At 30.4% G+C, this 144,179-nt stretch overlaps 7 protein-coding genes across 7 annotated transcripts; 5 read left to right on the plus strand and 2 right to left on the minus strand.

Annotated features, from left to right (window-relative positions):
* Positions 1 to 567: 567 nt before the first annotated feature.
* Positions 568 to 24,171, minus strand: l(2)gl (LLGL domain-containing protein l(2)gl). Its single transcript, XM_065502436.1, has 11 exons — positions 23,986 to 24,171; positions 19,068 to 19,241; positions 7,830 to 8,608; positions 7,221 to 7,763; positions 6,073 to 6,584; positions 5,881 to 6,008; positions 5,703 to 5,811; positions 5,002 to 5,644; positions 4,496 to 4,932; positions 2,024 to 2,132; positions 568 to 1,693 (listed from the first exon to the last, which is right to left on the minus strand). The coding sequence occupies exons 2-11, from the start codon at positions 19,149 to 19,151 to the stop codon at positions 1,561 to 1,563; spliced, it is 3,477 nt and encodes a 1,158-aa protein (XP_065358508.1). The 5' UTR covers positions 19,152 to 19,241; positions 23,986 to 24,171; the 3' UTR covers positions 568 to 1,560.
* A 4,554-nt stretch (positions 24,172 to 28,725) lies between these two features.
* Ccdc85 (coiled-coil domain-containing protein 85) lies at positions 28,726 to 61,041 on the plus strand. Its single transcript, XM_065501161.1, has 4 exons — positions 28,726 to 30,029; positions 57,807 to 59,311; positions 59,402 to 59,638; positions 59,800 to 61,041. Exons 2-4 carry the CDS (start codon positions 57,974 to 57,976, stop codon positions 60,295 to 60,297), a joined length of 2,073 nt encoding a protein of 690 aa, XP_065357233.1. The 5' UTR covers positions 28,726 to 30,029; positions 57,807 to 57,973; the 3' UTR covers positions 60,298 to 61,041.
* A 10,893-nt stretch (positions 61,042 to 71,934) lies between these two features.
* On the plus strand, positions 71,935 to 77,862 carry LOC135949868 (uncharacterized). The gene is made up of 6 exons (XM_065499316.1): positions 71,935 to 72,229; positions 72,290 to 72,439; positions 72,503 to 72,772; positions 76,418 to 76,674; positions 76,735 to 77,158; positions 77,219 to 77,862. Exons 1-6 carry the CDS (start codon positions 71,935 to 71,937, stop codon positions 77,812 to 77,814), a joined length of 1,992 nt encoding a protein of 663 aa, XP_065355388.1. The 3' UTR covers positions 77,815 to 77,862.
* Positions 77,863 to 80,560: 2,698 nt separating this feature from the next.
* On the plus strand, positions 80,561 to 84,394 carry Prp40 (pre-mRNA processing factor 40). Its single transcript, XM_065501505.1, has 5 exons — positions 80,561 to 81,262; positions 81,333 to 81,580; positions 81,644 to 83,058; positions 83,515 to 83,601; positions 83,672 to 84,394. The coding sequence occupies exons 1-5, from the start codon at positions 80,853 to 80,855 to the stop codon at positions 83,987 to 83,989; spliced, it is 2,478 nt and encodes an 825-aa protein (XP_065357577.1). The 5' UTR covers positions 80,561 to 80,852; the 3' UTR covers positions 83,990 to 84,394.
* Positions 84,395 to 84,396: 2 nt separating this feature from the next.
* On the minus strand, positions 84,397 to 87,338 carry Sf3b2 (splicing factor 3b subunit 2). The gene is made up of 5 exons (XM_065501506.1): positions 87,205 to 87,338; positions 86,357 to 87,141; positions 85,333 to 86,302; positions 85,027 to 85,271; positions 84,397 to 84,913 (listed from the first exon to the last, which is right to left on the minus strand). Exons 1-5 carry the CDS (start codon positions 87,223 to 87,225, stop codon positions 84,547 to 84,549), a joined length of 2,388 nt encoding a protein of 795 aa, XP_065357578.1. The 5' UTR covers positions 87,226 to 87,338; the 3' UTR covers positions 84,397 to 84,546.
* Positions 87,339 to 87,669: 331 nt separating this feature from the next.
* LOC135951403 (histidine protein methyltransferase 1 homolog) lies at positions 87,670 to 88,790 on the plus strand. The gene is made up of 3 exons (XM_065501051.1): positions 87,670 to 87,819; positions 87,880 to 88,288; positions 88,351 to 88,790. Exons 1-3 carry the CDS (start codon positions 87,737 to 87,739, stop codon positions 88,777 to 88,779), a joined length of 921 nt encoding a protein of 306 aa, XP_065357123.1. The 5' UTR covers positions 87,670 to 87,736; the 3' UTR covers positions 88,780 to 88,790.
* Positions 88,791 to 106,671: 17,881 nt separating this feature from the next.
* On the plus strand, positions 106,672 to 109,757 carry kek1 (kekkon 1). Its single transcript, XM_065501708.1, has one exon. The coding sequence runs from the start codon at positions 106,775 to 106,777 to the stop codon at positions 109,463 to 109,465; it is 2,691 nt and encodes an 896-aa protein (XP_065357780.1). The 5' UTR covers positions 106,672 to 106,774; the 3' UTR covers positions 109,466 to 109,757.
* Positions 109,758 to 144,179: the final 34,422 nt, after the last annotated feature.

Below are 144,179 nucleotides of genomic sequence, written 5' to 3' on the forward strand. Positions count from 1 at the left end.
CTGGATTAGGCTGAATTGGGATGCAATCAGTTCTGGCATCCTGTGCCCCGTTTCTATAACTTGTGAGTTTTAGAATTGAATTTAAAAATTAAAAGTCGTTTAGTTTTTAACAAGATAATTTAGATAGGGTGCGTTCGTAAATGCAGTCACTGGTGCAATTACCTGCAAACTTTTGCAACAGTAAACTTTATGATAAAATGGTTTCATAAATTTGCTGCATAACTGCCAGCAATATTCATTTAAAAAAAATTTTGTGTAATGATGGCAAATATGTTTTTTTGAACGCTAAACTTTAGTAATGCCGCAGTGATGCACTGTTAGAGCATTTACGAAAATACCCATAATTTTCAAACTGAATAAATTGAAAGTACAGTCACAGTAAATAGTATATCTGAAGCAACAATGCCGGAATAAGCAACTTCAATGATATAAATTATAAAGGTTGTTGGGCGAATATTACGTGTAGTTTTTGAGAACGATTTTCCAGCATTTCTTCTTATCTTTAAAATCGATTTATGAAGTAGCTTCCTTTTTATTTCTAAATGTTTTTATAAAAAAAAGACAAAGTTATGTTGGGTTTTTTAACGATTTTTTTTTTATTATTTTTAATATAAATATAAAAAATTATATTTTAAATATATAAAAAGTCCAAAAATATTATTCCACATACAAATTGATTTGTTTTTAGTTATTCTGTTGATATACATTTTATATATATAAAAATATGTTTGATTTAAAAAGTATGGTAAAAAAAATAATAAATTTTGAAATGCGTACAAGAGTAAACTACTAAATGAGGAGGCTCGGAATAATGAAAAGAAAAAGAATATGCAACAACGAGACAATATATTTGTATAATCTATTGGAAAAAGTAAACAATTACATATTGCCATATTTAATTATTTTGTTTAATATTTAAAATTTGTTTGTAAAAAGTACATAAGGCAATTGCGGAGTTGTACTTTACGTTTTTTTAATGATTTTTTTTTCTTATTATTTTTTTGTGATAAATGCTCATTTTTTGTTTGTTTTTAAATAATGTTAAAATTAAATTTCTCATAAAAAAAATAAAATGTATTTCAAATAAAATGTTTCAAGTGAAATGTGCTTTTAAGAGATAAAAGTAATACTTAAAAAAGTTTAAAAAATAATAATATATGTATGTATTTAGATGTGTACAAAGTAAATGAATAAAGAATTTTTGAAATATTTTATTTTTTTTTTCTTTGAACGGCCGTTCTCCGTTATTTATGAAAAAAATGCGAATGTGAAAGAAAACCTAAAGATCTAAAAAAAATGGACAGAAAATCTAAAACTAAAGTATAAAACTAACTCCTATAGAATTTAACATAGTTTAACAGAGAATCTAAAGACAATAGATTTCGTAAAATAAACAGAGAAAGAAACATAAAACAGGGGAAAAAGAACTTAAACCTATATAGTAAAATATACCATGCAGGAGGCGTCATAAAAAGGTGAGTTTAATTAATCATTTCAAATCTCTAGAGTGCAGTGCGCTATATATGATTTAATATATATTATTTATTTGTTGTTGTTGTTTTAGAATTGACTTTCTTCGTGTGTTGTAGTTTTTGTTGTTATAACTTCGGCTTCACCGTTGGTTTTTTCATGCGAGACACTGGTAATTACGGATTTTATTACTACCGAACTTGTGCTGGTTTCAGTTGTATTACTAAAAGGTGAGAATACAAAGTAAATAAAAAATTATTTTGGATATGAAGTTTTTTAAAGGTCAAAACGACAAATGTAATCTTATACTCTCGTTATTAAAAATATGAAAGAAAAATTCGACACTCAAAATACTATTCAATGATATATGTATTTAAAATTAAAAACTATGTTTTTACTAGGGATGTCAAGCCAGGATTCGGGAGTTAATTAATGTAAATCCCGGCTTTTTTTCATAAATCCTAGGATTTGACATCCCTAGTGTTTACTAACAAGTTGCTAACTTGTTACGGTTTTTTATTTGGATAAGATTTTTTGTGAATTTTCCACTTACCTCAAAGGTGCTAAATCCATTAAATTGGGTATATTAAAATCGTTAATATCCTTCATATTAACACTAGTTAACGTTTGATTTGTCTGTGTGCTCATAACAGATAAACGGCCTAAAGTAAAGTAATGTTTTTTATATATTAAATTTTAATTATGTATAATAATTTGATTGTTATTAAAATGTGTTTTCTCAAAATAAAAATCAAATTTGTTTATGCATTCATTATTACCTTAAAATTGTAATGTAAACTTAAAACAAAATTTAACATGCAGAGAAAGTATTTGTATTTAAATTAAAACAATTAAATCATTCTTCTACCGCTACCTGTAAAGCAAATTGGGTGAAGTGTAAGTGTAACAGCAAAAATTACAACAAAAAAACATGAAACACCAAGATTACGTATACAAATGAAAATAAATGAGATTCAGGTTATTTTGCAAAACCCAATAATATGCAAATGAGTCATGATTTTTTTTAATGAAATTCTGTTAAATGTTATGCCCTAGGGACTGATTTGTATAAGATGCTCTTCAAAATTGTGCTTAGGGGAAGTAACTAATTGTATAATTGCAAATCTATGGTATATTTGTTTGCTTTATGCAACTTTATTCCATAGATTGTGTACACTTGAGAATTTTTTACAAACGTTTAAAACTGAGACCGAAAATAATTCGTCCACAAATCAAATGTTGGAAATTACCACTTATTTTTGATTCTACAAAATAAATCTGATCTTTATAAGTATTAATTGTGTTTTATGTTGTGATTGAGCTTCTTGTTTTTATAGCCTTCACCATGAGTGGCAAGGGTATATATAAATTTGTCATTCAGTTTGTAATTTCTACATTTTTCATTTGCGACCCCATAAAGTATATATATTCTGGATCGTTATAGATAGCGAAGTCGATATAGCCATGTGCGTCTGTCCATCTGTATCTTGAAATCAACTTTCCGAAGCCCCCAAATAACTTACAAACTTGATTAATACACCAATATATTGGGAATTCTCCCGGCCCACAAATGCTGAAATACAAGGGACAACATCGATTTTTGGCCTATTTTTGATCTATATCTGGATTACTAAGTCATTAATATAGATAATATCGAATGATAGATATTTCCAAGTCCATTGCAACGATGTATATAAGGCTATAGTAATTTGGACCTACAATGGGTCAAAATCGGGAAAAATATTTTTCAAATTATTATTTGTTTAAAAAATTTATTTTTTTTTAAAAAAATTTTTTTTTTTTTAAAATATTTTTTTTTATTAAATATTGTTTTATTATCTCTCATCTTAACGTATTCTACGCTTGCAGCAATTTTATAGGTAAAAATTGGTGGGAGGCAATAAAACCGAATGTCATAAGAACACGGCCAATGCTCAAATTTGGCATTACCTGTCCATTGTGGAATATGTAATAGGATTGACAATAAGAAGCTGACTGTAAGAGTCAGCTCTACTGAGGCCATGTGAAACGGGTCATACGAAGATATTATACAAATTTGGTTTCCGTTCCCGGTCTGGTTCTCTCAGACTACATGATTACAAAAATTGATACGACACCTTCTAGAGAGTCCGGATAGGGATGTCTAGATGAATTCCTTTAGATCTACTGACGGATCGAAGATGAAAAAAGACACCGTCTCTGTTGTTTACATAGTAAAGACGGATACTAGCTGGTCTTTGAGACTTTCGGTTGAATATACAAATATGTGTCTGTTCAATAACAAAAAACTATTATGAATTATTACAAATTTTCACACAAAAATTTTAAATTTGTATTGAAAAACTGGAAAATTTATAAACAATTTGTGATAATTCGTAATAGTTTTATGTTACTGAACAGACCGACCAATGGTGTCTTTTAGACGAAAATTCTACCGATTTTGAAAACTATAGATTTCGTGATGCGAAATGTCACCTAGGTGACATTCTATGCTTATACTCAGGCAACAGTAAATTAGAATCTTTTTGTTTTGGAAATAATTCGGTAACTCGTGAACAATTTGAGATATTTTAATGAATTTTCACATAGTCACTGCTGAGCAGTTTTCGAGTTTTTTTTTGTATTTACATGGGTTCGTAGTAGGAGGCTCACCTCGGACCTACAACGTTGCTCACCTGGGCCTCATAAAGTTACACAGACTAAACATGGGTTCATTTCTATAGAAGAGTGTCTGTTCTGTCTTAAGACCGACACAGTTTTCTGTATAAAAGTGACTTGTATAAGTAGATGGTCTTTAGACAGACTTATCAAATGGTTTTTCACATAAAAGTTTTTCTCAGTGATGTTAACCAATTTCCCAAAGAGTAAAATACATCATGAACCTTATTTATATAGTTTGTATTAAATTAAATACGTGATATTATTAATAACTATGTGAACTTAATGATTGATCATGCTATACAATACAACAAACAAGATGGGATGATGCATGCAAAATTAAACAGAAAAACAAAGATTTACATACCAACTGTCTCTTCGGTGGTGGTAGAACATAAAGTGGTTGTTGTTGTATTCAAATGATCTCTAACAGAATCGACTGTTATATCGCCCATGGAACTAGTAATAGTTTCATTAGCCCGGTTGGGTGAATTACCCTCGCTCACACCATTTGTTAGCCCGGCGGCATGATCAATATTAACTTCATTAATTTTCGCCGAAGTTGTAGAGGAGGTAACGGTACGTTTTGTAGCTGTAGGAACTTCAGCATCTCCTTCATCTTTAACTGATGTCTGATCAGCAGTTTCAGTATCTGCAGATTCGATGGTTTGTAAAGGTTCTACAGTTATGGTGCCCTCAGGGTTGACAACCTTAGAGGTGGCCAATGATATGCGTTGTAGTTCAGAGGAAGACATCATGTACAAAGCTTCGCCAGCATTTGTAAAGCAAAGGGAGGAAATGCCGCTGTAAATAAATTAGAGTAAATTAAATTATAAGCTTGAGTTGGATATTCTTAAGATATTAAGAACTTACTTAATATCCTCTCTTCTAACAGCAGCAGCATTCAATTGTCTCTTTAATTCGGGCACGGATAGAACCATAATATCGCCCAAATTTGTAAGGCAAATTAAAGCCATTTCTTGATAATGTTCTCCACCCACACCGCCACCTGAGGCTAAACTGGTATTTGCGGGTTCATTATTGTCTTGTGAACGTGTCGATTTAGTGGGCGAACTATTAGCCATTGCACCTTGTATAATCTCGCTGGGTACACGGCATGAGAATGAGCCAAAGTGTATGCGTCTAACACGTGCTCCCTCATTTGCAGTCAATTTATATTTGTTAATGGGTTTCAATTGAGGCAGAGAAAATACTTTGAACTGCTCTTCGGAGGCAATAAGCACACGATGAGGTGGTGTACCATTACCACCGCCAAGTTGATCCACCGGACAACCGGTAGCATCAATGACAGCAATACCTACAACAGGGGCACGATGTTTAAGTTGAATTTCTTTGGCTAACTGCGCAGAGACACGGCGTGGTGGTGCAGGTGCCACATCGCCACCAGTCGGAGGCACAGCAGTGGCGGCAGTTTGCGTAGGTGGCAAATGTAATAAGAAAACCGATACCGTACTGGCATTTGTGGCCGACCACAAGGTGGGTGATGTGATGTTGACTTTAAAAATTGTTCATGTTTATTATTGAATTTTAAAAAATCATATAAATAAACTCACCATTTGTTATATAAGTCTTGGCAAAAATTAAACAACGCACCATAGAGCCCATGCCATCATCGGCAGAGGTTCTAGCTTCAACCTGACGTTCCACAGGACGAGCTTCAAGCTAAATAAGGTTAATTAAATTATTTGAAATAAAATATTTATATTTTTGGCAGCTATCTAAAAAACTTACAGTAGTGGGCACTTGGTTCGAGGGATTATTGCGCGTCGAACGTCCCTTTCGCAATTTACGGAATGATTCTCTTAACGACTTTTTGAAGGATTTGCGGCGGGACAATTGTTCACCAGCGCCAGTGAGATCTTAAATGTTATAAAACATTCATTTTGTATAAAGTTTATAATTTTAATTTGACAAAAAACTAACCGTTAGGATTTAAAGTGCATCGATGGAATACCGGTAGGAAATTATTGAAATCGAATAATACCAAACCATGGGCCGTACCACCAGCCACTAAACCCCAAGCAGCTTCTAGTGCTAAACATGTAATACTGGCCGGAGGTAATACTTGTAAAACCCCTGTTATATGAACGCCTTCATCGCCTACCGGTTCGGCATTAGCTTCCAAAAGATTACTGCGTACAGTCAACTGATCGTGTCCTTTCCAAACGAAACCATCGCGATCGCTAACCAAATTCATAGAGCTGGCCTTTAAGGGAGTTTTATTTTCATCGTCGCTTTCGAAATGAGCAATAACAATTTGCCCAGCCGTACCGCCCACAATAAGACGGCCAGTTTTGGGGCACAAAGCTATTTTCTTTACAGCTAAACGGGGATCATCTGAATAGGGATCAAATAAACCAGCCTTACGGAAGGGAGGCTCGGATTCATCCAGTGGCTCGGTGTTTTCAGCAGGTAAATCATCTTGATTTTCATGACTATAAAAGAAAAGAAATATTTTATAGATTACTCGTGAAAAATTTAATTTCTTTACTTAAAAACGTATTTTTTGATTTTACACAAAAACTTTTTTTATACAAAAACTTGGGTTTTTCACAAAAACGTATATAGAAAAACTCAGTTTTTACACAAAAGGTAAAGGTTTTTACATAAAAACGTAATTTTTACATAAAAACGTAATTTCTACACAAAACATAGCTTTTTACACAAAAACATATTTTTTACACAAAAACATAGTTTTAACACAAAAACATAGTTTTTACACAAAAACATAGTTTTTACACAAAAACATAGTTTTTACACAAAAACATAGTTTTTACACAAAAACATATTTTTTACACAAAAACATAGTTTTCACACAAAACCATAGTTTTTACACAAAAACATAGTTTTTACACAAAAACGTAGTTTTAATACAAAAACTTAGTTTTAATACAAAAACGTAGTTTTTTCAAAAAAAACGTAGTTTTTACACAAAAACGTAGTTTTTACACAAAAATGTAGTTTTTACACAAAAACGTAGTTTTTACACAAAAACGTAGTAACACAAAAACTCAGTTTTTATACAAAAATTATTTTTTTTTAAATGAATTTAAATCTTAAGTCTTACTTACCCAAACAGTGAAGCAGTTTTAAAATTATAAATCGGTTTGAGAACCACTCCAGTGCAATCCCAAAACTTTACCGAGCCATCTTCATGACCCGTCAATAAAATTTCATATTCTTGAGTAGTAGTTTCATTATCCTCTTCCTCATCGTCGGGCAATGAGCCTCCATTAATAGGCCAATCAGCGTTGCTGTAATGTTGATCTTGATCTTCACCCGCTTTCACAATTTTCTCATAAACTTCAGCTGTTACTTGTGACGACAAATAGTTGCAGGTTACAGCTGAGGCGTGAACAGAATGTAAATAAGGTGCCTTAATTGGTGGAACCTTTGGATCTGTCAAATCATAGGCACAAAACTCTTCTTCCAGAAGAACTATAAGAACTTCGGCGTTGTCGGTTTCTTCGGTATACGTGACAAAGAAGTCAATAACTTTAGAGGTAAAATCTAAACAAACTTTATTGCCATCTGTAGCATGAACCGATATGCAGTTGTGGTCACCATATGCAGATCTGGGCATACCACCGGAAAATATGGATAGATCCACGGTTCTAAAAACAGATAGATAATTAAAATATAATCATCTGTGGTTAACACATCATGTTTATGTAACTCACCCTCTTTTACCCTTAAATAATCTATTTATACTCTTGCAGGGATCCGGACCATATGGTACATAATTAACATTTTTGGGTGGATCTGTATTGCTTAAATTCCAGGTGGCAAAAGAGCCATCAGCATGATACCAAGTAAACTGAGAACCATTAGCGTTTATAAATAATCCCACACTTTGACCATGACCCGGTGCGATATACGTTTTGGCCACAGATGAAGTTTCCAAGTCCCATAGGACACACAGACCCCGATTGTAGGCAATCAACAATTTATTGCGCTCATCGGGTAGTTGACGTATAGATTCGATTGCACCAGGATTTAATTTATAGGACGGCGGTATTTGTTCCAATACCACGTCATGGTAGATAACCGGTTCTCTTACCGCAAATGTTTGCAAGTCGAATTGATAAACATTACCGCCTTCTGTGCCAATCCAAACAATATCTTTGTTAAGCGAACAACAAAGTGAGGAGACTTTTTTCAATTTGCCATCGAAGGGTAATACTTTAATAGCCACCAAGGTTGCACCAGATGGTTCCCACAATATAAGCTGATTAGCGGCAGTCAGAGACAATAGTCTACCCGTGCCATACACCCACTCAATTAGTTGTATATTGAGCTCAGCTCCGGAATTGTTAACAAACGTATGTTGGCCATAAAATTCGACGCCTGGTTGTCCAAACACTTTCACGGCTCCCGTTTGTGTGCCAATGGCCATTAATTTTGATACCGGATCGTAAGCCAAAGTTGAAGGCTTATGTGGAAATCCATGTTGAGTAGTCTGAAATGGAAAAAAAATTTTTGATGAATTTTTGTTTAACAAAAGTTTCCTATTTATTCTCTTAAAAATATGTATGTATGTGGTTGTTAGTTTTTTTAAAAAAAAATTACATTTGTCTATGATAATTTTTTACCGTTCCGCACTAATTCCGCAAAAGATCTATGAATAAGCAAACAAGAATTGAAATACAGCCACTGTTTAAATCTTTTCATTTTATGAATATGTATGTATAAATAATGTACAACACTCTATACATATGTACGTTGAACATGTTCTAGTTAAACATAATGACACAAAAATACATAAATATGAAATTAAAAACAACAACAACAAAGAAAAAAAAACGGAAATTAACGACAATAAAATAATTGGCCAATTTTAGCCCACAAACTCTTTAAGCTAAAGATTTCTGGTTTTAATAATGAATGAAATATTATAGTTGACCATTTTTTAAAACCCAAAAAATACATTTTGTTGGTTTTCACTTTTTGCTCTGCAGCAGTAAAATTGAAAATCAAATTAAACATTTTTCCATGCACAAAACTTTCATTGAAGTAATTACGTTCGTTCGACTTGTTATTATTTTTTACTATTATCTATCTATACCTTTTGAACTCTATGACCGCCGTTAGCATCTTCGCCGTCACCAGCGACAAAACGTAATATATTATAAAAACCTTCTGTATAAAATAACATTGTTTAACTGATTCGCATGGTTTATGATACAAAACTAAAAAGCCCCAACAAACAAAGTTCATTTGAGTCTTATAGAAGAAATGAAACGAATGAAACAAAAAAAAGAAAAAAACTAAGGTAATAAAATGCTTTTACCGAAAACCATCATAATGTTGTTATAGTTAAATAATTGTAGTTTGTATACCTACATACTATAATAGTTTTTATTCTTTCATTTTCTTTTTAAAGTTTTGAACTTGGAGTTGTTTTGTTGTAAGTTTAACTCAAACTACTGCCAGCCATGATCATATAATAGATATATACTTAAATAGAGAGTTACATTCAAACAAGACTCACTCAATCATTTCTTTTACTATAATATAATATTATCTCACAGAGAATAAGAGTGGAGTTTAAATTTAAGTGTTGATTTTTTCTTTCAAACCAGTTGTGATTTACTATTTTGCTCTATGTTATCGTCATGCTGTTATAGCCTCTGGAGAGTTTGCATACTTACAAACTATGTATTCAACCTAATTTGGTAAAGTATTAAATCAGTTATGATATTGTTTGAATAACCAAAGCTCTAGCTCAACAGCCCTAAGCTTAAATTAAAATAAAAAAAGTTTCAGTTTTGTTTATGTTGAGGAGAATTTGAAACAAAAAACTAGTTTTTTGGCTACTACATATATAGAAAAAATTTAAATTTAGTGTAAATTTTGTAAAATAATAGTCAAATAGAATAGTTTATAGAAATCCGTGTTCCATCCATATTTAAGTAAAAAAAGCTGTTTAATAAAAAAAAAAATTATTTTTGATGAAAAGTTTTTTAAACAAAACTTCACTTTCGTTAATAAAAATGTAAATTTTTAAATACTTATAAAAACTTTTTTTAAAAAAAATTAGGCTTTGCAGTGGAACATTTTTTAGTGAAAAAGGATTCTAGTGATAAAATTGTTTGTTTCTGTAAAAAATACATTTTAATTAATAAAGTTTTTAAAAAAACTTTATTGTAAAAGACGGCTTTAAGAAAATCTTTTAATAAAAACCCAGGTTTTTACTAAACACCACATTAAAAAATATTTTTATGACAAAGCTTTTCAGTTTAAAAAAAACATTTTTTTTATGAAAAAGCTTCTTTAATTGTTTTTTTGTTTGAAATTTATTGTTTTTTATAAAAAATGCATATTAATTAATAAAGCTTTTAAAAAACTTTTCATGAAAAAGCTTTTAAAAAACTTTTCATGAAAAAACTTTTAAAAAACTTTTCATGAAAAAGCTTTTAAAAAACTTTTCATGAAAAAACTTTTAAGTAAAACACCGCTTTTTTAAAAAAAAATTTAATAAAAAAACCCAAAAAAATTTTTTTATGAAAAGCTTTTTTAATTTGTGAAGAAGCTTTTTAGTGTTAACATTAATTTAAAATGTTTTGTTTGTTTTAGAAATCACTAAAAAGAAGTAAAAGTATTTTTTAGGAAAACATCACTAAAAAAATTAATTAAGGAAAAAGCTTTTTCTAGTGAAACAGCTTTTTCTAGTGAAGAAACAGCTTTTTAGTGAAAAATTAATTTTTATTAAACCGATTTTTTAAGTTTTTGTTAAAAATTGCACTAAAAGGAAATAGATTAAGAAAAAAAACTGTTTTTGCTCAAAATAATTTTAAGATTGTTAATTTGTGAAGATTTTTAGTAAAAAATGTCACTAAAAAATTGATTAATTAAGAATTTGAAATAGCTTTTTCTAGCGAAAAAATACTATTTTTAAATATTGTTAGTGAAAAAAGCTTAATTTAGTAAAAAAAAAAGCTTCTTAGTGCAAATGTATTTACCACTAAGTTTTAGTTTAAAATTTCACTAAAAGGAAATGGATTAATTAAGAAAAATACCTTTTTTAGTGAAACCTATTTTTAAAGCTTTTTAATGAAAGTATATTTTTGAAGTGAAATCAGATTCGGAAAGTTTATGCAATGATGGAATATCGGTAGAAAATTATTGAAATCGAATAATACCAAATAATAGGCCGAGCAAAATCTTATACATTTAACATTGCATGAACATAGGATTTTTATATCAATTATGTATAATGTTATTGTAAAGTTCTTCTCTGAGGATGATACAGCTGTAGCTGAGTTGACCATTTGTGGCGCTGTGAAACTCTGATCAATGAACTAAAGGACTTGCAGAATTCTTTCATTAGCAATAATAAATATTTTTTTTAAAACATAAATAAAAACAGTCGTATTATTTCGGAAATTTAAACATGTTTTGGAATTCCCATAAGGATTTCAAATTTACCACTTTATTACTCCGATTTTATAGTCACGAATATTTCTCAAAAACTGAATTCTAAAATGTACTTTATTTGTTTTTTTCAAAACGATCAACATCTCAAACACAATATTGTGCACTTGAAATAAACAATTTGATTTATTATATATAAAAATTCTCGTTTAACAAGAATTATCAAAATTAAGGTCAATAGTTTTATATGGGTCGAGTTTGGTTGTAAGAATATGATTGGTTGGATGTATGGTGGAATAATTGATACATGAAACAATATTGAAATTGCTAAACAATGCGACCGAATTGAAAATTGAATAACCAAAAGAGCTTGTAGTGGAAAGAAATGTGTGTCCACTATAATGCATACATATGATTTGTTTAACAATTTAATTAAAATAATGTGAAGAATACGATTATGGCAATTGTAAGTGGCTTTCAATTAAAACTGAATAAGCCTATGAGATGTATTCTTAGCTTTAAGAAGGTTTATTATACATTATGTAAAGTAATTTAAATTGCATTTCTCTTTTTAAAGGGCACTTAATTTCTTAGAAGTTTTTCTGCTGCCATTTTGTTTATTAAGCATAGATTTTATTTACAATTACTTTAATGTATATGACCCATTTATGACCCTATTACTTAATCCCATAACAAATATTTCTTTTGCACTTGTATACAAAAAGTTTATGTATGCCAATAAGTGTCAACAATATTTTTTGTGTAAGGTTTATTACATTTTGTTCTTTTTTATAAAAAATCTTATCAATCCGACTTGCATTAATCATTTTATGTTTTACCTATTGACTTAGTGGTTCATTTAAAATTACTGTGTTTACTTTAGATTTGGATGTTATCATTGCTGTTCTTATCACTCAAAAAATAAAAACCGCAGTACCTGCTACTCTGATAACAAATAAATAAAAAATAAAGTCGATATATTTAACTTTGTGTATACTATGTACACAACAACTCCTTCTCATTAGATCTTTTACATGTATAGCACAATAATGTGGAGATAAGATAAGGAAAATATCTATGTCCAATGTTTTTTTTTTGTTTTTATTATTTACGAGTATATATTTATTACATTTAAACGGAATTCTTCGTTTTTGCCTATAACGTTAAAACAGGTTGACAGAGAAAAAAGGCCAGGCCAGATAACGTGCGAGCGGGAAATTAAATTTTTAAAATAATTAAAATATGAATTCATTATTTTTTAATTAGTCCTCAATTCATTTAAGACTTTTTTTAATTTAATTTGAATTTCTCATTCTTAAGCTTTTTATAAAATTCATTTAAATTTTTTTTTTAATATTTCACACATTAATAAATTTCTCTTTACAATGATGCCATGTACCATTTTTAGACACAAGCAGAGGCCTTAGTGTATTTGATATCTCAAGTAGTTTAAGTAATAGTTGTTGACTGCAACATATTCTACATTTTCTTAAATGTTTATTATTTTTTATTGTGTATGTGCAGTACATACATAAGTACGCACACACATGTTTATAGTTTTTGTACAATTCATTTCCATTTAAAAAAAAAAGATGTATTAATTTAAATAAGAATACAGATAGTCATGAAATTTCAAATTACTTTAAGAGTTGAACATTTTAAATTGATGAGGTCATTTGCCTATTTTTTATTTCAGTTTTTTTCTTAAGACAAAAATGTGTATAAGAATTAAAATTATTTGATGGAATGAACACTAGAGAATTATGCTTTTCAATGAAATGATTTCTTTAGGAATTTTGCTGTTACGCCTTTAAATACTAAGGTGGGTGGTTTGACAACAAATGAATTTGTGGTCTAGTGTACAAAAATTAAGCTTTTTATGAGGATTTTCTAGAAAGTATAAAATCTTTTACAAAAACCTTTTGTTTTTTGGTGAAAGTGATTTTTGTTTGTGTTTGTGTAAAAACAAATTTTTTGTGTAAAAACAAATTTTTTGTGTAAAAACAGAGTTTTTGTGTAAAAACAGAGTTTTTGTGTAAAAACAAAACTACGTTTTTATACAAAACTGAGTTTTTGTGTAAAAAAAGAGTTTTTGTGTAAAAAGAGTTTTTGTGTATAAACAAAGTTTTTGTGTAAAAACAAAGTTTTTGTGTAAAAACAAAGTTTTTATGTAAAAACAAAGTTTTTATGTAAAAACAAAGTTTTTATGTAAAAACAAAGTTTTTGTGTAAAAACAAAGTTTTTATGTAAAAACAAAGTTTTTGTGTAAAAACGTAGTTTTTCTACGATTTTGTGTAAAAACAAAGTTTTTGTGTAAAAATTACTTTTTTTTGTGTAAAAACTACGTTTTTGTGTAAAAACAGAGTTTTTGTGTAAAAACAGAGTTTTTGTGTAAAAAAAGAGTTTTTGTGTAAAAACAAAGTTTTTATGTAAAAACAAAGTTTTTGTGTAAAAACAAAGTTTTTGTGTAAAAACAAAGTTTTTGTGTAAAAACAAAGTTTTTATATAAAAACAAAGTTTTTATATAAAAACAAAGTTTTTGTGTAAAAACGTAGTTTTTCTACGATTTTGTGTAAAAACTACGTTTTTGTGTAAAAACTACGTTTTTGTGTAAAAACAGAGTTTTTACACAAAAACATATTTTTTTTGTAAAAAAAATTGTTTTTGTGTAAAAAAATTGTTTTTGTGTAAAAAAATTGTTTTTGTGTAAGAACTACATATGTTTTTATGTAAAAACTATGTTTTTATGTTAAACCTATGTTTTTGTGTTAATTTTTTAAGTAAAACTTAGTTTTTCTGTAAAAAAGGGAATTTTTGTGTGAAAACCACATATTTGTGTTAAAACTACGTTTTTTTTTTGTAAACGCTTTTGTGTACAACCGTTTAGTGTGAAATTTAAGTTTTAGTGTAAAATTTTTGTGTAAGTGTAAAATTTATGTTTTTATGTGAAAACTGGGATTTTTTGTCTAAAAACTGGACTAATCCGTAAAAATGTTGCCCGAATACTACTACTGGGCCGATCTAATAGCGAAATAACAGCAAATATCGTTATCGTTAAGCTACCGTTACCGCAATAACAGCAATTACAGTTACCTTTTACCCCTACCTTTTAACCGTTACGAATCGTTAGCCAAGTTTGGTTTTATGGAGTTTGTGTAAGTGTTAAATTTTGGGACACCCTTTTAACAGATAAACTGAGGAAGAGTTTTCAGTGGTATACTTGTAATTGTAACTCTATATAACCAAAGTTAAAAAAAAAACTATAATAAATAATTGTGTCATAAGTATCAAATTGATAAAATAAAATGTACATAAAAACAAACATAAATTAAAAACTGACAAAACAAACTTTATAAAATAATACCAGTTATGATTGACATACAATGAATTCCCATAAATAAAAATGCTTTCTTAACACTTCTGAGTCGTTTTTTTATAAATGTAGACAAATTAAATACAAAAAATTTTTGTACAAAACAAAAACTGTTAATTACCTAAAATCTATTGAAACTGTTGTTTTTTAAACAAAAAAAGCACCCCTACCTAATAATACACATATGTATGTTTATTTTCACCTCTCTCTCACACTTGAAACGGTTTCAAAATCGTTGAAGAAGTAACGGAAATGGTTTACATTTCCAACATCCGGAAAATTTAAATTTTATGTAAACATACAATACATATGGAAACTAATCAAACAAAAGGCATTGTTTTGTTATACATATGTATGTAGATATTTTCCAACATAAACCAGAAGACAAATATTTTTAGATATTCAGCCTATGATACCAATGATAGTGATAGTATGATGATGTCATATGTAATATATCATATCACGTGCCACACTTTTACTTAATAGTGCTGCTGCTGTTTTTAAATTAATTTCTACATTTACATTTTTCTTTTTTTTGAAATATTCAATATTGTACAAATATTTAACAAAAGACCCTTCCTTAGTCATACCAAATTTGTTATGGCATAAGAATAGTTTAGATTATAACTGGCAAAAGTTAGTCATGATGATATATTGGTTTCATTTGTAAGATATTCAAACAATATCATGTTGGTCAGTTAAAACTCAAAATCTATTCTAAACATTTTCATGGCATTATTTTACACTGTATGTAACCAACCCATAATATTAATTATGTGATTCACGTTAGAGCTTTTAATATTGTAGAAAATAAAAAGAAATTTGCCGGAAGAAAACCACAAAAATGTTCTGATGTATATTTTTACGTATTGTACATTTATGGTGTGTTTAGTAAAATAAGAAAAATTTATGAATATGGATATATTGCACGCAAACGTTTAATGAATTTGTTATCGAAAGTAAACACTAAACTAAACTAGACGAAGACAACAAACGACCACACCTTTCTTTAAGTCAACCTAATCACCCTTTTAAAAACACTACACAACACAACCTTTTTTCTAGCTATAATTTCCACACAATATTTTCAAAACTATAAAAGCAAATACATACATACATATATGTAATGTAACTAACGCCCACAAAGTAACATTTTATAACATGCCAACATGAAATTGAATATTTTTTTTGTTGGTTTTTGTAAAAGTATTCAAAATATGGTATGAAAATAAAGTAAGACATGTATTTGATAGCATTTATGTACATATGCACATATTTGCATTATAAAAATGTTGCAAAACTTGTTTTGCCAGCTATGCCGGCTCTTACAGCAACTGAACTGCACTAGTTATCAGACAATTTTAAAATGTAAAGTGCAACAAACACATTCTTATTATTGTTATTTATATAATTTCTAATGATAAATTTTGAAAGAAAAAGTATCTATAAAAGTGATCTCATTACATGTTTTGTTTTAGCCATGATAAAAGAAGAAAAAACAAACAAATAACAAACTTTTAATATTTAACATGTACAAAAATTATTTCGAAATTATTATAAAGATACAAAGAATACACAAAAATGAAATGGTGTTACTACTGATAAGAAGATAATGAACACAGAACGGCTACGTTCTGAAAACGCTGTATAAATATTGTATATCATTTATAATTTATTTAGAAATCGAAATTTTTGTATGTTATTATGTGTGGCGCATTAAATGAAAAACGATAAGAAAATGAAGTCATTAATATAAGGTTAATGAGTAATATTATGTTATTTGGAATAAAATAATGATAATTGTTAGTAAATTTGGATGATTCAAGGAAATATATTTGAAAAATATTATTGTAACTTCCAGGGTTCTATAGTTGAAACAAAAAGTCGAATTTTGAATAGTAGACTTTTCGGTTTTAGCAATTTATGAAAAGTCGACTTTTTTCGATTATTCGAATTTTTTAGACTTTTTTGTATTTCTATAAAAAATATATAGTTTTCGATTTTTTCGATTTTTTGCCTTTTTATTATATTTAAATGTAAAATTTGTCGATTTCAACTTTTCGATTTTTTTCAGCAAACTTAGTAACATCTAACAGAACGTTCGCTTTTACCAAAACAAACGAAATAGTAGGTATGATCAGTTAGACCTTATCACGTGACGTATTCACTCTAATGTTTGGGCTTTAAAAGTTCAACATTTTTTACCTTTAATTATAACGAAAATGTATTTAATTCTATGTGATCTTATTAAAAAGCTAAAAAAAAATGATTCAAGCTCTTGACTAACAAAGACATTCCACATTTTGGAAATACCATGTCCAATACATGACTATTTTTAATATTTTTGGATTCATAAATTCTTATTTATTTAAATAAGATAACGTTTTCCTATTTAGTTGTATTTAAAAATTTTCATTTGTTTGCAAACAATTCACGTTTTTTGTGTAAAGTACAAATTTTTATGTAAAATACAGAATGTTATCTGTAAATTACAATTTTGTGTAAAAACTGTTTTTTCTGTATCATAAAAATATTATTTTATGAAAAAAAAAATTTTAAAACCTGATTTGTAACGAAATTTTTGTATTTTATAATTAAATTATTTTGACAAGTTAAAAAAAAATATGTTCATTTGAAATGCTATTGTGGAATTATTGGTCGTATAAATTTATAAAAAGGTGTTTGATTATTTTGTGAAATTATTTTAAAATGCCATAAAATAATCCAGAACAATTTTTATTTCATCTGGCGCCCACTTTTTGTTGCGTTTTTCACTTTTTAATTTTTTTTATTTAGTTGTCGGCTCCATAGCTTGAATATTGTTTAGCGATTTTAAATTATTGTTTACAAATGTCAGCTGTTCGAGTATCAGTGATGCAAACGCAATACATCCCAGCAAAAAATAATGGAAGTGCATCTTTACATATGACATTTTAATCACATCTAAAGTTGCAAATGAATCTTTTCTACCTCTGAAGATGTGATTTTAAATATGGGTATTTGACACTGAATTATAAATATTTCGTTGATGTAATTGTTTCCTACATTTTTTGAATTTTATAAAATTTATTAAAACCTGTAAAAATTGGTATACAAACAATTTTTACATTTTTTAATCATTAAAATTAATCAACCATTGTTTCATAAATTTTATAACTACATTAAAATCAATTCATAAATGCTCAATTACATCTCTTTTTTTCTATTATTTATATTTCCATCCAAGATGCCAAAAAATATAGGTATCCACTACCTACATTAAAATAACACCTTAAAATCGAAATTTAATCGCATCGAAAGCATCGAATTTATTAAGTAAAAAGTTGTCAAAAATGAACAACATCCCTCCAATGACAAGCTAATGTAAAATTCATAGCTTTTTCACCAAAATTGGAAGTACATCAAGCATGCTATTTGTTGTGAAAATTCTGCATCTTCTTCCTCACTTTTTTTGCTGGGATGTAGCAAAAAAAGCCCAAAGGGCTCGGTTATGTGAAGAATTATTAAAAAAAAAAAACAATAGCGGTATTTACTGTTAAGTGCGAATGGTCTAGCATCATTGCAAATGCAAAATTTTATCATAATCCAATAACAAAATACACACAAAAACATTTACAATTTTGCATTTGCAATGATGCAATACCATTCGCACTTAATACTGAACTCCGCTAATTATTTGACAATTGCAATTCTGTTTTTTTTTGCAAGACCATATGCATCAAACACTGAACTCCGTTAATATTTTACTACACCATTCTTGTAAAAATGCAATACCAAAACAGATGAGTGTTTGACTTCTAAAATAAACACGCTAAAATCGTTATTAAATTACAAAATATGTACTTTGAAATTAATTCTGTAGAAATTTGTATATAAATAAATAAAATTGTATGACAAAACAAAAAAAAAGTTCAGTATTTCAGTTCAGTATTTCTTCTTTAATTCAGTAAATCGACCTTCTTATACATATTAATAAATCAATCTTCTAATAAAAGAATTCCCTATTATCGGGCTTTCAAGTTTATTTGTAATAAGAAATTAAAAGTTTGAATAATTGAATAATTGAAATGTTTCTAACAATATATTGCTCCCTTGAATCCATTCTTATCCCCATAACAACTCAGTACCAACTAAATAACTTATTTAATTAATATTAAAATTCAAAACTTACCTTTTTATATGAAAACAATTCTTTTTGTAAACGCTGCCTTTCAGCCGAAGGTTGTTGTCCTTTGCCACGTATAAATTTCAACATGTTGTCAGTTCCAGTTCTATCAGTTAAAAATAATTTTTTTTAATCTCAATAAGAGATTTTATAAAATAATGGCAGTGTTAACTATTAATACTAGAAGAAAACAAAAAAAGAATAGAAAACATTATCAAACATTAGTCATTGTATACGAAAGTAAATAAAGCAATATATTAAGGAATAAACTACAAATAAATAGAATCTATTTAGCCTACAGCCTACTTGAATATAACATAAGTAGTTATAAACAACTGTAGGCGTTAAAATTCATTTTTATTCTATTTTAAAAGTAAATGTAGCATAAATTGTGTACTCTAACCACATATTAAATAAAAAACATGTCTGTATAAGTATTTCTTTGTATGTAGACGACAATTTAGAACCACTAAAATATCTATAAAGTAAGAAAATCCCAAATACTATTTTCTATTCAATTGAGTTTATTTTAATCTATTCAAAGTAAAAACTGGTTTTCGCAAAACTTGTCTGCTAGCGAATTTACACTAGTTACATACCACCACAAATATACTACAAATACACAATTTTTTTGTTGAGCGTTGACTTATTGGTGGTTAAAACTACCTATCATCCACCACACAGTGTCGTTTCTTTTTTTATAATATTTTGTAGCAAGTTTCTGTGCAAAAATATAAATTTGTTCCTACATTATGGTTATTTTAAATAAAACAAATGTAAATGGTTATTTAAAATGCCTTTATATGTCAATTTAATGTATTTTTGTTTTAGTATATAACCAATAAATATAAAAATAACACAATCAAGAGCCGGTGTTTATTTAATTTAACTTTGGTATGCCCTGGTAACATTAATTGAAATGGTTTTATTTTGAAATTTGTGGAATGTTTTCTATGCAATAATATTAAACTTAAATAACACATTTTTTTTCAAAATTGATAGAATTCGATAATGTTTATATTAGAAACAAAATTTAACCAATATTTAATGCATTCTAACAAATAATTACTGAAAATGCGTCATTCTGGAAGTAAACAACCGTCAAAATGTAAAAAAAAGTATCAAGTTGAAATGTCTCTCATGATTTTGTATATCTGAGAGAAACATATGAACATTTATGATTTTTGATTAAAAGTAGTTGCTCATTGTCTAGTAGTTAACAAATAAAAATAAAAACCACATAAAAATCTTCTCTTTTAAATTTCAGTTTGTAGAACTTAAGCATTTCGTGGCTAGGTCTCAATATAGATTGTAATAAATAAATGTGTCAGCTGATAATAAGACCGGTAATTCTCATTAAACCGGTATTATATTTATTAATTTTTAAATTTGTTGCACGTTTTTGTCCGGAAATTGGATTGTAATTATTTGCACATCATATAATGTAAATATATTACAATAAATTGATTAATAGAACTATTATTATGGGAAACCGCTTTTCGGCATACCCTGGAGGTAAAACTCAGAATATTATGATTTTTGCTGTTTAGGGATGTAAATGAGTTCAATATTTTTAAATCGTAATATCGTACCCTTAATAAAACAATAGTGTTAGTAGACATCTAGAACAAAAGTAATATTTCAATTGATCTTTTGACCCAATTTGTGGAAGTAGAATTTCACCCAATTTTGACAGTTATGTAGATTTTTTTTATGCAATAAAAAAATAATGCTGTATATGTTTATATACTATTGTTTTATTGAGGGGACGATATATTTCTAGGATAGTCAGTTATTCGAGTATTATTTTAATCGAATAAAAGTTTAAAATTTTGTTATTACTCGAATGTTTATAATTTTAACGACTACTCGAACGAATAAACAGCAAACAATATTATTCGAATAATTTATTGCAAAAAAAATATATATTTTAATGCAGTAAAATTTTAATAAAAAATTTGAGAATTTTAATCTTAAAATATATAATCAAATAATTGTTGATTGAAAGTCTTTAAATTCCAATTAATAATTATTAAATGGAAAATCATTCTAACTCTATTGTATATAATATAACCTTTTCTATGCCTTTACTAGTCAAATGATTTTCGTTTTTAAGTTAAGTTTCATAATAATCCAAAGTCGATTCAAATGAAATATCCAGTAACTTTAAAAACATTATTTAACCTTCTCCAAATTTATAACTTGAAAATAAAAATTTATTCGAGTATTCGATAATTATTAATCGAATAATTTGTTATTAAAAATTTAAAAATCTTATAGGTACATTCGAATAAAAAAATATAATTTTCCTGGATTATTCGAATGACGGCACTAGATTTACTAGATTTTATAATAAAAAAAGCTGCAATTAACAAAATTTGAACAGTTTGCTTTTGACATTTATGTAAATTTCTGGATTTAAATCTATAAATATTAAAAATACTAAATTTTTTGCATTTGAAATGTTTCTATATTCAAAAATCCAGTCCGTTATTGCTAACCCTGCTGAATTATTTCTGAATAATATCAGCTGTCATATGTCAAAAAACGCTAGCAGATTATCATTAAAATGACACTCGCTCCTTGCATTAAATACCTACCTATGTTTTATTTATTTGTATGCCTTTATTAAGGCAATGCTTTTATTATATACTTAATTATTCTAAGCACATGCTAATAGTAGCAATATTTGAGATCTTTACTTCATATAAAATTAATAATTTGCTAAATTTCAACTGAATAAACAAAAGAGAGCATTCATAATAAGCACAAACACAGTTATCAACAAAATTAAAACTTTTAAAAAATTCAAATTTTGGACGGTTTTCCGGTTTATTAATCGGAAATATTTTTTTAGTAATTCTCGGGAAATTTCAGGATTTTTTACAAGTTTACTTCTTATTATTTTGCCCACATAAAATATAGGTATTTGTTGTAATTTGTTGCCAAAGATATTTTCAATACTCGCAACATAAAATCAGTTGACTCCAACAGTTAAATTAACGTGAACAAAATTTGAAATTATAAGTTCTTAAAGGAATTATTGAATAGTATATGTTTCGAAATGAATTCCAGGTTTAATAAAAATGTATAGGACATTATTGAATTTTGAAGAATTATTTGAAATATTTTGGCAAAATGTGAAATTAAAATTTTCCGACAATTCCAGGTAATGAACAGGGGCCGAATTACCGCATTCGATATCGAGTAATTTGGATCGTAATTTTCTTATTTGAGATTACGGCATTCGATATCGAGCATGAAATTTAGTACATTTTGTTATAATTACGATATCGAAATAATTTTTCGATACGATAGTTCATGCGATCACGAGTGCGGTAATTCGGCCCCAGATTTTTTTAAATATCTAATGGGAATGGAATAATTACGGAATCTAAGGAATAATACTAGGGAAGTTTAAATCTGACTTTGACAGATCCGTAAAAAGCATTCTAACCCGCAACTATGTAATTCCAAATTTAAATATAAATTCTTTAAAAGATAAAGATTAAAATTTAAGTGAAAACAACTTAAAAAATAAATGTTATGTTTAAAAGTATTGTTTGCATTTAAAAGGTTTCAACAAAATCAAAATATTTATGTAAGTTTGTAAGATATTCATAATCAATACTAAATACCTACACAAAAAATAAATAAAAATGTACTTTAGAATCCATTAAAACATTAATTTGTACAAGACATAGGCTGTAGAAAAGATCCCAATCATTAAAAATTCTAAACATTAAACTAACACTCGTTATAACAAACTCTTAACGACATTTCTAGGTATGAGACTAATTAAAATAGTTCTTGTCTAGATGTTACAGCACATGGGAAAATACAATAACAAATCTGCAATGACCTTGACTTATGAAAATATTTTCATTTGTAGGAATTGGGAATAAAATGCGTAGACCAAAAATAGTTCAAACGAAGGGAATGTTAAAGGAGATTCGGCAAAATGTAATGTGTAATAAACAAACAAAACAAAAATAATCAAGCAACAGGTGCCTGTCGTAACAAGAAAATATACCGAAAATGATGACGAATGACGAAAGAAAACAAAATAACAAAAATAATGTCATAGTATGGGTTTGTTTGTGTATTTTTGTGCAAGTGTAAATAAAATGCAGTTTTAACGTACCTTAACGATTTTTTTGTATAATGTAATTCTTTTATATTGTAAATGCGTTAGGTTTCCGCTTTCTAAACAAATCACCACTAAAAAAAATAACAAAAATAATTATAAAAGACCACACCCACTTTTATTAACATATAAGCAAATTGTCATTACTAATTTGTGCATATTGTATCAATATGTATGAATTATATACAAATTACAAACTCTATAAAAAACCCACAAACAGTTTTTATTTATAAATACGAGTATTTATGTTTATAACAATGTTTTTAAGCTAATAAAATTATAATTTTTAATGTTGTTATTCTTTCACGCACTCAAATGGAACAAAAATGCAAATGCGTCCACACTGAACCAACAAACACCCGTACACCCTGTGTAGATGGCTGGGATAATATACGAACTTTATTGTTATAATGAAATGCACAAACAACAAGCCAAGAAAAAAGAAAATAAAACAAATTGTAAGAACAGCATCGACAACGACGCTTCCAATACAACTTAAAAAAAAAACAAATAAATAGCATAATGGTCGATGACGTTTACTTTTCAATAGCTTTTTTTATTTTAATTTATTTATGAGTCACAGATATTCTTATTTATAAAGATTCGCAAAAATAGCTTTAAACCACACTGTCTTTTATTTTTATAACAAACTTTAATTATGCAAAAATATTCAAAGATTATTTTTTTAACAAATACAAGCGCGCTTTTTCTTGTAATTTTCTTTTATTAATAAAACTTTTATTTAGTTATCACTCTCTTTATAATTTCACTAATTACCATTTAATTTAAAAGTTTTCTGATTGAATTATGTACCATTTGTTAACTACACTTCAATTACAAATATTTGCTGCGGCAAAAATTAATTGTTTGTTTTTTTTTCTAAACTCGTTTTTAATACAGCGGTTCTGCTATGCCACTTTTTATTTGAACTTTTTCCTCGTAGATTTCGTTTTGAACTGAGAATTTTCACAATGAAAATGAAGTAATAAAAAAAGCCGAAATTTACGTGTAAAAACGCCCAGTGCTGACAACAAATACAATGTATAATAAAATTACAACATTTGTCGGCTAGTTGCTAATTTTAAATATTTTTATTATAATATATTTATTTTTGTTCTTAAATTTGTTTGGTATATATAGCTAGTATATAAAAATATTATACATATGATTTGTATAAGTTTAAAGGTACTTTTAATTATAAAAATTAACAAAATCGTATACCATCCATTTAAGCGTTTTTTAAGTGCTGCCAAGTTTATTGCTTAAGAGGTTTTTTGTGTCAAATTGCCGCATGAGTTGCCAGACGAAGAAAAATATTTATATCCATACATTTAATGTGTGGGCAAAAATATGTCACCAGAAAAAATGTTTATGATAAATACAAGGAAAAACCACTACACATTTGTGACAAAATATACACACATTAAATCTACTTAAGTCAAAATCATAACAGAGATATGAACTATTGTCTTTACAGGTAAATTTGCAAATTAGTTTGAGCAACGCGGTGTTTCATTAAAAGAACTTAACGTTAACCGATTTTGTTCTGTGTAAAGTAGTTAAAAGCATTATAACGGTGAAATGGCACGTAACCTGTTGAACACATTACTATTTCCAAATTAGTTTGTGCAACGTGTTATTTCATTAAAAGAACTAAATACTAATCGATGTTATTATGTGTAAAATGTTACTTCTGAACCTGTTGAAAACATAATTTTCTTACGTTTTTAAGTTACAGTATTTATTATAAGAAATAACTAAATTATTCGAAACCGTTAAAAGTTAACTGCAACTCTAAGTTGAATTATTTTAAAGCGGTATTTTGGTTTATTTCGATAACGGTTATCTAGGTAAAGATATTTAACGTTATCATTAACCATAATTTTGGTCTGACTAAAATGATTAACAAAGTTTACGATACATATGTATAACCCTTTGGGTACGACATACCATCATATTTTGAATATTCCTAAAATTAGTTTTCAAATTTATTATATAGATTTTTCAACTCATCTATTTGTTATTAAATTTAATTCATTAGGATATCATTGTAACCTCGTGCTCCATTTAGGAATTTCTTGGCAGAGACCATTATTTTAACTAAGGTTGGCTACCGTTACCGCTAAGCTACTATTACCAAAATAACTGGAATTGCCGTTTCCGATATAGTCGTAAATACCGTTATCACTATTCTATAAATAATTTGAAATTATGAAAATACCAATTTTTATTTGTGTAATATAATAGCAACTTTATAAAATTATTTGTAATTTTATTATCATTATCGTCGCCGATAATGCCGATACCGCTAAATCACCGTTACCGAAATAATCTAAATTGAGTTATCGTTACCTTTTTGATTCGATACCCAATAATTTCCAAACAAATTATGTATGGAAATTATGGTTTATAAACCTTTTATAAATTATTTACGAATATGGGAGTCATCTTTTAACCCTTTAATGCATATTGTTGCCAATTGTCTACATTCCAGTTCCACTTAATTTTAGACGAATATAAGCTTAATACTAATTCAGAAAAATCAAATGGAGTACGAAAAGTTTCAGCTAACGAAATTCTAAATCAAACTAAAGCTAAATGAAATATAATAAATAAATATTAGGGATGCCAATCCCGAAATCCCGATCCCGAAAATCCCGGGATTTTTCGGGATCGGGATTTCCCGAATCCCGGGATTTGTGAAAAAGAATCCCGGGATTTTTCGGGATTAACGAATCCCGGAATATTACAAGATTTTTGATATTTTCAGGAAGATTTTTCAAGCTTCTAAAATACCTAGAAAGCTAAATTTCAGCATACTTATAATTCTAATCTCGCCGAATCTTGTATACCCACCATCAATGGAGACTTGATTAGCATTTATGAATGAATGACTTATATCGATATTTATGTTAATATCATTATATACAAATTATTTTTTGACTATAAAATATTTTGGACTGGAACTCACAAAAGTTGGTAGAAGGGTTTATTTTCATATACAACTTGTTTATGACCAATTTCATCACGATATTAATTATTATAAGCCAATTGGACTAGGGACAAATGTAGCCCGATTTCCGCAATACTTTGCAGTATAATTTCGGAGTACTTAGAACTTATTTTGTGCACAATTTTTTAAGGATTGGCGCATATTCAACATATTTATGACTGCTCAAATAATATTCCGGGAGACAATTGTATGGGGCTAGGGGAAATCATGGACCATTTTCAATACCAAACAAACCTTATATTTGTGGATAATTTTAGCCAGCTGGCTTCTTTCGTTTGTGCCCTATCGTGTTTTTAACAGACAGGCCGACATTTTTTGTAATATAATAAAACAATACTTTTTATTTTTAATATTAATATACGGATGGAGCAAACATTTTCGACAAAAGTTGTGCAGTTTCAATTGCAAATAACTTTTAAACTTCATTACCAATTTTTACACGATTGGTCTCATAGTAAGGGCAATGTCCGCTTTCCTAAAAATCCTCTTGCTATGAACATGGCATATGTACTCAATACAAAAGTTATAAAATTTTCAATTTTGTTATGGATTTATCACGGTTAAATTTATTTTAATTCAATGCATTAGTTTTTTGCTTTGTTATATTTTTTCTTATTCATATTAACGAAATAAATAGTTTTTATTGTTGAATTTTATGTTTTTGACGTTTAACTAAAATCCCGAAGTCCCGAAAAATCCCGAAATCCCGAAAAATCCCGGGATCCCGAAAAATCCCGGGGTCCCGAAAAATCCCGGGATCCCGGGATTTACATTTCTAAAATCCCGAATCCCGGGATTTGTAAAACCCAGTCCCGTTTGGCATCCCTAATAAATATCAACTAAATATTTGATACTTTATAGAAAAATAAAAGTAAAAATCATGCATTTAAGGGTTAAAAGAAAATTTTTAATTTTGTTCGTTGCAAAAGCGCCAAAGAAACTCCTGGCAGCACTGATATATTTAATATACTTAAGGTGATACCAAGTTAGTTGAATGTTGTGTTTTACTCCCATTTAACGTTGCCCAATGTTTTCTTTATATTTAAATACTGAATTATGACCGTTAACAATAAAAACATAACCTGAATTCTAGTTTAACAAATGTAAACGTTAAATATAACTTCAAGTTATTGTTCTTACATATAGTGTGTAGTTTTTGAATGACAATTTTTAATATTAAGGCCTGTAGTTACTGCTAACTCAATGTTATCACTTAGTTCATATTGAAGGTTTGTTAATATTAAATACCATTTGAGTTTTTCAGTCAGAAATAAATTTAATAGTCATTTAGAATGGCGACATCATTTAATTAAAACAACTGCCAATTCTGATAAACGCAAACTAAATAGCTGTTGTTGGTAAAAGTTGTCCAAACATTAATTGCACAAGTTTGTTCACTGAATGAAACATAATACAATTAATCAATACAGTGAAAACTCTCTATAGTGGACAGATCCCTTTAACCCCCTGTCTATACTAGACAAATATTTATCATAACAATTAATGACATTTGTTGTCAAGACAAAGTTGTCTGAGCAAAAGCACTAACAATTTTGTCATAACGAAGCAATAATTTGTTTGTATGTACATTATATTGCAATCCGACCGGCAATTTTGAATTAACAATTTTATTACCACTTTTCTTCCGATGCCCACCACTGCGCCGGATTTGAACGGTTTCGAAGTGGATTTGAAGTGGTTTCAAAATGGAATTGATATTTCTTTGTAATTATTTGTTTTTCTAAAAGTTTGAATCAATTTTCTGTACCAAAAACATCTGTCAAATTAAAAACGCTGTCTGTCAAATTAAAAACGCTGTCAAATTAAAATCAGAAATACAGAAATATTAAATATTTTTGAAATTAATAAATTACACGGAACCTGAAACGAAATCTATCGGAATAAAAACTACGGAATGGAAACCATTCCGAACAAAATGTGTTACAAGCCTGATAATCTAGTATTGGTTTTCTTTTATGTGTTTTTAACTTAGATAAATTAGCAATAAAAAATGTGCTCTACATATTTCTTGAATAAATTATAAATTTTAGTTGATCTTGCGACGACGATATTAAAAGTCTAAATTAGGACCATATTATTTAAATTTTGTTCATTTAGTTGGGTTCAATTAATTTATAAAATAAATCGTATTTCATAAAAAAACCGTTAGAAAGGTTTCAACGGTTTTTATTAATGTATGACTTTTTTTGAGATCTGGCAACAATTTCAATTATCCAGGGGCGTGTAAGTGTAATTTTAGTATGTCGATTTTAACAATAAAACGTACCAGAAATAAATAACTATAAGTAAATTACTTTAATTTCTAATATTCTTTTTAAAATACATTTTTGGGACTAAAACTCTATTTCAAAAAATATCTTCATAACGATTATATGATAAGTTTTATTTCATGGTACTTTTACTACAATATTTGAGTACAAATAAAAAAAAATCTCGTCTCTGTCTCAACTGAAGAAACTTAGTTTGCAACTAGTTTGAGATACTTGCTGGATTACAAACTCAGTTACTTCTCAGCAATGATCGCGTAACGTTTAAGATTGTGTCGGCTTTATTAACGGAAACCCCAACGTACGAATGCGTAAAAGGTGAATAAGAAAAAATAATAATAATAAATAAAACAAAAAAAAAAGAGTAAAGAGCGCCGCAATTCAATCCCGATTGAGGTTTGAACAACTACATTCAAACACGATTCCACATATATACCTACAATAACAAAATTTTTTGAAAATAAAAAAAAATACAAAAACATAAATGCAAAGATACATACTAGGTACACACACAAACGGATCGAACAAATAACGTCTGCAAAAAAGTAAAGTAAACAGAATAATAATTTTTGTTTAATTTTTTGTAAAGTTAAATTCCTGATTGGTGCTATATTTAGAACACCAGAATTTATTTAATCAGAAAGAAAAAAAACAACAAAACAAAGTTCCAACTGAAGAGTGCAGTGCGTCCGTCAATTGGAGTAATTAGAAGAGTAACAAAAATAAATAACAAATAAATAAAAAATACATGCACGTACTTACTTCTTTGTTTATAATTACTTTGCAATTGCGTGGTTACGATCGGTATTGTAGCATAGAGTGAATATACATACTTCATACAGTACTACATAGAGTACATTTTGGAATGTTGATGCTTATTATTGTTGTCTTTGGTTGCTTAATATACGTGAGATGATCGTGTTTGTTCATTTCATCTTGAGTAAATGTTTGTGATCTTAGGTGTGCGTGTTAAAGTGTTAGTGCAAATATTGCGGTGGCCAAAAATTGTTTCCTGTACAAATATAGATACATAGATGTCTTATATTTAAATAATTTTTTTTAACGCCAACTATTAAAACAAAATTGCGTATTTAAAAAAAGAACCAAAATTCTAAAAAAAATATAAAGAATCTTAAACAAAAAAACCTTGAAAACGAGTGAAGAAAATTCCTTAAATATAGAAAAATTTCAAACCACTTTAAAGACGAAGGAAGGACTGACTGTTGTGGCATTGAAAAGGCTGAAAAACGAGCGACCTGTAAAGAACATGAAACAAAAGAGTGCATGAGATAAAGTAGAGAGGAGCAGGGAACAATAAATTCCAAATTACTTGTTATACAAGCAGATCACATAAAAAAGGCATTCTACAAACTTCTACAACTACAACACAGCACAACAAACAAACGTTGTAATCATCACTGCAGCAGCGCCTAGTTTAGGGATCTCTGGGAAAACGATCAGGAATTTCGTTAATTTGTTCTTGGCTTTGTTTTTTTTTTTGTTGTTTTGGATTTAAGCAGGTAAGCGAGTTTAGTTATTATTTTGGCTGGGATTTTGCATTGTTAAAGTTAGATACTTTTTTTAATGAATGGAAACAAATCTGGAAAAAATTACATAATTTAAAATCAATTTTAAGGAAACTGTTTGAGAAACAAATAAAGGAGTTACATACAAAAAAAACATAAAATTTCCATACACAATTTGTTTTATAAACCTTTGATAAATTTAAAAATTGATTATGAAATTCTTATAAAAAAATTAAATAAGAATGTAATGGAAATCATTCGAATTGAAAAGGTGTGACGAATTACGATCGATCTATTTTCTAGCAAAATAAAGCTAATAATAAAAAGTAATTTAGTTAAGATCTGTGAATTAAATTAATTCAAAATTAATTAAAAGTTTAAACAATTTTTTTTTCAAAATCGATTAGAAAACATTTGTTTTACTGAATAAAATTTACTAAAGGTATTTATAGACGGCAATACTGAGTATTAACACTTTTCATATTTAAAATATTATTGAAATCATTCGGTATTTCAAAAAATCGTTTCGAAAAAACATTTATTGTTTACACGATAGTATTACAAATATTTTATTTCTTTGTTGATTGATATTTTTCAGCAATTTTATTTTTATTTTATATTTTCTTGACATTTTCGTTTGCCTTATTTATATTTATAAATACATACCCGATGCATATGAAAATAAAAAGTTTTTGAATTGTTTTAAACAAATTTTGAATACCGACCGTAAATCAAAAAAATCATTTGTATTTTTTGAAAATCAAATACAAATTTTGTTTAGACGATGAAATTGTATTATGATACTTGAGTTTTTGACAAATATTAATACTCAGTATTGCCGTCTTTAAATACCTTAAATGAAATGAAGTATCCTTATAATCCAGGATATTGATTTGAAACTTTCAATTTGATTTTAAAACTCATTTTCGTTTATTGAAAAAACAAGTTTTTTAATAAACTAAAAATCGGTACATAATTGGCAAAGATATAAATAATAACTGCCAAAAATACTTTTTGAAATTGTATTTGTTAAAAGAATCTACCCAATTGGTTTATAAATGATCGAGACAAAAGTCTGTAGAAGTGAAAACATTTTTTTTCTTAACTGCCATGCAGAAATACTTCATATTATTGGGTGTACGGCGAACTTTTTTTTGAGGTACGGTCTAATGTACATACATAGTTGACAATACAATGGAAACATTTCTAAATATTCAATTAATAGGTACAAATTGTTGCCTCGCAGTGACGATGTTTTGAGACAATTACAGATTAAACTTGACTTAAGCTCCAAAACAAATGCAGAAGATTCATACAAAAACAAAAAAAGATTTAACTCAAATATACCAATAACTAGTTCAGTATTCAAATTATTCCAAAAACTCGTGAATGTTCACGGCTGTCACAATATTCTATTCCGATGGAAAGTGAAATTATTTTAGTGCGGAAAGGTCATTGTCGTGCTTGAATCTCCAAACTAGGGGCATATTTTCCTCAGCGTATGCAAAGTCCAGGTGACTCAGTGACTCAGTATTTTGTTGGATAATATCACAATAAAAACTGTTGCTTCGCAGCGATGATGCATTGAACCAATTAAAGATTCACTCCTTCCGTTTGACATACATATGTATTTTGGCATTCCTTTATAATCGTATGTGACAAAGCTTCCTCGGAGGTATAATTTTGAGTCCGTATTGTGTGATTTACACTTTCTTATAGGTTTTCTATGACATTGCAAACCACTCAGTTACAAGACAAAAGGTGTGTTTGGGGTCATTGTCGTGCTGGAATCTCCAAACTAGGGGCATATTTTCACCAGCGTCTGGCATATTCCAGTCTTTTATGATATGAATTGGACACTATACCTTGTCTGAAAAAACAGCCCCACACCATAATATTACCACCTACAATCATTCCCTTCAGCCGTCTTACTATGTTCTACTATAACTGCTTCTTAAATCATCATAATTCATCCGGATTTCCATTACTGTCTCCACCAGCTTAAATATGGTTTTTCTTTAGAAATAAGAGGTTTTTCAGTCTAGAGGAGAGGATATCAGTCTACAGACCAGTCTCACTTTCTCATTTGCCCTGTGGCTAATAGTTCGAGATTTTTTAGATTATTGGATTTTGTACTTTTTTAAATTATCTTGTCTTGGAGTTGTTTTACTAAGTCTTCCTCCGAAATGTTGAGTTATTACAGTATGTACCAGTCTTACGATTTTTTTTATATTTTTTTTAAACTGTTGATTTATTAATTGAATATTTATCATAGTATTTTATAAAGGTATTTTTGTTAAACTTGAGTGATTAAATACGCTGAAATTTGAAACATTGAGTGATTTAATCTTAGAAATATACATTTAAATTTGGTAAAATGTCATGTTCTTGAAAACTGAATATGGTTTTCAAAAACTGATTCCATTGTATTGTCACTCACTCTAATGCAAATAAAAGGCATTTGAGAGACCTTTCCAACAAAGTATTTATTACAAGTTTGAATGGAAAATAGGCCAATTTCGGGAAAAACATTTTCAAACCGACTTTGTGAAGAAAGTCTGAAAAATCTTGAAAAAAACTCTATATAAGAAAATTTCTATAAATGGTATAACATAGACAAGACATTAAGCTCCGTATGTGCTCTAATTCAGGAGATATTATGCCATTTTTAAACAAAAATTTAAATTTTTTTCAAATTGTATTTTTTTATTTTTTAAAATTTATTATTGAAAAAAAATTATGATAAAAATATTTTTTTTTTAAAAAAAAATTTGGGTTGAAAAATATTTTTCCCGATTTTAGCCATGTCCGTCTGTATATTGCAGGCCATCTTACTGCATATATACGTCGTTGAAATATCTATCATTAGATATCCATATATTCTATATTAATCCAGATATACTATGTAGATCAAAAATAGGCCAAAAATCGAGGTCCTGGTTTTTTCCTTATATCTCAGCCATTTGTTGGCCGTCTTTCTCGATAAATAGCAACTGAGCCGGATCTATAGCGGATATATTGATGTATGAATCATATAAGTTATTTGAGGGCTACGGAAAGTTGATTTCAACATACAGGCGGCTATATCGACAAACTTATATACATATGCATATCCTTGCCACTCATGGTAAAGGGTATAAAAAGATTCCTTCGATACTATTTTAAAAGATTTTTTCAACAAAATTTGGTTTGAAATCAACCGAAAAATATAACCATTTCGTTTTCGAGAGACCAGTTTATCTTGACGGTTAACAACTTTTTCAAGGAAAGGACATCTAAAAATTCTTCTATTCTTCTAGTTTACTTACATGTTGAGAAAAGTATGTTATAAAAACTAGAAAAAAATCGAATAGATATTTATTTTGAGAACAAAATATAAAGTTTTCAATACCGATTCTTCAAAAAAGGGACACAGCTAATTTCGTCTATAAAACACATGATTAATCTAAACAAATGAATTGGGGATATTTGATTCTTTAAAAATAAAAAGCAATTTAAAAAATTTATTTATTTTGTAATTAAGTCCAAAATTCAGCTAATTTCAGCTAAACTAAATAATTTTTAAAACAATTCTGGGACTTTTTTCCCCACCGAGAAAAACTAACAACCTTTTGTTACAGCTCATTTTTTCCACCGATTTTTGTTTGTTTATTTTAAATTAAAACCGCAACAACCTGTTAAAAAAACACTCAACACCCAGTGTACATGAAAGCTGAGAATGCATCTGCAGCAAGACGACGACACTATCAAACGCTATAAATAACAAGCCCTTTCTTTTAATACTCTCCATCTGCATGTCATGCAAAGCCATAAAGTCCACGCACTTCAAAACCCAACAGCAGCATCTCAACCACATTTTCATCAGTGGCTTTGCTTTGAAAGCAACAAAAATTCCAAAATTTCTTGTTTTTTTTTTCATTTTGATATGCAAAGTTCGTTGCCGTTTGATTTGATTGTGATGGTTTTTTTTTTCTGTTGTACTTCATACCGGCTTAAAACCGTAGGGAATAGATTTATTTCATCATTACGTTTGTAACACCTTTCACTGTGGATTTAGCCGCATTTACGCTGTTTTAGGTTTTTGATAAAAGAAAAGTTGGAGAAGAGATTTAAGTTTTCCATAATTAATTTACATAGATTTACATTTAATTAAATGAAGTGGGTAGTAGAGGAGGTGTTTATATTTGTTTTCTATATTCAAATATAAATGTCAAGGAAATATTTGTTAAATTGTTGTCAGGTATTTCTCCAGTTTATGTCGCATTCCACATTATCTCATATAAGTAATTGTTATTCTCTATGAATAACTGCAAAGCTTTAGGACACAGTTACTTTCGCGACCACGTTCACGAACATGTGACTTCATTTCCGAAAGTCATATGAAACCGACCACAAAATTGTTTTAGTTGATTTCTAAAACGAATGAAACAATTTTTTGAAAACTTAATTTATTTAAAATTTATTTTCCTTTTCAAATCTCTAAAGAATTAATTCTTAATTCAATTTTCAAACGCAAATTAAATTTTATCTCATCACCATGCAATAGAGAATTTATTATGAATTCATTAATTTAATTCCTTAGTATGTTTTGAGTTCATTTCGTTGAGAAATCATTCTTTATAGAATTAATTCCTTATTGGTTGGAAATTGACTTAAGTAATAACTTTTATTGAATGATTAAATTTTGCTTCAGTTCACATCTATTACAAATAGACTTTGAATTCATTTTGTAAATATATTCATTTAATGGAATTTTATTATGAATTTATTCAATAATGAACAAATTCAATTAAAATAAAAGCTTTTGAATGATAGAATTCGTTTTGTTGAGAATGATTTTATAGAATGAATTGCTGACATTTTGTAATTCTGAATCAAGATTTTAGTGAATTAGGCTTAAATTGAATTATGAAATTCGAAAGTAGTTTTATGGGGGATGATATTTATCGAAACAACAAATTACTCAGCGACCGCCAGTATGGCTTTCGTAGAGGACGCTCTACTAGAAACTTGCTAGCCTTCCTATCGGTAAAATGGTGTCGTTCCATACATCGTTTTGGCGAAAGTAAAGAAGTGGCTCTAGATCATTGTTAACCAAACTCTCACAATAATATATTTTCTTAGTATTCTAGTGTTACGATGTGTGTACACTGAACCAAATTTCTTATGAAAATATCCTTCACAGGCAACACTTGTAAAATAACTCATGTTAGTTTTTTAATTTCGGTTTCACATATATAAGAAACTCACACATAGACGGTGCCCGCGGGAGTACTGCTGGAGACCAATGATCTAGATATTTCTAAACATATTGCTTTTGGTGTCGGTAATAACTTCTCTCGATTTATATCGAGCATTCTCAGAGATCGCACTATGCGAGTTATTGTAGACGGAATCTACAAACGAGTTCAAGATCAATGCAGGGGTATCGCAACGCGGTACTCTATTTCTCCTCTACTCTTTTGCATATGATAGCAACATTTGCCATTCATATTCATTCAATTATAGACCAAGCCTGTCGGAGATTGGGACAATGAGGCAGGTCATAAATGATACGCTTAACCAAGAACTAGTAACAATCTCTGAGAGGGCGGGGATGTGCGAATAGAGTCGATTTTAATGCACGCAAGACTCAATATTGTATGTTAACACACAAATGCGCAACAGATCATGTTGCTCCATATGTTTTAATGGGCGGTATAAATCAGAAGCTCTTGATGTCTAGGCATGAGTATTCAGTGCAGTGTCCGCTGGACAAAACACATTTTCAAAGAAGCATTCAAGTTGTCTTGGTTTTCTAAAACGGCATAGGAAATACTTCACTCCATCTGATCTCCTTACTATTTACACCACTAATATCCGACCCAAAATGGAATACAACTCTCATGTGTGGGCCGATGCTTCGAAGTCTATTTTGCAGTTACTCGACCGCGTACAGGAGAGGATGAAGGTGCTTATCGGTGACAGTTCTAGGGACTTACTGGAACATCGTTTCACTGTTCTACTGATACTACTATGGTATGTGCTCAGCTGAAATTAGGCTCATCAATTCGTTGATGACTGGATAGTGGATTGCACAACACATTGCGGGGAAAATTAGCTCTTTAAACGTACTGTCCGAAGTCTTGCAATATAGGAAAATACAAATCAAATGTCCACAATCACTCTATCCTCCCTCCCATAACCTATTTTCCTAGTTCCAACACAATGCACAGAGGGATGGCTTCATAAATTTTTTTGCAAAAATTATAAGGAGTGGTCGTAGAGCGCTAAAATTTGGCACCAAGAATTATATGGACCAAACTAAGAAAAAAATAAAATTTTATCAAAATCGACCACGCCCACTGCCCATACAATCCAAATAGATTTTTTCGCATAAAATTGTTTATATCCAAGCAAAAGTCTAGAAATTTGGTACATACATTTATTGAAACAAAAAAGGAATGCATGCCGAGTTTCAAACCCATACATAGATAAGAATTTTTTTGATATTTCGTTTATTATTCGACAAAAAATTTTATGTTTCATCCTGTTCCGAAAACTTCCGAAAACTTTTTTTTTTGAAATCGAAACAAGACATTCCCAACTTTCATTTTATTAAAAAAATCGCTTGGGGGAAAGTGGGGCTACATTTTTTTTCTCCATGGAAAATCAAAAATCAAATAATTTTTAGAGGTTTATTAATATGGCCATATCTTCTTAACGGTTTGTGATAACCCCATAATTTTTTTTTTGGTATTTATGGAGAAATGCTATATTTTTCAAATATGTTAAAGGTAAATGTTATTATTAGGAAAATTATACATAATTAAACCCCTGAATTGCGTGAAAATATAAGTAAATTTTTGCTTAACACCTTTGCATGGACTTTACTTCAATTTAAAAAAAAAAAAAATAAAATTTTTCTTAGAACTATCAGTCTACATTTCATCTTTAAACATTTCTCTACAAAACTGCATCATTTGATTTTTGAAATTAAGTGTTTGAAAAATTGACTTTTTGACACCAAAATCCCTCTGTGCAATGTATTGCATAAATTGGGGTCAACCTCTGAGTGCTGGTACAAGAAAAAATATAAAAAGTGGGCGTAGATAACTTCCTGCCACGCCTATTTTTTTAGAAAAATTAAAAGTTGTTACGTAAGAACTATCACTTTTAAAAATATCGTTAATTCTTTAAAAAAATTTTTAACATTTAAATATTTTTTTTTAAAAAAAATATAATTTTCAAGAAATTTTCTTGATCAAAATTCTGTTTGAAATCCAGTTCAGAGGTACATTTTGGTTTTTATAATACTCCCCAGGAGGAAAGTTGAGGCAGAATATTATTTTGTAATATAATAGAGGAGATATTCTATTAACTGGCAGTGGAAATAACTAATTCCGTTATACATTTGGACAATTTAAAAATGTCAGGTATGAGATGGAAACCAATAGCTTTCAAAACTATGGATTTGAAAGAGTGTGTTGAAATGCGTTCGATTTCAAGTATGATTTATTAAATGGTTGGTTATTAATTCCTTTCAAAATACTGACCAAATGAAAAATATGAAGTAATTAACAATATTTTTTAACAAAATTTTATTTTTAATCAAATAGAAGTGTATTTTAATACATATCCAAAAATTTGAAGAGACTAATGTTTATAACATTCTTCTCGCTCTCTTATGAAATCAAAGTAATCAATTAAAATACAGAGATTAACAAAACAATGGAATGTTTCGAAGCCGGAATTGACCAAACATGACCAAAAGTCGAATAGAGTTGAACTTTAGTTAATCCTGAGTTAATCCAATTTAAGACCGCAATAAAGTCTCTCTAACAGACAAATTATATAGAAACGTAAAATTTAACAGTCAAACTTTAATGTAACTAAATATACGAGTATTTTCTCACTTATTTAAAGCAGGGTATTCCTAAGTCAACACAACTGAATCACATGTGATAACTAATTGTTTTAGCTTTTTAACCTTCTTTTATCTTTAGCTATCTTGTTTGTTTGATTGTTGCAGCTTTTCTCGTTGGATTTGTCAATGAAATAATAGTAAACTTTCTTTTCTGCTCACATACATGAATTTTGCCTTTAACACAAAATTTTCAGAGTTGGCATTTAAAAATGTTGAAACTGAATTTAATTGTTTTCTTTTAAATTATGAGTATGAACGAATTATTTAAACAAAAATTAAATTAAATACAAACCTAAAACAGCCACAGACAAATTTGCTTATTTAATTAAGCAAAGCGAAATTTATATAGAAAAGATTTGTAGGCACCAGTTTAGCAATTTAAATTCTTTAAAAATAGCAAAATCTTAAACTTGTTTACAAACTTAATATTAATTTTATGATAAGTAGTTAAGCGCATGTTAACTAAAATAAATTAAGGTTTTTATATACCAAAAAAAGAAGAAGAAAAATTAGGTTCCACAAACTTAGGTGATGGATTAGATTAGCATATGACATTTGTTAAACCATTTGTTTACGCCAAATGTGTCATATGTATGTTCAAATGTTTACCAATGTTTTGATGTCAAATGAAACCAAAAAACAACAAGAAACTATGATTTCCTCTACTTATGACAGCAGAAGCATGTACTTTCTAATTTCTAAAGTTTTGCCTCTTGAAAAAAAAACAAGTTCTTCAGTTTGTTTTTTGTTAGTTTTTGCTGAAATCTAACATTAAACTGAGCTGTTTATGTAGAACAATTTCTCAACAACAACCGCTTTGTTTTTTCTATTTTATGTTGTTTCTTTTATGTTTTTATGATTACTATTTTTTTTTTTATTAATCTTATATGTATTTCGTTGTTGTTTTTGCTATTGTCGTTAGTAGGAATCTAAGAGATTCATATTAGATACATATATTTATAAAGACATATTACGAGCATATCAATAATAAACCCCGGTTTAAAAACTAATAACAATAGAGCAGTAACGGAAGCATACACCTTTAACACTTTTTACAGTATAGTTAGTTGCCTCTATCTATCTACTTTGTACTATCACAGTTTATTTGTAATTAGATATTTATAGAGAAAAAAAGAGCAAAAAGGGGAATGAATGTTCATATATTAAATACTTTGAAATAAGTATTTATGCTTAAATACCATTTTCACAATGTCTAGTTATTTTTTAATCTAAAGATACACTGGCAGTTTTCATAAAAATGTTATTTTAACAGACAGTAAATAAAATAAAAAAAGTCGTGAAAATGGTACTTAGTGTTGTATAAACTACACCTCAGAAGTTTAAAATTATATATTCGGAATTCAGAATTTTCAAATTGTAATTGAGAATTGTACAATTGCATTTAATAAATTATATTTAAAATACAAATAGAATTTTCTGAAATACAAATGAAAACTTTTTAAATATAACACTGTACAACACCAACAAAAATTACAAGGTCCGACCAATAAATGTTGATAGAGGAGACAAAAAAAAAGACACGTGTATCGGCGTTTTGAAAGTTTAAATCTGAATTTCATTTGAGGGGGGGTTAATGTTTCGCAACTCTGGCACATTCTTATTGTTAATCGGCATAAGAAACCATGTGATCCTTACATTTTAGGTATAAAATGTGTTCAGCAAATTTATGTAAAATGTTACGGAGAACATTCTTGTAGAATATGTTAACCGTCTAAATCCTCAAGGTATGGGTCTTTTTTGTCCTTCTTTTAAAAACGACCAAAAATACCATTAAAACAGAGATTTAAGGGGTTAAAATGTTCCGCAAAAATATTATCCGTGAAATTTTACTACAAAACCCTGAATACACCAAAACTGAAAATTCAACCACAAAGTCAGAAATAAGACATAACAAAAGAGAGCCTAGTGTTAATTTCGCATTTATTAAGATTATAGTAAAATTTCACGGATAATATTTTTGCGGAACATCCTTACAGCTACGACAATGGTCGTTAAGAGGGAGAACAGGTGATTTGCATGATTGCCTAGCGTCCAGTGCCCCGTAAATACTGCCAGTAACCTTGATATATTCCTTGTATTTCGGGTTATCAGTTTTTCGTTAAAAGAGCGCCACATTAACTTGGCCACCCTACATGTGTCTAAGTTATGCCATCTATTCTCAGCCTTTGTGTCTGAAAATAATACTTTTAGTAGTCCCCAGTGGAATTGTTACTTAGACCGCATTGGATATATCTAAAGTAGATAAAGTGGTCTCTGTGCGCATGTCATAAGATGACCTAGCCTTGACAGAGCATTCTTACATTGACTGACTAATGACGATGAAGTTGTGTAGGCCTTCAGTGAGAGACGTGCCACCTGACTGTCGACAAAAATACCTATATTACCGCGAGTATTGTGATCATGCAAAAAATTTCTGCTGAAAAACACTACATTCATTCGGAAGACGGTATGAGATGCCTAACCCAAGTTCGTTACAGAAAACACCAGAACCATCACCACAGCTCATTTTAGAACCGTCTGTATATATCCGGGTGTCATATTCGTACATGAAATTACCTCTACACCACTCAATCCTGGAGGGAATTAAAACCTTAAATACCCTATCAAAATCTGTATATGGAGTAATATAGTCTGAAGGTTGGTAAACGATCGAAGGTAGTAGCGCCAGAATCCGGGATTTTCAATAGATGGCGCATCTTTTGAACTCCGCTTTTGTTTTTAATAACTCATATGTCATTAATAGAGTAAACAACAAAGTTTTTTTTTGCTTGGAAAGTCGAATTTCGTTCCAATGAATCGTCATATGCGGGAAGTTTTGCTTTACTTCATTCATTTGAAAAGAAGTGCCGCTGAATCACACCAATTTCTCACCAAAGCTTATGGTGAATGTGTCTACTGGCTTCAACGTGCAAGAGATGGATTGATCGGTTAAGAACTGGTGATTTTGACACGGAAGACAAAGATCGCACAGGCCAGCCAAAACAGTTTGAAGGCTATTAATTTGAGGCATTACTCCATGAAGATTATTGTAAAACTCAACAAGAGCTTACAAAATCATACGTTTGCGAGCAGCTAGATTCATATAAAAGCAGGGAAAGCAGTGTATCATGCGAATTAAAGCCGAGAGACATTGAAAGACGATTTTACATGTCCAAAATCATGCTTGAACGCTATAAAAGAAAATCATTTTTGCACCGAATCATAATCAAATTGGATCCATTAGGATAACCAGAAGCGTAACAGATCGTATATGAAGCCCGGGCAACCAGCCGACTCGACAACAAAGCCAAATATTCATAGCGCTAAGGTAATTCCCTGTATTTGGTGGGAGCAAAAGGGTACTATCTATTATGAGCTGCTGAAATCTGTCCAAACCATCAAAGGTAACCTGTACCGAACGCAACTGATTCGTTTGAAGCGAGCATTGCCCGAAAAACGCCCAGAATATGCGGCCAGTCATGAAACGTTAAAAAGTATTTAGAATGAAGTGGTTGGGAAGTTTATCTTCACCCGCATCATAGTCCAGATATTGCCCTGTCCGTCTACTATTTGTTTCGATCGATGCAGAACGTTCTCACTGTGATACGCTTCACTTCAGAACAAAGTATCCGCTATTGGCTTCATTCGTTCTTGGCCTCAAAAGTTGAGCAGTTCTTTTGGCTCGGAATACATATGTTGCAAGAAAGATGGGAAAAGGTCATAGCTAACAATGACCAGTACTTTGAATAAATTTGAAATTATACAAAATTCTGTATTAAACATAAGTTTTACTTTTTCTTGGGCTCTACTAATACCCTAATGTGAATATTATGAATCATGTGGGGAACAATCAATCGTGCCATTTCTATGGTTATTCCTTCTTTAAACGGAAGAATTATTGTTTTTTTTTTAAATCTATTGTTTGACATAAACTGCCTGTATTTCCGCCAATTAAGAAGTGACTTTTTTACGTTGTCTACAATTATAAGTAAAAAAAGAAACAAATATTGTATATAATCATACGTATGTACATAGTAAATATTATAGAAATATAATCAATTTAAGATTTTCCAATTAGATTCGGTTTTTAAACTATATAATCGTATTGTAGTTTTAAATCAATTATAAAAATTTTTAATGATAAAACTTTAAGATTTTAAAAAAGTAATTATTAATTACATTACAATGAAATAAAAATAACTAAATATAATATAGTATATGATAGTTAGATATAAAGAGTTTCGTCATCTAAAATGCAAAAGGGCCTATCATCACTTTTTAAAATTTTACAAGAGAGACAAAAAAACAAAATAAAATTAAAAGAGGTTACAAATATAATTTTCTTTCTTTAATAAAGTCGTTATTTTGAAATATAGAATGTTAAAAATTTTTGAAGAATTTTGAATTTTTTAGTTGTTAGGCCCTTTTGCATTTCCGGTGACGATTTGAAATTGGATATTGTTGTTTTTATTTAAACTTTATTTTCCGAATCACATTTTCTATTTTCTTAAATGTTTCTGCTATTGTATAGATTTTCTATAAAACATTAATAAATATAAAATATTCATATAAAATGAGATATGATGGACGTAAAAATATATTTATGTGTATGGATTTTAGAAAACAAAACTCCCACAAGCGCCGGAAATGTGACACTAAGTCTTTCCACCTACACTCTCTCACTATAACTTGAACACACACACACATAAGCACATCATATTTGTATAGGTAGATTGATCAGTTTCCTTAATGCTCCATTAACTCGTTGTAGTGATCACATTGAATTGCTTTGAAAATGGTATGTATCATACGAAACATTACAAAAGCTTTTTTTTAATTTTTGTAAGATTCGAAACAAAATACAATATGTCACTCACATATTCAGTCAGTCAGAGATTTGAAGCGAAATATAAAACAAAAATCATAACAATACACGATCACACTCACTCGCTTCACATATAAAACATTCCTTGGTTGTGTTGTTGGTTGGTTGCCTTCATGGTTCGATCAAATGACAAATGATACAAGACGGTGTTGACTTTGTGTATGACAATCGTGATGAGGATGACGGTGATGATTCAGTTAAAACGATATATAATAGTATAGCATTTCATGAATGAAACCCAACAATCCATACTAAACAAAAAACCAAACATACATAGATAGATAAATGAAATACAATTAAATAAAAAGTAAGAAAAAAAATGTTTTTTGCTGTTTTGAAAGTTACCAACCGAAGAAAACAGACTCATGTTACTTTTTTAAGCATTTTAGGCGTTTTTGCTTTACTTTACTTTGTGTGTGTTTTTGTAAATAATTCTTTTCTTTTTTCATTTTAACTCAAAATCAAACATTGACTCAGAAACTATCCATGACTTAAAACGATTATGAACATTTATCATTTTGTGGGCTTGATTAAAAATAATAAATAGTTTACAATGCACGTGACATTTAATAAAAAAAAACTAAAACAACATATGGTCAATATCCGGAAAATGTGTTTCAAAGATTATTTTAAAATCTAAATAGATAATATAATGTTTAAAATACATATTTTGGCTACGCACATTTTCATCTAGAAATAAAATCTTGCTGATAGAATGCTGAAATTTGAAATAAAGCACACTTAACCATGAGACCGGAACAAGCCCATAAATACAAATTAACAAAGAATCATTTGTTTTAGCAAACTAGAAAAAAAAACTCTACAGCAGACAATTAATCATTTACATAATACGAAATGAGAAGAAAACGAATTAAAAAAAGGCACACACCGCTATAAAAGTCAAAACCGGCAAATAGTTGAAAATTATCTTGAACGAAATTGCGAAAACACCCAGGCACAACATCAACATATGGTAGAACAATCAAAAAAGAAATAAACCATTAAAGTCGACTTAAATACTACACTACAAAAATTGTCAAACACTTCCAAGAAAACGTAATATAAATCTATTATCAGCTAAAAATGAGATGTAATGCTTAAACTATTTTTACATAAGTGGTCGGCACCGAACATTATCGGTTATGTATCTCTCAACAAGGTAAACTACAAGACGATTGGTTGGTCAGTGGGCAACTATGCTGCTCCAGTGTGATCGGCTTCGTTGAGTGATACCAAGTGGACCCTTAAGGACCGTCACAGGCTGCCTTCAAATTAACTCCGAACACCACATTCACGAGGAAACCAAGGTTCTACCGGTCAAGGAACACAACGTTCCTTCTGGGATGTCACCGGAGGAGTCATCCAAACTTCAACATCTCACAGTTGGAGTCTCCCCCGAGGCATGTCAGACAGGAAATAGGAGGAGAGCATACAGAGTTATGAGCATGATCCATTTGATCGCCGCTCGTATATGACAGCTTTGAACAACATTCACAGAGACGCCATAAATTCTGCGGTAGCAGGATACCGTATGAATGTTGTACTTGGAGGTCGCCCACCACCGATAGCAGACGCCGAGAAGATTCTGCTACGTGGAACAAGAGTCGTTCTGCCACAACTTGGATCAGGATGGAGCAACAGACTTAATACCTTTTGGTCCCTCATAGACCGTGCCGTCCTTAACTTATGCACAGCATGTAGTCAGGGTCCTCATGACACCCTCCACATATTTAACTGTTCAGCCAACCCTACTTCACTAAGTCATATGGATTTATCGACTCATTCTGTAGAAGTAACACAATTTATTGGACTTGAACAACATGCATGACCCCAGAACATCCAGATTGATTATTGTAAAATTGTTCATACTGCTACAACTATAGTTTCTTATAAGAAATGCCTTACATGTTATTATAATCGGTATTCCATGTCTTATCTATGTCTATTACTGTTGTATAATCTCAAATTTCTCATTTGAGTTGAATGTTAAACAATCTGTTGTATGTCGTAATAGCTCCAAGCACCTAAACAATAAATTAGAGTCCACAAGACTCTATTTTATCACCTCTCGTTAGAGATTTAAGAGTACTAGAACCTACCAGTGGCATTGAGGTTTGCCATACCTCAAATAGGATATATAGGATATTTTATCTACATATATTTCATTACATGAAGAACCGGACATTCGTATTCACACCTGTGCGTTTTTTTTTTAATGAGCCGGCAGCTTCTGTTTTGGATGAAATGGAAGTCCGAGACTACTTGCATGTTTATGGATATATAATCGGGTTTGTAGCCGATTCTGAAGACTTCACTTTCTATAGTCACTGATTTGAACACTGTTAACTCAGTGTGAACCCCTGATACGCAATACATTGTGTTGGAATTAGGAAAATAGGTTATGGGAGGAAGGAAAACAGGAGCAGTGTTTGTGATCATTCATCATCAATAGTGTCAGATTCCCTATTTACATCAGACATAAGTACAGATGAAGCGACATCTGTCGAACTTGAGCCAACTTACAGCATTGAGTCTTGCGATCGTTGAAATTAAATCTGCACGAACCCATTCAGATATTGTCACAAGATTCTGATTAATCAAATCATGCATGTATTCCATCATTGTCTTTATCTTTAACAGTCTCGGTCTATAATTGAATGAATACGAATGACAAATGTTGCTGTCATCTGAAAATGAATGGATTGTGTTGGAAGTTTGATGTTAAAGTTTTCATAGCTCTGTTAAACATTGTAAATCAATGAAAGTGTATTCTAAATGGAATAATTACAACACTGTTGGACCAAATGGAACACTAATGATGGAAACGGGAACTAAGTCAAATCATAAATGTCAAACATATTTTTTCGGAATTTTTAAAATTTACTTATAATTGATGGATGAATCTAAAGTCCTGGAAAACGTGAGAAGATGGAACTTGCTGAAATTTATAGCCAAGGTGTTTTTCTATCATAAGGGTTCTATCATAACCCTTAACAGTGCGAGTTTTGATAGCAAAATTAAAATTATTCGGATATTTAAATTGCTTGGGAGAATGAATCTTAAATATCTTGGAAATGGGAAAAGGATGAATTTTGCTGAACTATTTAGATAGGCTGTGGGACTATCATGGTCTCATGTCACAACCTTTAACAGTGCGAGTTTTGATAGAGAAATTTAAATTTCTTGGGAGGATGAATCTAAATTTCTTGGAAATGGGAGAAGAATGCCGGATGAAACTTGCTGGAATTTATAGATAAACTGTCCAATCTGATAATCAGTGGTCATAATATTTAACTGAGCGAGTTTTAATAAGAATTTTTTAATTTTTAACAAAATCAAAATTTAACATTCTTCGGAGGATGAATCCGAAAACAAGAAAAGATGGGCGGATGGAACATGACGGAATTTATAGATAAGCTGTTGATAATCAGGGTTCATAATATTTACGAATTTGGCAATTCTTCCTAAATTCCAAATTTGGATTTCTTGGGAGGATGAAAGAAAATGGGCGGATGGAACTTGCTGGAATTTATAGCCAAAGTGTTTTTCTATCATAACACTTAACAATGCTAGTTTTGAAATTTAAATTGTTTTGGAGGATGAATCTAAATTTATTGGAAATGGGAGAAGATGGGCGGATGAATCTTGCTGGAATATTTAGATAGGTCATAACTAGGGTTCCTACGCGGGAAAAATTTCCCGGGAATTCCTGAGAATATTCTTTTGTTAATTTTCGGGAATTTCTTCATAAGTTTTCTTCTAAAAGTTACAATATTCAGATACTTTTCGATGGCCAAATTTGTTGCTAATTTAATTATTCTATTATATCCATCGATTTTTTCGGTTCTAGCAACAGATAGTCAGTCGGCAAAGAAGGATTATGGTTGAAATAACATAATTTGATTCACTCAACTCAAGCCGCAGCAGAAAAATTTGGTTATTAAGAATGAATCAAATCTAAGGTTTAAGCTCTTAAACGAATTATTAAGATGCCTAACATTAGGGATATTCAATGATTATCATTCATATTTAGAGAAAATAATTACAATAATAGTGGTTCAATTTTTTTTTATCTACAATCAGATTTAAAAAATTTCTACGCACTTTTATAGATTTAACATTCTAATCTTTTTTAATTAAACAACGAATTTATTGATTTCATACTGATTAAAACTAATACTGTAACAATACCGATCAGATAACACTATTAAATTAAAAACCCTTATAAAGGCTGGACCAACAACCAAATATAGTTATTTTATACTTCTTTCAAAACCCTTTTAAAATTATAAGTCAATTTATACGAAAAAATGTTTCTGGTTTTTGTTTAATTTAGTGTTAAAAAATTCCAGGGAATTCACGGGAATGAAACAATATTTAAATTTCAGCCCGGGAAAGAAAAAAGTCCGGGAAGTCATAACTTTTAACAGTGCGAGTTTTGATAGAAAAATTTTTCGAAAAATTTTTTGGAGGATGAATCCAAATATCACATCCTTTTAAGCTGTGAGCATACTTTTGGAACCATCAAAAATTAATTTACAAACAAAACATTTAAACAAATATGCCGTTCAAAATACCTACAGTATAAAACTAAATGGCAAAACAATTTTAAATCTCCAACTACTGGTTTACAAAATCGAAAGTTACCACATACAAATAATGTACTTATGTATTTAAGTACATATGTATAAGTAAGTATGTATATATGAAAGTCTATACTCTAACACAAATTTGTAGATAGATACACCAATGTATAAATAATACATGCATACAGAATTGAAGTTAATCTGTTTACGTACAGAGTATGTACTTTTCATATGTTTCATATACGTTTAAATTTATCTTATATTTTCAATTACTTAGTCTGTTAAATTATAGAATCTATTTGTTTATAAGCAAATTGTACTTAAAAGAAGGCGCCCACGTTATTTGAATTTTTAATTGAATTTACTTTTTTATTTTAAATTATTGTATGATTTTATAAGCTATTCGCCAACACTCTGTTTAAGCAATAAATTTTAAGATAGTTTTTAGATTTATCAAATAAAAATTAAAATTGTTTTGATAAAATGGAGGTACTAAATATTTTTTTTAAACTAGAGGCCTAACCATAATGTTAGTATGTAAAGTAAATTACTAACATTTATTTAAAAGTCCTTGTAATTAAAAAAATTTACTTTTTAAAATCTGTATACAAATCATAATGATCATTGATCACTGCATTTGACAGCTCTGAATCTGTTAATTTTTTTACTGCCTTAAAATTAACCACTGTTAAGCATTGAACGTATCTATACACTTTATCTGATTATACAATCATTCTGCAATCAGCTGTATTACAAAGTTTCTATTCTCAGTTTAATTAATGAGGAAGCCATAGATTGAATTGTGACTTTGTTATTTGATTTGATTGCTTGCTTAGTAATTTATTTTTCTTTAATACATAATTGATAATTCCATTATTATTTATTATTATTATTTCTTTTTTTTTGTTACACTCTTAACAAGCCAGCATTGAAGTTATTAGTTGTACAATCAAAAAATTAAACTTAAAATGTTCAACCTTGAACATTGTAAAAAAGTTAAGTTTTTGTACAATAATAAAAACGCATGTGTGTACTTTGAAAACAACGACGTACAGTAACGTTTTAAGAGCGTCATGCCGTTTTTCCTTAATTAAAATCATCTTTAATGGGTTGTTTAGTTATGTGGCTTTAAACAAATTAAAAACAATTATATGCTATTTTGTTATAAAATTTATAAAGGGAGACAGACAGAAAGCAGTTGAATTTGCCATTTCCGATTTTAAAGAAATTTAACTTAATAATAAAAATCATCAAAATTTATAGAATCTTTAGGGATTTCAAAATCTTAAAAACAAAGCAGAGCTGCGATTTGATTAATTCAATTTATAAAGTTCTTATATAAAGCCATTCCCAACAAAACAAATTCTTTGGGATCATTCAAAAGCTTTTATTTGATAGGAATTAATATATTGTCCTATTAATTTAAAATTGAAATAATTCAAATAAAATTCAACGTCTTAACGATAAAATTTTTGTTAATTCGAATATAATCCAAATTTAATGAAAATATTTGTTCTGCATTCAATTTGTTTTGGTTTTGTTTTTAATCTTTTACAAAATAAATTGAAAAATTTTGTCTAAAGCCTTTTTGTACTAGATTTGAAGTAAAGAAAAATTTAATGATTTAAAAAATGTTATTAAGCTACTAGTCGCCCGGTAACATTTACTAATGTTAGTTCTTCAAGTTTCTCAAACCCACATAAACCTGCCTGTTCTTATTTATTTGCAAATAAAATATCTAAATTTGTACTGCATACTTTAGGAAGTTTTTTTATTACAGTTGACTGGACTAAAAAAATCCGAGTTTTATCCGGAATTTTTAAATTCAGTAATGCCATTACATACATGCATGGACCATTTCATTTTTATATATGTATGTAGATAGATTGGGTGTATGACTTAAAAATGCATTTTTTTCAAATTTGTTCTTTTATTTTGAATTATTTGTACAATATAAATTTATTCAATTGTTAGAACTTTTCTCATTTTTCTGGAACATATGGATTCCGAGTCAAAGAAGGAACGAATCAAAGTGAAGCGTATCCCAGAGAGAGCGTTCTGCAACGATCGAAACAAACAGTATTTGGACTGGTCAAGGTCTGAACTAGAAGGCGGGTGAGGCTTCATTCTAAATTGTTTTTAACAGGTATTGCATAATGTGGCCGGACGTTGTAATGTTGGAATATTACGATTTCATGTTTGGCAGCATATTCTGGGCGTTTTTCGGAAAATGCTCGCTTCAAACGAATCATTTGCATTCGGTACAGGTTCCATGTGATGGTCTGATCAGATTTCAGCACCTCATAATAGATAGGACCATTTAGCTCGCACCTTATACAGAGCATAACCTTAGCGCCATGGATATTTGGCTTTGGTGTCGATTTGGATAGTTAGCCGGGCTTCACATATGATCTCTTACGCTTCGGGTTATGGTAATGGATGCATTTCATAGCAAGTAATGATTCGGTGCTAAAATGATTTTGGATATGCAAAATCGTCTTTCAAGGTCTCTCGGCTTCAATTCGTATGGTACCCAATTTCCCTGCTTTTGGATGAATCCTGCTGCTCGCAAATGTTTTGAAATTTCCGCATGAGTAGCTCTCAATGATTTTATAAGCTCTTGTTGAGTTTGAAAACAATCTCCATGGAGTAATAACTCCAATTATTGGTCTTCAAACATTTTTGGCTGGCCCACCCCTTTGTCTTGTCAAAATCACCACTTCTGAACCGAACAAACCATCTGTCGCACGTTGAAAACGATGGAACACATTCATTATAAGCTTTGGTGAGCAATCGGTGTGCTTCAGCGGCACTTTTTTTAAATTAAAGAAGTAAAGCAAAACTTCCTGCATATGACGCTTTGTTGTCACAAAATTCGAAAGACGATTTTGCAAATCCAAAATGATTCGGTGGAAAAATTGGTTTCTTTTATAGCGTTCAAACATCATTTCGGATATGCAAAATCGACTTTCAATGTCTCTCGGCTTCAATTCGTATGGTACCCAATTTAGCTGCTTTTGGATGAATACTGCTGCTCACAAAAGTCTTGAGTAGCTCCCAATGATTTTGCAAGCTTTTGAGAGTTTGACAACAATCTTCATGAAGTAATGCGTCCTGAACCGAGAAATCATCATTCATTCCTTCACATATTCATCATAAAAATTGGTGTGCAATCGGTGTGCTTCATCGGCACTTTTTTCAAATTAAAAAAGAAGTAAAGCAAAACTTCCCGCATTTGACGATTTGTTGTCATAAAATTTGACATTTTCAAATTAAAAAAGCTTTATTGTTTACACTATAATCTTCAATAACTAACTGAGAATAAATGACAGATATGTACCATTCAAAATGACCTATAAGTTATTAAAAACAAAAACGGTGTTCAAAAGATACGCCATTACAATAAAAGAAAACTTGAATGATTATACGTTTGAAGTACTGAGAAATTAAGTCTATGGATTATTTCGTACAGATTTTTTTTTAATGGAAGGGATAATATATAAAATTTAATTAAGAATTAATCATAGCTTCGAATTATTAATCACTTAACTTTAAGATTTATTCAATTTAAAAATCATAATTCAGATTTATAAATATCAGCAATTCATTTCATAAAACCAGAGACCGAAAATAACGGGTTCACTTTCATTTCAATGGTAAATTCTCATTCGCAGCCATTTAAAAATATTTTTTTGTGATATATCACTGAGAGAGTGATTTATTCGAGAACATTTTAGGTTTGATGTTGAGAGAAGCAGAAAGGAAACAAACACAAATAATCTGGATGAGTGATTCATAATTTATTTTTTTCGTAAAGGTCAGCTTGTGACTTTTATTTGCGAACATGAAAAATAAATCGCAAAAATGCATTTGATGAAAATCAACGATTAAATATATAAAATTTATCAAAAGATTAATAACAATTTTTTAAAAAAAATCTAATTTCTGTTACTCAGTCTTAATTACTTCATACTTATCATATTATTTCCATAATTTGTTAAAAATTACTAATAATGTTATTGTATGTAAATGAAAGAGAAAGTAACAGTTATTAAGAAGAAGAACAAATGAGTTGTTTATCTCACACCAAACCATTAAAAACCAACAAAAACGAATAAAGATCATACCAAACCATTTAAATAAAAATCATTTTATAACTATTATTTTCAGTGATTTATTTTTATCACAAAAATATAAATCACAAATTGGGTTTTTTGGTATATGGACGAGTTATTTTCGATCTCTGCATAAAACCAAGACCTTTTTGTAATTGATTTGAATTGAAGAAACATTTAATATCTTAATTAATTTTATTAAGCTATTTTATAATGAATTGAATTAAAAAAAACTTGAATGATTCAATAAGGAATTAACTCTACAACGAATTAATTGCCAAAGCAATGAATTCAATACATTTAAAGTACTAAAAAATTAAGCATATGAATTCAATCGCAAATAATTCTTTAATGCAATCGTTAAGAGACAATAATTTAAACTGGTGTTGAAAATTTAGTTAAGAATTAATTCTTTCGAACTTTTGATTAAAACGCATCAAATATTGTTTTCATCTAGTATCATGTAAGACTGATCTGTAAACATAATTTCGAAAAACATAACAAACAATTTATGTACCTAGACAATGAATTGTAGGGGGCACATATACATAAATTAAGTATATGAAAACAAACCAAGCTTGGTAAAAATTTATTTCCTTTTCAAGTAGGAACAAAGTCTCACTGTAAATGTGTAAAACTCTGTTAACGTTTGTACGTATGTATGTACAATGAATTGAATAATTCTTCTCCCCATTGTAAGATCTTTTAATATGAGTATCAGACCAATCGCTATCATTATTAATAAAAACAACAAACAAACCAAAGAAGAAAAAAAATCCCACTCAATAAGAACCATGAATCAAAGAATTTCAGACACGTTAAAATACTTACTTACATTCACACATCCATCCATATGAGCAATTCCACGAGAATCGCTACCACGACTGAAAAAACAAAAATCCTTGAAACTTTTTTTTCAAGATGATTTGAATAGAAGAAAATAATAAAATGTTACTATGTGAATGTATTTAGATCATATTACAACATTTTAAAGACAAAAATAATAGTTTAAACTGATTATTTTTAAATTTTTAATGTTTTAGGTATGTTTAAGGCTAAAATTGCGGCGAAAACTAGGCTCCCAATTAACTTGTAGTATGAAATGAATTTGACTCTGATTGCTTTTTTGCTATTGTCAAATTGTTTATTGAAACCGAATGTATATTTTCTATTAATTTTTTTAGTTTTTGTATACATATATTTACAGAATATATATTGTTTTATTATAAGAGAAAAATCTGTCACGTACGGTATGTCACGTACGATATTAAATTTTATTTATTATAAAATCATCCAAAGATTGTTTTTATTTAAATATGACGGATTGTAAAGGAAAAATATTTCGTTTAGTGTAAGAAATTAAAAGAAAACATAACGCCTCTCATGAGTCGAATATTTTCGCATATTTCTACATGTACCTCAAAATGAGTTCCGTTTTATGTCACGTACGATATACCTTTATTTCGCTTAATATTTTCGACAACAATATTTCAATATTATTATTTTAAAATATAGTACCCTCTGAATCTGAACATAAAGACCAAATTATTTTTCAGATACTTTTATTTTTGAAAAATCTATTTCACTCTATAGGCGTACAAATGTCACGTACGATGATATGGAATTGCCCATATGTAAGTAAGTATGGATCTGTGTGTATAACTTTACGAGCACTATTTGTATAAGTATAAATAAGTATTATTTTGATTGTTTTCTTTATATTTTTTTGGTTTTATTTTTGACATTATGTGAACAACATTTTTTGGGGTTTGTTTTTGTTTTCTTCTTGTATATCTTTTCCCATTTCCGTACTATAGTATTCACTAGTCAGTCAGTTGTACATTGCAAATCATATACACGAAACTGAATGCCTTCAAGTCAAGCCGGGTAATCAATGTAGCATTACTGCTCATTAACCGTAACTCAGACACACGAAGTTATTTTTGGCGTTATTTCGATTCGATTTTTCAGTATTATTTTGCTTTGGTTTTGTGTATTTTTTATGTTTGTTTAATTTTTTTTGGTTGGTATTTTGCAATTTGTGTGGCGGCACAGCTCGATCCCTTGACAGATTTAGATTTGTGTTTTGTGGCGTTGATGATGACGACGTTACGTTGACGTTGTTGTACCAACATTGTAAACTGTGAGATGATGACTTTTCACATGGTTTCAGTTCAGTTGTTCATTTTTCTTTTATTCAATCGCTTATTTTAATTCTCTACATCTCCAACCAAGGTTCTGTAGTAGTGATGAAACATGAGAACTAAAGTATTTTTAAGAATTATACTTTTTTGTATTCAAATAGGCTTCAAAGGTTCGAAAGAATTAATTCATAATTCAATTTTCAAATTCATTTTAAATTTGATTTCGAAACTATACAATTAAATATTCATAAACTAACTCCTTGGTACTTCAAACTTATTGAATTCATTCCTTTAAGAAATTATTATTTCTGGAATTAATTCCTTGTGGAATAATTAAATTTTTCTTAAATTTAAATTTATTACAAACAAAAGTTCGAAAGATTTATTTCTTAATTATATTATATTTTCAAAATCAAACTCAATTTTATCTCTTATCCATTCCCTCAAATAATTAAATAATAATTACGAATTAACTCATAGGCCAAATTCCTATGTACTTCAAACTTTTTGAAATTATTCCTTTGAGAATTCATTCTTTATAGAACTAATTTCTTATTAAATCATTGAAGTTCAAGTTAATTCAAATCCATTATAAAATATCTTCATAGTATTTATTGAATGATTAACGTTTTCTTCAATGCAAATCTATAACTTCTGAAAATGTTTTTTATTTAATTTGTTATATTTGAATTAACAAAAGTTTAATCGAATTTTATTATGAATGAATTCTATTAAAATAAAAACTAAAGAATTATTTTTTTGGGAATGGTTTTATTAAATGAATTCCTGACATTTCCTAATTCAGTATTGAGATAATTAACATTAAGTTGAGGTCTCTTAAAAATATAAAGGCCCGTCCACCATTTTCTCTATGGTTCCTGTCCAATCACTCTTGATAAACTAATTAATCTGGGACAGTCTTAAGCTTGAAATTATGAAGAGTTGGCCAATCGTTAGAAGTTTTGTACAAATTGTTATTGCTCTTCGTCCAAGCAACTTCTTGAGTTCATGGGATCCCCCACATGCTTTTTAATTCATAGTGAACCTCTCCAAGTGATTTTAGACCTATTGTGTAAGTCAAAGTGTATCATTTCACCATATACGGTTTACTAACAAATGAGGGAATTGCTAATTTCACATCGTGAGACTCAAAGAAGTTTGAAGTCCAACTATGTGACATCTATTTGTGAATTTATATCGTTAATAGGCCACATTATAGTGTAAACAACAAAGTTTTTTTTTTGCTTCGATTTCAAATGTTAAAAAAGCGTCATATGCGGGAAGTTTTGCTTTACTTCTTTAATTGGAAAAAAATGCCGCTAAAGCACATCGCTTGTTCCCCAAAGCTTATGTTGAATGTGTTCCATCCGCAGTGATTTTGACACGGAAGACAAAGATCGTCCAGGCCTAAATCATTGAGAGCTACTCAAGCTGCAATTTCAAAACGTTTGCGAGCAGCAGGATTCATCCAAAAGCAGGGAAATTAGTTACCATACGAATTGAAGCTGAGACACCTTGAAAGACGATTTTGCATGTCTGAACGCTATAAAAGAAAATCATTTTTGCACCGAATCATTACTTGCGATGAAAAATAGATCCATTACAATAACCCGAAATGTAAGAGATCGTAAGTGAAGCCCAGCCAACTAGCCGATACCACACTGTCCTATCTAGACCATAACAGGGAATTAGCATCGAACACAACTGATTCGCTTGAAGCGAGCATTGGCCGAAAAACTCCCAGAATATGCGTCCCGACATGAAATCGTAATATTCCACCATGATAACGCTAGGCCACATGTTGGGAAGTCCAAACCTTGCCCCGTCCGTCTACTATTTGCTTCGATCGATGCAGAACGCTCTCTCTGTGATACGCTTCACTTCAGAACAGGGTATCCGATATTGACTTGATAAGTTCTTGACCTCAAAAGATGAGCAGTTCTTCTGGCTCAGAATTAATATGTTGCCAGAAAGATGGAAAAAGGTCATAGCTAACAATGGCCAATACTTTGAATAAATTTATATTATACAAATGTTTCATAATAAAAGCTAACAATTTTAAAAAAATCACGCATTTTTAAGTCATACACCTCATAAGTTTTAGAATACATATAATAAAGTTATAGCCTAACATAACGCTCCACTTATAATATTTTTAAAGTACTAAAAAGTGAACAACTGTACTAATTTGAGTATCCCGCAATTATGACTCTGTTTGAAACATTTTACAGATGCAAATCTGAAAATTTGTGTTTAACGTTATTTTATTTGTTGTTTGTTCTTTAAATATTACGTCTTATTTCCAGGTTTACGTTTCTTATACTTTAAGTTGAGTTCAAATTTCAATGAAAACCAAAACAAGTAAGAGAGCTATATTCGGCTGTGCCGAATCTTATATACCCTTCACCAAATTATACTTAAACATATTTTTTTTAATATTATTATTTAAACAAAATTAAACTTTAAATTTTTTTTTCCAAATTGTTTTCTAAAAAATTTTTATTTATTTTTAATTTTAAAAAAAAAAATTTTTGGAAAAAGAATTTATGACAAAAAAACTTTTTTGATGAAAAAAAAAATTCGGGTTAAAAAATATTTTTCCCGATTTTGACCCATTGTAGGTGCAACTTACTATAGCCTTATATACATCGTTACTTTGAAATATCTATCATTAGATATCCATATTGTCCAGATATGGATCAAAAATAGGGCAAACATCGAGGTTGTCCCGGTTTTTTTTATTATATCTCAGCCATTTGTGGGCCGATTTTGTCGATTAAATAGCAACCGAGCTGGAAGAATTCCCGATATATTGATATATGAATTATGTATGTAAGTTATATAGGGGCTACGGAAAGTTGATTTCAACATACATATCTATAACGATCCAGAATATATGTATATACTTTGTGGGGTCGCAAATGAAAAATGTAGAAATTACAAACGGAATGACAAACTTATATATACCATTGCCACTCATGGCGAAGGGTATAAAAAGGGCTTAAAAACCATGCTGTAGGTAGTGGGTTTTGTAAAACTCTAATCTTGCTCTATAAAACAATAATTATATCTGGTTATAAATAAAAATTAAAAGAAACTTCTTAATATTTAAACATCATCAGTACTTTTAGGAATTAATTTATTACTTTTATGAACATTTTCTGTTTAACTTTTATCTTTTAGCAAAAAGCTACTAATTTTATGTTGTTTAGTTAACAATAATTCGATTCACTGTTTTGAAATCACTTTTTTTTTAAATAAAATTGTGGAACACTTTGAGTTTGTCAACCTAATTTTTATGGTTGGCTTTACATGAGTAGTGTCACAACCATTATATGCAATCTGTCTAGTATTTCACTTTCTACTATTTAAAGTACATTTGTACTTACATATACATATATGTACGTAAATACATGTATGTATAAGTATTATGGATGTATGTATATATGTAAAGTCACGATGACAATTTAATTACGATAAACTATGTAATAATAACAACTGGAGTTGTATAAATTATACAGTTTTACAAGCTTACAGTGATGGTAAAAATATGATGAACATAAATCTTATTCCAAAGTAAGAAATTAAAAAAACACGAAACTTTTTGTAGTAAAAATTCAAGTTAATTTTGAATATTAAGCCCTCATAAGATTCTAAGGCGATCTAGTTCCTCCGTCTGTCTGTATGTTGAAAACAGGATGGGGCCAAAACGAAGGGAACTTGCTGGCAGCAAATCCGTAAATACTATCTGTTGATAAGGTTTGTTAAGTATTAGAAATGGGACATATTTCACCTAGTCCCCCGGAATACTCTTTGAAGTCCCCATAGAAGGCCAACACCACATATTGATGATGGGTATACACGATTCGGCACAAACGAATATATAACTCTTGTTTTTTTTCCATTATTTACTTTTATTTCTTCTTTGACTTTAAAGTTTGAATATTTTTAACAAACTACTTAAAATTAATTAATTTGTTTTGTCTTACACTGTACATATGAATGCATGCGTGCAAGAAAAAAAAAGAAACAAATTTTGCAAGCCATGAAAAATGTTTAAATTTTAAAGCAAATTGTAATATGAGATTAAAAAATACAAAAAAAAACTTGCTAATTACATAAATTTATTTTGCAGATTCATCATACTTCAGTTTAAAGGTGATTTGCATTAAATTGAACTACAACAAAATGTTTTTCAACAAAATACTTTAAAGTGGATTTTCATGTACGAAAATCTTCTTAATATTACACAGCACTATTGCTTTATGACATCACCAAGACATCAGCACGAAGACGAAGACAATGTCCGCCGTTAGTAATCAACATAAAATTAATGGAAATTTGATTGTTAGTGCGAATACTGCTACTTCTAATATATCAAACAAAACCACGGCAGGAGCTAATACAACGCAAAGTAAATCCTTAACACCTAATCCCCATCGTAATCAAACGCATCATCATAACTATCATCAGGAGCAAGAGCAACAATTGCAAAAATCATATAACAACTTGCATGCAGCTCAGCAACAACATTCCGCAAAATTATCAGCAGTAACCACGAAATTGCAAGCCCCTCAACAACAACATCAAAAACGTTCGTTAATACCTTCTGTGTCGTTGCAACAGCAGCAACAACAACATCAGCAGCAGCAGCTGCAACAACAACAACAAACCATTAACTTACTAAATTCGACAACTTCAACTGCTTCAGCTCCAACGCAAGCAAATCAATTGCAAACAATAGCAACAATTCACCAGCCGTCCTCACAGGCACAACAACGTAACGCTCAAGCAACCGCAGAGTCAAATAATAACACCACGCACCCAACATCCACTACAACAACAGAAAATCCCGCAACACGACGAAGTTTCTATCATTTACAAACGCTTAAATCTGCAGGCCACAGTCTTAAAGCACCAGCCCATTCTATACCGCCACGCTATCAACCTCCACCACAGCCCCAGAGCAACTCTAACCCCACAACAGGTATTTTGAAAAATTTAAATACCCAACGATTAAGTAGCGGCACAAAACCAGCATATCCTTCTTATTTCTCCACGGAAACATCAAGCAACCACTTAAATAATCTCAAATATCCGCCCGATATTCCTCAGCTTTCCAGTGTTTTTATACCAGACACTTTGAAGAACCCACCAAATTCCACACGTTACAGTCTACCACAAAGACAGCAACAACAAAATAATCATCAAGCTCAATTGCAGCAGCAGAGATTACGTAGCGTCAATCAAACAACATCAAACGGTCATTCTACACACCAACAGCCTTCAGCCGAGCAACAGCAACAACAACAGCACCAGGATATGTTAAAATTTGTACGAAAACCCGATCAAGATCATCCTTCACCAAATGCTTCGGTAACTTCTAGCGGTACTGGTGGCATAGCACCCTCAACGGGCCGCTTAACAGCCGAACAAAATCGCCAACTGCAATCGTTAATTAATGAGTTGCGCTCGCTTAAAGAACAAAATCAAAGATTAATGGATGACAATCAGGAGCTGCGAGATCTGTGTTGTTTCCTGGATGATGATCGCCAAAAGGGCCGGAAACTGGCCAGAGAATGGCAAAGATTTGGCAGATATACAGCAAGTGTTATGAGACAAGAAGTGGCTGCTTATCAGGTGGGTTCAAATTTCTTTATTTTTATTATTAAGATGTAATTTATCTTATTTATTGCTGATCATTAAATATTTTCTAAATATCGCTTACAGAATAAATTGCGCCAATTGGATGATAAACAACAAGAGCTGATAACAGACAATTTGGAATTAAAGGAACTGTGTTTGTATTTGGACGAAGAACGTGCTCACATAGCTGCCAACTCCATATGCGTTAATTGTGGCGCCAGTTCACGTAACACATTAAGGGATGACGGTGATGGTTCTAGTTCAAGTACGAATGCTGATGAAAATATGACAGCTTTGAGAAACTATGAAAGTCAATTGCCGGTGAGTACACTCAAATCTTTATACATAATTAGTTAACTTTAGGTATTGAAAGTCTCTGGTAATTGTGACAACACAACACTTTGTACTTCTTTCAAAAGTCCTATTAAAGTATTTCTACTCTTATATACAACTAAACTAACCTATATTATTATTATTCACAGGATCTACATTTACGATCAACACTTCAAGATCAAACCCTACAATACGTGCGATCGCTGGAACGACGTATACAACAACTGGAAAAGGAACGTAATGACACCAATGTTTCTTCAAAAACTCCCACACCCACAGCAAATATACTAAGTCCTCTGCAGCAACGCCGTCAAGTGCAACCACCACAGCCACCGCCACATTTATCCGCCAACATACCAGCGTCATCAACAACACACAACCAAAAACAATCAAATCAACAACAAACTTCTGCTTTAAACGAGGGCTTAGTTGATCCCATTTCTGGCCGACCGGAAGCTGTGGTACGAGCATTACAGGTCTTAGAAGTACGAGAGCAGTTAGAACGCGATCGTTTGGGCAATTTAACCGGACAAACTATAGATCAGATGGACGATGGTGAGAAGGCGTTAGTGCGAGAAATGTGCAATGTTGTTTGGCGCAAATTGGAGGGAAGTCCAAATGGACCTACGGCCTTGGAGACACTTTAGAATTAGAATTCAAATTAACACACTATTTACTCATCACATTGACATAAATACTCGTATTATATGTATACTTTGTTAGCATTGTCAAATCTTAGCAATGTCTAAATTGAACTTCTATTTTTCTTTCGGAGAAAAATTGATGTTACAATTTTCTGCACGTTTTGTGTTTCTGACCCCTCACCCCCAGTAGTTTTAGTAGCATTTGTACAAAATATTTAATTTCTTTTTTCTACCTAGAACGCACTATTTGAATATGTCCCGATGGAAATGATTACAAGGCGGTTTTCTTTTTCAACAGTGTTAAGATAACACAACGCAATATCACTTTCTGATAAATGACCCTTGCTGATATTTATCAGAAAATAATTGTAAAAGGGATGTGATCAGGTTATATTAACACTGCTGAAATTAAAGCCGCTTTGTGAAATTTCCAACCGGCTGTATTTATATGTATTTGTTTTATGTAAGCTTTAACAATAAATTTTTTCTAAATATGTATTTATGTAAGTTATTAACTAATACTTCTTTTCTCCCCATTTCAATGAAGACTTTAATCAATTATATATTTGAAACAATATATAAATTTGATTTAATGTTTAATAATGTACATTTATTTAGTTTTTCTAAGAATTTAACTTTTATATCTTTTCATATTTTTTTTTTTATTAATTTATTTTTGATAAATCTTTTTTGATAACCAGATGAAATAAAAAAAAACATTCGTAATAAAAACAGTAATAAACTAAATTCTTTTAATTGCTTAACAATAACAAACTTCTGTCTTAAACGGTGATTAGTTGATCTAATTTCTGACCGACCGGATCACGCAAAATTAGGTTATTCTGCAATTTGGATCGTGATCCATCAATACTGCATGCTACACGTTAAATAAATATCGCGATAATGGATCACCTAATTATGCGTGATCCATTGCAATGGAGCAGTACCCTTAGAGGTACGAGAACAGTTAGATCGTGATCGTTTTGGCAATTTAACCGGACAAACTATAGATCAGATGGACGCTGATGAGAAGGCAGAATGCAGCTCTTAAATTAGCCTGAAACAACAAACTTTTTGAAAATTTAGACATTAAATGAATGGCACACCTGACATCAAAAATAAATTCAATTTCAAAAGTGAATTTATTGAAGGACGGTCCAAATCTATCAGCCTGTTTATTCGACTACAGCTATGCGAAGTGGTAATTTGTTTGAAAGATGACTTTAGAGAAATAATAACTACCGCAAATCGCGGAACATTTTCCATTACGATCGATTCCTCACAGATCGGTTCAAAGAATTGACTATATTAGCATTTAAAACACCCAAGATATCAGTAGTCCCTCCTACTGCTTCATTTTATTTACTCATATAAAATTAAATAACTAATGGAGCGAAAAACTAGTTTTGGAGTTACCTCGTTCAGACGAAAAAACTTGTTTCGAAAATTGGTTCAAAACGACAAAGCTATTTTCAAAGATAAATTGAAATTTTTAAGCTGAGTTCATTTAAATTACAAAAGGTAGGGTCACACATGGCAAATATTTGCTCAAAAAAGCGTATAATCTTTGGATTAGTGGTAGAACAGAAACCAAACTTCTAAGAAAGAAAAACTCAAAATTTATTCAAAACAATAAATCCATTTTCAAACAGCCTTCGATTATTTTAAATTACTAGGAACTATGAAACCACTAGATAGAAGAGAGACCAAACTTCAAAAATGGAGAAACGCAAGATTTGGAGTCACGCTAGCTTTTAAAAATATGTCAGATATTATATTTTCTTAATCATTCATTAACAACAGTTATTTCGGTCAAAATGGACAGCGAAAAAAAAGTACGTGAAATATCTGAAGATTCATCTGAAGAAGAACTCTTCCGAAGATCACCAAACACTTCAATCAGAAAAGCAGATTGTAATGTTAAATGCTCTGATTCTTTTGTGCGCAGAGTCAAATCGAATGCTGGGTTGTATAAAGTTTAGAAAGTTCAAGATCGCAATGTGATAAAGAACTTTGAAGTAAAAAAACGAGCGAGGTTTTTATATGACAGGTGGACAAGGTAATGTTTAAGAACAATACCGGACAAAAAAAAACACAAATGCAAATGTCAAACCAATTGCGGTTGTAGGAAAAGAAGCCAATCATTTGTAACATCAGGCAAAAAAGGGAGTAGAAACACTACTTTAAAAAAAAAGTAGTAGAAATACCACTTGTTTTAAAAAAAGGAGTAGAAATATAACTTTTTTTAAAAAAGGAGTAGAAATACTACTTTTTATAAAAAGGAGTAAAAATACTACTTTTTTTAAAAAAGGAGTAAAAATATTACTTTTTCTAAAAAAGGAGTAGAAATACTACTTTTTTAAAAAAAGGAGTAGAATTATACTACTTTTTTTAAAAAAATTATTAGAAATATACTACTTTTTTTAAAAAAAAGAAGTAGAAATACTATTTTTTTTTAAAAAGGAGTAGAAATAATACTTTTTTAAAAAAGGAGTAGAAATATACCACTTTTTTTAAACAAATTATTAGAAATATACTACTTTTTTTTAATAACTATTTAAAAAAAAAACTAGTAGAAATAATACTTTTTAAAAATGGAGTAGAAATACTACTTTTTTAAAAAAAAGAGTAGAAATACTACTTTTTTTAAATAAGGAGTAGAAATATACTACTTTTTTAAAAAAAAGGAGTAGAAATACTACTTTTTCCAAAAAAGGAGTAGAAATACTACTTTTTCTAAAAAAAGGGGTAGAAATACTACTTTTTTTAAAAAAAGGAGTAGAAATACTACTTTTTAAAAAAAGGATTAGAAATACTACTTTTTTAAAAAAAGGAGTAGATATATACTAATTTTTTTAAAAAAAGGAGTAGAAATACTACTTTTTCTAAAAAAGGAGTAGAAATACTATTTTTTTAAAAAAAAGGAGTAGAAATACTTATATTTTTAAAAAAAGGAGTAGAAATACTACTTTTTAAAAAAAGATTTATAAATACTACTTTTTTAAAAAAAGCAGTAGAAATATTACTTTTTCTAAAAAAGGAGTAGAAATACTACTTTTTCTAAAAAAGGAGTAGAAATACTACTTTTTAAAAAAAAAGGAGTAGAAATACTACTTATTTAAAAAAAGGAGTAGAAATAATACTTTTTTAAAAAAAGGAGTAGAAATATACCACTTTTTTTAAACAAATTATTAGAAATATACTACTTTTTTTTAATAACTATTTAAAAAAAAAACTAGTAGAAATAGTACTTTTTAAAAATGGAGTAGAAATACTACTTTTTAAAAAAAAAGAGTAGAAATACTACTTTTTTTAAATAAGGAGTAGAAACATACTATTTTTTTTTAAAAAAAAGGAGTAGAAATACTACTTTTTCCAAAAAAGGAGTAGAAATACTACTTTTTCTAAAAAAGGAGTAGAAATACTACTTTTTCTAAAAAATTAGTAGAAATACTACGTTTTTTAAAAAAAGGAGTAGAAATACTACTTTTTAAAAAAAGGTTTAGAAATACTACTTTTTTAAAAAAAGGAGTAGATATATACTACTTTTTTAAAAAAAGGAGTAGAAATACTACTTTTTCTAAAAAAGGAGTAGAAATACTATTTTTTTTTAAAAAAGGAGTAGAAATACTTCTATTTTTAAAAAAAGGAGTAGAAATACTACTTATTAAAAAAAGATTTATTAATACTACTTTTTTAAAAAAAGGAGTAGAAATATTACTTTTTCTAAAAAAGGAGTAGAAATACTACTTTTTCTAAAAAAGGAGTAGAAATACTACTTTTTTAAAAAAAGGAGTAGAAATACTTCTATTTTTAAAAAAAGGAGTAGAAATACTACTTTTTAAAAATAGGATTAGAAATACTACTTATTTAAAAAAAGGAGTACAAATATACTACTTTTTTTTTAAAAAAAGGAAGTAAAAATACTACTTTTTTTAAAAAAAAGGAGTAGATATACATACTCTTTTATTTAAAAAAAAATTAAAAGTAGTAGAAATACATACTATTATTATAAAAAAGTAGTATAAATACTATTTGAAAAAATAGTAGAAATACTACTACATATTATGAAAAGTAGTATAAATACTATTTGAAAAAAATTGTAGAAATACTACTTTTTGAAACAGTATTAGAAATACTACTTTTTTATAAAGTAGTAAAAATACTAGAATTTTAGAAAAGAAGTGAAATACTACAACATAAAAATATTTTTTATGTACAATAATAAGGCACATACTTTTTAGCGTAATAGCACACGCCTGGTATCAGCTTATTTTATATATGGGGGATTTCATGTCAAGTGAACCAAAGTTAGACCTATTGGATAGTAATTCAGACACAATTTTTCAGCAAGATCGGTCAAGAACTCTCTGAGTTAGAGGGGATCAAAATTTTACATTTTGGCCAAGCATGTATTTTTTCTCATCCATGTATCTTTTTTAATTTTTTTAAAAAAACTTCTCCATATAATTTAAAATTTGGACCATATTTGTACTACTGGAACCACAATACATCAAAATTGTGTAGTGGTTAAGAAGCCTCTAAAATTTTTTTCGATTTTGTTGCCTGTGTTATGATGGATTTTTTTAATTTAAAATCGATTATAGTATAACGGTAACGTTTTTTGGATATAGCGGTAATTTTAGTTAAGTATTTTATCGTCAATAGTATTCGAGCTGAAAGTGTAAACTATGGATGTCCTTGCCAAAACCCAATAAATTTACACCAAAACAAATTATTCGCAAAAAATGATTTCTATTATAGTTTTTCGCCCCAGACAAATATAATATTCTGTAACTTATTTTATTGCTTTGTGTATATTCTTAGCAATTAACGTAAATAGTGTAAATACAGCTTGAGTAATTAAATTAGTTACACATTTTTAAAAAGAAGAATATATAAATTTGTTTGGCTAATCATTTCCACATTAATTTCAAGTTAATGGCCGCCAATATAAAATCTCGCTATTTTTCTTTTAAACTTAACGGTTTACGAGACAACTAAAACTGTTTTCTCAATAATCATTGGGAAAACTATTTTTACACTATGTATGTATGTAAATTCGTATATAAATGTCAACAGAAATCTAAGCTTTTTAGTTTCAAATTATAAAATGTTCATGCTAATAAGCCATTGGTTAGATGCTGTGCATCATGCAAGATTTAGTTAGTCTTTTTATTTTCCCACTTTTCTTTTTATGTGTATTTTTCCCATCCCATCTCGAACAGCATTTAATTACGTACGTGGAGTGGAATGAAGTGGATTGGAGTTTGTGTGCAGTGCAGTAATCACACATCGAACGTCGTAATAATTGCTGGGTTATTTATTTTCATCGTTTTTTATTTTTATTTTCATTTCATTGTTATAACAACAATTTGTTTGAATTTTTATAAGTTTTACTTTCATTGATTGTTTATTTTTTTTGTTGCTGTTGTTTGCGCTTACATATTTTTGTAGTTGTTTCTTTAGTTTCTTTGTTGCAGTGTTCTCTGTTATGAACTTTTATGCTGCAACGGATGTTCCCACATACAAATAATTTTACAAACAATGTAACTCCATTCAATACGAGTATAATAATACAGAGAGACACTGAAAACTATAGCATGTGTTGGGTATCTTAGAGGTATTTTTAAAAGCTGCCTGCTTACATGAATGCCGAGTCTTTCTTCTTTCTTTGCTGGGATTTAAACTCCACCAAAAAAAAAACATTTCATTCATTATAGTCAAAGCGATTCGATTTTTAGTTTCGTACGTTATTTCTGTTTTCAAAACATTTTAAAGTTTAACATTTAAATATAAATAAATAAATACTTATATATACTAAGTATTTCATATGTTTGTACGGGTATTTGTTATCTTTTGTGTTCTCATTCTGTGTTGAATTTTTTGTCATTGCCATTCATGCAACAAGATGTCATGGATGGCGGGGAAAATCAGGTTAAACAACTTGTTGTTATAACAAGACCATGGAATGAAAGTTTATTTTTGCATCGTCCATATGCAGTAGATTTTGTGCATTATATTATATAGATTGCATATTGTTTACACTATCGATGCTTATTGCAGTGCAGTACTGCTTGCTGCTCTTGCATCGCGCGAATGTGGTCAAGTTGACATAGATAAATATTAGAAAATGGGTTTGTTTTTACTGCCAACCATAATCAACAACATAGTCTTAAATGTAGCACAGACATATGACTGGAGACGATGTAACACAGTCTCATTGATTGTTTTACTATTTTTTAGATATTTAAACTGATTTCCTTTTATTTCAGTTAGTTCATAAGTGTTTGTTCTGCTATTGAATCAATACTTCGTACTAGAAATGCGTATGTTATTACAAAGTCTTGCAAGAAGTTTGTACCAACAAGTAATATAAGATTTTCATTAAATAATATGTTTAATTAAGTTGGAGATTATATCTTAAGTTGTTCGTTTTCAAAAAAATACAAATTAGTTAAAAGTTTACTTCTTAAATCTTTCGTATATGTTCAAAAACATTTTGTCATTAATTCAGGTTTGTTAAACCTCTTTCTCTTTGTTAATATAGTGTTCTCTTAAAGGATATTCTGAAGTTCAAAGGATGACTTATAATCAGCTGAGTCTTCCATACTATTTATCTGACCGCTGCTCCTTTGCAAAAATGTAACTGACAGTATCTTAAATAATGCAAAAAATAGATATTGTTGGAATATTATTGCGTGTAAGTAAAACTTAAAAATGGGAGATTTTTTCAAATTTTTAGCTTCTATTTTGAAACACTTGTAAAATATAAATTTATTCAAAGTATTGGTCATTGTTAGCTATGACCTTTTCCAAACTTTCTGGCAACATATGGATTCCGAAGCAAAATAACTACTCATCTTTTGAGGCCAAGAACGAATCAAGCCAATATCGGATACTCTGTTTCATAGTAAAGCGTATCTAGGAGAGAGCGTTCAGCTTCAAACGAATCAGTTGCTTTCGGTATAGGTTCCCTGTGATGGTCTGGTCAGATTCATAGCAGCAGCTCATAATAGATTGGACCCTTTTGCTATCACCAAATATGGTCATTTCCTTAGTAACATGGATATTTTTCTTTGGTGTTGTTGTAGCAGCAGTGATTGCTGAGTTGACAGCCCTTGGGCGAGTGAACTCGGTCATTAAGGTGCGTAGAACCGGCTGTCGTGGGAATGAACCAAATATGGACATTACCTTAGTGACATGGATATTTGGCTTTGGTGTCGATTCGGCAGGTTGGCCGAACTTCACATATGGTCACTTACGCTTCGGGTTATCGTAATGCATCCATTTTTCATCGCAAGTAATGATTCAGTTCAAAAATGATTTTCTTTTATAGCGTCTTTCAAGGTCTCTCGACTTCAATTCGTATGATACCAAATTTCCCTGCTTTGCTCGCAAAATTTTTTTTTAAATTGCTCCCAATGATCTTGTTGAGTTTTACAAAAATATTCATGGATTAATGCCTCCAATTCTAGGTCTTAAAACTTTTTTGGCTGGCCTGCTGCATGAAGTAAAGCATAACTTCCCGCAAATGATGAAATAAAAGACAAAGTGAGATTAAAAGACAGCTATGTAGCCTTCAAAATGACATATAAGTTATTAAAAACAAAAATCGATATGGCAATATCAATTGCAGTACAGAATTCATGGTTTCTTCTAAACAACTGGAGTACAGAATTCATCCTGGAGCAAAGTAAGAGTACTATTGAGGCTCATGAAGGAGCTTTATCATTTCCAGTCGAAGATATATGTATTTATTTTGGATTTGGAACGTTTTGAAAGATTGCTATTAATAGCTTGTTCCAGTAATTGCCAGATTTGTTGCTTTTACAGGAAATCTTACTCATACTTAAAATTTCAATACATGAGCACACAGAGAAAACAGATTCGTGATAGCAACCGAATTTGTTGCCAATCGAATGATTCTACCCTGGCAACCGAATTTTACAGTTGTGGCTACAAAATTTTAGAAGGGGTAACAAAAGTTTGGTTGCTTGAACTTAATTTCTTCTTTATCAACTGACTTTCTCTTGATAGAACCGGAAAATTCTATGTCTGCAACCGAATCATTCGATTGGAAACAAATTCGGTTGCTATCACGAATCTGTTTTCTCTGTGTGTAATCTACCTAAGAAGATAAATAGTAAAAACAATTTTTGCACTAATTCAATATTATTAATAATATTATGTTTCAAGGATTGGTAGATGCTTGGAACGCTATTCCTGCAAATTTTATTGCCAATTTAATAGCTTCACAGCCTTGCCGATGTAAGGCCGTCATTGGAAATATAGGATTTGCCACGAAATATTAAGTTTTATAGACAGAAATGTTTTAAAAGCAATTAGTTGCATATGTTTTGGCCAATGAAATATCAACCCATACGTAGTTTTTTAATTTTTTTTTCTTTTCAATGCAAAAAATTCTGAATTAAATTTCATATTCTTATTTTTAAAGCATTAATTAAAAAATATTATAAGCAAATGAATATTTTTTTTTACATCTTAAAGTAGTTTAAACCACTTTTGTAAAATTCTGTTGCTGGTTGCATATGTTTTGACCACCACTGTATCTGAACCAAAAAAAATTAGTTCGGAATAAATGCTGATCAAATTGTTCCTAATATTTGAAATCCTATTAAGATATGTAAAATATGTAAATATGTAATAAAATCTTTATTTATTAACAATATTCAATGAAAATTTCAACGTTTTTTAAATTAGTCATTCTAAATACCAAAGTTTAAAAAAACTTGTCAAAAGATCAAAGGAAATCTCGCAATTCATAAAAATTGGAGGAAAAATGGTATTTTTTACAATCTTGCCCCTAGGGTCCACATTTCTTTCGGGGCTGGGAAAATACATTGGGGATAAATAGGGAACACTTCAAGGTTTCCAAATCTGCTTTCCGTTTTGTGTGTGGCCTAAGTTGAAGTATTGATAAAAAAAAGGTCAAATTCCGAAGGGCGTAGGAACGACATATTCGAAAAAATAGGACATGCTTTTTATACAAAAATGTTTTGCGTAAAGATACTCTACAGAAAAACATAAAATTGTTATATGTTCTTAAAAAAAGTTATTTTAAAATAAAACAAGTAAGAAAGTATGGTCGGTCAAGCCCGACCATATAATACCCTACACTAAGTAAAAGAGCAAAAACATTTTTCTTTTAAAATTTCAATAATTTATATTCGTGAGTGATTTTCGGAAGTGGGCCTTATATGGGAGATATGACCAATTATGGACCGATTACTATGAAATAAGGTCGGTTTATGTCTATATTAAAGTTAACTATGTTGAATTTTGTGTGTATACCAACATTTTTAAGCGATTTATGCATGTATATAATAATATAATAGTACTCCACATATGCAATAATAAATTTTTACTTTGTATGGAAGGTGCCATGCCCATTGTTCCTATATAGGTCAATTGTGAATCTAAACCATCCAGGGACCCACTCAAACACACACAACAAATTTCATCGAAATCGGCCCAGCCGTTAAGGAGGAGTTCAGTTACTAACACACGTACAGAAGAATAAAGATTTAACGATAGATCACATGATGATCTTGCAGAATCACAAGCCCCAGATCTTAAAAATTTCTATGAGTTGGGACATCGAATTTCGGTGCTTGGTTCTTTAATAATCAAGTATCCAAAGATCTTTAATATTCTGCAGCTTACAAGGGCTCGTTCTTTAACAATTACAATCATTAGAGACAATTAAATATCCAAACGAGTTGGGTCACCGAACTTGGGATCCTCGTTCTTCAACAAATTAACTAAAAGTTGTGACGTTTGCGAGATTCAACTAAATTTTACATTCGATTTGTAACAGTGTATGGTTCAAGCTATATACTGAACTCCAATTGATGATCTGCAAAGTGATAACAAGCCCACCAAAATCGAGCGATGTCGAGGCGGACATTCGCACGATGTTATACTCCATACATAATGGCATCGATATGCCTTTCAGACGAATACAAAATGTCGATGATATCTCACACACTTTGTTTTATTTAAATTTAAAGATAGGAAGCGCTTAATGAATGACTCTTTCAAAAGGCCTTTCAATATTTAAAACAAGTAAGAAAGTATGGTCGGTCAAGCCCGACCATGTAATACCCTACACTAAGTAAATGTTTTTCAAAAATCATTTTACTTTTAAAATATCAATAATTTATATTCTCGATTGATTTTCGGAAGTGCGCCTTATATGGGAGCTATGATCAGTTATGGACAGATCACCATGAAATTAGGTCGTGTGATTTATGTCTATATGAAAGTTATTTATGTTGAATTTTGTAGCGATTTATGCATGTTAAAGTGATTTTCGGAAGCGGGTCTATATGGGAGCTATGACTAATTATGGACCGATCGTAACAAAATTTGGTGTCATGAATTTTGTATATATAAAACTTATTTGGAGCGGATTTTGTGGAGATACATATATAAATTAAACATTTATGACCGATAAAGTCCAATTTCGGAAAGACTTTTGTATGGGGGCTAGGTGAAATAATGGACCAATTTCAGCCATTTTCAATAGGCTTGGTCATTTAGCCGAAAAAATGATATGTACCAAATTGTATCGAAATATCTTTAAAATTGCGACCTGTACTTTGCCCACAAGGTTTACATGGACAGGCGGACGGACAGACGGACATCGTTTAATCGACTCAGAAAGTGATTACAAGTCAATCGGTATACTTTAAGATGGCTGTTAGATTAATATTTTGGGCGTTTCAAACATCTGCACAAACGCATTATACCCTCCCCACTATGGTGGTGTAGGGTATGAAAATGTATCAGTAAATCATAATATTAAGCTGTACTATTCGCTATTTAAATAAACTGGTATTAAAAATTCTATTACAATTCCATAAGTTTAATTATCTTAACTCGTTGCATTTTATTGACTATAATAATGAGTTTATTTTATTGCGCTACTTTAAATTCCTATCTACCAATAACGACTATTTCATATTATCTCAAAATCTTTATCCCAGAGAGAAAATACCATTTACTGCAATTTAAATTTGTCAATTATTTGAAAGAAATTTTGCAGATTTTATTATTGTATAAAAACTGCAACTCTCTCTTTGATTAAAGTAATTTTGCAACATTTGAAAAACTTGTCCAATACAAAACAACAAACCATGCAACACAGACAGCATTGAATTGGTGGCATTATCCAGCCAAGACTTATTTTGTTTTAAACATTAAGACGGTGAGCACATGCATACGAACGAACTAATAATAAAAATTCTTACTAAACACTGTCAGTTAAAAAAAGGGAAAAACGTGAACGATTTCCAAAAAGGTTGTAAAGCTAAACTAAAAAAAAACAAGAAAAACAATGTGTACATTTGTTGAAAAAGAGTGTTTAAGCCAAAGTGTAATGACCTGAAACAAACAACAAACAGCACCAAACTGTTTAAAATCGTATTAAGTATTAGAAAATTAAAAATAAATAAAAACAAAAATTTAAATTAAAACAAAATGTTGATGACAATGAAAGTGTTTGCAAGACAAAGCGTTAATGTTAGCCATAAATTAATTAGTGTTCCTTTTAAAAACCAACTGACAGCAAAGTGCTTAAAAATACTCATACTATTTTGTATGACGTTGCTGATAATGGCTACTGTAGTTAGAGCGGCGCCTCATGCTGTTAGTGATAACAGAACGTCTGTGACGCTCAACCACGCCGTTTGGCCTCCAATGAAACATTATGATATTTGGAATGATGACAAACATTATGTAAGGAGTGAAGCAAATGAAGATGATGACGAAATTGACGTTTTAGCTAAACAAAAATTGTACGAAAATATTGAATTTAGTTCCAGGAAGTTTTTAAGAAATTTGGCGGTAAATGATATTGATAACAATGACTCTGTGAGTTTTAACGAAAACTCAAAAAGACAAAGTAAAGGTATAATTTACAATTAGATACATTTGTATAATAGTCTCTTAATACTCATTGTAATTATAGTTATACATCTATTTCCGGTTCCTGTTGATGGTGAATGCTTATCGGATGATGGTCGCCGCATTGGCTCTTGTTTTAATGCTTATGAGTGTCGCAATAAGGGAGGCGAAGCAAAAGGTGAATGCGCTTTGGGTTTTGGCGTTTGTTGTATATGTGAGTACTACATAAATATATTTGTAATCCAGTGATAATTAATATTTATTTTATTTCGGTTAGTCATTGCTAATTGCAATGAAACCATTAGCAACAACATTACTTATCTGGTGTCTCCTCAATTTCCCAGTTTCATGCCCAACAATGTCACCAATTGCAGTTTAAAAATCAAGCTAATGAACGATGACATAAGTCAATTACGTATTGATTTCTATCATTTTATTTTGGGCCAACCCAATCGACGAACAGGTGTTTGTGACGGCGATGTTTTTAGTGTCTCTGGTGGTCCGGGTGGCACGATATCGTTGTGTGGCCAGAATAGTGGACAGCATAGTAAGTAATAAGATAATTTGTTTATACTATTTTGTGGTCCTGATTTTATATCCACCATCAAAAAAGATGGGGAGTATATGTATTGATTTTGTCATTCCGTTTTTAATATATCGAAATATTTGTAGCACCAAAAAGTATATACATATATTCTGGGTCCTCATATGATGCTTTAACGATTTAGCCATGTCCGTGTGTCTGTCTGTTGAAAACTCGATGGGGCACAACCAAAGGAGCTAGCTGGCTGAAATTTTCTACAAATACTCTTGGTCAATGTTTTAACCTAGCTCCTATATAAATGTCCCCCATAATACTGATTGAGCAGTCATAAATATATTGGTTATGTGGCAATCGTGATAAAATTTTGCATAAATACGTACTGTAAATTATTTCGAAAATCGGGCAACATTTGTCCATAGTCCCCATACAAAGTCCCCCTGAGAAAATGACTTTAAAATTTATAATTGTCTTATATATTTTGTGTGCTATTAATCTCTTATAATTTCCGAGCATTTCAAAATTTAAATTCTAAAAATTTGGTCCGCTTGGTCTGATTTTCTAAAAAATATAGGGCGTACTTTTTGACCAAATGAACTGGAATTTCTTTTGTTAGTTAGACAACTAAATTACCAATAAAAACAAACCAAACAATATTAATTATGGATCTAAAAATAACCGATTTTCAATTAAAAAATTTAAAAAATAGTAGTTTTTTATGCGAAAAGGTGAATTAACTCTTTTTATACCCTACACCACCATAGTGGGGAGGGTATATTGCGTTTGTGCAGATGTTTGTAATGCCCAAAAATATTAGTCTAACACCCACCTTAAAGTATACCGATCGGCTTAGAATCACTTTCTGAGTCGATTAAACGATGTCCGTCTGGCTGGTTGGTCGGCTGGCTGGCTGGCTGGCTGTCCATGTAAACATTGTGCGCAGTGTACAGGTCGCAATTTTGAAGATATTTCGATCAAATTTGGTACATATTATTTTTTCGGTCCAAGGACCAAGCCTATTGACTGAAATCGGTCCACTATTTCACCTAGCCCCCATACAAATGTCCTTCCGAAATTGGACTTTATCGGTCATAAATGTTTAATTTATATATCGATGGCTTAATATAAAAAGGCCCTAACTCGTGTTTTTTTCTATGTTCAGATTTTCGTTTATTTCGATAAAGGGTCCGATCATATATTATAATTCGCCAAAAAATCTCGACTTAAAAAAACACGAGTTAGGGCCTTTTTATATTAAGCCTTCGATATGTATCTCCACAAATTCCGCTCCAAATAAGTTTTATATATACAAAATTCTTGTTACCAAATTTTGTTACGACCGGTCCATAATTAGTCATAGCTCCCATATAGACCGGCTTCCGAAAATCACTTTAACGTGCATAAATCGCTTAAAAATGTTGGTATACACACAAAATTCAACATAGTTAACTTTAATATAGACATAAATCAACCTTATTTCATAGTAATCGGTCCATAATTGGTCACAGCTCCCATATAAGGCCCACTTCCGAAAATCACTCACGAATAGAAATTATTGAAATTTTAAAAGAAAAATGTTTTTGCTCTTTTACTTAGTGTAGGGTATTATATGGTCGTGCTTGACCGACCATACTTTCTTACTAGTTTTATTTTAAAAAAACTTTTTTTAAGAACATATAACAATTTTATGTTTTTCTGTAGGGTATTCATATGATGAAGGACTTATCATATTATGTTGCTCTCGGCTTAAAGCTTGTCATAATCTGAGAACAACATATTATGATAAAATTATTCATCATAAATATGGTTGCCACACACATATATTTGTTTACTGTAGCCATATACATATATGGTTGATACAATCATGTGAATCATAAATTAGCCATATTAGAATGGTTACCACAATCATGTAAATGGTTACTGTGACTATAATATTGTTAAAAAACTTGTAACATTATTTAAATGGTTACAGTAACCATGCCCAATTATATTTTTTCTCTACGTGTAGGACATTTTTGTATAAAAAACATGTCCTATTTTTTCGAATATGTCGGTCCACGCCCTTCGAAATTTGACCTATTTTTTATCAATATTTCAACTTTAGGCAACATGTTCTAAAATCCCAAAAGCTGGGATCACAAAACGGCTAGCAGATTTGGAAACCTTGAAGTATTACCTATTTATCCCCAATCCCCAGTCCCGAAAGAAATGTGGGCATGATTGTAAAAAATACCATTTTCGCTCCAATTTTTATGAATTGCGATATTTCCTTTGATCTTTTGAAAAGTTTTTTTAAACTTTGGTATTTAGAATGACAAATTTAAAAAACGTTGAAATTTTCATTGAATATTGTTAATAAATAAAGATTTTATTACATATTTATTGAGTTTCTAAAACTAAAATTTGTATCAAAATTTTAATAGGATTGCAAATATTAGGAACAATTTGATCCGCATTTATTCCGAACTAATTTTTTTTGTTCAGATATCTTAATTTTAGTCAATATCTCAATTAGATTCAAAAATATGCCACTTTAAAACTCCGCCCTTCAAAAATATTGCACTCGAATACTCCTTGGCTACACTCACGTCAAATTTTATCCCGATCGGACCAGAGATTTAGAAATGCCAGATTTATTTACAAAAAATTTTGATTCTGCCCACTGTGATGTGCGCAATAGCTTTAAAAATTGTATTTCCGACTGTCTTAATTAATAATAATAGTTTTTTTTCTAGTTTCCGCTATATGTATATTTATCTATGTTTTAAACTGAGACTACAAAAGTTTCTTATGGCTGATTAATTAGAAATCTGCTACTCTCTGTATGTGGGAACAGGGACATTTAAATTAATATTAGTACAATCGTCAATCGTCACCTAAAATGCAAAAGGGCCTATCAGCACTTTTTAAAATTTTACAGGAGAGACAAAAAACTAAATTAAATTAAAAGTGTTGTGGTCACAAATATGATTTTCTTTCTTTAATAAAGCTGTTATTTTTACAAATAGAAAGCTAAAAATTTGTGAAGACGTGTGTCTATATGCGCTGTAACAACATCCACTAAAAACTCAATTTTGAATTTTTTGGTTGTTACGTCTTTTTTGCATTTTAAGTGAAACCGAAACCCGGTCAACCGGTTTTTTCATCTTTGTAAACTCCACCGGTTTCGGTTTTTTTTAACTTTTCGGTTTTTTGACGAACCGGTTTTTGTAAGACGGTTAACCGGTTTTAATGAAATATATTTTCTAAAGCTCATTCAAACATATTTATGAAAAACTTTGATACCATTTTTAAAAATATTGATTTATTTTATAGAAAACTATAGCATTTGACAATATTTCGTAAAAGATATAAAATAATTGCATAAAAATGGAACCTAAAGAATTCAAAAATGATACATTTTTGAAGATTTAGTAGACAATACTTAACACATTTCCTATTAGCGTCCAGAAATAAAAATAAATTTAAGGAGACTTTTTCATATTAACGGTTAGCCGGTTTTTTTTTGAAGAAAAACGAAACCGTTTAACCGGTTTTCTCAAAACCACAATTTTTCGGTTAAACCGGAAACCGGTTTTATGGACACTCTAGACGATATGTTTTAATTTATTAATATTAAGCGTATGTATCTAATACAAACTTTTATTTCAGTGTATTATGACGTTGGAGGTCGAATGTTGCCCCGTCACACTTTATATGGGTCATTAAAGCCATTGCGTTACGAAGATTTATACCCAGGACGCAACAACACCAATGACACAACTATGGACATTGATATAAAACTGAATTTTGCCCCACGCTTCTTACCCTCCAGATTATGGGAAATACGTATATCGCAAATACCTTTTAGCCAAAGAGCGCCAGCAGGTTGTTTACAATATTTTACAGGGGCAGAGGGTGTATTTCAAGTATGTTGTCATCATTTCATTTCATTACAACTTCAACTAAGATATTTGCTTCGTTTTCAGACATTCAACTTTGCCGATAATGGACGTCATTTAGCAAATCAGGATTATCGTATTTGTATGCGTCAGGAGGTAGATATGTGCTCGATTGTCTATCAGCCTTGTGATGAAGAATCATTTCGCATAGGACCCAGCTCAACCCAAGGAATATTTGGTAGTTTGAATGATCAATTCTTGGCTACTAATGGCGTTCAAAGTTTAGCTGATAATCCAGATACTTCTATGAATGGTGGCAGTGGAATGCCGCAAATGAATCCACCACAAATGCAAGTTTTAGCAGATGATGCAACAAATGCACAAGCGGCCATAACAACTACAACAACTTTCATCACAAGCAGTACAGCGCAACAGGATGTGAGTTTGACAACCACACCGGTATCAACAATGACAACACCCGTCGTAGCCAGCAGCGTGTCAGAGAGTACAAGTAAATAGATAATTAGTTTATTAAATTTAATACAAATAAATTTTTAAAGTTTATTTTTAGCAATAGCTATGGATATCTCCATAGCTTCCTCATTAGCAGATGATGCAGACGAAATATCTTCACCAGCTATCCCAACTACAGCCACACAAACTACAGAATCCACAACACTATCCACAACATCCCCTCCCTTAAGTGACGATGTTGAGGGTTCTGGAGGTGATGATCCAGATTTAAATACCCGTTTTAGACCAACGGTTTCTTCATCCAATGTATCTCGAAGACCTCGACCTACCAGAGGTGGTTTCGATTTGTTGGGTTTCTTGAGAAGTGCTTTCGACTTTGGATTTCGCTCCAGCAAGCAAATGAAACCATTAACTGAACGTCAAATGCGCCAGTTTTATAGCAATTGTAGAGATCGCATTACTATGCCTTGTATAATAGAAGATTTCATTGGAACTGGCTTGGGACCATTACCAGGTTGTGAACCGGTTCATTGTGGTATGCAATTCTGCTCTACCGGCATTTGGCCGTGCCGCATTGAATCAACTGTTACCCCGTTTTATGTGGGCATTCACTTTGGTGACGGTGCCGGCAAGGGAAGTCCTGAAGATAATATTGGCGCATGCTTACGTTATCAACAAGTACAATGTATGTGATTAATGAGAAATAAAAGAAAAGTATTTTAAATCTAATGAATTAAATAATTTGCTAAAGGAATTATTAGACATCTCAGACCATTGCCCATCATGTTTGCATTAGCGATTTGAACTTCAACTACAAGCACTACATATAACACTTTTTGAATATACTTTTGAATATCTGCAAGGTCAAAATTCATTTCAAATCAATTGTTTCTGGGGCAAAATTGCTTAGAATTCTTTGTAGAAGTTACATATATGCTTTTTTCAACGGTAGTGTAAAAATATTATCCCATGATTTTCAAAACCATTGATATCTACATTGGAGTTCGTTTGTGACCAGGTCACTTCATTTGTTTTTCGGGTAACATAATTTTTCTGAAAATAAATAATGGCGTCCTTTTTCTTGGAAAATTTTCACTCCTTTTCCCGCATATTCTGCATCAAAAATTAATACAATTTATGTTAAATAGTTCAAAAACCCATAACAGGGGGAGCAAATCGCATAAAAAAATAAAAAATAAAGAATTTTAGATTTTTTAAACATGCACGATGAAAAGGCATTTTAAGCTTATCAAAACGGTATCAATATGTCCTTTATATCACAACCCTTTAAAAAGTTATATGGCTTTAAAAATGTTTTGTTAAGGCAAACTAATAAACAAATTTCTAAACTTTTGAGCCTCAGAAAAATTATGATACCCGCAAATCAAATTTTTGAAATTAAATCTAATCTACATACATAAACATTATTACAATTATAGAAAATTCTAAGTGTACCATTAGAAAAAATAATAAAAAATATAAAAAAATCAAAAAGTACTTTTAGAAACAATATCCAATGTTTATCCCAGAACTGTGGGAAATCTTGAATATGTTCAATTCATAAACTGTACCATACTGTACATTTCCTCAAGAAGAATTTATGATTTAAAAATAATTGTTTTTTACCTTTTTCTATCTTATCATATTCGTGATGCAAATATTTCAAATTTATAATAAAGAACTTTGAAGTCTCCGCCTTGGATTCTTAAGGATTTTTACAAAAAATATTTGTAAAAATATTGTACTATTTCAATTATAAGTAAAAGTACCAATTTCCCTTTTTCTTCTTGAACACCCGACAAGTTTAAAATTTCTTAATTCCTTAATTTAGCGATACCTCTGTGACACAAATACATATGTATCAAACGATTTAAATTTCAAAAATTTCTAATTGTGTTTCAGAAACTTCCATTTACATATATTTCAGAAATTTCCAATTGTATTTCAGAATTTTCCAAATGTTTTTAAGAATTTTCTAATTGTATTTTAGAAATTTCCAATTGTATTTCAGAAAATTCCAACTAGAAACTTTTAAGTATAAATTAAAACGTCTGAAATACAAATGGAAATTTCTGAAATATAAATAGAAATTTCTGAAATTCAATTGGAAATTTCTGAAATACAATTAGAGATTTCTGTAATTGAATTTCAAATTTCTGAAATTTAGAAACTTCTGAAATACAGTTGAAAATGGTTTAGTTTACCCCGCAAGAATTCGATTTTCCAAAAAGTACAAATTCATATTTGGAATCTTTATCTAGGATTCTATGTCTATTGAATTATGGACTCAAACAAATAAAGATTTTACACCTTTTCTTCCCTAAAGTGTTTAATTTATAAATAAAAGTACTTAACACGAGTCTTCACTTTTTTCAAATGGATGAAAATGCATTTTAAATGTTTTGAATTACTAAATTCACCCGTTTTTACAGTCCAAATTTCTTCAGGCGTTACTCAGTAACGTTACTATTCCACAACAAAACGCAATAATTCCAATTTTGTTTTTTTAAAGAATCCAACTCTACACATTCAATGTAACCATTGTTAAAATCCAAACCAATGATCAATAATCTGACTGTAAATATAATGGTTCAAACCAAAAAATTATAAAAGTGGAATTATTGCGTGTTGTTATGTACCCCCTCATATATATATATTACGGTTTGTTTGACTCATCGTCATTCCGGAGTGGAGATTCCATTGTTGTGGCAATGATTACAGTTTGCCAGCCATTTTGTGTAGCGATTTTTGTTTCCAAGAATAATGTAACTTTTGTTTTTCATACAAAAAATATCAGACACCTCTTCTTGTCGAGAAAGATTTTAATACAATTATAAAAATTGACTTTTGGAAAATACCGCTGCTCATTGAAATAACTATAGTTTTTGACTTAATAAATACTTGTCTGTCTTTTGGCTATTGGAAACTACAAAAACAGCAACACATTCATATGTGCAAAAACAATTCAAGGAATAAAATAAACATACCATTTTTACTATAAACACATAATAATTTGTAATATTTTCAGCAAAGCTATAATATTTTCACAAATTTTTAACTTTTTAACAGACAATTTATCAACTGAACACAGATAAAAATATTTAAGCGGACATTAATATGGTATTGCCATGTAAAAATTACTCAACAACAACATATCCGGTGACACTGCCAGATAGACAGCAGATGACTTAATGAATTTATAAAATGTAAAATTTACTTAATATGTAAATACAAATATGTAAATATTTTAAACGAAAGTGTTTTATATAATGTAATAAGTAAAATTATTATTTTAAAATTAAAAATCTTTATAAATAAGATGTTTAATTAAAAAACAATTATATGGCATCACTAACAGCAAATGTCAGAATATTGTTTACAACAACCCTGTTTTGTTGGCATAGTGCTCTCTCTTATTGACATGTAATTTTTTTTTTTAAAGCCGTGAGTGAAAAAGTACCGCATCAAATCTTTGTGGTGTATTTTCCTCAAAAAAAGAAAATCGTTTGTGAAATTTTATAAAAGTTGTAGTAATTTCCTACATTTAATAAAACTTAAAAAGAAAAGTTATTTGCGGTGATTGTTTTGCACTAAACGCAAACTAAAAATAAGATTTTCGTTTTTCATTGAGGTTATGATAAGAAAAAAGCAACATCAACTGTGAGAGAATCAAAATACTAAAGAAATAAATTCGAGGCGATTTGTATAGTTTACGAAATAAAACTAAAAAAATGAATGTACCACCAACTGCTGGAGCTCCAGCAGTACCACCTTCAATGGCCGGTTTAGGATTTCCACCTGCTATAGTTCCTCAATTCAATATTCCTCCACCTGGGTTTGGAGGTCCACCACCTGCTGAATTGGCAGCGGCTTTTGGTTCTGCACCACCCAATACTGAGTGGACCGAGCACAAGGCACCGGATGGCAGGCCATATTTTTACAATAACATCACCAAGCAAAGCTCCTGGGAAAAACCCGAAGCTTTAATGTCACCCATAGAACGTCTGAAACATCAATGCCCTTGGAAAGAATATCGCTCAGATGCTGGTAAGGTTTATTATCACAATGTTACAACGAAAGAGTCGAGATGGGAGCCACCGCCAGAATTTATAGAAATGCAAGGCAAGGTTAAAGCAGAAGAGTAAGTAGTGATTTGTAATAAAGAAATCTAAAAAAATATTTTTTAAAAATAAATTACTTTTTCCCTAAAGAGCTGCGGCGGCTGCCAAAGCAGTAGCGGCTATGACATCCTCCAGTTTGGCTGGTATAGTTCCTCCAGCAGCTTTAGCAAATATATTGCCTGCTACATTGCCATCCATTCCTAAGATACACACACCCGATATACACTCTCCTTTAACCCCTGGTAGCAATGAAAATTCCTCATCAGCTTTGGACCAGGCAATGGCTGCCACTTTAGCTTCTATAGAAATACCCTCTTCCAACAAAGAAGACAAAGAGAGTAAGTTAGATTGTTTTAAAAAACGCAAATTTATTGACTATTTTTTTTTTGTTAACTTGCTAGATAAACGAGACGTTGCTGACGAACCTAAACTGGTATTCAAAGACAAAAAAGAAGCTATAGAAGCTTTTAAAGAACTGTTACGTGAAAAGAACGTACCTTCGAATGCCAATTGGGATCAATGTGTCAAGATTATTTCCAAAGATCCACGCTACAATTCATTTAAAAATCTAAACGAAAAGAAACAAACATTTAATGCATACAAAACACAAAAGCTAAAAGATGAAAAAGAAGAGGCACGCCTTAAGGCCAAGAAGGCTAAAGAAGATTTGGAAAAGTTTCTTATGACCACAGACAAAATGAACTCCAATTTAAAGTATTACAAATGTGAAGAAATATTTGCCAGTAATAAAATTTGGACTTCCGTGCCCGAACAGGATCGCCGAGACATTTACGATGATTGCATTTTCAATTTGGCAAAACGGGAAAAGGAAGAAGCGCGCATGATGAAGAAACGTAATATGAAAGTTTTGGGAGAACTCTTGGAGTCCATGACCACCATAACTTATTCCACAACATGGGCTGAAGCTCAAGTTATGCTGCTGGAAAACTCGGCTTTCAAAAATGATGTCAACCTTTTGGGCATGGATAAGGAAGATGCACTAATAGTCTTCGAAGAACATATCAGAACTTTAGAAAGAGAGGAAGACCAAGAAAAGGAGCAAGAAAAGAAACGCCTTAAACGTCAGCAGCGTAAGAATCGCGACAATTTCCTAACACTACTCGATTCACTGCATGAAGAGGGCAAACTAACTTCGATGTCGTTATGGGTGGAATTATACCCCATCATCTCTGCTGACATACGCTTCTCAGCCATGTTAGGTCAAAATGGATCCACTCCTTTAGATCTTTTTAAATTCTATGTGGAAGATTTGAAAGCACGCTATCACGACGAAAAGAAAATCATACGAGAAATTCTCAAAGAAAAAGATTTCAGCGTTAAGGCCAACACAACATTTGAGGATTTCGCCACTGTTGTATGTGAGGATAAACGTTCAGCTACCCTAGATGCAGGCAATGTTAAGCTCACCTACAATGCCTTGTTGGAGAAGGCCGAAGCAATTGAAAAGGAACGCGTGAAAGAGGAAACCAAACGTTTGCGCAAATTGGAAAATGAAATTAAAGCTGCCTGGCTGGAGGCCAATGTATCGCCTCATGAACCCTACGAGTCGGCCCAAAAGTTAGTGGAACATTTGGAGTCGTATGCTATCTATGAGAAGGAGTTGGGTGTGCATAAAATTTGGGAAGATTTTGTGCGTGAAAGTGAAGATGCTTGCACACATCATCACTCCAGATCGAAGAAATCGAAAAAGAATAAAAAACACAAGAAACGTTTACGATCAAGTTCTAGGTCTGATATAGAAAACGATCCAATGGAAATGGAGAGAGCTCGTAAAAAGAAATCGAGATCAAGATCGGTAAGTTTAAATGAATAATTTCTTTTACACAAAAAAACTTAATTTTAAAGAGCCAACGTGTTTTACACAAAATACGTTTTTTACGCAAAAAATCGTTTTTTATATATGTACCATTTTCTTTTTTTTTACTCAAAAATTACATTTTTACTCAAAAATTACAATTTTACTCAAAAACTACATTTTTACTCAAAAATTACATTTTTACTCAAAAATTACATTTTTACATAAAAATTACATTTTTACATAAAAATTACATTTTACATAAAAATTACATTTTACATAAAAATTACATTTTTACACAAAAATTACATTTTTACACAAAAATTATATTTTTACACAAAAATTACATTTTTACACAAAAATTACATTTTTACACAAAAATTATATTTTTACACAAAAAAACATTTTTACATACAAATTTTAGTTAAATTAATTTTAAATTTCTACTTGTTGCAGCTCTCTGTTAGCTCAAGCATAAGTAAGGAAAGCGATCGTATTTTAAAAAAGAAAAAGAAGAGAAAGAACAAGAAATCATCTAGAGATGTAAGTGTCTTAACACTTATTAAAGATACCAATATTAAAATTATTTAAAACCTATACATTTTAATTTCAGTCATCCTGTGAATCTGAACGACAACAGTCCTTAGACGGTGGCTCACCGTCGGCTCTGGCAATTGAGGAATTCTCCTCAGCACCCAGCAAAAAGAAGAAAAAAGAGAAAAAGAATAAAAAGGACAAAGAGCGTAGACATCATCATGATAATCAACGATCTAATACACCGCTCAGCCCCATTGCTAGTAATCATTCAGATGTGGGACACTCGCCCTCCAGCCAACGCAACGATCCCGATGAGCAGGCTTTAAGCGAATCTGAACTGGAATCGAAACGAGCAGCTTTGCTGGCACAATTAAACGAACAGATGGAGGAATGATTGAGAGAATAAATGAATACTGTATAAATCAAATTACTCTTTAGGTTTACAACTATTTAGGATTTTTTTATTATATTATTCTTTGATATGGACAGACAACAAACTGAACTATATAAATAGTATGTGTGCTTTGCAATAATTTGTTCTCTACTTAAATGTTTTCAATTTGATTATCGTTCTATATTTTTTTCTTCATAATTTTTAGTTTAAATTTTAACTAAAGGATTTCAAATGATTTTTTCTTCCTTTCTTTATGCTTTATTTTGTAATAAAATTTTGTTTATTACAGTTCTACAAACTTTAAAAGCCAGTAATAAACACAAACAAAATGTACTTAGTTCAGTTTAAAGAAGAAAAAAAAAAAACAAAAGTATTTTAAGCTAAATACACATACATACAAACAAACATTGTTTTGGAAATGTTATTGAAAACTTTATTATTGTGTTCCCCGACACTACAGTTCTTCAGAGTGAGGTGACGGTTTCTTTTTATTTAAAAAAAATTTTAAATTTTTGGGATAGATGAAATTAAATTAAACTTACTGCAAGTACAAGTATCTAAAATTTGAATTCTTTATATTTTTTCGTAGTCTTGGCTGGATCGGCTTGTTGGCGTTTACGTTTTGATTTTTGACGAGCCACATGCTCGGCCAACATGTCGGAAAGATCTTCTTTTTGTAGGTGATTCTGTTGCTCACGCATTTGTTGTTCATAACGCTGGGCCATGGCTTCATTATCCATATCCAGTTCCGAAGGATCTAAAGCCAATTCCACAGTGCCCTCTCGATCTGCAGTTACCGCTGTTCTGGTCGCCGTCTGTTTAACATTGCCCACATCATACACATGAGTGGAAGCCATCATAGAAGCACCAATACGTTCTGTGCGTTTTTCAGGCAGAACGTGGTACAACACAGGGGTTTCATTGCTGTGAAAAAATACAAAAAAGTTAAATTTACATTTGGGTTCAAACACATATTGTGACAAACTTGTAACTCTTTCGAATTGAGTTGCAATTGCCCTTAGAAAGTAAATACTTACTCCTCCATTTCTTGTTCAATTTTCTTTTTACGTAATTCAATGTTTTCTGGGGTTTCCATGCCCGCTGGTACACTTGTCAGGCCGGAGGGTGTAACTAAGCCCTCGGCGGGAGTAACCAAACCGCTTTCATCCACAGGATTAGTCATGTCTTCACCTTCCTCTTCCTCCTCATCTGAGGATTCTTCCGATTCAGACTCCAATTCACCCCATTGATTTCGCTCAATATCACCTTCATCCACACCATTCTAAAAATTTAATTACACATTAATTCAAATTTTTGTTAATCTAATTTACAAAACAACTTACATCCATGTCAATAATACTGGTGCCAAAGACATCGCCATATAATGGTTTGCCATTTTCATCGACTGGCGGTTTGCCCCAACCACCAGCATGATAACCAAACGAACAACCATCCGGTATGGGAGCATTAAGACCAGGGATTTTCAAGTTGGGATACGATGGTGGAGGACCATAACGTTGCTGAGCAATCAACCATGGAGGTGGAATCTTGTGAGCATTTGGCCCCACTGGCATACCCAAAGCAATGCGCAATTCTTCCGATAAATCGCCAGGTTTTTTCTCTTTCAAGCGTGTCTCAAACTCTTTGCCCTCATAGTAGAGATCACCATGAATGGTCATGCGTGGTTTTGTTTGCCACTTAAAGAATGCATCGTGTAACTTTTGATAATCTATGTCTATCTTACCCATTTTCGGACGCACTCTTTCGCGCATTTTAGATTTCAACGATTTAGCATCATCTTTTTCCTGTAACGATTCCCTCATCTCCATGATACCGGTCTTTTTAATAAATGCTGGCAAATCGAAGGGTGGTTTTTCAATACCACGCTTTCCCTGCAGGTATTTACGTTTAAAACACCAGTGCCGTGGCACTTGTACAGTATTTCTGTAGGCCTTCAATTGTACCAGCAATTTGGGATCACGAGCAGTGACATCGTGCATTTCCACAACATCTGGCCTTGAAACCAGTTGTTTTAACTCAGCCACACTGAGACGCGTTAGTTTCTTGAGCTTACGTTTCGATAGTTTTTCTTTATCATCCACATTGTCCTCATCTAATTCATCCTCTTCACCCTCTTCTTGCAACTTATTGGCTAAATTTTTCTGGTTTGCTTTATTTTCGGCGCTTTCGTTGGCAATTTTATCCTTTTCTGAAACCTTGGGCTTATTTTCTAATTTAAATATTTCAAATACTCTATAAAACTGCCTGTACATGGGGGCCAAATCAGCAATTGTAATCTTTTCCGGCACATATCTAAAAAACAATATTAAATAAGAATTTGTTTCTTTGTTAATCCTAAAAACTTACTCAATGGTTACATCTTCTGCGTCTTCAGTTGAAATCTCCTGCTCTGTGGCTTCGTTTACCTCGTCTGTTTTCTTCTCTTTTGTAGCCGTTTTTTTGTCTTTATCAGTGTCCTCAGTTACTTCATCTGTATTTTTACTTTCCTCTTGAGTTTCATCATTCTCTTCCGCCGTTTCATCATCTTTGCTAGTATCTTCCGCTCTGTTTTGTTCCTGTTGTTTTTTGAGTCTTTTATTTAACTTCTTGCGCCGCTTTTTCTTTTTGTTTTTCTCGACTTTACTAAGTTTTCCCGGTTTAGGTGTAACACCACCATTTGTTTGAAAATCGCCCTCTTCTTCGGAATCATCACCAGCATCATAGTCATTTACCAGTTGACCACTAGCATCGTTGTTGGTAAAATCATCGGAATTAATATTAAATTCAGCCGCTCGTTGGTCTTTCAAAGCTAAAACATCTTCCAATGCTTTGGGTAAAACAACTTCTGCCGGCTTTAGATCTTTTTTCTCATCTGAGCCCTCGCCATTCAAGTTATTTTCCGCACTATCCGTGTTGCCATTCGTATTAACTTCAGCCAATGGCGGAGGCTGTGTTGCCGGCGGCCCTTTGTTGGCATCTACAACTGGAGGTGGATTATTCCACGGTTGTCGTGGAGGTATTTGTTGATTTGGAAAATTATTGACTACATTGGGCATCACTAAAGGCGGGGGTGGTCTCATACCTGGTGGTGGTCCTGCCATAATTGGTGGCGGTGGCATTCCGCTGGCACCTGGCGGCATATTTGGTTGAATCTAAATTTTATAAAAACTATTTAATAAAAAGTCAATCTTAATCATTAGCCGTTAAAAACTTACTTCGCCATAAGGATCTGCCATTGTTTTTCAATAGATATAAGCAAAGCAAAAAATTAAAATTTAATATTAATATAATTTTCTGAAAAAAAGTCAATTTCTTGCAATTGTTTCGTTGCCAGCCTATTCCTTTTTTTGACAAATGAGAATAATTTGACAATTGGATATTGCCTCAACAAAAAACAACAAACTATAAGTAATGCCAAGTTTTTAGTATTTGTTTAATAAAATTAAATATCTGCACAAATATTAATCATTTTAAAGCTAATATTTTTTAGTTAATTATTAAATATTTACTATTATGAGTACAAATAGTAATAATGTTAATTATTAGATTATATTTGACATTGTTTATAAATGTTCATACCAGAAAGCTTTTGTATGCATTATAATTTTATGTCAATAATTTTCATAGCGCTTAGTTTTAATATATATCACACACACGTGGAAACATATGAGAAATGAAACATAACAAAGTCTCAGAATTGTTGGTTTTATAAAATCCCATCTAGATTTTTAATAATACTAACCAATTATGTTCAAATTTGATTTCCAAGTGGAAGAAGTCGAAAAGGAAAGTCCATTTGTGGATGTTAAAGTTCACAGCAAAGAAAAAGCGTAAGTCTTTATTGATTATATTAATTTTTTCCTGCAAACAAATCATGTCATAAATTTTAGTTTGTCTGTTGATTCCTCCATAGATTGGTATGATTCTGAGGAAATTTTGCCTACAAAAGAAATAATCGAGAACCTGGATGTTTACAAATTAAATTCTATTAAAAAAACTATTGATGACAAACATATAACACATATGGTCTCTGGTATCTTATTGGAAGACATTAAGGATAATGACAATAGCGATTTGGACATTAAAAAAGCGGAAGATCAACATTCTGATTTAATACCAGGAGTGTATGAGGGCGGTGCTAAAATATGGGAATGTACTGATGATTTATTAAAATATTTATCGGAAAATTATGCCGTTGATAAGTGGAGTAAATCAAAAGTTTTGGATTTGGGTTGCGGCTCCGGTCTATTAGGCATTTTTGCATTTCTTAAAGGAGCTAAAGTCACATTTCAAGATTATGTAAGTTTAAAAAAGTATACAATAACAATATATTAAATGTTCTTTTTTATTTTTATTTGTAGAATAAAGATGTCTTGGAGAAGATTACTATACCAAATGTTTTGTTAAACACTGCAACCTTGAAAGAAACTGAAGACGAAGAGGAGTTTTACGACATTGACCGTATAGAAGGAAATGTGCATTTCTACTCAGGTGATTGGAGTAAATGGACCCAAATGACTAAAGAGCAAGAATTATTTGACATAATTTTAACTTCCGAAACAATTTACAATCCTGAGAATCAGCAGAAATTGCTTAATTGTCTTTTCGATAAACTAAAGCCCAATGGTGTAGCTTTGGTGGCCGCAAAAATATATTACTTTGGTGTTGGAGGAGGCTTAAGACAGTTTGAACAACTGATTGAGAGGGACAAACGTTTTAAGTGCAAGACCGTTTGGTTATCAAACGAAGGTGTAAACAGAGAAATTATTGAATTAATAAAAATTACTTAACAATTTAGAAACTGAGGGGGTTTTATTTGTTTTTGATGAGAGTGATGTACATTTAAAGTGGAAATAATTTAAGGCCTGGTTCACGATGTCGAAAGAAAAATGATTCGAACAAATTTGTAGAAAACTATTCGAAAGAATTTAAAAAGTGTTTTTCATACAAATTTTTTCGACTCATTTTTCTTTCGACATCGTAGGACAGGCAATCAGTTAAATTAAATGGAAGGTGTTCGAAGTTGTATTTGGAAAACTGAACAGCTATAATTATAGGAGAGCATTACTCCATGAAGATTGCTGTCAAACTCCAGAGCTTGCAAAATCATTGGGCGCTACTCAAGCAGCAAAACGTTTGCGAGTAGCAGGATTCATCCAAAAGCAAGAAAATTGGGCAAACATTACTTGCGATGAAAAATGGATCCATCACGATAACCTGAAGCGTAAGAGATCATATGTGAAGCCCGGCCAAACAGTCGAATCAATATCAAATCTCTTAGGTTTAGGTTTCCAGGCAGCCACGAAATGAAGAAAAGAAGAGCAGCTCACATGGGTCCAAGCAATGGTCCCTTTGTGTTACCTGAAAGTAGAAGAAAACAGAAGAAAGGGGGACAGATATAAGTGAAAAAGAGAGAAGAAGATTGAAAAAAAAGTTAAGAAGGAGATGTCTGAAGAAAGAGAGAGGGAGGAGATCTTATCAGATCAAATAGATCAAATCTATTATGAGCTACTGAAATCTATCCAGACCTTCAAGATAACCTGCACCGAACTCAACTGAGTCGTTTGAAGTGAGCATTGGCTGAAAAACGCGCAGAATATGAGGCCAGGCATGAAAGCAATACCAGACCTTGTCCCGTCCGAATACTACATATTTGTTTCGATTGATGCACAACACTCTCTCTGGGATACGCTTTACTTCAGAACAGATTATGCGAAATTGGTTAGATTCGTTCTTAGCCTCAATATATTGTACAAATGTTTCAAAATAAAAGCTAAAAATTTAAAAAAAAATCGAATTTTAAAGTAATGCACCCAATATATCCAACTTTTCATTCTTAAATATGAAAAATAATCTCAGAATTTATCTCAAACAGTTCAATTTACTAATAAATTAGCTTATTTGTAAATAAATAGCTGAGTAATTGCTTTAATATATATTTTTTAATTTTTTTTTTTATTCGTAACGTTTTTTTTTATCGAGAAAGCCACCCATTTCTATTTTAACCATCTGGCTACACCGCATGCAATTGTTATTGCAAATTAAAGTTTGTTTCATTTCCACTCAGTTTCTCTGTTATAACTTTGACAGTTCCTGTTTGTTATCTTTAGTTTCCGCGCTTTTCGTTTACCGGCACAAGTGAAAAATTCGTAGTGTTAACTTCTAATTACAGATTAATAACGTTAAATGCAAGTTAAAAGTTATAAACATGAAATTTATTAAGAAAATAGCTATTGAATTTTCTAAAAATTATGTGGTTTAATTGTTTTTGCAAACTACAAATAAAATTTGTACTTTTTTTGGAAATGCAAGTGTACAAGTGAATGTGTTTTGTGGTTTTTGCAAAATGTGTTGATAAATAAAACAAAACAGCAGTTAACAAAATAAATTGGCAATGTACATATGTATTTTAATAGGATGTAGGTTTGTTTTCAATTCTCGTCCGGCTTGTTGGCTGTGAAATTATTTTAGTCCGCCTTCGGAAAACTAAGAAGGTGGCTAGGCTAGCACCTGATAAAATGTATGCAATTGCATGTGTAAATATGGGAAATGTTGGTGCGGAATTGTTGTTATAAACTTCATTCATGCCTGTGTCTGTCTCCACAATGTTATTTTAACATTATTTTTGACACACTAACTTTTTCGCTGTTGATATTTTGTCAACTTCTTTTTCATCATTTGCATTTGTTGTTTTTAATTTAGTTGCAAATATTTGGCTAAATTTGTATCAGTTTGCTTTAAAAGTATGCATGTATGAATTATGGAGAAAAATACAAAAGAAAAATTAACAAAATTCAATTAACAAATATTTATACGAAAATTAAAAAAAAAAATATTTAAATAAAACAAAACAAATATAAAAAAGTAGTGTTTTACAGTGTATAAAAACTTCCCGGCTAAACGTTTTTTCGAGGTCGTATATCGTTTTATATTATAATTTTTTACCAATCACAAGACTTAATAAAAAGTGAAAAATGCCATCGAAATAATTAAAATTTGCGAACTAGCTGGATGCGGAATATTTGGAAAATTTGGTGAGTAGTTTTTTATTCTTTAAAATTTTATAAAATGTTTTAGATTATTTGTATTTTTAATGATATTGTCGATTTTTAAAAAGATACTTATGCCTAAGGCAGCCTTTTTTGTTCACGTTTCTCACATTTGTGGACCGATTATCCAAAGTAGATATACATATATGTATCTAGATTAGAGTTCGTTTGTGACCAGGCCACATCATTTGTTTTTCGGGTATCATCATTTTTCTGAAGGTTTTGGCGTAAATAAAAATAATGGCGTCTTTTTTTTGGAAAATTTTCGGATTTTGAGCACATTTTTCTGTAGAGCAAAAACGGTTGAATTAGTATGGTAAATCGATTACGATTATGGTCGAAAATCGATTTTCAGGGCCTAAAAACGATTATTTCGTGATCGATTATATACTCCGATTTTTATGCTGAAATCGATTTTTGATAACGATTAATCGAAATAGAAATAAAATTCCGGAATTTTTAGTTTTTTGCTTTCATTAAAATTTGCAATATATTAATCTTCAGCTGACATCGTAAAATATTCCCGGAGGACCTCATTTTTTAATGCGAAATTTTTTCAACCTTAAGAAATTTTTATAAAAAGTGTTATGGAATTTTTTCCAGAAAATTGTTGTCAAATGTTTGCCGTTACGGTTTATAAAATGAGCACCTCAACATAAATGAGTTATAATACTCTTCAAAAATATCATTTTAATCCGTAATTATAGCGTATATGGGTCATTTGCTATAGTTTCCAAAAATGCAGGTCGATTATTAAAAAATCGATTATTGGGTTCGATTAATCGACTGTAAAAATCGAAATGAAAATGTTTGATCGAAAAGTCGAAAATCGATTATTAGCTTTTCATACCATTCACTAGGTTGAATATATTGCAAAGCTGATTTGCAATATATTTTAAGCTTATCAAAACAGTACCAATATTTCCTTTCTAGGTATAAAAATTAAATACTGTGGAAACTATTCACCAAGTCGGTCGACCAAAATGCACATCATCTAATTAAGATGATGTCAGTTTCTAGAAGAATAGATTAGCTCAATTTAGAGTTAAGTGGGCTCAAAAGCTATAGAGCGGCGAAATATACTCGAAATGACATGAACTGTATTTGTGCACAATGTTATACAGTTTTATTTTCTAAATTTAATTTTTATAGATTCTGATGGCATGAAGAGAGTTTGACGACCTGTCAATAACAGACTAAATTCCAAAAACTGTACTTGAACAGTTAAGCATGAAGGCGGGCATGTTATGGTGTGGAGTTGCTTTTCTGGTGAAAGCTTTATACAAAATTTACTTCCACATACTTATATTGCAGGAGAAGATGCTGCCTCATGCCCATGATAAAATGTGCCTTTAATTGATATGTCAACATTTCAATGACCTTAAAAACACATCCAAATTGGAGAAGAAGTTTTTAGAACAGGAAGGCGTTAATGTCATACATTGAACAGCCCATTCACCCGACCCGACAACATTTATGTGAAATAGTAAATAGAAAGCTAAATCGGTAATTGGCACATCGATATTCAAATAAAAAGCTATAAATGAGGCATGGTCATCTATACTAATGACAACAATAGAGAATCTTATTAGTTACGAAGAAATATTAGTATGTGCTATAATATCCAATATGTTTTGTAATATGATTTTTTTACTTTTTGTTAAATTGTTTAATACGCGTAATAAGATAAGAAATTAAATTTCATTGTTAATAATACTGAGCACGTAATATCATTACTTTCATTTTAATGTCGAATTTTGTAAAATATGTTTTGACTGATACTGTATGTGGGGTCCTATATTTATGCAACATAAACCCCCTTAAGCTACAACCCCTCATTAGCTGCAAAAACCCCAATTTAGAGTTAATAGCATCAATGTATAGTAAATAAGTTGTTTTAAAAATTAAGAAAAAAACAAGAAACAATAAAACGATATTTTCTTTGGATATAGCCCAAACGAGCTTCGACAATTTTTTTTTAAATGTTGGTCACAGTCCAACTTAGGTTTTTACGGAATGCAAAATTGACCACGCCCACCTTTATGCCCACTTTTTTCGATTTATCTAAAATCGGAAAATGGCTGCACCTATTTGGCTAATTTTTTATTTAAATGTTCTTAGTAAAATTCATAAGAAAAATTTACATCGCCCACTTTTTTTCGATTTATGTATCTAAAATCGCAGAACGCCTGGACCGTTTTGGCTATTTTTTAGCCAAAATATCTAAATTCGCTAATAACTTGGCCAATAAGCGTTTAATCAAGAAAAGCAGCTCGATCTGTGATCACTCATATTTCTGAACAAAAATCGATTTTTTATATAAAAACTCAAAATATCTAAATTCGCTAATAACTTGGCCAATAAGCGTTTAAACAAGAAAAGGAGCTCGATCTGTGATCACTCATATTTTAGAACAAAAATCGATTTTTTATATAAAAACTCAAAATATCTCAATTCGCTAATAACTTGGCCAATAAGCGTTTAATCAAGCAAAGGAGCTCGATCTGTGATCACTCATATTTCTGACAAAAAATCGATTTTTTATATAAAAACTCAAAATATCTAAATTCGCTAATAACTTGGCCAATAAGCGTTTAATCAAGAAAAGCAGCTCGATCTGTGATCACTCGTATTTCTGACAAAAAATCGATTTTTTATATAAAAACTCAAAATATCTAAATTCGCTAATAACTTGGCCAATAAGCGTTTAATCAAGAAAAGCAGCTCGATCTGTGATCAGTCATATTTCTGACAAAAATCGATTTTTATATAAAAACTCAAAATATCTAAAATCGCTAATAACTTGACCAACAAGCGTTTAATCAAGAAAAAGAACTCGTTCCGTGATCATTCATATTTCTGAACAAAAATCAATTTTTTGTATAAAAACTCAAAATATCTAAATTCGCTAATAACTTGGCCAATAAGCGTTTAATCAAGAAAAGGAGCTCGAGCTGTGATAACTCGTATTTCTGACAAAAAATCGATTTTTTATATAAAAACTCAAAATATCTAAATTCGCTAATAACTTGGCCAATAAGCGTTTAATCAAGAAAAGCAGCTCGATCTGTGATCACTCGTATTTCTGACAAAAGATCGATTTTTTTATATAAAAACTTAAAATATCTAAATTCGCTAATAACTTGGCCAATAAGCGTTTAAACAAGAAAAGGAGCTGGATCTGTGATCACTCATATTTCTGACAAAAAATAGATTTTTTTTTATCAAAATATCTAAAATCGCTAATAACTTGGCCAATAAGCGTTTAATCAAGAAAAGCAGCTCGATCTCTGATCACTCATATTTCTGATCAAAAATCGATTTTTTTTATATAAAAACTCAAAATATCTAAATTCGCTAATAACGTTTTTTTTCTTTTTAACAATTTTACCCATTACAAGCATTTTTTTTTAATTTGGACAGGCCAACGTCTGTCGGGTCAGCTGGTTTACTAATATTTATATTTTTATTGATGTGCGTATTACCAACAAATTTGGCTAAGTCGAAAGTTATGAAAAAAATAATTTAAACAGATGGCTAGCTTATTTTGTCATTTGATGATTTTGTCAGTTATTTCCCCACCAAATGCTTTATTTCGATTTACTCCTAGCACCACTACATACATACGTCTGTCTGTCGTTGACTAAAATTGCAATAAACAAGAGTTTAAAACAACAAAAACGAAAAAAAAAAAAATATTGTGGAAATAATTTTCAACAACGTGTAATTTAAAAGTGACATGATGTGGCGCAGCATTAAGAAAGCGTAACTATCTAAAGATGTTACGTATCAGTGCATTTGTAGGTACAACATACCTAATATGTATAAACACATACATATACATTTACACATACATACATACACAACACGCTGACACTCCTACAAACATGCACTATTGCAAAATATTTATAAACATACATACTACATGTAGATTAGGGAGCTACAACTGCGTATGTTGAAAAAATTTAACATATAGTTAGGGTAAATGCATAACAAAATAAAAACAGTAGCCCTTTCTGCTCGATTATCCAAATAACTGCTCGATTTATTGCAATATATAGAATTTAAAATGTAAACAGCTATGCATTATTATTTTTTATGTTTGTGAACTTTAATAATCGTTTAACCCTCTAATGTCCAAGCAGTACAGTTTTCAGGCCTCTCTTAGTACAGTACAGTATTGTTCTTGTACCACTCAAGGACAGGATGCCAAATCAGGCCAAAAATAAGTGGACAAATGCATCCTTTTTTTTAAACATTCATTGATGTAAAGATCGGTATTTACAAGGCCCTTTGTAACAAATGTTCGGCTTTTTTTGCCGCAACTGCATATTGCTTGCCATATTCTGCTTTTGGGTCCTAAACTTTTCTACACGGCACGGCAGATTCGTAAAATTTGCCATAACATACGTTTCGTCATCCATCATGCAGCAACTATATTTTTTCAAAATATCTAAATTCGCTAATAACTTGGCCAATAAGCGTTTAATCCAGAAAAAAAGCACGATTTGTGATCACTCATATTTCTGACAAAAATCGATTTTTTATATAAAAACTGAAAATATCTAAATTCGCTAATAACTTGGCCAATAAGCGTTTAAGCAAGAAAAAGCGCTCGATCTGTGATCACTCATATTTTTGAACAAAAACATAAAATCTCAAAATATCTAAAATCGTTTGTAACTTGGCCAATAAGCGTTTAATCAAGAAAAGGAGCTCGATCTGTGATCACTCACATTTCTGGCAAAAAATCGATTTTTTTACATAAAAACTCACAATATCTAAAATCGTTAGTAACTTGGCCAATAAGCGTTTAATCAAGAAAAGGAGCACGATCTGTGATCACTCATATTTTTGAACAAAAATCGATTTTTTATATAAAAACTCAAAATATCTAAATCCGCTAATAACTTGGCCAATAAGCGTTTAATCAAGAAATGGAGCACGATCTGTGATCACTCATATTTTTGATCAAAAATCGATTTTTTATATAAAAACTCAAAATATCTAAAATCGTTAGTAACTTGGCCAATAAGCGTTTAATCAAGAAAAGGAGCACGATCTGTGATTACTCATATTTTTGAACAAAAATCGATTTTATATATAAAAACTCAAAATATATAAATTCGCTAATAACTTGGCCAATAAGCGTTTAAGCAAGAAAAAGCGCTCGATCTGTGATCACTCATATTTTTGAACAAAAACATAAAACCTCAAAATATCTAAAATCGTTTGTAACTTGGCCAATAAGCGATTAATCAAGAAAAGGAGCACGATCTGTGATCACTCATATTTCTGGCAAAAAATCGATTTTTTTACATAAAAACTCACAATATCTAAAATCGTTAGTAAGTTGGCCAATAAGCGTTTAATCAAGAAAAGGAGCTCGATCTGTGATCACTCATAGTTTTGAACAAAAATCGATTTTTTGTATAAAAACTCAAAATATCTAAATCCGCTAATAACTTTGCCAATAAGCGTTTAATCAAGAAAAGGAGCACGATCTGTGATCATTCATATTTTTGAACAAAAATCGATTTTTTATATAAAAACTAAAAATATCTAAAATCGTTAGTAACTTGGCCAATAAGCTGGATCTGTGATCACTCATATTTCTGGCAAAAAATCGATTTTTTATATAAAAACTCAAAATATCTAAATTCGCTAATAACTTGGCCAATATACGTGTAATCAAGAAAATCAGCTCGATCTGTGACCAAAATTCGATTAGTTACATATTCACAAATCGAACAAAAGCTTTTTTTTTAATTTGACAGGACAACGTCTGTCCGGTCAGCTGTATATTAATAAAATTTAAACTAAAATCTATTTATATTTATATTTGTCTTAGGAATTTGAGCATGCATCTAAGCCATATTTCTCTTCTTGTTTTATGTATGTAGATCTGGAGGAAATTAATCAGAGTCAGTAACTTAATATCGGTTTTATGATGTTTGCAATTCATCATAGTTCGATGGAGGTATTTCAGGTACATAGTCCTGTAAGAGAGTTGTAGGTTCCCCACGTGCACTATAGTTGTCATCATTACTTGCTAAGAGGTGCGTGGTTAGCTACCTCAATATATTTTGTGCATTTGCTACAGAAAGAGGCGTCTGGTTTTCTAGTTTCTGCTTCGAGTTCCTGGATAGTATCTCCTTTTTCTCTCTCTCTATAATGCAGCTTTCTAGATATTGGTTGCAATTGGCTACAGGGTTGTTCGGCATGAAGCACTTTAGGTCTGTCGATCAATTCGTAAAGTCGATCTATGGTTTAGATGTCTGCTAATGTGTTAAGATATTTGCGAATCAAAGAATTTGATTTTTCCCCGTTTTGGTGCTACCCTAATGGATCTACATACATCCATAGATACACTCACTATTAATGTGTGCAAAACCATAAACATACTTCACATACATACATACATACGTATGAATATGATGAGTCTCTGTATGATTCTATTTACATGTTTGTCGCAATGGTAGTTAATGTTAAAATAAATTTAATAATAATAATCAGGGAAACCGGAAATATGCTCTAAAAAAAGCGTTTTAGGCGCTTTAAATATGCAGTAACAACTTTAAAATATGCTCTTAAAATTTAAAAAATATGCTCTTAAAAAAACAAACTTTTACATAATTTTTAACCAAAAAAAATTTACTTAAATTTTCAAATAAAAATCATTGTCTATTGGATCTGAAAACATTTTTATACATAGAAAATGTTCTTTCGACATCAACTGATGTTACAAGAGCAAATTTAAAAGACAATATTTCTTTAACACTTAGAACGGTTAAGTTTGAATTAGAACTAAAATTTGATATTTAGATGGAGCTATTATTAAAATAGTGCTCATTTTATATTAAAACAAGTAAGAGAGCTATATTCTGCTGTGCCGAATCTTATATACCCTTCACCTAACTATACTTCAAAATAAAAAATTTAAATATTTTTAGGTGAACAAAAATTTTTTTTCAGTTTTTTAATTTTTTGGAAAAATTTTTTTTTTTAGGTGAACATTTTTTTCAGTTGTTTCATTTTTTGGATAAAAAAATTTTTTGAAGAAAAAAAATTTCTGTTTTTTAAATTTTTTTTTTTGGTGAAAAGCCATCTATTTTTCAATTTTGAATTTTAAACAAAGGAACTAAAGACTTGTAACACAACAGCGAAAAATAAGTAAGACAAAATTTGTTTTTGATAAACTCAAAATATGCTATTAAACAGTAAAATATGCTCTAAAAATGCAAAATATGACATAAATATGCTCTTAAAACAAATATATGCAAAAATATGTATTTAAGGGTAAAATATGCAAAAATATGCACTAACAAATCGATGCCAAAATTCTTAAATAGTTCTGAAAAGTGTAAATATCTTATCCATGTGCTCATTAGACTCAACAGAAAAAACATGCATTTGCATATTTTGGTTTCCCTGATAATAATAATTTCAATTGCATAATAAATGTCAATATGAATGAAGTAAAATTAAAAAAAAAGTGGTTGCGTTTATAAGAATATTAATGATGAAAGCTAAGTTGACAGATGCCGATAACTTATTCATAAATTATACATACATACAAACTTACAAATACACGTGCATCTGTATGTCTGTATGTATTGTATTAATAAAAGTATCTGTAAATTATGTGGGTGCGTACACCGATATTGATGCTACAATTCTTTTTGTTTTGCCCAACTCATGTAGACTTCGTCATATTGATTTATAAAATCATTCATTCTTCAAAAAATTATTCCTTCAAAATCGTAGTCGTTGATGTTGTTGTTATTATAGCTGCTGTTTGAATAATATTTTGTATTTATTTCTCTTTTTTTTGTATGGAAAATGTTATAAATCGATTAGCCTAGTTGTCAAGAAAACAACATTTTTAGTCGAAGAGCATACTCGTATTGAATAATACTTCTTCGTCTTGATATAGTTTAGTTTGGTTTAGTTTTTCTTTTCGTTTTTTTTTTCATTTATTTTCTTTTTTTGTTTGCCAAAAAAAAATACTGCTCCCAGCATATTAAATAACCACAAACTCTTATAGTATTTATATGAGGAATACTCTAAAATATATATGGTGGTGGTATATTTAAAGCTTTAGTTAAATATTGCGAATATTTTATGTTTTGTCGACATCGTCCACTGGAAGTCCTGTAAACAATGTGATGTTGTTGAGTAAGAAACTCCATAGTTGGCAACAAATGTTGCTGTGATGTTTTACATCATGATTAATTGCTTGTTTATCAAAACAAATTGTTAAGGGGTGTTTCCGTAGCAATGTTTCAAAAGTTTTTAAGGTATTCCACCACTTATGATATGAATTTTTGACTTTAGGTAATAGTTTTCTCAAGTTTTATCTAAATTCTCTATATATGTATGTATATGAGAAGACTTGAAGATTAAATTGGACAAAGTGACAATGTTACATTGGGATAGCAAAGCGATATGTTTGAACGACTGTCTGTGGTGTGAATGTGAAAAAAGTGCCTTGTTATTGTTAACAATTCTACAATTCCTTACAGCTTACCTTAAAACATTGGATATATAATATTGTTACGTTTTTACCTTTTAAAAACGGTGGTTTATTTCCTTTAAATAAACCGGATACTTTTGATTGCAAATAAAAGCAGTTTAAAATAGTTTAAAATTTACACAACAACAGTTTAAATAGTCACAATGTGTTTTTGATACACACACACGTTGACAATAATACACACACTTAAATTACACTTTATAATGTACAGGACAGTTGATGTTAACTCTAACAGCGCAAACTAACTAACAAACTAACTAACGACTGCAACCTCAGCCACTATTTATACACAGCGCCATCTTCCTTCGAATAGCTTCATGAAAGATGCTAACGGACAAAACTAAAACATTCGAATTCTAGAGCCTTTAGCAGATTCAGTGTTAATGTTAGAAGCTCAAACATTGCAAACAATGCAAATAACTGTGTCCTATCAACATTGTTGATAAGTAGAAGCTTCTACTAATGGCCATGTTTAGAAACACGATGAATGTTGCAAGCAGTCGTTACATTTCAAATCGCTAATGCAAATTCGTAACAATATACATATGGAGCTCAGTAAATGTCGGCTACTTTCGAAAAGGAATTTGAATATGAATGTGTATAGTAAATATCAGCAGAGGATTATACATAAATCTGTCGTCAACTATCATGCTTAGCTTACCGACAGCTCTCAACAAGTCTCAATAGATCAAGGATATTTTTATTTGTTTAATTTTTCTTCTTGGTTCAACACTCAGGGGATGACCCATAATTATGCAATGAATTGTGTTAAAACTAGAAAACTGGTTATACTTATTAGGGAGGAAAGATGTAGTGGTGTTTGAACTTTCCTTCATCGAAAATGACAGGAAACACTTCCGCGGGAAGTTTGTTCCACATAAGAACAGTACGGCTAAAGAACGAATTTTCCCTATAGTGTGTTGTGCTGTCCACTGGGCAATCGACCACAATGAGATGTTCTTGATGAACAACGTAAAAATCTGCGGGAATCAGGAACAAGATTCCTAATTTCATCAGAACACATTTCATTCTAGTACGGATAGAACAGTGAAATGCAGGCCACATTGCGTCGGTGCTCCAGCGAATCAATAGAGTTGGATACCCTACTGTCACCAATAATCACCTTCGTCCTCTCCTGTACGCGGTCGAGAAGCTTCAAAATAGACTTTGAAGCACCGGCCTATACATGGGAGTTGTATTCCATTTTCAGTTGGATATAGGTGGTGTAAATAGTGAGGAGATCAGATGGATTGAAGTTATTCCTATACCGTTTCAGAAATCCGAAACACTTGAATGATTCATTTGACACTTGAAAAATGTGTTTAGACCAGCGGACATCACATTGTATTCTCATTCCCAGAACATCAAAAGCATCTGAGTCCACAATATTTATACCACCCATAAATTCAAATGAAATGACATGGTCTGCCGTTCGTTTTTGTGTCAACATTCAACGCTTGTTGTACATTTCTATAAATAAATGGATTTTAAAATCGTGAAAAAGTTGTCGCAATGACCGAAATGTATTTTTTACATTTGTGTTGAATACACAGTCAAACTGTTTAAAATCCTATTAGAAACCCAATTACATTAAGATGGAGGTTAAGGCCCTGAATAAGCCAAAGTAGGCATAGTATTCCATTACTTTCAATTGAAAGGCATTATTAGAGATTGGGTACTCGTATTTTTGAGATATATATCAATGGCTTGGGCCATATACCAACAATCTGGTAGGAAAATATCAGTAGAGCATACAATCACATTGAAACAGTTAGTGTAAATATCAAATAATATCAAAATAACAATTCTGCGTTGACAGCTCGCTAAGGAGAAAGTTTTACGTTTCCAATGTCTAATATTGGTAGCCCCGTAAAGTAAATAATAAACGATCGGCAGCGGATTCTTGTTCGTTTTGTGTTCTGCAACAGTGTAAGTTTTGGATTCAGTGGAACGTATTAATGTTATGCCGGAACCATCCATGTTAAGCCAAGCGACCAGACTGATGGAATGGGTTTTATCGAATCACTTGTTTGGCCATGGCTGGATTCATTTGAATGCCACATGTGCTTCTGGATTTTCATTGCAAGGACATTTGTATCGATTGTAACCACAGTTATGCATTTGAATATCCTTCAGATGTAACAGTTGAGGGAGGTTTCTAGGCGATCAGTGATGCTCCTTAAAATTTTTTAGGTTGTGATCGAGTTTCACAGAAAATTACTGAATTAAGATTTCCTTCAAATATTCGAAGCTTCTAAAATTCTAACGTCAACATCAATATTAATGTTGTAATGACATATTATCCATTCAACAATTTGGTTTCCGTAAACAAAATGGAACCGTCTAGAGACTGAAAGTAAAAACCAAATCTCTTCGAATCATTGCATTCGAATCAATCATTATTTTAAATCATAGCTGTAACTTGTGAATAAAATACAAAATATAAATATTTTTTATATTATTTTAGCTTTTGTTTCCAATTATAAATATTTATTTTCCAAATTATTTATTAGTTAATTAAAGTATTTCTCTAATTTATTAATAATATTTACAGTTAAATTTATGCATATTTATATCTTTTAAAACCAAATAAATAATAAATAAAATCATTTTATATTAGTTTAATTAAATTATATTGATATTTTTTTAGAAAATAGTAAAATTTTATATATTCAAATAAAACAAAGTTGAATAAAATTTAAATTTATTTCATTTAGATACAAATAAAATCAACTAATTTCTTTGGAATATTTATTCAAACAAAACACAAAAAACTAAAATTATTCAAACAAAAAATGATTGAATAGAAATAATTCTAGTAAAACTTTAGAAATATTTTTATTTCTCACAAATTTGAAACAAATAAATTTATTTTTCCAAAAATTACAGAATAGAAATAATTCTAATAAATGTTAAAGAATATTTTTATTTCACAATAATACTGATGTAAAATGTCTTCTGATTGCATTCTGAGTTGAAAAAGTTATTTTCGAAACGAATTACAAATTTTTTTCAGATTCAACTTGTTTTTTCTTAGATATTGTTTCTCTGATATCTAATATTCTATTTTTAAAAACTACTAATTAATCATTGATTATCACTAGAATATGGACACAGATTAATGGTTTCAATTTGAGGTTTATTATTAATTTAAATTGTGAAGAAGAAAATGAATTATTTTTAAAAACAGTTTTTAAAGTAACTAGTTGTTCAAAATGATCGTCTTACATGGCATTCCTCCTAAGGCTATTTAATAACCCTGCAAGTGAAATTAGACGTTCAAAATATCGTTGAATTATTTTTGAAAGTTGTTTTTGTTTATTTATAGCAAACGAAGGATCTTTTTCATAATCCTCGGAAGAAAAATCTTTATCGTCCGAGCTCATTTTCACAAACAAAAATATTTTTTTATAAAATTGTTCAAAAATTTGTTGTTAAAATATTTGATTTTATTTTCACAAATAAAATTATTCAAAGAAAATTTCTATGAATAAAAAAGTATTATAAAATTTTTTGTTGAATATTTAAATATTTTTCTTTTTTTTGGAGAAATAAAATTATTCAAAGAAAATTGCTTTGAATAAAATCTATCAACAAATTTTCGAATAAGTAAAATAATATTTTATTCATAACTAGTTGAATAAACTAAATTAATATTTCATTTTTACTATAAAAATATAATTTGAAAATAATTACATGTTTTCATATTGATTAGAATATTTTAAAATCTATTCATTATATAATAAATAAAATACAACTTATTGTTACTAAAATACAAATACTATTAGTATAATTTTATAAATGTTTATTAAAAACTTTTAAGTATAATTTATTTAATATCGTATTCTATTGAAATCAAATAATATTTAATGCTTTATATTCTAAATAGATATATATTAATTAATATCCTATTTTGAATAATATAGAATGATTTCAATATAAATTTATTTTTTTAAATGTAACTAAAATTCAAAAATAATTAAGCTTTTGGAAATATTTTGAATAAAAATATTCACAATTTACAGCTATGTTTTAAATAATATTCAGATGTCTGATATTATTTAAAATAAAATGTATGGTAATATTGGTGTAAATATTATTACAACATATTTTTAAGATAAGGAGAGCTCAAACCATATCGGTTTGAGAATGAAGCAAAAATAGAACACGACCCAGCAGTTTGAAAAGTGCCAATTGGAAACCTTGCACTAGCTATATTACTACTTCTACAACTAACTAGTTCGATGTGGCTGCTAAAGTGGTAGTTAAATGGTTATCACTTGCACTACATTTCACCAGCATATTCAGTAATAAGCAATAGTCAGCTATTTGTTCTGAGTTTTTGAAAATAAATTCAAGAAAAATAAAATCTTCTAAAATATACCACTTCGATGGCCACATGTAATGCTGAATGTGGCCTTTTGTGTTTTCATTCTCAGTGATGATGTAGAATATGCAAAAATAGAGAGTAGACTCACATGTTATTCTTAATAACAATTAGAGAGCAGTACAAATAAGAGCTCTGTGGTTTAGTGGTTAGAGCATTTGACTAGAAAACGAAAGGTTATGTGTTCAACCCCGCTCTCAGAAAAATTTATTTTTTCTTTTTTTCTCAAATGCTGGAGTATTTTCACTATTGAATTTAATAGTGAAGTGTTATGCAGAGTGTGCCAATCGGCCACTTGCAATGACATCCCCGTGTTAATTTCACCAGTCAATAACGTTGCGAGTGGGTTGAAAATTCACTAGTAGTAGTTCTTAGTGGCCAACGAATTCGACGTAGCGGAACTAGTGCAATGAACTGCAGGGGAGCTATTCCTGTCCTCTGCATGCTGCCGGCAATTGGAGACACCAAATTTTTTCAGATCTTGTTGCACCTGATCATTCCAACGGAGATTGGGCCGACCTTTTCTGCGTTAACCATCGGTGGGATCTTCCTTGTATGACATATTTTTAAGATAAGGAGAGCTCAAACCATATTGGTTTGAGCCTGAAGCAAAAACAGAACACCAACTATTCCTGCCCTCTGCATGCTGCCGTCAACTGGAGACACCAAATTTAGTCAGATCTTGTTGTACCTGGTCATTCCAACGGAGATTGGGCCTCCATTTTCTGCGTTAACCATCGGTGGGTACTTCCTTGTATGACTTTAGAGCTGGAGCGTCATTATCCATTCGCCAAACGTGTAGGAGTCAGCGCATTCGTTGGAATTTAATGCTCTACGTCGGCGTATAGCTTGTACAGCTCATGGTATATTCCAATTCTGAATCCATCATCAACGCATATAGGGCACTGCCAATAATAACTCGTCTGATATTTTCATAGTTCATGTTTCAGCACAATAGAGCAGGACGGGTAAACTGAACGATTTGTACAGTGTTATTTTCGTTCTTCGAGAGAGGACTTTACTTCTCAATTGCATACTAAGCCCAAAGTAACGTCTATTGGCATGATTTATAGGATGAGTTTGTTGTTGATAGTAACACTGGCACCTAAGTAAACGAAGTCTTTAACAACTTCAAAGTTGTAAGTAGTCTCCGAAAGTTTTGCGCTGTTCGTTACGCTGCGACATTTTACTACACGAAATAAAGTACTACGTTTTAGTTTCGTTCACTTTTAGACCCATATTATTTGACTGCTTTTCGAGTTCTGCAATTGCTCTGCTTAATACAACAGCATTTTTTAATAATTGATTAAACATGAAAATGTTTCCCAGATTAAAAATATATTTTGGATTAGTTTAAACAGAATCCAGCAAAATTTTTAATATGATATGAGGATTCACTATTATACTGCCCGATTACAATATATAATCCACAGATAGGTCAAATGACTCAAAGTGGGACTGAAAACTGATGGCCAATAGAAGTTCGCCTAGTTTATTCAGATCTAGACACACAATATTTTAACATTTACAAATTTCAAAAATACCAAATGTTGCTAGATTCCTAAGCACAGGGCCAACACTGATGTGTATCTCAACATGTTGACTGGAAACAACAACAAACAAAAACTCTTTTTTGCAAGTTTATTTTCTGCTCAATTCATGAAAACTGTGAGTACGTCTACGTACTGAGCATGACTGGTCGAAAATTAAGAAATGAAACGAAGCAAAACGTTTCCACTTTGTCATTGCCTTGAGTTTGTCGAGACTTCAGTTCGTTTCGATTTGCCGTGGCCGATGGTTGGGTGTTTTAAATTGTTCACAAAGTTAGTGAACAAAAATTCATTATAATTTAAAACTAAAACTAAATTGAAAAAAAGAAATTCAAATAAATAAATTGAAAAAAAAAAGTTTCTAAAAAACAAAACGAAAAGAAACAAAAAAATCAACTAAAACGAAAGAAAAAGAAACGCAATTAATCATGCATATCAATTAACTCCCATATAATAATAATAATAATAAAAATAATTATAATAAGAAATACATATCGAAAACGTTAACGAAAAACAAAAATCAGGATACGGTTGAAAGAACTTCAAATCGGATTTGTTTGGCATAAATTAATTGAAATTGCGTAAAGCACAAGAATAATAAGAGTAAGAAGAATATGAAAGTGTGTGTGTTGAGTTGAAAAGTGCGTGTGTTTGTGTGTTTGAGTGTTACTATGATGAATATTGAAGAATATTGGAAAAAAGTGGTTGTATTTAATTACCGTTACCAGGTCAATCAAAGGCGATATTACAATTTACAAAAATAAAACAAAATAAACAAACAAACACAACAACTAAAACAAAAAAGAATTTATGTTTAATTAACAAAACACGCAATATTAACAAAAACAAACAAATTTGTAACATTTACACTCAAGTCTTTCGAAATGTAAAGTGCGTTCGTTATAAATGTACAATAGCAAAAGCAACACAAAAATAAAGTAAAACAAGAAATAAAAAATTTAATTAAAATCTAAAGAAATCTGCTCAAATTAAAAGAAAAAAAGAAAAGAAAGAAAATAAAAATAATTAATTAATAAATAAATATGTAAATTGAAATGTAAAAATTGTAAAGCAAAACAAATTCACAAAACAAAGTTTTTAAAAAAATGTATAACAAAATCTTTAGTGCATTAAATCTCGATTTGCATACAACAACAACTGGCATAAATTAACAAAAATAAAAAGTAGAATAAAAAGAAAAGTTTTTATTGCCATTAAGAGATTATAGTATTAAAACAAACAAACAAAATAATAAAACGAAAAATGACAAAAGTTCTCGAAATGACATTTTTAATTCATCTGCTAGTTTTGCATTTAACACCGACTGTGTTCTCTTCGTCACATTACGGTCGTGCTCAGAAAGTGAAACACTATGCTGGTGGCACTTCATACCATCATCCCACAGATGTTGTAGCAACTTCTCATCCCACCGATGCCATTCTACACGCTGCCAGTGCTCGTCAGCGCAAAGTAGAACATCTGGATAATGTTAGCAGCAATCTGTATGCCATGATTGATAATCCCGCCATGTCTGAGGAATACTTGGATCCATTCAATGAACAGCAGCAGCCGCAACAGTCAGCCGACAACACATTGATTGTCAATCATCAACAGATGAGTACGTGTCAGACGGTGTGTGCCTGCAAGTGGAAGGGCGGCAAACAAACTGTGGAATGTATTGATCGTTTGCTTTCCAGGATACCCGAAAATATAGATCCCTCTACGCAGGTTTTGGATATGTCGGGCAACAGACTGCAGACCCTGCTCAACGAACAGTTTGTACGCGCCAATCTTTTGAATTTGCAAAAGCTTTATTTGCGCAACTGTCGCATAGAACACATAGAGCCGCAAACATTTAAAGGTCTCACGAATCTGGTGGAATTAGACTTGTCTCAAAATCTTTTGGCATCAGTACCCTCAATGGCTCTGAGCTACATATCATCTTTGCGGGACTTGACTATAGCTTCGAATCGCATACAAAAGGTGGAACCTAATGCCTTTGTCGATACACCGGCCTTGCACAAACTGGATCTGTCTCACTGCGACATACAACAGATAGCTCCTCAGGCATTTGAGGGTTTGGAGGGTCTCACACTGTTGCGTTTGAATGGCAACAAGTTGAGTGAGCTGGTGCCCAAGACCATAGAAACCTTGAGCCGTTTGCATGGCATTGAGTTGCACGACAATCCTTGGATGTGTGATTGCAGACTGCGTGAGGCCAAATTGTGGCTAATGCAAAAGAATATACCCTATCCGGTGGCTCCAGTATGTGCGGGTGGTCCCGAACGTGTTTTGGATCAAACTTTTGCCGAACTAAGCATCGATGATTTTGCCTGTAAGCCCGAGCTGTTACCCTCCAATCATTATGTTGAGGCGACTATGGGTGAAAATGCCTCAATATTGTGTCGAGCGAAAGCCATACCAGCACCCACTGTCAATTGGTATTGGAACGGACGCCTGCTAACCAACAACACTGCCTTTAGTTCCCACCAACGACTGCACATTTTCGAACACGGTGGCTTTGAGAAAACCTCACGCTTAGTGCTGACCAATGCCCAGGAAATCGATTCCAGTGAGTTCTTTTGTGTTTCGGAAAATCGAGCCGGCTCTTCAGAAGCCAACTTTACTTTGCATGTTAAGATGAGGGCTGCTGGCATGGCCTCTTTGGGCAGTGGTCAGATTGTGGGCTTAAGCGCTGCTTTGGTGGTGCTTATATTGTTTGTTTTACTGTTTGTCATGTTCTTGCTGATGAGGCTAAAGCGGGAACCTTACAATAACACTAAAACTCCCAATCACATGGAAGTGATTACCAGCATTAACCAACAAAATATGATTATCAACAAGACCCAAGCTAATGGCACTGCCAATTCAAACAACTCCACTATGGGTGATGTGAAAACAACCGATGAAACCATAAACATAGATAACTTGGGAGCGGAAAATGCCAATCCTTTGCAGAAACCACCACGACTAACTGATATGGCTTATGCCACAAGTAGTTACGATAAGTCGGGCAGTGTTTTGGTGACTGCCCCCTGCTTCATTTCACCCACTGCTTCGGCTGGCAACAATCCTGATTTGATAAACGACACCAAACGCTATGAGGGAGAGGAATTCTCGGATCTAAAGATTCCACCCATACTAACGAAAGCCTTGGCCACAGATCTGGCTAGTTTGACCACCAACGGCGAGTATAAACGGGCGGGTGGCTGTGATTCTCTGTACCCCTCGGGTTTATGGGAAGATATAACCTCAGTGACCTGTACTTCGTCTGCGGATGATTTGTTCCTACGTCGTTATTCCGATAAAACACCCATAATGGATGCCACTCAGCTGTATGACATGCATGACGGCAGCACCAGTAACGACAATTTCAGCAAAACTTTTCCACGCACCAGCTTCAATCACAATCTGCAGTCCAATGATGGCAGCTGCAATATAAACACCGAATCTACCGCCTCCACCACCACCACCAATCTTTCCAATTCCGGCTCTGGCATTGTAATGGGTGGCTATCCCAACGATTATGGGCTGCCGGTGGTGCCCGGAGCCGAACTACAACTCAATCATCATATGCAAATGAATTCGTTGCAGAAACAACTATTGGGCGGCACTTTGGGCAGATGCAGTGTTAGCAATCCTCTGAGTAGAGCCACCCTAATGTCCAGTAATAATTCCAGCAGCAGCAACAGTAACAGTCCACCATTTACAAGTCGAACGCTGCCACGACAAAAGCCCACAACCAGCTATGATGCCAACAGTTCTAGGAGCTCACCGGTACACAATAATGTCTTAATAAATCCAGCCTCGGTGAATGCCAAAACGATACGAGTGTGGCAAAAGGGGGGAGTACCCGTTCTGCCACCCGTCACCGCCATCAAAAGAGCCTTAATCAGCACGAGTCGCAATTCGCCCGATGAAGGCTATCAAGAGGGCTGTGGCACCGATGTGTAAACACTATTAAACAAATTAAAAACTTTATCTCAACTTTCCTACTGTACAAGTTAAGCAAGCAAAAAAAAAACAAACAAAAAAAACGACAAAAATTTAAAGTAATGAAAAACTAAAAGTAAAGAAAAACAATTCAAAATACGCTTTGTAAATGAAGGTAGATGATGTTTTCGCAGCATCTCATTTGCGCCTGACTGAATTTAGTTGCATCTACTTCATCATCGATTACGATACTTGTATAAGCAATAATAATCTCTAAACTTAAGTATCATCATCATTAACATCACCATCATCATCATCAACTCCATTTCAACCAACTCATTAATGGATTGTGGACTGACTAAAGAAATAAATTAAAATAAACAAAAAAATTAAAAGTAAAGTTACGCTCTAAATGCGTGTTTACAGGATTGTGATAGTGTATGCGTAAATAGATAATAATTTTGTATAAAAATAATAAAATAATAAAAAAATTCCAAAAATAAAAAACCAGAATTAATTACCCCAAATTAAAACCACATTAGGATAAACACAACAAAACAAGTATGAAGCTGAAATCTTCACAACCAACAACATTTGCCCCCGCCCCTCCCCATTTCTTCCCAAATTATAGAAGAAATTATGCAAAAACCAAAATAATTATGCTGTAAAAAGGTTAATTAATTCTATCTGCATACAATACATATTTAAAACTCTTATGATATACATATGTATAGAATGTATGTATGTATCTGTAAAATGTAAATTTCTCTTTATTTTTCTATTTATTTATTAATTTAAATATATTTGTAGCTAATAACTGCACATTATTATCAAAATTATTATTAGTACTAACTATAAATATGAAATATTTAATTAATATAAGTTAATTGTAAATTATCTTCCAGTGCTAAAGAAGACACAAAAACAAAGAAACACAAAAACTAAAAGTTGTTTAAAACATTTTACATAGGAAAACATATAAAAATACACACACATATCATCACATACATACACAAATAAACATATCAGATACACTATCCCAGCAGTACTTGGTAACTGTCCCGAACTAAAGATTTTATCTATCACTTGGAGTGACAACTAGCTACGTGACTAGTTATTTCAACACGAGCATTTCCCAAGCCCTTTTTGATTACGATGATACTGTCTGACGCATTGTATTCATATACCGGCTACATGGAGTCAGTTGCTTTGCTAGCTACAAAAGTGGTTACTGACCTCAAATAGTGAGTTAAAAAGTTATTTCATCCAATCCAATAACCGATTGCTTGTAAACAAACCATCGTCCGCCAATAGATTACTTTTGGTGGGAAAAATAATTACTTTTTAAAGTGCAGTACAAAATAAACGTTTAAAGTGACACTCTAGGTTACTTAAAGGCACTAAAGTGACAATTGACTTCACGCTAGGTTACATGGGATATCAGTGTACTTATGCAAAAAGTAAATAAACTGTATAAGAATTATAACAACACAATTTCTGTAAAACCCGTCTGTATGAATTACTCACAAAAAAGTGTACTACAAAAAAAAAACGTTTAAAGTCACTACACTCTAGGATACTTAGAGATACAAAATTGACAATTGACTTTACGCTAGATTACATGAAATGTATAAAATAACCAATTGACTTCTCTCTACACTACAAAGAGCACAAACGAGTCAAATGTCCCAAAATATATAAATATTTTGTCAGACATTGCTGACAATAAAATCAATTATGAATACTAGCTGAGTAGAGACAAAATGGATACGAGTATAGAAAAACTACCCGACATTTCATGGAACTAGTTGCAGTCCATGGAACTAATGATGCCACTAGTTACCCTCTAATGTACATATCGTGAATTTAACAAAAGTTATCAAATTGATACTCTCTGCACTACCATTGGCTAGTAAAATCACTAGAGCATGGTAATAGTAGTAACTAAATGAACCTGCATTGAATTAGATACAAAATGGCAGCTTATGGAACTAGATTCGCATTGACGAGTGCATCACTAATTACCCACAAATCTATTTGCTAGGAGTTTAATTTAAGTTTTTAACAAGGGGTATTAAATTACTACATTCGCTAGTAAAATAACTGGTGCATAGTAGTAGTAACTGAGTGCCCTGATAGACTAGATGATAGAGTGTTGAACTATCCATCCAAGGTTTGCCGGTTCTATTCCTGTTAGAGACCCTCGGTGTTTCTGCAGACAAGCAAAACGCTTCGCAGTTTGTTTTTATTTAATAAAGAAACTTATTGAATCTGCTTTAATTTGGGGTAGAAAAATAACTTCTGATAATGGACATAGTAAATTCCTTAACATAATGGATCAATACTATATTCAAAAAGGAATTATTTTTGAGGAATTTCATAAAGCATAGTTCGGACTGTTGTGACACTTGACGTAATAGTTCAATTCTAAAAATCTGACACAAATCGAATAATTTTAAGGGAAAATTGTATTTGTTTTCCAGTTTTTAGAAAAAAAATGGATGAAATATAAATTTCCGCATTAAGTTATAACGGAATTTTAATATACTCACAATTATCTTTCTAAAAAGACACAAAAGTCAAAAACCTATTGGACAATATTGAAGTCGTTAAAAGTTTCCCCCAACGCAACGTTATGTGTGTTAGGCAGAGCTTCGAATAAATTAATTCAATCTTAATTCACTAAAATTTTTAATCAGAATTAATAAATTCATTCCATAAAACAATTCCCAATAAACCAAATTCTTTAGCTTCATTCAAATCTTTTAATTTAAATAATTCATTAATTCATAATAATATTCATTCAAATATTAAATAATTACATTTTTGTTAATTAAAATCAAATCCAAATTGAATTAAAATATTGTTTTGTTATTCAATTTGTCTAAAGTCTATTTTATAATGGATTTGAATTAAAGCTGACTTGAATGATTATAAGAATTAATTATATAAGAAATGAAGAAGAAGTACTAAAGAATTAATTTCTATTGAATTCTTTAATGGAATGGTAAATAATAAATTAAGAATTAATTCATTCCAACCTTTATACAAATTTAAAATGAATTCAATACGTTTGGACTACTAAGGAATTAAGCCCATGAATTAATTCGTATTGGATTCTCTAATGGAGAAGAGAATCTAGAGATAAAATTTAATTTGATTTGGAAAATTGAATTGAGAAATAATTCTTTCGAATCTTTAGTAAAGGAATTGAATCGTTTTAAGACATGTTTTAATGCAAATTTTACTTACAGAAGATCTGATATGGATTTTTATTTATTTACGATAACGTTTACCCATTCTCAACTGCGTTTAAAAAAGTAAATTTTTTTACCATTTTCAAAAGTCCAATTTCAAAAGTTAAACAAATTTAAAATGAAATTCACTTGTGATTTTTTAATGGTTAAAAAATAAAATTTAATTTGATTTTGAGAAATAATTTTGTCGAATTGTTGATCTTAGGACACCTTTACAGGAATTAACACGTTCTGGAAAATGTTCTAATGCAACACTATTTTTACCTTATCAGTACTTACAAAAGCTTTGATATGAATTTTTATACCCTTCAGCTTCGTGAGAAGGGTATATATAAGTTTGTCATTCCGTTTGTAATTTCTACATTTTTCATTTCCGACCCTATAAAGTATATATATTCTGGATCCTTATAGATAGCGGAGTCGATTAAGCCATGTCCGTCTGTCTGTCTGTCCGTCTGTCTGTCTGTTGAAATCAATTTTCTGAAGGCCCCAGATATCTTCGGGATCCAAATCTTCAACAATTCTGTCAGACATACTTTCGAGAATTTTGCTATTTAAAATCAGCAAAATCCGTCCATAAATAACGGAGATATGAGCAAAAATCCGAGACAACCTCTGAAAATTTCATCAAAAAACACAATGTATTGCATGCTTTGACAAAAAAACAACAAATCGTATGTTTGAATGTGCATGCTTTGCGTATTTTGTTTTTTTTTGTGTTTTGTTTCTTTTGGCGTTGTTGTTGTTTTTTATACAACTAAACTTTTGTTTGGTTGTGTGTTGGTTTTTTTGACAAAAAATCAACAAATCGTATGTTTGAATGTGCATGCTTTGCGTATTTTGTTTCTTTTGGCGTTGTTGTTGTTTTTTATACAATTAAACGTATGTTTGGATGTGTGTTGGTTTCATTGCCTTGCGTATTTTGTTTTTGTTTTTTCTTTTGGTGTTTTGTTTCGTTTGGCGTTGTTGTTGTTTTTTGTGTTCTTGATAAATTTAGGATGCTGTACGCTGAAAGTGGGCAATTATAAAAAATAATAATGCATCCACAACAAAGGTGAAGGGTATATAAGATTCGGCATAGCCGAATATAGCACTCTTTACTTGTTATATATCAAATTCTAAAATTTTTAAAAATTTTCATTAGATTTTTATTAAGGATTTTAGAAAAAAATGTTTCAATTCAAATTTTCAAAATTCAAATTTTTTAATTATTTGAAATTTTTCCTTAAATTATAGCGAAATAAATGGGGGATTTTATTGAAACTTCATAAACTAAGGATTATAAATGAGTTTGGAAAAGAAAAAAAGGAAATTAACTCTTTTTTGTTGTTGTGACAAAATGACCCAAAAACTTCGTAGTGGGAACCGATTTGATTCAGTTGCACACATAGAATTTTTCTGTTCTAGCAAAAGAAAATCAGTTAATAAGGAAAAATTTCAGTTGAAACAACCAAAAGGGGTACCAACCTTCTAAAATTTTGTATGCAGAAAAAATTCGATCATCAAGGCAGAAAATTTGGCAACAAATTTGGTTGCCACTACTAATCTTATTTTCTTTTTTTTTTAAATCTCTCATAAAACGTATTCAAATGCTTTTTTCGAAAAATTTTAATTAGACTGTAAAAAGAAGAAAAATAATGTTCCTTAAAGAAATGTTCTCATTTGCTTTTTCCAAACATTTTAATTAGACAGTGTTGAGCTAATTTTGGACAAAAAATGAAATACTTAAAGTTCAAATCAATCATAAAATTATAAAGGCAATTGATCTCCTTAATCACATTCTTAAATTCCTAAAATTGTTGCAACAAAATGTTGTAATGGGATTTTTTTAAAGTGATAGACAGATGGGAATTGTTAAACGTCTCCTAGTTATATAAAAATTTATATAAGAGCTTCTCCAAGTATTTGGAGGATAAAAATTGCCCTTTGTTAAATAATTTCTTATCACAAGTAAATTTCTTCTTGCAGAAAATACTTTTTAACTGATTTTTATACTCAAATTTTCAGGCTCATATCCAGCTCAACCATTTAAGGAAGGAAATAAATCAACGTTTAATTTTCCTCTTTCTTCTTTTCCTTTTTTGATATTAAAAACTTCCGATTTTGGGGAGGGGGAAAAATTTAGTTTTTTATCTCCCATGGATCCGTGCCTGTCCTAATTCAATACTAACTTACCAACATTCAAACATAATTTTAAAAAAAAGACACTACCAACTGGTATGTTACATAAGTAGCCCCATTGCTTAACCCTCTAACCGGCCAATTTTATTTTGAGGTAAAAAAATATGCCAGATTATTGTTTGAATAAAAAAAAAATATGTTGGAATAAAAAAAAAACAAAAGTCAAGTGCACGTTTTTATTTATCACAATAAGTAAATTGTTTGTCTCTTTACACATATTTACCGTTATAACGGGAGAAATAAGTAAATAAAGCAGCATTACATACATTTAACATACCCCGCCTAAAGGCAGCCTTGCCGGTTAGAGGGTTAAGTCATATTGACAAATCACAGTAAAAATTTTAAAAATGTTTGTAATCATTTAAGAAATATTCCTTTTCGATGCAAAAATGTTACGGCATAACAATGATTTCAACAGAACAAAATATAAATAAACCTGCTTTCAACTACTAAAATCATGTCCTCTGTAAGGGAGCTTTTGATTTCTCGATTACAAATGATCGTGTATTCCCTTACCCAACTACTTCTAAGAAGTGATTTTTTCAAAGTGCACGAAAAAATGTTTTTCTTCACAATTTTATACTGGGACTTTACTTTAAATACTGCCGGGTACATAAACACACAATTTCCAAATTACACTGACACTCGTTTGTATGGGTTTTTGTGTAACAAAATTCATCTGTTTGTAATTTCATCTATAAAGCATTAGTACATTTATACATAGATACATACATTCATTCATTTGTTCATCCATTCATAAAAATACTTACACACATTTGTACATAAAGCCGAACAAATCAAAAGTAACAATACATAAATTCATATACTACATATGAATCCCAACCAAACATCAACAACATTCGTTATCCATGCATGACATTGTACTTCGTACAAATTTGTTTTAGTACTAAAGAAATACTGTTGTTTTCATTTTTTTTTTTTGGTTTTTGCGAAAAGAAAACCTCGCTCGCACAATAAAGTTTAATGTTTTAAATCAAACGTTTGAAGTTTATCAAACCGTAAACACATTGTAACTGACTTAATTTGTAGCCCCCAGGTATGGATGGCATGTGAAAGTTTTCCTACTACATATTTACAGCCTGAAAGTTTTTCGGTTTTCTACTTTTTTCTTTTTATTTCAATCTGACATGTCTTTTGCATTTATGGACAATTTCCAAAAAAAACTAACTAAACACAAGTAAGACTATTTCAAGAGTACAACTTTTTATTAAGTTTTATGTTTTTTTTCTTCCTCGTATGTTCAAAAATTGAAAAAGTACCAAATTTTATTTACGTACTCGTTTTAAGCCTTAAACCAAGTTTGACGCAGAGACGAACTTTGTTGGTAGCCACAACAAATTTTATTTATTAAACAGATACATGTAGGAATTTTTAAGTGGAAATTGATTGTAGGAAAGAAAGTTTTTAAATACGAGAGAGTTAGGCAGACGGAGATAAAATCAAGTTCACTATATTGTGTAATTAATCCTTTTTTAATATTGAATATTTCGTAAAGCATTTTGATGACACTCAGATACGTTTGTTTAGTTACAATTATTTTCATACAAAACAGCTTATGTGCATATGGATGTAAGTTGTTATGTTCTGTTTGTAAACAATTCAGTTAAATACGTTCCACACATTGTTAAACTACACAGATTCGTAGTAGCAACCGAATTTGTAGCCAATCGAATGATTCGGTTGCACACATAGAAATTTTCGGTTTTATAAACAAGAATTTCCTTTGAAGTAACCAAATTTTCTTTACTCCTTCTAAAAGTTAGTAGCCACAACTCTAAAATTTGGTCACAATATTAGTCTAACACCCACCTTAAAGTATACCGATCGACTTAGAATCACTTTCTGAGTCGATTAAACGATGTCCGTCCGTCTGGTCGGCTGGCTGGCTGTCCATGTAAACCTTGTGCGCAGAGTACAGTAGTGCGATTCACTAACTTTTAACGAACCGACAATCGTAATGTTTATCGACATAAATAATCGCTTGCAGTAACGATAGTGTGATTCAGTAATTTATTTTTAACGATTGTTGAAGATATAACATCTCTGTCTACAAAATATCAAAATAAGCGAAAAGTAGAAAACCATTATTTGACACATAATGAAATAATTAACCAGTGGTGTAGTGAGTACAACGTTGACTAGCAATCGGAAGGTTGTTGGTTCGACACTTGGCTGCGACTTGCATTTTTTTATTTATTTTTTTAGTAAATACATAATTTTATAAATAATTCTACTAACAAAACAACTTATTTCCTGCCAAAATGTAAAGGATTACTTTTGGGACATCGCGAACAAAAATAAGTACTGCTTCCAGGTGAATAATTAGTAGTATAATCTTCAAATTCCCCTATTTTTCAGCTTATTTTTTTATATTTTATTGTAAATATTAATAAGTTAAGTAAACAAAATTGTGTTTCCATTATTTGTACGATAGTTCCAGCTACAAAAGATGAAGATGACGAAGAAAAAATTGCAAATACACTTTATCGATTAAATAAACACAACTTAAATTAATGTCGCTAACATAACGAAAAAAAAACTGCTTTAAGTAACAGCTGACTTCAATCGACAGCGAATGTCGTTAAAAATGTTACTGAATAGCAAATTCGAAAAATGTTCGTTATATTTATTTTAACGATACGATTATCGTTATAAAAGTTAGTGAATCGCACTACAGGTCGCAATTTTGAAGATATTTCGATAAAATTTGGTACATATTATTTTTTTCGGCCCAAGGACCAAGCCTATTGAAACTGGCTGAAATTGGTCCATTATTTCATCTAGCCCCCATACAAATGTCCTCTCGAAATTGGACTTTATCGGTCAAAAATGTTTAATTTATAAATGTATCTCCACAAATTGCGCTCCAAATAAGTTTTATATATACAAAATTCATGTCACCAAATTTTGTTACGATCGGTCCATAATTAGTCATAGCTCCCATATAGACCCGCTTCCGATAATCACTTTAACGTGCATAAATCGCTTAAAAATGTTGGTATACTCACAAAATTCAACATAGTAAACTTTCATATAGACACAAATCACAAGGCCCACTTCCGAAAATCACTCAAAAATATAAATTATTGAAATTTTAACAGAAAAATGTTTTTGCTCTTTTACTTAGTGTAGGGTATTATATGGTCGGGCTTGACCGACCATACTTTCTTACTTGTTTTTTAATAAATATGTTTTTTACCTTCTTATTAGAGCTTTTGTATGTATAAAAGCTCTAATAAGAATTTTTATCTGTCTTTGATAACGTTTACCAATTTTGATCTGCCTCTAGGAAATGTAAATTTTCGTCATATAATTTTCAAAACTACAATTTCAAATATTTCAAATCGAGGCTCAGCTAAGCCGCAAAAGAACTTACATTGTTTATCCTATTGTGTTGATTACCACACATACAATAGTTTATGAATTTTATATTAGCAACATGTTGTCAAATCATGATTTACCATCAATAACATATTAATCAGTATAAGTATTTGTTTATATGTTTGGCATCAAATTAGTTTATCTTGAACACATTTTGGTTATGAGAGCAGTCTTACATAATACACCATTTGGACAGAAAAAGCTTATTTGCTGATCAAAATGCAGTACCTAGTGCAAAATACATAGAAATTACATATGTGTGGAAAACCACACAAGAGGGTAAGCAACGTAATTTTAGCAATATCTGGATATCAAAAAATGTGTTTGAATATATATTAAGACGTTTTCTATGCTAAATTGTGCATTTTCATTTAAAAATGTAAAAAAATGTGTGTGGTTTTCCTTACAAGGGTGATATGAGGATTAAAGATCTTATTTTATAATTTAGCAAGAAAATGTAAAAAAAAAATTTTGTGTGGTTTTCCACACAAGGGTGATATGAGGATTAAAGACTTTTGAGTGTACGAATCTGATCTAATATGTCAAATTCACCTTTATATGGACTTTTGTTTCTAATTTTATAATTTCTGAGGGACTTTGTTGACATTAGTGTTGTTTACAGGTAAATAATCAATTATGTTCGGCTACTGGTGGATATGAGTTGTTGTTGTAGCAGCAGGGTTAACTGGTGTAATGTATACTAGTTTAGTATATTTCACAACCACTTCCAGAACTGTTAGAATATTCATTATTTTTCCAACTGCATTTTACTCAACCGGCAACTTTTTGCTTAGAATAATGTCTTTGAAATGACTATATTTAACTTTTAAGATTCTTAAATGATCTAATATGTATTATTGTCCCATCTGAGACCAAAAAGTATTAATTTATTTTATAGAATTTTCAAATAAATTCGAATTGTTAAACAAATTTGAATAATTTAATGTTTGTTGAAAAAGCTTCTTTATCCACAAAAAAAAACTGTCTCTGGAGCAGAATACATAAAAATTACATATGTGTGGAAAACCACACTCTTACATAATACACCTTTTTGGCAGAAGAAGCTCATTTACCGACAAAAATGCTATTTCTAGTGCAAAATACATAGAAATAACACATGTGTGGAAAACCACACAAGAGATAAGCAACGTCATTTTTCCAATATATCGTTATCAAAGAATATTTTTGAATAAATTAAAGTGCTAAAGTGATGTGTTAGGCAAATTAATGAAATGTCGCTTATAACTTTTTTTAAAAATGTAAACCAAATACTTTTTGTGTGTTTTTCCACACAAGGATGATATGAGGATTAAAGGCTTTTCATTGTACGAATTTGATCTAATATGTTAAATTTACCTTTATATGCGAATTTTGTTTCATATTTTATGTGTCAGCCAAATAACCAATCATGTGTGGAAAACCACACTCTTACTTAATACACCTTTTTGGAAGAAGAAGCTCATTTACCAACAAAAATGCTATTTCTAGTGCAAAATACATAGAAATAACACATGTGTGGAAAACCACACAAGAGATAAGCAACGTCATTTTTCCAATATCTCGTTATCAAAGAATATTTTTGAATAAATTAAAGTGCTAAAGTGATGTGTTAGGCAAATTCATGAAATGTCGCTTATAACTTTTTTAAAAATGTAAACAAAATACATTTTGTGTGGTTTTCCACACAAGGATGATATGAGGATTAAAGGCTGTTGATTGTACGAATTTGATTTAATATGTTAAATTCGCCTTTATGTGCGACTTTTGCTTCTTATTTTATGTGTCAGGCAAATAACCAATCATGTGTGGAAAACCACACTCTTACTTAATACACCTTTTTGGAAGAAGAAGCTCATTCACCGACAAAATGCTATTTCTAGTGCAAAATACATAAAATTTGCATATGTGTGGAAAACCACACAAGAGGGTAAATAACGTAATAAGGCATTTTCTGTGCTAAATTGAAAAGTCATAAAAGGAAATTCATGAAATCGTTTGAACATCGCTTATGAATTTTTATAAAAATGTAAGAAAAATATTAATTTTGTGTCGTTTTCCACACAACGTTGATATAAGGATTAAAGATTTTCATGTCAAAATTAAAAATATTTTCATTTTGAGGATTACGGGAAAATTCATTTTTTTGGCAATAATCGATCAATTAGTTCTACTGTGGCTTAATTTTAATAAAGCAATTTTGGAATATTATTTTTCCGATCAGAAAATTACTGAATATTTGACAGGCTCAAAAGTCAAATTTTAAAATATTTATGATTTTGCTCCTGCTTGACTTAAATTCTCAATCACATTAGTAATCTACCTTTCTACTTTTTCACATATCAAATTAAAGGAATATAATATATTTAGTACCACCCAAAAAAATGTATACATTTTGTTGCTATTTATTAATTTTTATTATTTTAGATTTGCCATTATATTGATGCTTTTCATTTACGAAACAAAAAAGGATTTAAGCAAAAACTTTTACGCTGCTGGTATTTAAGTTAACCAAAAGTTTTTGTAAATGAATTTTGTATACGTTCATACAAAATATATTTTGCTTTAAAAAACCTTTATTAACTTTAATAATCCTTTATGTCTCAAGTACAATATCTATTAATAAAGTTTTAATTAGATTATGAAAATATTGGGAAAAAAAACAAAACGCGAGTTTAGAGAATAATGTTGAGTTGAGCTAATGAGAATTTTTGTTAAATTTATAGTTATGGAAGCTTAAAAATCTTTAAAAAAAATTAAAAATTAACATGAGCAAGGACAATTAATTAACATTTTAGTGTCCTTAAGAATTTTGGAAAATTTTTTCAATTTATATTTTTGTCTTCTGTTTGTAGATACTTAAAATTGCAAAAATCTTCACTTATTACATGAAATAATAAATAAAACAATAATGAAATAATCAGCCCTATTGGAGAAAATGAGCATCGCGATACCTTCAAACCAAGCCTTACTTTTTTCTTCCAATTACTGAAATGTCATGAAAACGCTACTCCTCGCATTATTTATAAAACTTTATTATTAAAACTTTTTATTTTTAAATAATGATTAAATAAAAAACGAAAGAAAAAAATAAACGTTTATACAATTAGCCAATGCGCCAGCAGTTTTGGTCAGTTGGGGTTAATACACAGTGAAAATACATTATTTAGGGTTAATTAATGAAATTATTGTATTAAAATAAAATAACTATTCAATACACATGCATGCATTCATTCAAACATACATACATTCATTTCTTTACACCCTCATAACCAGTGAGGGAGCAGGACTTTCGATGAATATGTATGTGGTGGCCAAATGAACAAACGAGCGAATCAATGCATAAATTTTTGTTTTGCAATTAAAACAACTGACAAATATTGTAGTAAATCGTATTTTATTTAACATATTTAATTAAAACAAATTTATGCAAATTAATATTTTTAAAATCATTATTGTTGTTATTTCAAAATGTTAAAATGAGTGTGTGTCTGACACACACACCTACAGCTATGCCCACATAAGTATACTATAGTAATTTGTAGTAAATCACTTCATGCAGGAACCATTTTACAACCATTGATTATGATGATACAGACATTCAAATAAAATAAAATTGTATGTATTTACGAGTGAAGTTTTGTGTTATTTAGAGCTTTATTTAAATTAATAAATATTAATGTACTTTATATTATTTATTCTAAATGAGAATTGCGTTGTTTAATGTTTGCAATTAATATCAATACAAATAAATTTGTATTAATTAGAATAAATGATAGGAATCAAATACATACATTCATACTTAATATTTATGTGTGTATTTACATACATCATGATTTGTTTCATTAACAATGGGCACAAATTTATTTTGATTTGAAATCATTTTTATTATTTAACATAATCGTTTGGGGATAGCAAATTACTCTTCCTTATTTGCACTTGGAAAAGATTTAAATTTGTTTTTATGGAGGGCCTATATTTACAATATGAATATGATAATTGTTTAAAATCTCTAGCTCTTAGAACTGAGAACCAAATACAGACCCGCGGCATGAACTTGAATCCAGTTTTAAAGATTTCAAAATAAACATACATTTCATTCCTATCGCTTTATGAAAAAACTCAGCAATAAATTCTCATTTAAATTTCTAAACTAAAACATTCTCATTTTAAGCATTTCTCCTTTTGGTGGACTTTGAAATAAGTTATTGTTGTTGGGTGTCAGATTTGAATGTGAAATAGAAATTTGTATAAGGTGCCGAATGATGAGGAAACACAATTTTGTCTTAAATTTCCCTGACTTTTTTCAAAATTCTAAAAAGTAAGAGAGCTATATTCGGATGTGCCGAAACTTTTATACCCTTCACCAAATTATACTTCAAAATACAAATTTTAAATATCTTTACCCCCTGTCTATACTTGATAAATTTTTATCATGATAAACGTCAAAATGGTTGTCAAGATAAAAAATTATCAGGTATAGTCTCCACTTATTAGTATTATTGCTTCGTTATGACAAAATTGTTAGTGCTTTTGCTAGGACAACTTTGTCTTGACAACAAATGTCATTTATTGTTATGATAAATATTTGTCAAGTATAGACAGGGGGTTAGGTAAACAAAATGTAAAAAAGAATTAATTTTCAAATTTTTTTTTAAATTTTTTTTCAAAATGTTTTTGTAATTTTTGAAAAAAAAAATTTAAATTTATTAGTGAAAAAATTGTAAAACCAAAAAAATTTTGTAGTGAAAAAAAAATGTGGTAAAAAACATTTTTCTCAATTTTGACCCATTGTAGGTCCGACTTATTTTAGCCTTATATACGTCGTTGCAAAGGTCTTTGAAATATTTATTATTTGATATCCATATTGTCTATATTAATGACTTAGTAATATTAACCGAGCCGTGAGAATTCCCGATATATTGAAGTTTGAATCATGTATGTAAGTATGTAATACGGAAAGTTGATTTCAACATACAGACGGAAAGACCGTCAGACGGACATGGCTATATCGACTTCGCTATCTATAACGATCCTGAATATATATACTTTGTGGGGTCGCAAATAAAAAAATGTTGCCATTACAAACGGAATGACAAACTTATATATACCCTTGCCACTTATGCTGATTTTCTGATATGAATATTCACCACTTTTGTTAACAAATTCTAAATTTCTCTTTGGCTCTCCTTTTTGTGGTTAATTAATGAGCCATCTCAGATAGTTAATATTTTAATACAGAAGACACCGCTCATCCTTAATTCAAAAAAATTTACTATAAAAATGTTGCTTCAACATTTTTGTTTATTATGAACATTTTGTTAAAAAATTATTTTCTATAAACATGCTTTTGAATTATTTTTTAATTGTAAATATGTTGCTGCTATATTTTTTTTTAATATGAACATTTTGTTCTAGCAATTTTTATTTGTAAACATGTTGCAGCAACATTTTTTACTATAAACATGTTGCAGCAACATTTTTTACTATAAACATGTTGCAGCAACATTTTTTACTACAAATATGTTGCAGCAACATTTTTTACTACAAATATGTTGCAGCAACATTTTTTACTATAAACATGTTGCAGCAACATTTTTTACTATAAACATGTTGCAGCAACATTTTTTACTATAAACATGTTGCAGCAACATTTTTTACTATAAACATGTTGCAGCAACATTTTTTACTATAAACATGTTGCAGCAACATTTTTTACTACAAATATGTTGCAGCAACATTTTTTAATATAAACATGTTGCAGCAACATTTTGTACTATATACATGTTGCTGCAACATTTTGTACTTAAACATGTTGCTGCAACATTTTGTACTTAAACATGTTGCTGCAACATTTTGTACTTAAACATGTTGCTGCAACATTTTGTACTTAAACATGTTGCTGCAACATTTTGTACTTAAACATGTTGCTGCAACATTTTGTACTTAAACATGTTGCTGCAACATTTTGTACTTAAACATGTTGCTGCAACATTTTGTACTTAAACATGTTGCTGCAACATTTTGTACTTAAACATGTTGCTGCAACATTTTGTACTTAAACATGTTGCTGCAACATTTTGTACTTAAACATGTTGCTGCAACATTTTGTACTTAAACATGTTGCTGCAACATTTTGTACTTAAACATGTTGCTGCAACATGTTTTACTATAAACATGTTGCTGCAACATTTTGTACTTAAACATGTTGCTGCAACATTTTTTACTATAATCATGTTGCTTCAACATTTTTTACTATAATCATGTTGCTTCAACATTTTTTACTATAAACATGTTGCTTCAACATTTTTTACTATAAACATGTTGCTGCAAAATTTTTTACTATAAACATGTTGCTGCAACATTTTTTACTATAAACATGTTGCTGCAACATTTTTTACTGTAAACATGTTGCTGCAACATTTTTTACTGTAAACATGTTGCTGCAACATTTTTTACTGTAAACATGTTGCTGCAACATTTTTTACTGTAAACATGTTGCAGCAACATTTTTTACTGTAAACATGTTGCTGCAACATTTTTTACTGTAAACATGTTGCTGCAACATTTTTTACTGTAAACATGTTGCTGCAACATTTTTTACTATAAACATGTTGCTGCAACATTTTTTACTATAAACATGTTGCTGCAACATTTTTTACTGTAAACATGTTGCTGCAACATTTTTTACTATAAACATGTTGCTGCAACATTTTTTACTATAAAAATGTTGCTGCAACATTTTTTACTGTAAACATGTTGCTGCAACATTTTTTACTATAAACATGTTGCTGCAACATTTTTTACTATAAACATATTGCTGCAATATATTTTACAATAAACATGTTGCTGCAACATATTTACTATAAACTATAAACATGTCATAATAAATTTAATGGCCAGATTTCAACAGAGAAAGAGAGTTCAAACATGTTAATATCTTTATTCCAACCAATTTATCCCTTCCTATGCTAATGTTAAGTTAACCTGAACTGTTAGAGCTACAATCGGTCCTGACCATCCAAGAACCAGTCACTCAACTTGTTGTGTATTACTTCTCTTCCCACTAAATAGCTTTACAGAATTGAACTACGGCTTGTGTGTCTAGGATTTTTTCAATTACCTGTAAATCTTAATAGATTTTAAGCTCGTATTTGTGGGATTAAATAAATTTATGAAATGCTAATGCCATGCTTGTTAATTGAATAATTTTAATAACATTTAACATTTCAATTTACTATTCGTCCACCCAAATTTTAATTCCAAAGCTTTAGTTTAAGGACTTTAATTAATCCATCATCATAAGAAGTTTAACTAAAATTATTTGCCGTTCAAGGTAAACAATAATTGTGCACTTTAAATCAGATTAATCATTGTAACATTTGAACATTATGCTCACATTCGAATATGTAAAACATATACAGTTTCTTCTTGATCTTGCTCATTGTTTAAACTTGAATAATTTCGAAAAAGCGTAATTACTTAAGTAATAGAAAATTCTTTATGTTACATTTTGCTGCAGCTATTCTCATACTTACATACATATACACAGTAAAAGAATTTTTTGAAAGAAATCTTTAAAAAAAACAAACGTATTTACGTTTTTCATTTCTTTTCTGTTTTTCTTTTTAATTTTAAAGGCATCAATCAACTTTACCTTGACATTAATTTGTATAAAAATGTTCTCATTTACAGTAAAAAAACAGATGAATATTGTGGAAATAAACATATAAACAGACATACAAACATATGTACGTTAGGGTGGTGTCGTTTGTAGGGAGGAAACATAAGTTGTCGCTGTTTGCAACTGAAATGAATATTTTGTTAGTTAGAGCAGACAAATGAATAATTGATAAAGGTTTTTATGATTTCTTTTCATATTTTTTGCAAAGGAATCCTATGAAATATTGAAATATTCAGGAAAATTCGAATATTTTTTGACAAACACCATCATTTTAGATATGACACTGGAAGCGTCTTTCAAATACCTTTCACAAGATACCAATATTTCAAATGATTCCTTTGAGAGAAATTTGAAAAAAGCATAAAAACCTTAAGAATGAATTTAACCGTCAAACCCGCAAACTTTGAAAAGCTAAAAAAAAAGTTGCCATCAGAAACTAATTTGCAAATTAAGTTTAGGAACCAGGTGCAAAAAGGTGAAGAGTGCCTCAGGGCATTGCTGCCGGTTTAGGCGTAAAAAACAATGAGATGTAAATTTTAATTATGCTACGATATTATTGAAAAACTAATGAAACAATTTTTGGCAATTGAGCAGCGTAAATAAAGATCGATTTTTCCATAGTTTGCACCATCTTTTTCCACCTTTTTTGCCCAATATGAACCGATATTGTCATAACGGACGTCATTAACTGAATGTTTTGCTTTTCAACATCCCGGCGGTGGATCTTCACAAAACAGCTGACAGAACAAAAACTAAAAGTCAGAATGCATTTCGAGCTTCGAGAAAAATGTTAACAAATCTGTAACTAAAGTCATCGTTAAATTTAAAAACAAAAAATTGTAATTACTTTTTGAGATAATTGGTGTTTTGTAATGCACGCCTTGAGGAACTCTTGCGGGTTAGAGGGTTAACTTTGGAAGTATTCACATGTTTTTTTGGGGGCGCCCTAATGTACATAATACATAACCTAAAAATCATTATATATACATACATACATACATACTCGTGTATATAACATTACATGCATGTAAATAGTAAATATAGTAAACAGACAAGTATACAGTTAAACACGGACCTTTACTCGTATAATTACACTTATTCATAAACACACACGTAAATATAATACACTACAAAATGATGTAAATACATACAAACATGCTCACACACACACACATATATATATCCTTACATACACATATACATTTATACATACTTACAGAGGTATGTTTATTAGGAGGTCTTCAATTGTAAGGATATTAATGAAAGTCCAGTTTATTTAACCAAATCTGATGAAAAATTGTTGGAAAAACTTGAATTTTCCTTTAGGCATGTTTTCACACGTCTTTATAACACATTTTATATAAATGATTTCTGAAAATTTTTAAAAATATTTTGTTTAGAAGAGAACTTTTGAAGCCCTCCTACTGACCGACCATACATACACATCTTCATTATATACAAACACTTCACATAGTTCAATGATATTTGACGATTTGAACTGAACATTTTGTTACATTATTAAATAAGTTAATTATAAGTAATTACAATTATACATACGTACAAGTACTTATTCTATATTGTATTTAAGGCATAAAACAAAACAAATTAAATTTAATTTTCAAAAAAAACAAGTGAAAAAAAACATTAAACATAAAAAGAAAAAAACATGTAAATGTAAGTGTGAATGTACAGGAATGAGTAAGAGGAAAGTAGTATATAAATAAGTATATGTATGTATTGTAAACATTAAGTAAATACATATATACTCATACATTGTATAAGTTAAAATTAAAGACTTTTTGTTATTCAATAAAAAAAAATGAAAGAAAGAATGAAGATGGAAAAAATGGAACCTAATAAAAAATGAATGAAATAAATAAATGCATATATAAACTATAAAAAAATATGAGCTTTGTAAAAAGATCATATCGAAATATTAAAAGTCAAGTGTTTCAATTAATTATGCAACTTTATAAAGTACATAAGTAAATCGTAAGTAGAAAAGACTATTGGATCTTCATGGTGGAACGCACCGGAATTCACTCGGTCAAAGTAAAAAAAAAATCAAGATATGAATGTAATTTTTATTGAACAGCTTCCCATAAACAATCACTCAATACAGTTAACATTAGCTTGAATCGATTTTATACGTAGTTAAGGTGTGTTGTTCTTATAAAATGAACCTAGAAAATTAAAGCATTTTGTATTGATCAAAGTGAAACTGTTCTGTTATGTTCAGAATATAAAACAATTTCGCCAATAACTTGTAGTACCGTATTGAAAACAAGTTTAAATTCGACTATAAACTAAACTTCTACTTATAAACAATGTTGATAACATGCTGTTATTAACATTATTGCAGAGTATAATAACATTAAATGTGAAGCAGTTTTAAAAGCACTGGGTGATGCTAGATAATGCTGGAAATTGATAGAAGATGTCGCTGGTATATAAATAGGGTTCTATAGCTGAAAAAAAGAATACTTTTCGACCTTTCGACTTTTTCCGTTTTTTAAAAAGTCGACTTTTCGAACTTTCGACTATTTTCGTCTTTCCGACTATTTTCGATTTTTTCAACTTTTTACCATGTCTTGTAAAAAATACATGGTTTCTACATTTACTGATGCGCCTTTTGTAATGTTTAGCAATAAAAATGAAATTTATCAAGGCGATAATAGTTAGAAGAATGTTGTAAGAATTTTGTGTAGAAAAAAGCTTTATTTTATAAACATTTATTTATTATTGTAATAAATTCAGTATAATGTTGCAATTAAATATTTGTTTAACAATCTAAAAAGTCGATTTTTATCGAGTATTCGACTTTTATCGACTATTCGACTTTGGGATAACATAATCGATTGTTCGACTTTTTTCCGACCAAAAAGTCGATTTTCAAACAATCGAACAATCGACTTATAGAACCCCAATAAATAGTCGTAGCATTTTATTGTGAATCTTGATTTAGTGATCATCAAAAGTGCTTAACTCAAATGTTTGTTCTTTAACAGTAATTTAAGTGATCCGGTTTATTAAAAGGAAATAAACCAACATTTTTAAAAGTTATAATGAAAAACCGAACCGACTTTTCCCAGCTAAAACCATATTCGAATAATACGAAACCCAGTTTTCTAAAAAAGTCGGTTTTTTGAATATCCATGTGATTATATATATGTTTTTTACTTAGTTTGGTTATTCATTGTGTATTTATTTATATTTGCCATTTATTTGTACTTTTTTTTTATTACATTTGGTTCTTAAACAATGAAGCCTAAACGGCTGAAATGATTTTGTTGAAGTTTCGAAACGACAGTAGGCTTTATGTTACAAACAGTTTACACTTGAAGACGAGGAGATACAAATTAATAGTTTGGTACATTTTTTTAAGTTTTAATTTTTTAATAAAAAAAAATGTTTCTAGCAAACGCTACGTTTTCTCTACAGCTTCCTCTGGCTTATAGAAAGAAGTTATGATGGTAAGTTCTGACTTGGTAGTAAGTTTGTGTGTGTTTCATTCTGTTTTAATCACAGTTTTATTTTCTCGCCCATCTGCAGGTTTCATCAGCAATGTCTCTTGAAAATATCATTCGTTTAACACATAATTGTTAAGAAATACCCAAACAAATCCTTTGATCTATTAAAGGTATTTATAGACAACAATACTGTGTATTAATACTTTTCAAATTTAAAATATTAGATACGTCGGGACTACGGAGGGTCGAATATTTTTTTTTAAATATCAGTTATATTTGCTATAAAATTCTGAATAAAATAATAACAGTTATCTCACCTCTACAAAATGTTACACTAGAGTGCTCCAAAAAAATAAAATTGCGAATTTTGACCGTCCCCCCCTCTAGAATTGTTCATCAAAATCGGCCCAAAAATATATAATATTTCGCTATCTTTCCATGAGAAATTTCAAATATTGAAAAAATTGACCTTTGACCTTCACGATTTAAGGGTTAAAGTTTTCCGATTTTAGTAAAACTTTCAGACTACATTTAAAATTACCTGGACTATATTATTCTGAATAGCTTTTACTTAAAAATCATTACAGTAAGGAAATTCTGGTCATTCCCCAAAATATGGCCAAAAAATTAGTTTTTCTCAAAAATCGCAAAATTTATATCGCAGGTACGGAAAAACTATAGGAGGTATTGACATACTTTTTTCACATTTTTATTCCCTATTATGTTGTCAATAAATCCCCGTGTGATGATCAAAAAATTCTGAAATTTGTTTAACAAAATTTTTAAAAATTTTAAATTGGAGTTTTGAAACTGCCGTTAAAAAATTTAATTTTTTTGGTCATACCTGCGAATAGGTTAACGGTATCCTACGAGGACAAAACCTCATATACAAGTAAATATGGATATATTTTAAGTAAAAATAAGCTTTTATTTTAATATTTCTCAAAATATGTTAATTTTGTTCATAAATTTCTTGTTCTAGTGGCCAGAGACACGTTAATGGCCTGGCGATTTTTTAATAACTTTAACATTTTTTCACCAATTTTTGTCTTTTATATCTTATTATAACGACAATTATGTACAAATTTCGATTCTTTTAAATTAAATTGTAAAAGTCATTATTTAATGGCAAAATTTTTACAAAAACTGAAAAAATTGCATATTTTCCCCTTGTAAATGCACCTCAAAACTTCAGCGTCGTTGCGCCACCAGTTAACGTTATCCTATCATCCTAATATTTTACACAACGTGTTTCTACAATACATAGAACAATTCTAGAGGGGGGGACGGCCTGTACCTAGAAAGTTGTTTTCGTCCATACAATCTTGGAGCACTCTAATGTTACACGCATCCGAATTTGGAACATGTAAGAAGGGTTATATTTTTAATATTTTGTCTTTTATAGAGAAAAGTTTTCTTCGGTACTAAATTTTTGTTTGTATATGATCCGGAAAGAGAACATAATGCATAGTCGTGTAAAATAAAATTTGGCTCATTTAAGTAAACATAGACCCCTCCAGCCCTATCCAAACTTAGCCAATTGGAATTTCGGAATTTATTAAATAAGCAGTTGTTTTGTGTAAAATAGTTGAGCATCCATTAATGGAGATATTTGCGAAAAACAAAATAAAATCATGGTAAAAAACTAACATGTAAAAATTTAAACTTAAATATCTTTTTAACTATAAGATATAACGATTGAACCCAAGATGCGACATTTAGATAAACAAACACGCGACGTATAAGTCATATTTGGAATATATAAGAACAGATATTACTCATACTTCATGTATAACATGTCTGTTAATTATTTCTATTAAACTTATTGCTATATTTACGTAAGAGCCAAAGAGCGTAAGAGCTTTTGCATATTTAACAAGTTTTTAGAAGACAAGCATTTTTTGCTGAACCTTACAAAAAATATTGCTTTCGAGTTATAAACTCTCAACCAGACAACGAATATTGGTAGTAAATCCCACAACATATATATGTATATTTTGGGTACTCATGAAACTTAAAGACGATCTAGCTATGTCCGTTTGTTTGTCTGTCTTGAAAGGAAACATTATTATACCCTCATAATATTCATTACATTCTAGGACGATCTATCTATGTCTGTCCGCCCGTCTGTCTGTTGAAAGCACGAAAGGAGCCAGCTGGCTAACGTTTGTTTTCACCTACCTCCTCATACAAATGTCTCCCCGTAACAATTTTTGAGCAGTCATAAATATTGGATGTATGACTTGGAAATGCGGGATTTTTAGCTTTGATTTTGAAACATTTGTACAATATAAATTTATTCAAAGTATTGGCTGTTGTTAGCTATGAACTTTTCCCATCTTTCTGGTAACATATGGATTCCGAGCCTATTCCGAGCTAATAACGAATTAAGACAATATCAGATACTCTGTTCTGAAGTGAAACGTATTCCATAGAGAGCGTTCTGCATCGATCGAAACAAATAGTAGTAGGACTATAAGTCGGGTGAGGCAAATCTTCCAAACCACTTCTTTCTAAATATTTATAGGTATTGCAACATGTGGCCTAGCGTTGTTATGATGTCTCATGTCTGGCCGCATATTCTGGGCGTTTTTTGGCCAATGCTCGCTACAAACGAATCAGTTGCGTTCGGTACAGGTTTCATATGATGCTCTGGCCACATTTCATTATCGTTTTGGCTGTTTGGCAGGGATCCACATACCATCTCATACGATTCGGGTAATCGTAATCGATGCATTTTTCATCGCAAGTAATGATTCGGTATAATGATGCGTTGAAGCAGCATTTCAGGCATACAAAAACGTCTTTCAAGGTCATTCGGCTTCAATTCGTTGGTACCCAATTTCCCTGCTTTTGGAAGAATCCTTGGGTAACTCCCAATGATTTTGCATGATCTTGTTGAGTTTTGCAGCAATCTTAAACTAAAACAAGTAAGAGAGCTATATTCGGCTGTGCCGAATCTTATATACCCTTCACCAAATTATACTTCAAAATACAAATTTGAAATATTTTTAGGTAAACAAAATTTATTTTTTTTCCAAAGTTGTTTTTTTAATTTTTTGGAAATTTTTTTTTTTTCGAATTGTTAATTAAAATTTTTTTAATTTTTTTGAAATTAATTTTTTTTTTTAAATTTTAAAAGAAATTTTTGTTTTTAAAATTTTTCGGGTTAAAAAATATTTTTTCCGATTTTGACCCATTGTATGTCCAACTTAATATGGTCTTATATACGTCGTAGGAAATGTCTTTTAAATATCTATCATTAGATATCCATATTATCTATTATAATGACTTAGTAATCCAGATATAGGTCAAAAATAGGTAAAAAATCGAGGCCATTTGTGGACCTATTGTGCTGATTTTAAATAGGAAACTTCTCGAAAGCATGTCTGACAGAATTATTGATGATTTGGATCCCGAAGATATCTAGGGGTCTTCAGAAAATTGATTTCAACATAAGAACAGACGGACATGGCTTAATCGACTCCGCTATTTATAAGGATCCAAAATATATATACTTTATAGGGTCGGAAAATTATATTGTGGAAATTACAAACGGAATGACAAACTTATATATACCCCTATCACGTAGGTGAAGGGTTTAATTATATGTCTTAGGGCCATTATTACAACTTGTCTTTGTAGTTAAAGGTAACTTCAAGCATTAGAAAAAGGTACCCTTTAAGTTAACTTTAACTATAAAGGCAAGTTGTAATAATGGCCCTTAATTGTAGTAATATTTCAACAAATCTATCTATATACTATATACAAATGAAATAGTCCATGTATGTAATGGCATCACGTGAGAACGGCTGGAGCGAATTGTCTGATTTTATTCGATTCGAAATTTTCAGGAGATGGTTTGTAAAGAAAAAAATTCAAAAATTCCGGATAAAACTCTGAAATTTTGAGTCCAGTCAACTGTAATAATGCAGTACAAATTTATATATTTTATTTGAAAATAAATAAGAACAGGCAGGTATGTCGGTTGGAGAAACCTGAAGAACCAACATTTGTAAATGCTACCGGGCGAAGCCGGGGCGCTCAACTAGTATTTAATAATTTACCTATCTTAGCCAAGTTAAAATCTTATTAATAATTTTTATTTGAAAAATGTTTATACTTCTTTATAACATTCTTTGCTTTGGCTGTTTAGTTTTTTGTTTTAATCTCGTTTTTTTATAAAACTCTAAAAGACATTTCTCCTACAATAAACTTAAAAAACAATTAAGTGCAGTAAAAGTGAAACATCTAGCAACTCCTTACTATTACTACATTTTCGCTTTCAACTTTATACTTATATTTTGAACTTTATATAAAACTTGAGCATAAGAAAAATAATTATCAAAATATCTTTCATTAATTTTCATAAAGGTAATTTATAATTTCAAGAAACGCCCTCTAATCTTTTATTTACTCAATACAACATACCTGTAAAAAAAAGCAAACTACTAGTTTGTAGTTGCTTTGAATTAATTTTCATGTTTTTCTTTTTTTTTTTTTTGTTTTTGGTATTTACCCCGATGAAATGACGATGATTTTGTTTTCATTTTTCATTTCTAATGGGAAAAATCTTTATAGTATATAGTAGATATAATACAAACCAAAGGCAAATATTGCAATTTACTTAAAAACTCTGCACCTGAACAACTTCCGTAGCTAAACCGCGTCACACGGAGCCGCCCGCCCGTTTTACACTACACTACACTTCCAGTTCCACCACCTGACCCTAACCTTTTTGTTGTAACTTTTTGTCATTATCTCCCAACAACATGATGCTCTGTAATAGAAGATGAAAAAGTTGTTAAAACAATTTCAAAACAGACTACAGCACAAAGACAGCTGAAGAGCTGGCAGACTGACTAGCTGGCTGGCTGGCTGGCTGGATGGGTTGGGGTGTGGGAAATGGTAGTTAAAACTTCACAGAAGCACTTAATCATCGAGTTGTATCTCTAAATAGTAAGTAAAACATTGATATACAATATTAAATATGCTCTGTGTGATGGGTAGAAAAAAACTGAAAAAAAAAAATAAATAAAAATCATTTTGTTTGAAGTCTTTTGCTGTTAATGCTCAACTGTATTTATTCTCATCATTTACCTACTCCAGCTCCAGAACAGACAGGGACGGACGGACGGACAGACAGCCAAACATACTGATGTTAGACTACTTATTTTGCGCTTTCCAATTTCCATAATGACGAATGACATAAACATTAAAGCACAAGATGACTAATTCAATTACTCGTACATACAGGAGGCCTAAGTTTTCAGGTTTTAACGATGCCGCGGTAGTACCTAGCTGAGTTTGTTAGACAAACTACATACATATTTATGCCAATACTTATGTACATAATTTAGTTAACAAGTTTTATACATACTTAGTTTGCTTTCTGTAGGGGGGGTGTGCATTTTTGTAAGTTCATGTAAGTATGTTAATGTGTAGGTAATGAAATAATTGAGGTTCCTAAACTTTAGTATGGAATTATTAGCATTATATGTGAGATACTATTTGAAATGCAGAAAAAAAATGTTGTGCTTACATAAGAAATCCCAGAAAAAAATCTGTTTCCTACTTAAATTACATTAAACCACAGACTAATTTTACACCCACTACTGGCTGACAGAAGTTAATTCAATCTTTAAGATTTGTAATAAACAGTGGCCAATACTGCTCCCAAATTGCAGGGAGTTGAAATGCTGCAGTGAAATAATTCCCCAGGAAAAATTTAAATAACCCTCACATAATTTCCCATACAAATTGGGACAGATTTCATTAAGAAATAACTCCCTATTAGGGTTCGTAATTTCCCGGACTTTTTTCTATCCTGGGAGGAAATTAAAAAATCTTTTCATTCCCGGGAATTCTCTGGAATTTTTTAACACTAAATTAAAACAAAAACCAGAACATTTTTTCGAATAAATTGACTTATAATTGTAACAGGGTTTTAAAAGAAATATAAAATAACTATATTTGGTTGTACAATGTTGGTCCAGCCTTTATAAGGGTTTCTAATTTAATAGTGGCATTTTATCGGTATTGTCACAGTCGTAGTTTTAATCAGTATAAAATCAATCAATTCTACGTTTAATTAAAGAACTTAAGAACTTCGAATATGTTAAATCTATAAAACATGCGTAGTTAGAGACATTTTTCATATCTGAATGTAGATAAACAAATTTGAACCACTATTATTGTTATTATTTTCTATAAATATGAATAATATTCATTGAATATCCCTAAAATTAGTAATGTTAGGCATCTTAATTAATTTCTTTAAGAGCTTAAACTTTAAATTAAATTCATTCTTAATAACCAAATTTTTCTGCTGAGGCTTGTGCTGGATGAAAAAAATTCGTTATTTCGACCGTAATACTTCATTGTCAACTGATTATCTGTTGCTAGAACCGAAAAAATCTATGGATATAATATAATGATTCAATAAGCAACAAATTTGGCCATCGAAACGAATCTGAAAATAGTAACTATTAGAAGAAAACTTATGAAGAAATTCCCGAAAATTCCCAACAAACATTTCCCGAAAATTAACAAAAAAAATTTTCCCGGGAAACATAGTGATTTTGGTGTCAAAAAGTCACTTTTTTAAACATTCAATTGCACAAATCAAATGATGCAGTTTTGTAGAGAAATGTTTAAAGATGAAATGAACACTTAGAGTTTTAATAAAAATTTTATTTTATTTTCAAAAAATTTAAGTAAAGTCAATGCAAGGGTTTTAAGCAAAAATTTACTTATATTTTCACGCAATTCAGTGGTTTATATACACATGTATAATTTTCCTCATAATACCATTTACCTTTAACATATTTGAAAATTTCTCCATAAATAAAAAAAAATTATGGGGATATCATAAACCGATAAAAAGATATGCCCAAATCTATAAGTCTCTAAAAATTATTTTATTTTTGAATTTCCATGGAAAAAAATATGTAGCCCACTTTCTCCAAGCTGTTTTTTTATAAATAAAATGAAAGGTGGTAGTGTCTTGTTTCGATTAAAAAAAAATAGTTTTCGGAAGTTTTCGGAACGGGTGAAAACTTAACATTTTTTGTCGAATAATAAACGAAATATCAAAAAAAATCTTATCTATGTATGGGTTTCGTGGGCGGTGGTCGTGACCGATTTTATTGAAACTCGGCATGCGTTCCTTTCTTGTTTCAATAAATGTATGTACAAAATTTCTAGACTTTTGCTTTGGGCAGTGGGCGTTGGGCGTGGACGATTTTGATCAAATTTATTGTTTTTCTTAATTTAGTCCATAAATTCTCGATGCCAAATTTCAACTCCTTATAATTTTTGCACAAAAATGTATTGCATTTGGATTGCATGGGCGGTATGCGGTGGGCATGGCCGATTTTAATAAAACTTTGCATACGCTCCTGTTTTATTTCAGAACAATGGATAGGAAAAATTTTATGCGAAAAAATCGATTTGGATTGTATGGGCAGTGGGCGTGGTAGATTTTGTTAAAACTTTAGTTTTTTCTTAGTTTGGTCCATATAATTCTCGGTGCCAAAATTCAATGTTTGCAAAAAAAAATGTATGAAGCCATCCCTCTGTGCGTTGATGGGAAACAGCTCTCATCAACATTTTTGTTGGTCGTTATTTAATTGTTTGGGTGTTATTTGATCTACATTGGAAGCTATTTCATTTAAAGCTTTGCTCAATAAAACTTTGGTTGGATTGAAGACCTTAGGCGGTGCTCAAAGGGTTTCGCCTTTCGGATGTATCCAAAAACGGCTTCGCTCAGTAGAGATTTTTTGCATTGCCGGACAAGAAGGTTTTCTAAAGTATTTCGAAACCTATATCACAAAGTATACAGAGGCGTCAAATTTGACAGTTCAAAAACACTAAAATCTGTTTTTTTTTAAATTGTTTCGATAGAAAGAGAAAACAAATTTGCGGTTAAATACAGACAGTGCGTTAAAACAAACAACTATATAAATAAGCACAAAACCAAACCAGTTGAAATAGTTTCGAGCGAAAGAGACAAATATATTTTTTTTGCCGTGTCGCCTCAGTATACTTTGTGCCTATATGCAGTAAAAGATATCTTTACTATGCGAAGACGATTTCTAATACACTACAAAGCAGAAAGCTTTTCGACCGACCAAAGGCCTACAATGCTAAAACACTTTACTGAGCGAACCCGGTTTTTATACACCCGGTTTGAACATTTGTTGAACATTATAGTGTAAACAACTACGTTTTTTTTTGCATGGAATATGTCGTCATATGCGGGAAGTTTTACTTTAGATCGCCAGGCCAGCCAAAAAAACTTGAAGACCAATAATTGGAGGCACTTTTCCATGAAGATTGTTGTCAAACTAAACAAAAGCTTGCAAAATCATTGCGAGCTACTCAAGCAGCAGTTTCAAAACGTTTGCAGGATTCTTCCAAAAGCAGGTAAATTGGGTGCCTTACAAATTGAAGCCTAGAGACATTGAAATACGATTTTGCATGTCCGAAATGTTGTTTGAACGCTGAATCATAACTTGCGATGAAAAATGGATCCATTACGATAACACGAAGCGTAAGAGATCGTATGTGAAGCCCGTTCGACACCAAAGCAAAATATCCCTGGTAATTATCAGTATTTTGTGTAATAAAAACCGTCATATCTATTGTGAGCAGCTGAAATCTGGCCAGACCATCGCAGGGAATCTGTACCGAACGCAACTGATTCGTTTGAAGCGAGTATTGGCCGAAAAATTTCGAGCGAAAAGAACTGCTCATCTGATTGTAATAAGAGTAGCATTTTTGAAATCGTTGGACAATTTACTGTAAAAGAGGTTTATTCAATATTTTTTAGGGGCACATTTTTGCAACCTTACTTGTTCTATAGCAAATCCCGTGTTTTTAAGTCATACGGCCAATAATAATTAAGTGCATATTTATCTCAATCATTTTAAGATGAAGGATTTACTATATTATGCTGTTCTCGGATTATGGCAACATAATCTGAGACATAATGATTCATCATGAACATGATTGTTATAAATATATATTTATTTACTACAATCATATATATGATTGCTGCAATCATGTAATTTTTATCATATTATGGTAGGGGTAATCATTAGGGTATTCGAATTATTCGATTTTTCTCTTGTTCGAATAAAACGAATAATTCGAATAAGAGATTTTAACTTGTTCGAATAATTCGATGACACATTTAAAATTAATCGAATTATTCGAATAATTTAAATTTTTTATAAAAAAGTAAAGAATGAAGTTTTGATGTCGGTTTTTTAATATTTTATTATTAAAGAAAAACAAAAAATAACATTAAATTTAACAATTCAAGTATTGATAATGTTAAAAAAAATATTCGAAAAATTATTAAATTTTCAACAGAAATATTCTGATCAGATTAACTCCCGAACAATCTACAAAACAATTGACTAGCAAAACCTTTAGTTTCCGTTTTGGAGATATGCTTTAAAAATTTTGATCTAGTTGGACATGATCCTGAATTCAAATACAATATAAACGTATTAAGAACTTTTTTATGTCGTTCATTAATTCGGATTTTAAATTGAGTAACTAATTCTTTAGTAAATTAATTATTCATTATTTCTAAATTATTTATAACAAATTGTATTATACATCAAGCTCTATCAACGTTGCTGAATATTTGCTAAAAAAAAGTGGCCTTGGGCAATTACACAATAAAGGGAATCTGTCCAAAGTTTGATATCATTGTCGCATTTACAAATACGCAAAAAGTTTATTACCATATTAGACAAAGATGTTCAACGATGTTCAAAATCATGTAGAAGGCGAACTCCATGCTTTTCTTGCAATAAAACGTTAGTTTGCAATATTTGTGTTTATCATTCGATTTATTAAATATTTTGCAACACTTACGTACTCGGTTAATAACATCACTTAAATGTCATCCTCAATATCACTTTAGACGACCGTTTCAAAATCACATTATCCATCACATTTAACTCCACTTTAATCTAAGTTAAAATTTTGATTATTAATTGCGATACTTCTAATATTTCGCCCGCTAAATAACAAATATTTTATTCCGTACCTTTTATTTTCATTGGTTCAAGTCCTAAGTTAAAAATTTTGAAAGATTTGTTTTTAGAATTGTAACTTCTTGCAGTAATATTTATATATTTATAGAAGGAGCTATCGGAACACTCATCTACAGTGATCGAAAGTCCCTATGTCTTTAGTTATTTGTCGAATTTCAGAAACAATACAATTTTTGCGAGTCATTATTATTTATTTAAATTTGGAATTATGAAAAATTTTAAGCAATTTAATAAATTCAAATATATATGAACATTTATTCGTTTTATTCGATTATTCTACATAAAATTGTTCGAATTATTCGTTATTCGAAAATGGTCTTTTTTAAGTTGTTCGAATAATTATTCGTAAGAAATTATTCGATTAATCGAACGATCATTAGCCGAATGAATGCCCTAGTAATCATATAAATAAATATAGGTTATTTCTCTGGGTATATCAGCAATGAAATATTTACAAGTTTTAAAGCTTTGACAATTCTCTGTTTGGCTGTGTGAAGTCTAACTCTTGTGTATTTAAACATTTTAAATTGTTTTTATAGAAATTCACTGAACACATAAAGCAAACAACTGAAGTCCTTTTTACAATCTTTAATGGCGGCCATACTTAACCAACCTAGACAGTGTTTGTCAAATTAAATATTATTAATATCTTGAAAACTGTTTATTCCATAAAATAAATCAGACTTTTGAAAATAACCCCAAAATGGACATTGATTTTGTTTAAAAGTAACCTTCAGGCCAAATGCATCGTTATTGTTTTCCCTTCTTTATTTTTATTTTTTTTGCTCTTTTGTCCATTTATTTTAATAATTGATTCATTGTTGTAGAACGGATTACTTAAGTAACATTTTTGTTTGAATGTCGTTGTTGTTGTTGTTTGTCTTGGTCCCTTTTGTGTGCTAGTTTTTTGTTACAGATTTTCTTAAAACAATTTTCATATGTATTAGATTCCAAGGATTAAGCAATATTGTTCATTTTACGCTTATTACATTTTTTAATGTCGATTATTAACGCAAAATATTTAAAATGCAGCCCGCAGCAAGGAAACTCATTCAATTTCTGTGGCATTTTTTTCTTTATTATTTGCTGCTTGCTGCCACCAACTTTTTACACAACATAAAAATATGTCCTTTTGCACAAGGATGTTAAAATATTAAAAAAAGGAAAACAAAAAATAAAAAAAACATGGTTAAACTCTTTATAAGGAAAGTTGGAATTTTCTCCGTTTGTTTTTTGTATTTCATTTTCTTTTTGTTTCAAAATAAAATTAACAACAAAGTTAAAAAAATGTGTTGCAAAGAAGCGTATTTTCCAATTAACCATTAAGATTTAAATTTAAAGTAATTTCCTTTATTATTAAATTTCATGTTAAAGTTTTTTATATTTATGACATTCAAGCATTTTGCTGTAACTGAGTTATTTATGAAAATGAAATGTTACTTTGTGAAATTGTATACAAAATTCCAGGAGCTGTTCGATGTCTATATTAAATGCACTACAATGAAGCCTTAGAAATTACAAATCAAAAAGTTACACGTGCGTGTTTTGTAATATTTTTAGCAGAAGAAATTGGACATGTAAATGTCCTTATTCAAACTGATACTGTTGGTCATGCATCCATCAACAACATCATCATCCTCAGCAGCAGCAGCTTCAAACGTTCATGATTTGAATTTGAAATCTATTCAGGCATATTTTAAAGAGAAATTTAAATGTAAATACTCATATACAATGTATGTATGATGGTATGAATGATTTCAGTTTTAATTTGTTCTTCCTTAATTTAGTTTACTACAGAGATTCTCACAGCAGTAGGAAATTGGGTTTTTGATCTGGTCAGAAGATGATTTTTAAGCATAAATAACAAAGTTTTTTGTTGCTTCGAAAATGTCGAATTGTATGCCAACAAACCGTCATATTCGGAAAGTCTTGCTTTACTTTTTTAATTTGAAAAAAGTACCGCTCAAGCACACCGATTGTTCACCAAAGCTTATGGTGAATGTGTTCCAACGTGCAAGGGATGGTTTGTGCTTTTCAGAAGTGGTGATTTTGAAACGGAAGACAAAGATCGCTTAGGCCAGCCAAAAATGTTGGAAGACCAAGAATTGGAGACATTACTCCATGAAAATTGTTGTCAAACTCAACAAGAGCTTGCAAAATCAAGGGAACCATTGTGATAACCCGAAGTGTAAGAGATGTGAAGCCCGGCCAACTAGCCGAATCAACACCAAAGCCAAAAATACATGACGTTATGATAATTCTCTGTATTTGTTGGGAGCAGAATGGTCATATCTATTATGAGTTGCTGAAATCTAATCAGACCATCACAGGGCACCTGTACCGAACGCAACTGATTCGTTTGAAGCGAGCATTGCCCGGAAAACGCCCAGAATATGAGGCCATGAAACGGTAATATTCCATCATGACGACGAACAGAGGCGCCTTAGAACAAGTAAGGTTGCAAAAATCAAAAATTTTGAATCAATTTAATTTAAAGTAAACTGTCCAACGATTTCAAATACGCTACTATTATTACAATGAGATTTTTGGTTCAGAAGATATAGCCCTTCAAAGTTGACTGATTTGCAGTGTTTAAAAAAACTCACCATTTTTATGTAATTTGGTCCGCTTTCTCGAAAACTAGGTAACGCATTGGTCAATCTTTTTGATTCTGTTGTTAGATCTGTTTATTAAGAAAATAATAAAAAAATATTTTGTGTTTGTCCAGGTAAATAAATCGATATTTACCAACTATCCATTTTTTCAATATTTCTCAATTTTGGTGGAAAATGAAAAAAAACAAGTAAGAGAGCTATATTCGGCTGTAACGAATCTTATATACCCTTCACCAAATTATACTTCAAAATAAAAATTTTAAATATTTTTAGGTAAACAAAATTTATTTTTTTTTCTTTTTTGGAAATCTTTTTTTTTTAAATTTTAATTTTTTTATTGTTTTTAATTAAATTTTTTTTTTGTTTTTTCAAATTTTTTTTTAGCATTTAGCGAAAAAAAACTTTTGCTGAAAAAAAATTCGGGTTAAAAAATATTTTTTTCCGATTTTGACCCTTTGTAGGTCCAACTTACTATGGTCTTATATACGTCATTGCAAAGGTCTTTGAAATATCTATCATTAGATAGATATTAGGATATTCATTCGACTAATGATCGTTCGATTAATCGAAAAATTGTTCGAACAATTTAAAAATGGCCATTTTCGAATAACGAATAATTCAAACTATTTTATGTAGAATAATCGAATAAAACGAATAAATGTTCATATATGTATATTTAAATTTATTAAAATTGCTTAAAATTTTTCATAATTTCAAATTTAAATAAATAATAAGACTCACAAAAATTGTATTGTTTCTGAAATTGGACAAATAACTAAAAACAAAGGAACTTTCGATCACTGTAGATGAGTGTTCCGATATGTCCTTCTATAAATATATAAATATTACTGCAAGAAGTTACAATTCTAAAAACAAATCTTTCAAAATTTTTAACTTAGGACTTGAATCAATGAAAATAAAAGTTACGGAATAAAATATTTGTTATTTAGCTGGCAAAATATTGGAAGAATCGCAATTAATAATAAAAATTCTAACTTAGATTAAAATGGAGTTGAATATGATGGAGAATGTGATTTTGAAACGGTCGTCGAAAGAGATATTGAGGATGACATTTATAATGATTACATTGAAATAGATGAAGGCCATAATCTTAAAATATATGTATATAAGTGATGTTATTAACCGCTTACGTAAGTGTTGCAAAATATTTAATAAATCGAATGATAAACACAAATATTGCAAACTAACGTTTTGTTGCAAGAAAAGCATGGAGTTCGTCTTATACATGATTTTGAACATCGTTGAAGATCTTTGTCTAACATAGTAATAAACTTTTTGAGTATTTGTAAATGCGTCAATCATGCTCTGACTGACTTCAAATTAGCCACGTTCACTGACAATGATATCAAACTTTGGACCACTTTATTAAGCAAAGATTCGGCAACGTTGATAGAGCTCGATTATAAATAATTTAGAAATAGTGAATAATTAATTTACTAAAGAATTAGTTGCTCAATTTAAAACCCGAAATAATGAAAGACATAAAAAAGTTTTTAATACGTTTATATTGTATTTAAATTCAGGATCATGTCCAACTAGCTCAAATTTTTTAAAACATAGCTCCAAAACGTAAATTAATGGGTTTGCTAGTCAATTGTTTTTGTTTTGTAGATTGTTCGGGAGTTAATCTGATCAGAATATTTCTGATGAAAATTTAATGATGGACTTTGTTTTCGAATGTTTTTTAACATTATCATTATACTTGAATTGTTAACTTTAACGTTACATATTGTTTTACTTTAACAATAAAATATTAAAAAACGACATCAAAAATTCATTCTTTACTTATTAAAAAAAATTTAAACACGTTTAAAATTAATCGAATTATTCGAACAAGTTAAAGTCTCTTATTAGAATTATTCGAACAAGAGAAAAATCGAATAATTCGATTACCCTAATATTTACCAACTATCCATTTTTCAATATTTCTCAACTTTGATGGAAAATGAAAAAAAAAACAAGTAAGAGAGCTATATTAGGCTGTGCCGAATCTTATATACCCTTCACCAAATTATACTTCAAAATAAAAATTTTA

Source organism: Calliphora vicina, chromosome 2 (assembly GCF_958450345.1).
Source record: "Calliphora vicina chromosome 2, idCalVici1.1, whole genome shotgun sequence".
In the NCBI taxonomy this organism is placed as follows: domain Eukaryota; kingdom Metazoa; phylum Arthropoda; class Insecta; order Diptera; family Calliphoridae; genus Calliphora; species Calliphora vicina.

Coding starts and splice junctions, on each gene's coding strand:
- Ccdc85 (XM_065501161.1), top strand. CDS start 57,974: ATGTCCGCCGTTAGTAATCAACATAAAATTAATGGAAATTTGATTGTT. Junction 59,312..59,401: donor AAGAAGTGGCTGCTTATCAG/GTGGGTTCAAAT, acceptor TATCGCTTACAG/AATAAATTGCGCCAATTGGA. Junction 59,639..59,799: donor ACTATGAAAGTCAATTGCCG/GTGAGTACACTC, acceptor TATTATTCACAG/GATCTACATTTACGATCAAC.
- LOC135949868 (XM_065499316.1), top strand. CDS start 71,935: ATGGCTACTGTAGTTAGAGCGGCGCCTCATGCTGTTAGTGATAACAGA. Junction 72,440..72,502: donor TTTTGGCGTTTGTTGTATAT/GTGAGTACTACA, acceptor TATTTCGGTTAG/TCATTGCTAATTGCAATGAA. Junction 72,773..76,417: donor CCAGAATAGTGGACAGCATA/GTAAGTAATAAG, acceptor CTTTTATTTCAG/TGTATTATGACGTTGGAGGT.
- Prp40 (XM_065501505.1), top strand. CDS start 80,853: ATGAATGTACCACCAACTGCTGGAGCTCCAGCAGTACCACCTTCAATG. Junction 81,263..81,332: donor GGCAAGGTTAAAGCAGAAGA/GTAAGTAGTGAT, acceptor TTTTCCCTAAAG/AGCTGCGGCGGCTGCCAAAG. Junction 83,059..83,514: donor AGAAATCGAGATCAAGATCG/GTAAGTTTAAAT, acceptor TACTTGTTGCAG/CTCTCTGTTAGCTCAAGCAT.
- Sf3b2 (XM_065501506.1), bottom strand. CDS start 87,225: ATGGCAGATCCTTATGGCGAA. Junction 87,142..87,204: donor TGGCAGATCCTTATGGCGAA/GTAAGTTTTTAA, acceptor TATAAAATTTAG/ATTCAACCAAATATGCCGCC. Junction 86,303..86,356: donor GCAGAAGATGTAACCATTGA/GTAAGTTTTTAG, acceptor ATTGTTTTTTAG/ATATGTGCCGGAAAAGATTA.
- LOC135951403 (XM_065501051.1), top strand. CDS start 87,737: ATGTTCAAATTTGATTTCCAAGTGGAAGAAGTCGAAAAGGAAAGTCCA. Junction 87,820..87,879: donor GTTCACAGCAAAGAAAAAGC/GTAAGTCTTTAT, acceptor CATAAATTTTAG/TTTGTCTGTTGATTCCTCCA. Junction 88,289..88,350: donor AAGTCACATTTCAAGATTAT/GTAAGTTTAAAA, acceptor TTTTATTTGTAG/AATAAAGATGTCTTGGAGAA.
- kek1 (XM_065501708.1), top strand. CDS start 106,775: ATGACAAAAGTTCTCGAAATGACATTTTTAATTCATCTGCTAGTTTTG.